Source organism: Rattus norvegicus, chromosome 14, assembly GCF_036323735.1.
Source record: "Rattus norvegicus strain BN/NHsdMcwi chromosome 14, GRCr8, whole genome shotgun sequence".
In the NCBI taxonomy this organism is placed as follows: Eukaryota; Metazoa; Chordata; class Mammalia; order Rodentia; family Muridae; genus Rattus; species Rattus norvegicus.
The window spans coordinates 16,061,264-16,203,723 of record NC_086032.1 but is presented as its reverse complement, the minus strand read 5'-3'; the positions used below and the strand labels follow the sequence as shown (position 1 = coordinate 16,203,723).

At 44.4% G+C, this 142,460-nt stretch overlaps 4 protein-coding genes, 1 long non-coding RNA gene and 1 other non-coding gene across 13 annotated transcripts in view; 3 read left to right on the top strand and 3 right to left on the bottom strand.

The window, feature by feature from the left end:
- Positions 1–52,803, top strand: part of Uso1 (USO1 vesicle transport factor) — a 65,469-nt gene extending 12,666 nt beyond the window's left edge. Inside the window, exons 2-25 of one of the 4 annotated variants that reach the window (XM_006250750.5) lie at positions 38–124; positions 434–498; positions 6,975–7,051; positions 15,744–15,844; positions 16,246–16,348; positions 16,490–16,545; positions 20,283–20,403; positions 24,009–24,187; positions 27,070–27,210; positions 29,490–29,578; positions 30,025–30,179; positions 31,076–31,287; positions 32,758–32,778; positions 37,652–37,762; positions 38,019–38,137; positions 38,258–38,439; positions 39,569–39,690; positions 42,764–42,902; positions 44,076–44,239; positions 45,714–45,800; positions 48,402–48,500; positions 49,824–49,931; positions 51,134–51,349; positions 51,852–52,803. In XM_006250750.5, coding sequence (XP_006250812.1) covers positions 38–124; positions 434–498; positions 6,975–7,051; positions 15,744–15,844; positions 16,246–16,348; positions 16,490–16,545; positions 20,283–20,403; positions 24,009–24,187; positions 27,070–27,210; positions 29,490–29,578; positions 30,025–30,179; positions 31,076–31,287; positions 32,758–32,778; positions 37,652–37,762; positions 38,019–38,137; positions 38,258–38,439; positions 39,569–39,690; positions 42,764–42,902; positions 44,076–44,239; positions 45,714–45,800; positions 48,402–48,500; positions 49,824–49,931; positions 51,134–51,349; positions 51,852–51,932 — 2,835 coding nt within the window. In that variant the 3' untranslated portion in view covers positions 51,933–52,803. The remainder of the gene's footprint in view (positions 1–37; positions 125–433; positions 499–6,974; positions 7,052–15,743; positions 15,845–16,245; positions 16,349–16,489; positions 16,546–20,282; positions 20,404–24,008; positions 24,188–27,069; positions 27,211–29,489; positions 29,579–30,024; positions 30,180–31,075; positions 31,288–32,757; positions 32,779–37,651; positions 37,763–38,018; positions 38,138–38,257; positions 38,440–39,568; positions 39,691–42,763; positions 42,903–44,075; positions 44,240–45,713; positions 45,801–48,401; positions 48,501–49,823; positions 49,932–51,133; positions 51,350–51,851) is intronic. The other 3 variants (XM_063273513.1, NM_019379.2, XM_063273514.1) reach the window with 3 other exon arrangements.
- Positions 43,378–43,518, top strand: Snora57 (small nucleolar RNA, H/ACA box 57). The gene has a single exon (XR_005493620.1). It is a non-coding gene; the product is annotated as a small nucleolar RNA SNORA57 (small nucleolar RNA).
- A 19,200-nt stretch (positions 52,804–72,003) lies between the features above and the next one.
- LOC134481831 (endotoxic shock protective protein U9-ORF-like) lies at positions 72,004–76,455 on the bottom strand. The gene is made up of 4 exons (XM_063273813.1): positions 76,232–76,455; positions 75,234–75,287; positions 73,434–73,469; positions 72,004–72,250 (listed from the first exon to the last, which is right to left on the bottom strand). The coding sequence occupies exons 1-4, from the start codon at positions 76,283–76,285 to the stop codon at positions 72,122–72,124; spliced, it is 273 nt and encodes a 90-aa protein (XP_063129883.1). The 5' UTR covers positions 76,286–76,455; the 3' UTR covers positions 72,004–72,121.
- Positions 76,456–87,820: 11,365 nt separating this feature from the next.
- Positions 87,821–122,018, bottom strand: Ppef2 (protein phosphatase with EF-hand domain 2). Of its 3 annotated transcripts, NM_001107210.2 has the most exons (17): positions 121,767–122,018; positions 114,490–114,611; positions 112,366–112,493; positions 112,196–112,253; positions 111,026–111,201; positions 109,548–109,662; positions 108,593–108,639; positions 106,965–107,131; positions 106,402–106,438; positions 106,170–106,319; positions 100,455–100,844; positions 97,897–98,082; positions 96,045–96,187; positions 93,366–93,472; positions 91,727–91,890; positions 90,116–90,203; positions 87,821–88,735 (listed from the first exon to the last, which is right to left on the bottom strand). In NM_001107210.2, exons 2-17 carry the CDS (start codon positions 114,542–114,544, stop codon positions 88,482–88,484), a joined length of 2,265 nt encoding a protein of 754 aa, NP_001100680.1. In that variant the 5' UTR covers positions 114,545–114,611; positions 121,767–122,018; the 3' UTR covers positions 87,821–88,481. The 3 variants fall into 3 exon arrangements, with proteins under 3 accessions (NP_001100680.1, XP_038947795.1, XP_038947796.1); XM_039091867.2 differs by lacking the exon at positions 121,767–122,018 and having other exon boundaries at positions 87,951–88,735; positions 114,490–114,669; XM_039091868.2 differs by lacking the exons at positions 108,593–108,639; positions 109,548–109,662; positions 111,026–111,201; ... (2 more) ...; positions 114,490–114,611; positions 121,767–122,018 and having other exon boundaries at positions 87,951–88,735; positions 106,402–106,534; positions 106,965–107,088.
- On the top strand, positions 104,748–109,268 carry LOC120096576 (uncharacterized). 3 transcript variants are annotated; one of them, XR_005493168.2, is made up of 3 exons: positions 104,796–104,908; positions 107,262–107,426; positions 109,063–109,268. It is a non-coding gene; the product is annotated as an uncharacterized LOC120096576 (long non-coding RNA). The 3 variants fall into 3 exon arrangements; XR_005493169.2 differs by lacking the exons at positions 107,262–107,426; positions 109,063–109,268 and adding exons at positions 105,179–105,240; positions 106,185–106,342 and having other exon boundaries at positions 104,829–104,908; XR_010057676.1 differs by lacking the exons at positions 107,262–107,426; positions 109,063–109,268 and adding an exon at positions 106,185–106,342 and having other exon boundaries at positions 104,748–104,908.
- Positions 122,019–123,020: 1,002 nt separating the features above from the next.
- Positions 123,021–142,125, bottom strand: Naaa (N-acylethanolamine acid amidase). Its single transcript, NM_001010967.2, is given in 11 exon segments — positions 123,021–123,725; positions 124,326–124,403; positions 126,051–126,079; positions 126,769–126,835; positions 127,526–127,588; positions 127,698–127,870; positions 129,202–129,278; positions 132,168–132,258; positions 137,013–137,139; positions 140,878–141,042; positions 141,888–142,125. Coding segments are annotated over 10 exon segments (1,089 nt in total). The 5' UTR covers positions 142,109–142,125; the 3' UTR covers positions 123,021–123,725; positions 124,326–124,327.
- Between the last annotated feature and the right edge of the window lie 335 nt (positions 142,126–142,460).

Sequence of the window (142,460 nt, the reverse complement as noted above, 5' to 3'; positions counted from 1 at the left end):
TTTTTTCTTGTAATGCTGTTTTACCTTTCATTGACAGATTCAGAAGCTCTGTGACCGCGTAGCTTCATCTACTTTACTGGACGACCGAAGAAATGCTGTCCGTGCCCTTAAGTCACTGTCTAAGGTTTGCAACACTAAAGCACTGCTTCTCTGAAAACATTTCTTACTTTATGTGTGTGGGTGATTTGTCTGTATGTCTGTCCGCACCACTTGCATGCATTGTGCTTGCAGAGCCCAGAAGAGGGCATGGAGTTACAGACAGTTGTGAGCTGCCTTGTGGGTGCAGGGATCCAAATCCTTAACCTCTTAACCCGTAACCACTGAGCCATCTCCAACCAAGTTACTGTTTTGTTTTGTTTTGTGGTTGTGTTTTGTTTTGTGGTTGTGTTTCAGCCCTTAGTTTCTGTGAAAACACTTTTTGTTTTCTGCGCAGAAATACCGCTTGGAAGTGGGAATCCAAGCCATGGAGCATCTTATCCACGTCTTACAGACAGATCGGTAAGTTTCATGTGTTGACTTCTCTTTCCAACTTTTTGTGGAATTTTAATTTGTTCTAGAGTCACCACGACCATCCAGAAGATAGTGACATTAAGTCTACACAACACTTTTTATTCTTAGTTGTTCCTTTCTGGATACAAACCAGTTCGCTGAGTGTTAGTTTAGACATAAAGTGGAGTAAAAGATCCAGATGTGGTAGTGCACACATGTACTCAAAGCACTTAAGAGGACTTAAGGTCAGCATTTAAGGTCCTCTGTGGTGTTTATTTGTCCATCTGTCTGTTTTTGAGGCAGGCTTTCTTTATGTAGCTTGGCTGTCCTAGAACTTGCTCTGTAGGCAAGGCTGGCCTTAAACTCACAGAGATGTGCCTTCCTCTACCCCCTGGCTAAGATCATCTTTGCCTTTCTAGCAAGTTCTAGGCCAGTCTGGGCTACATGTGACCCTGTCTTAGGAAAAAAATGTGATGATGTAACTTAATTGAAATTAAGATTTTGATTTGTACTGGATATATGTATGTATTGATACTTATTTACAAAATAAGTTACAGTACGTAGGTAAATAGACTTTTCCTCTTAGGATACCAAATGCACAAAGAGTCTGATGTTAAATCTGGTGTGGCTTTAGAGAGAGGGAACTCAGCCTGTTTTTAACTCAGTCTTTCTTTTTAGATTTTATCTGTATTTTCTGCTTTAATCACCTGTGCATAGATAATTGTTAGATTGCCTCTGATAAATATGTCAGACTTTAGCTGCTTGTCACACATTTCTTCTCCACTGAGATCCCATATAAACCTTAAATTCAGAATTGGGGTGGGAAGACAAGTATTTCTGTACAAGCGTAAGGGCCTGGTACCCAGAGAACAGCTCAACATGGCCTCTTGCTGCAAGAAAGAAACAGGCAGGGCTGGGGATTTAGCTCAGTGGTAGAGCGCTTACCTAGGAAGCGCAAGGCCCTGGGTTCGGTCCCCAGCTCCGAAAAAAAGAACCAAAAAAAAAAAAAAAAAAAAAAGAAACAGGCAGAGAGCAGGAGCTCAACTGATCTCTAGTCCTCCTGCTCTTGACTGAGTGGCTTGGGTCAGGAGGCCCAGAGGCTTGAGTCAGCTAAAAGCTTGACTAGTGCTGGAGGGTCTGACTGCAAGATGACTCAGTCATATGTGCTAGTAAGAGGCCTCTCAGCCTCTTGCTGTCTTTAAGCCTGTTTGAGCACCCTCATGATATATGGCAGTTCTAGGATCACTTGGAACCTGTGATTTGAAGGAGCAAGGACCAAGCAAGTACACTCTTTTTTTTTTTTTTTTTTTTTCTTTTTTCTCTTTTTTTTTCAGAGCTGGGGACCGAACCCAGGGCCTTTCGCTTCCTAGGCTCTACCACTGAGCTAAATCCTCAACCCTACAAGTACACTCTTAATTGCAGTCATCAGAAATGAATAAGCAAGTTGTGTCGATTTAAAGGGTGGCTCATTAGGTCCCCCCTCTGAGAGCTGTATCAGAGAGCTTTTATCTGAAAGCTACCTTTAAACTGTATTTTTTTTCTTTTGATCTCTCTGTAATTTGACTAGTATGTGTTTTCACCAGTTCATTGTAGTATAATATCCATCAGACTTCTTTTTTTTTAAGATTTATTTTATTTTATCTATATGAGTACATTATAGCTATCTTCAGACACATCAGAAGAAGGCATCAGATCCCATTACAGATGGTTGTGAGCCACCATGTGGTTGCTGGGGTTTGAACTCAGGACTTCTGGAAGAGCAGTCAGTGCTCTTAACCCCTGAGCCATCTCTCCAGCCCTCCATCATACTTCTTGTGTGTGTGTGTGTGTGTGTGTGTGTGTGTGTGTGTGTGTGTGTGTGTGTGTGTGTTTGTTATTTCTCTGTGTAGCCATGGCTGTCCTGGAACTATAGACTGTCCTGTCTATAGACCAGGCTGGCCGCAAACTCAGAGATCTACCTGCCTCTACCTCCTAAGTGCTAGACTTATAGGCATATGCTGCATGCCAAATTCAGATTTCTTTTTTTTTAAAGAATTACTTTTTTGATGTATATGAGTACACTGTGGCTGTCTACAGACAGCACCAGAAGAGGGCATCAGATCCCATTACAGATGGTTGTGAGCCACCATGTGGTTACTGGGAATTGAATTCAGAACCTCTGGAAGAGCAGCCAGTGCTCTTAACCGCTGAGCCATCTCTCCAGACCCCCACATTCAGATTTCTTATGGCAAAGACTATACGCTTTTTAAAGATGTAGGCACCACTTTCCACTTATTTCATAGCCACTTTGAGTATAGTCCAGCAACTCCTCAGTGAGTGGTTGTCCTTTCTTCTTCCCAGTAGGAGCGTGCATTGACTACTTTCTCAAAGCCAGCTACTGTGTGTAATTTACAGTAGGTAGAGTAATATCCCACCAGATACCTGCATTCCTTATCAGCCACACTTGGGAAAGTCACCTTACACAGCAGAAGGAACTTTGCCGATATAATTATGCTAAGGGACAAGAGGAAATCACACAGATTGTTTAGGTAGACCCAGTGTCACTACCTGGGACCTTAAAACCAGGACAGGGAAGTGAGAGAGGATGCCCTAAATTATAACGTGAAACGTACTCTGGAAGGCCTGAAGAATGACAGGCTAGTGTTGGGGTTTAAATCTCAACAGACAGAACACACCAAAGCAACATGATTCCACATGGAGAGGTTTAATGAGAAGAAGAGAATAGAAGAATAGAGGCTGGCCATGAGCACATGGAGGGAAAAGGGAGGGGAATGGGGAGAGAAGGGACCGGGACAAAGGGGAAGAGAAGAGCAAAGAGCAAGAGAGCGCAAGAGGAGAATGGGGAGTGGTGGTGTGCAAGCAGCCCCCTTTATAGTCAGGCATACTTGGCTGTTGCCAGGCAACTGTGGGGGTGGAGCTTAGACAGAATACCAACAGCTAGTATTGTAATTATACATGCCTGGCATTATTTTGTATTTTCCTTCCTTTCTCCCTCTCTTTTCTTTTCTTTTTTCCTTTTAAAGATTTTATTTATTTTATGTATTTGAGCACATCATTGCTGTCGAGGGCATCAGATCCCATTACAGATGGTTGTGAGCCACCATGTGTTGGGCTGAGAATTGAACTCAGGACCTCTGGAAGAGCAGTCAGTGCTCTTAACTGCTGAGCCATCTCTCCAGCCCTTCTCTTCTCTTCTCTCTCTTCTCTCTCTTCTCTTCTCTTCTCTCTCTTCTCTTCTCTTCTCTTCTCTTCTCTTCTCTCTCTTCTCTCTCTCCTCTTCTCTTCTCTCTCTCCTCTCCTCTTCTCTTCTCTCTCTTCTCTTCTCTCTCTTCTCTCTCTCCTCTTCTCTTCTCTCTCTCCTCTTCTCTCTCTTCTCTTCTTTTCTCTTCTCTCTCTTCTCTTCTCTCTCTTCTCTTCTCTCTCTCCTCTTCTCTTCTCTCTCTTCTCTTCTCTTCTCTCTCTTCTCTTCTCTCTCTTCTCTTCTCTCTCTTCTCTTCTCTCTCTTCTCTTCTCTCTTCTCTTCTCTCTCTTCTCTTCTCTTCTCTCTCTTCTCTTCTCTCTTTTCTCTTCTCTTCTCTCTCTTCTCTTCTCTCTCCTCTTCTCTTCTCTCTCTTCTCTTCTCTTCTCTTCTCTTCTCTTCTCTCTCTTCTCTTCTCTCTCCTCTTCTCTTCTCTCTCTTCTCTTCTCTTCTCTTCTCTTCTCTTCTCTCTCCTCTTCTCTTCTCTTCCCTCTCTTCTCTTCTCTCTTCTCTTCCCTCTCTTCTCTTCTCTTCTCTCTCTTCTCTTCTCTTCTCTTCTCTTCTCTTCTCTTCTCTCCTCTTCTCTTCTCTCTCTTCTCTCTCCTCTTCTCTTCTCTCTCTTCTCTTCTCTCTTCTCTTCCCTCTCTCCTCTTCTCTTCTCTTCTTCCTTCCTTTGTTTTTTTTTGTTTGTTTGTTTTTAGTTTGTTGGTTTTTTTGTTTTGTTTCATTTTGATTTTTGAGACATGGTTTCTCTCTGTAGCCCTAGAACTCACTGTGTAGACCAGGTTGACCTCAACCTGGGAGATCTGCCTGCCTGCCTCCCTACTGTGCCACCACCACCTGGCCTTTTTGAACTTTTCAAGTACAAATCTTAGACCTTTTAAGGAAATTCTGTTCCAAACATTTGTTTTCTTACTTCCTAACCATTTGATTTTGTAAGCTGAATTTGTAGTCTGTGCTTAATTTGCTCACCAACTCTAGGAGTTTCTTAATGAATTCAGTGTCCAAAATGCTCTTTTACCTCTTAGGGACATCAGCTGAATGTGGTATAACAAGATACAGTAAGACTAGACACAAACCCTCTTGTCAAGGATGGACACAGTGACCCAATAGGAAGAAAGGGGTCCCAACTGCAGGCAGAAATGACTGAGATCCCCCAACTCCCCACTGTCAGGAGTCCCACAAGAACACCCAGCTACACACCTTTAAGGACTATGCTCAGGACCTACCTCAGACCTATACAGGGTCCTTGTTTGTTGCTTCAATCTTTATGAGCCCTGCTTAGTTGATTTGACTCTGTGAACCATGTTCTCATGGTGTCCTTGACCCCTCTGTTTCCTACTGTATGGACTGAAATGATTCCATGCAGCTGTTGGACGTGAGTGCTAGCGATTCAGATTCCAGTCCTGTGCTTACGTAGGAAGTGTTCCTTCCCACTGAGCCATCTCCTCAGCACCAGTTTACCTATATATTTTTGTAACTAGCTTCTAGCTCAGTGTTGGGTGAAGGTACAAGGGGTACTGCTCTTGCCTTTCTTACCTGAGAGGGAGAGCATTTTCCCTTCGCTGGTGTTAGTTACGGGACCTTTCTGTCTTGTTGGAACCCTGAGGATTAACCGCAGGGCCTCACACATGCTGTCTGGATGATTTCTTGCGGGTGTCTTGATCGTGTTAAAGAAGGTCTCTGATAGTTTGGGTTTCTCAATCATCCCTTAAAGACCTGTTTCAAATTTTCCAGAAGCAAAGCTGTGAATAATTTGTGTAAAAGCCCACTTGGCTCAGTCTCCCCACGCTCTGACAGCCCTTGGGGTTGTCATCTGTTCCCGTTGTCCTTACTGTGTGCTGACTCTCTGAAACCATCGTGACATTCTTGTTTCTCTGGATGCTCTGTCATCCTCCATGAGAGGGAACAATCTAACAGATTTTGAAATCTGGCAGCAAGTACAAGATCTTGTGTTCTTGATTATATAAATTGTATGTATTTACTATTTACCACAGAATTTCTTGAGAAAATGAAGTATAGAAAAGGTAGACTATCTACAGATTTGTACATTTTATATACATATGAACGTACACGAACATAAAATTACTGACTCTCCTGTTTGCTAGCTTTAAAGTTTGGCTTATTTTTATAAATATATCATGTTTTAACATGCATGCACACATAAACATATATTTACATACATAAGTTTTACTACATCGAATTAATCTGCCTTATTTTTTTGTTTTCTTTTTTCTTTTTTTCGGAGCTGGGGACCGAGCCCAGGGCCTTGCGCTTCCTAGGCAAGCGCTCTACCACTGAGCTAAATCCCCAACCCCAATCTGCCTTATTTTTAAACTTTTTATTTTATTGTTTATGAATATGGGTGTTTTGCCTGCATGTATCTGTGCACCATGGGCACGCATGGTACCCATGGACGTCAGAAGAGCATCAGATCCCCTGGGACTGGAATTACAGACAATGGAGAACTACCATATGGGTACTGGGAATTGAAAAACAGCCAGTGACTTTAACTGCTAAGTCATCTCTTCAGCCCCTTGGTTTTTTCTGCTTGATACTTTATTAATTATGATGCTATTGTATTTTCTCTTAAGATACATTTTTATTGCTGTCTTATGTATGCTATATTTTAATTAGACAGTCAAGTGGAATCTCAATTTTTATAATTCTAAATAAATCTTTACATAGACTCATATTTTAAATTAATTTATTATCATTATTATTAGAATGATGATGATTAGGATGAGGAAGTGGGAGAGGGGGCTGGAGAGATGGCTCAGCAGTTAAGAGCACTGATTGCTCTTCCAGACGTCCTGAGTTCAATTCCCAGCAACCACATGGTGGCTCACAACCATCGGAAATGGGATCTGATGCCCTCTTCTGGTGTGTCTGAAGACGGCTACAGTGTACTTATATATAATAAATAAATCTTTAAAAAGAAAAAAAGAGGAAGAGGAGAAGAAGAAGAGGAGGAGGAGGAGGATAAAGATCTCACCCTGTAGCCAGGCCTGGTCTGGAACTCACTCTGTAGTCCAGGCTAGTCTGGAGCTTGCAGCCAGCTGCCCTCCTTCTGGCTACCAAGCACAGAGAGTACAGTGTGAGCTTCCTGGCTTTACTAATACTTTCATAGATTAAGTTTCTAGGGAAAAAAATGAATACTTTATTGGTCTTAAAAAAATCCGCCTAAAAATGTGCATAACATTAAAGTCCAGCCAGTAGTGTATAAGTGTAATAATTTTTTTTCCAGTTCGGATTCTGAAATAATAGCGTATGCTTTGGACACACTCTATAATATAATATCCAATGATGAAGAGGAAGAAGTAGGTAAGTTTCCAGTTATTTTACTGTATCTCTCTATATAAATTAACTAGGTTATACCAATTTTGCTTTGAAGTTGAGTTTATTTCATAAACTTTTCATTGTGTGGTGTTTTCCTAAGTTGTTCTCTGAATCAACACAGTAAAGATGTCACTTTCATACTGAATGGTGTCTCTAGGACAGTTGCTCAGTGTGTGGTCCGGACCATTATGACGAATGGGAGTGAGGTTTCTGTCCTTAAGTCAGGGGCTCACGGCGCAGCTTGGACTAGTCTAAGCTCAGTCTCCTCCCTCTATAGACACACACCAACGTGCCTCGCCTTACATTTTTAGTTTTTAGTGAACTTACAAGGTATTAGATATTCTGATATTTTCAAATGAAGTGTGTTTTAGTAGATTCTCCTTCACTCTCACTCACCAACCCCAGTTCCTCTGTCAGTCTCTGTTTGTCTCTCTCCCTTTTTTCTTTCTTTCTTTTTTTTTTTTTGTTTTTTGTTTTGTTTTGTTTTTTGTTTTTTTGTTTTTTTTGTTAGTAGCTCTACCTGTCCTAGAAGTCACTTTGTAGACAAGGCTGGCTTTGTAGAGATCAGCCAGTCTCTGCCTGCTGAGTGCTGTGGTTAAAGGAGTGCCCTGTCACACCCGGAAGAAGGCCTCCTTAAGTCTCTCCTTCTTTGGGCTGTAAGTAGGCAGTGTAGGTATTAGCCAGTGTGGAGTTAAATAATCCTCTCTGGTTGGCTGGTCTTTGTATGTGTTATTACCCTTATGCCAGCGCAGTAGTTAGTGGTGTTTCTCCTAATACTTAAGCCTTGGGGGCTGGGGGGTAAGACCTTGTTAATATATAAAGAGTAACAATTTGTAGGTTGTAGGGAGTTTTTTATTTTCTGTTCTCACTATGAAATAGTATAGATGTCTTTGATGTCTGCTCTCTTTGGTATGTCCTCCTTTCCCTTTCTAGTCAACGTGCTTGGGTACTTAGGTGAGGCAGCTTGCCCTTTGCTTGTCACTTGACCAAAGGCTTGATTGACTGTCTGTGCCTTAGTTGTCCATCCTGTAAAAAGATGCGCAGTAAGTAACATTGCAACGTACCCTTGAGGGTATCCCAGCTGCCACCCACAGTGAGACAATAGTGGGACTTCATTACTTCCCAGAAAAGAGCAACTTATTATTCTTGTGGTTTATAATTCTAATTTATATCAAAATACAACAGAACAGAAATAGTGAGTGAGTATTGACCTTGCACATACTGTATAACAGTTAGGCAGAAAGCATGTGCATGCTAACCCCACAGAGTACTGGTGGGGAGTGAGAGTGTTTGAAATGAAGTGTTGAATAGTCATGGTCCATAGAATCAAATATACTTTTCCTTAAGGTTTTATGTCTCTGTGATATCTCAGTTTATTAATTTCTAAGGGGTAAATATATTTAGTAAACATAATTTATTATCCTTGGAAAAAGAAGTTGAACATGTAGCCACTTAAATATATACATAAGACTAAGTATTCTTGAAGAGAAAGATATTTACTTCCCGTGGCTGGTTTTCAGATAAGAAAATTAAAACAATACACCTTTTTGTTGTGTTTGAGCTAGGGTTTCTCTATGTTGCCCTAGCTGTTCTGGAATTTGTTCTGTAGACCAGGTTGACTTCAAACTCAGGTCTACCTGCTTCTGCCTCCCAAGTGCTGGGAATAAAGGCATGCCAAACCATGCCAAGCCACATGTCTTATTTACTTGTACATTTGAGACAGGGTTCCTCAGAGTACTTCAAGCATTACGCACCACATAGCCCAGGCTGGCCTTGCAGCCCAGTCTTTATCCTTTGTCTTCCTGGGCACTAGGATTATAGGCAGCCTGCCTCTCTGCTCTGTATTTTTAATTCATCATTCAAAAGGTTTATTGATAACATAGGAAAGCAGCTTTTGAATCAGAATAAATGGTAGCAGAATAGTTTTTCTAGGGCCTTTTGCTTCTGAAACTTGAGTTAAGTGAATAAATTTTTTAAAAACTAGATAATAAGAAAATGTGTCCTTGAGTTGTATTATCAGTATCTTCTCCTTAAATGCTTCATCACGAGGCAGTGATCTAAAAACTAGAGTTCTTTACCTTAGGAATGTTTTATAACCCTTTGGTGATAAATCTGTTTGATAATCTTGAATACATAGCATATGTATCTAATATACAGCTGTGTGTGCTGGACGAGCCTCACCTGTCTGACGCAGTGACAGAATCTCGTTTTCTGAGCTATGCTGCTTGCTTGGCCGGCTCCTGTGCTCACACAGATATTCATTGCTCTGTCACCTACTTTCTATTTATTTATTTTTGTCTACCTTTTCAGATGATGTTGAAGGTAAAAGTTTGCATTTTCATATGCATGATGCTTTAGACATAAAACCTGGTAATATAAAAGGACACTGTCAAATGCTGTTTCTTCTGACTGCTAAAAAGTCTGACATTGGTTTTGTTGTGTCAGAATCAGAATTAAAAAGCAATATTTAATAATCTGTTATCCATACCATGAAGCTATTTTAGTGTTTCTTTTAATAAAATCTAATTTCTTCTCGTAGTTCCATTTATTCAAATTTGTTTTGTATATAATTCCTGGAAAACATTATTTATAAGTAATATTTGCATATATGTACATATATATGCATACATATCTACTTATAAGTGAGCTAGAAATTACTCAGTTCAGAGAATAAATGTATATTGATGTTGTCCCTTTAAAGTGCCGTGTGCACAGCTGTGCCTCAGTTACTGACCTTTACACTAATTTCTGGAATTCACTGATATTTATCCTCTGGTGATCTGTTTGGCTTCTAGTAACTTTTAACAGTATTTCTTTTCTTCATAATTAAAATAATCAATTTTCTTTACTTTTGTTTAACTAATATTTTTAAATGCTTTTTAGAATGAATGAACCATTATTATCTAAAGTAGATTTAAAATAACAGTTGCCGAAACTAACAGAGAACTAACTTACTACTTTTCTTGGCATTTGAGCCCCTTGCTTGGGATCAGAACAGCCTCGCACAGCCCTGACGTTTGTCGGCTGTTTCTTTGGGATGTTACAGAGCAGGAACTGTCGTTTCTGTTATTGTTCTCTCATATTTGTGTAGAGCCTTAAAGCGCGCAGAGTCCTCTCATGCCCATTATCTTACCTAACCTCATGCACCGTTGAGGTAGGTGTTGCGTCTCTTTCCTCAGATTAAACACCAAAGGCTGGGCAGTGTCACTCATGCTGTGACCCAGTTAGCAGAAGAACAGTGTCCTCTCTCGCTGCACTTCCTTGCTTTTCATGCCCCATAGATTTTTCCAATTGAGTAAATCGTGGCCAATTTTACTTTCTAGTTTTCTAAGTTTCTAAGTTTTTCTAAGTTTTCTAAGAAAACTTAAAGTTTCTAAGTTTTCATAGAACTTATGAATTATATCTTTACATAACTGGTTGATAGAAAATTCAGATAATCATTAAAATAGGCATGGCTGCTTAGCTGGTGAGTCACAGTTGTAAAGATTACTTGGTAACTCACTGTGTACTTTTCTTAGCTCCTCTTCTCTTTTTTTGGGGCGGGTGGGGTGGGTTGAGATAGGGTCCTGTAATGCTGGCCTGGAACTTGTAGATCAGCCTGGCCTAGAACTTGCAGTCATTCTCCTGTCTCTGCCTTTTGATTGCTGAGACTGCAATCATGTGCCTCCATGATCTGCTGTAGACTGCCCTTTTTATACAGCAGTTTTGTTCTCTAGATTATGAACTTGATACAGAATTCATCAAAAGGTCCTATAGTGTGTTTAAACAGTTTATACCTCTGGAAAACATATATCTATAAATATATTTTAAGAACAAATGTATTTGTATGTATTTAGTTAGAAGCTAGTTCTATAAATAGATCTGGAAAGTAGAAGGGTATATATGTGTATTTATTATATATGGGATAAGTGTATCATATATATATATATATATATATATATGTGCATTCATATATAAATTTACACACACACATGTACCCCACAAAGTCCTTAGGATTAGGCTTTGCTTTTACTCTTCTGTTTTAGGGTTATCTTCGCTATAACAGTAGATCACTTTTCCCCACTTACATTAGGGATCATTCAGTTTTACAGGTTAGAGAAAGTTGCACATAATATATAAACTAAGATTAAAGAGGTACACTCAGCATGATGTAAGTGGACCAGATCAACAAGATAGCCTGTCTCATGCTCTTGCCTACAAGTATAACTTACTTTGCTCTGCTTTGCTGTGCTCTGCTTTGCTTTGCTGAGGCAGCGTCTTTCTACATAGCCCTGGCTGTCCTGGAACTTAACTATGTCGACCTAGCTGGCCTAGAACTCCCAGATATGCCTGCCTCTGCCTCTGCCCCTCAGGCACCACCATGCCCAGCTAGATAATTATTTCCTTTGGGTGTAGTTTTGATTTAAAACTTTAAATATGATTGATTTAATAGTTTTAACAGTCTTTCCTTACTACACCACCAAAAGCTGTGTGTGCTGTTACTTAGCGAGTTGGAAGGCACTGCATAAAAGCACAGAAGGGCTGGGCTGGAGAGATGGCTCGGTGCTTAAGAACACTGGCTGCTCCTCCAGGGCTCCGCAGGCTCGCTCTCAGCCCCAAAGGTGGCTCACGGCGTTCTGTAACTCTAGTCCCAGGGGATCTCAGATCTTCTTTTGGCCTCTGCAGGCACTGCATACATGTGTCGCTCACAGATACATGCAGAGGAAATACCTATGCACATAAAATAAAAATAAATAAGCCATTAAAATTTGGAAGCACTGCCCTAGGCGACGACTTTTTAAGATTGATGATTGCCTTGGTTGGTTTTGTCAAGTTGATGCAATCCTAGACACAGTTAGGAAGAATGAACTTGATTGAGAAAATGGCTCCATAAATTGGCCTGAGGACAAGAATGTGAGTGATTGGTATGGGAGGGCCCAGCCGTTGTAGGCTTACGGTCCCTGGGTAGGCGAACCTGGGTGTATAAGAAAGTAGGTTGAGCGGGCCAGGAAACAGTGTTCCCTCACGGACTCTGCTTCAGCTCCAGCTTCCAGGTTCTTGCCTTGAGTTCCTGCTTTGGCTATGTTTATGTTATGACTACAGTTTTAAGCTGAAATAAATCCCTTCCTTCTCAGTTACATTGGTCATAGTGATTTATCTCTATGAAACCCTAGCTAGGACAGAAGTCTTAGATCAGATTATATCACATTAGCTCAATTCAAAATGTAGAGCCAATTAATAATAAGCTACAGTATTTTGTATGCTATAGGTAACAGAATAAATCAAGGATATAAACTGTTTCTTTTTTAAAAAGATTTATTTACTTTATTTATGAGTACACTGTAGCTGTCTTCACACACACCAGAAGAGGGCATCAGATCCCATCACAGATGGCTGTGAGCCACCATGTGGTTGCTGGGAATTGAACTCAGGACCTCTGGAAGAACAGTCAGTGCTCTTAACCGCTGAGCCATCTCTCCAGCCCCTAAACTGTTTCTTGATAGGTTATTCTCTTATTTTTGGTGCAAGTATTACATTAACCCTTCCCTTTTATTTGGCCTGCATCCCTGAGTGTGCACAGGAGTTCTAAGACCGGTCTTGTATGATAAAAAGTCTAAAGTAGGTAACTGGAGGCCCTACAGACCCCGCCGGGATAGTAAGTGGTGAGAAGCTGCCCAGCTTTTGTCAGACACACCAGTCTCCAGGCTCTCGCTTCTCCAGATGCTCTTACCTTGCCTCTCTGAACTGTATTTTGAAAAAGCTACCAAGGCTAAAACTATAAATAAGTTATTTGTAATTAACTACATAAAAATATTTCAACATTAAAAAAAATTAGGGTCTAGAGCAGGGGTTAGGAGCATTTGCTATTTTTGTGGACGACCCAGATTTGGTTCCTAGTACTCACATGGCTGTTTACAACCATCCATTACTCTAGTTTCAAGGTACACATACGCACACATGCAGGCAAAACATTCATACATGTAATTTAAAAGGTAAATAAGTATTTCTAAATTAACAAAAGACATTATACAGTGAATCCATCAAGTTAGAACCTTTTCCCTCCTTTCTTTGACTAGTTTACTCTGCTGTTTTCTATGTGTATAGGTGTTTTGCCTGCATGTGTGTCTATATATCACCTGTGCCTGGTGTTTGCAGAAGCCAGAAAAGGGCATAGGATGCCCTGGAACTAGAGTTCAGACACTTAGGAGCCAACATGTGCATGCTTGGAATTGAATCCATGAGCTAGTGTTCTTAACCATTGAGCCATCTCTGCAGCCCCAATATGCAATACGTTCAATCCTTTCTCTTAGTGGGTGAGCACGTTCAATCCTTTCTCTTAGTGGGTGAGCATCGAGTTGCTTCTAGTTCAGGACTACTAAAATTTGATTAGGTCCATTTCTATCAACTTTTTTTTTTTTTTTCCCTTTTCTTTTTTTCGGAGCTGGGGACCAAACCCAGGGCCTTGCGCTTGCTAGGCAAGTGCTCTACCACTGAGCTAAATCCCCAACTCAACTTTTTAATAATTTAGGGTTTATGTATGTTTTACTCTGCTACTGTAATAAACACCATGATCAAAAACAACTTGAGGGATAAAAGGGTTTATTTATTTGGCTTTCACTTCCAACTCACAGTCTGTTGTTGAAGGAAGTCAGGGTAGGAAGTTGAAGCAGAAATCATGAAGGATTATGCCTTATGGGTTCACTCACAGGCTCAGGCTTAGCCGTAAGTACAGCCCAGGATGCCTGCTCGAGATAGTGCCAAACACAGTGGGCCGAGCTCCCTGTAACTGAGGCTACACCTTTTCTCTTGACCTCTCTTCAGGAATCCCACCCTGCCATGCAGTGCCAGGTCTCAGCTGCTCTCTGTGACGCCCTCCACCCCACTTCCATCTTGTACCCCCTGATCCTTCAAAGCCAGTACCATGAAGGCTCTCTTACACCTTGCTGAGTTCTGGTGTCAGCTTGAGATACGGGCTGGGCCCCCTTGGACCACAGGCTCTGTGTACTAGCCCCGGGGAGATACTTTACTGTTGTCCCAGTGAAGCCCAGAGACTTCTCCTTGTGAAGCAGATCTCTTACCAATTGCAGCTGACTTTTCAGCTCTAGCCAGCTAGCATCCCATTGCCCCAGTGAGCCATGATGGTCCTGACTTCTGGTTAATCGTAGCTAATTCTTCAGGCCCAACTGACTGGCACACACAGGTTCCTTTTTCTTGTGGGGAGTATTTTTATTTATGTGAATGAATGTTTTGCCTGCACGGTTGTATGCCCACCATGCATTTGCCTGCTGTTCATGCAGGTGAGAGAGGACATTGGATCCCTCGAACATGGGATCTGGAGTTATAGACAGTTGTGAGCCACCATCTGGGTGCTGGGAACCAAACCCAGGTGCTATACAAAAGCAACAAGTGGCTTAACTATAAGCTGGCATCTCTTGCCCCACATAGATTTTATATATATATATATAGTATGAGTACACTGTAGCTGTCTTCAGACACACCAGAAGAGGGTATTGGATCCCATTACAGATGGTTGTGAGCCACCATGTGGTTGCTGGGAATTGAAATCAGGTCCTCTGGAAGAGCAGTCTGTGCTCTTAACCGCTGAGCTATCTCTCCAGCCCCCCCCCCCTTTTTTTTTCGGAGCTGGGGACCAAACCCAGGGCCTTGTGCTTGCTAGGCAAGCGCTCTACCGCTGAGCTAAATCCCCAACCCCCCCACATAGATTCTTAATCCAAAATATCACACACTGCCTTAATAGTCTTTGCCCCTCTCTGAAACCCCACAAGCCAGGCCTCCATTGTCTGTGCTTCTTTCAGGAGTCCACAAGGATGAATACCTTGTTGAGTGTTGGATGACTTTTCTAACCCAGAGTTCCAAAGTCCTGCACAGTCCTCTAACAAAGCAGTCCAAGGCATAGAGCCACACAGTTAGCTTTATTTCAGCACCCCACTCCTAGTACTAGTTTTGCTCTACTTTCGTTCAGTTACAGTTACAAACTCAAAGCCATCATCTTGCCTTAGCCACGTGAGTGCAGGGCCTACAGGCACCCTGCCACTTAGGCCTATAAAATTTAGATCATTTTAGTACATAACACTGTCAAGAAATTCAGTGTTTAATTCTGCTTTTACTGCCAAATACTTGTCTAGGTTCTATATAAAAACAATACTGGTTGGTCGGAAGGTGAATGACTATTTCATAATCAAACTGTACTGACAAGCACAGATCAGCAGACTGCCGTTTTGAGGTATACTGATTTGGAGATACAGTTAACGTAAAATTTGCTCATAGATGTTGTATAGTCTTACAAGTTTCAACAAAAGAGTCTAGTAGTGGTTGATGGGATGTGCCACTGTGGTTAAATGCTTTCCTGTCATAAAGCAAGCCCTGGGTCCAAACCCCAGCACTGGAAAAAAAATTGTGTAACCACTACCACAATCAAGACAGAACATTTGTACCATAAACACTTGCCTTATCCTGATAAAAGTTGAACCTGAGTCTTTGAGGAAATGTGATGTCTAACTGCCCCCTGAAAGTGAGGCTACAAATACAGTTTTCAATCTTAATTGCATTACTGATACCAGCCATGCTGTTGACTTGTTTATATTCCAGGAAAATGACCATTTCTGTTTAGCTCGTCAGTGAAAGGATACTTTAACATAGCATCATGTTGAAGTACTTTGTTCTTTGAATATTACAGAAGAAAATTCTACAAGACAGAGTGAGGATTTGGGAAGCCAATTTACAGAAATTTTCATTAAGCAGCCAGAAAATGTCACTCTCCTGTTATCTTTGTTGGAGGTAAATAGGGAATCCTGACATTTCGTCATACAATGAGATGCTTTCGTTGCCTGTGGGTGTTCTGAAGAAGTAATATGTGCACACTTGAAAGGCGGTAGTGAGTGAAGTCTGCTGTGTACCATGCTTTTGAATGCATGTGAGCGACTTGATAGAGGAAATATGTGATCTATTAAAATAACATGTATCTTATTTCTAGTTTTACAAAGTATAATTTTGTTATCATTAACATTTTAGTAAGTTTAACCAATTAACATTAACTTTTTATTTCTTAAAATTCATTTTTAAAGTTCCCTGAAATTCTGTTTTCCTGTTGTAGTTTCTTATTGCACTATTAGTTGAAAACATTGTTTTCCTTAAATAGCAATGAGAGTTGCTAAACAGTTGAAATTCTTCCATTGCAGGAGTTTGATTTCCACGTCCGATGGCCTGGTGTGAGACTTCTGACTTCTCTTTTAAAACAGCTAGGGCCTCCAGTGCAGCAAATCATCCTAGTCAGCCCCATGGGTAAGCAGTTCCTCCTGAGTAACTTCACATACAAAGTAGGGGCCACTGCCTGGAAGGGACTGAAGTAGCGACTTAGTAAATTGTAAACCGCTATTCGTGTTGTTGGTCTGCATGTAATTTTCTCATGGTTCTATGTTCTAGGTGTTTCAAAATTAATGGACTTGCTGGCAGATTCCAGGGAAATTATACGTAATGATGTAAGTTTAATTTGGAAAGAAAAACAGAACATGATGCTTATTCTCTTTTTGCAAATAGAATCTCTTTTTACCTTTATGAGTTAAGAAAAGTTAGTTTTAGAAAGCGTTGGCCAACTTTAAGACTCAAGTGTCAGGCGTATTATTTCTTTATCTGTGCTTATCAAGAATTTGGACTTAGACAAACCATTTTGTTATTCAGCTTGACCACTTCTGTATGTTTAGACTTTCTTCCGTTGTCTTCTGAAATGCTGACATAGCATCCTCCTCAGAAATTGTCTTTGCTCCTCCAGTTAACATTCCGAGACACCGCATGGTGTAAGTTTACCATGCGTCTCGTGGCTTCCTCATTCTTACTCCACTGAGAATGTGTCCAGAGGACTGATTTTCATTGGTGATCTCTTTAGGCAGAGTGTCACTCTTCCCTAGCCATTCTCCATCTGGTACTTACTGTGATCCTTGCTTATGGTTTTGAACTTTGTAACAGGTTAATGCAAAGCAGAAACAGAACTAAACCAAACCCTTGACTTGTAACCCATGTAATACATACATATTTTAACTTAACATGTAAAACTGTGTTGTAGTGGGGCTAGAGAGATGGCTCTGGAGCTTCTTGGATAGGACTCGGGTTCAGTTCCCAGCAGCACATGGGAGCTCACAACCATTTGTGACCCCAGTTCTAAGGCATTCAGCAAACACCAGCCATGCGCATACACAGAATCAAAGAAGCACTCGTACACATAAGATAAAAATAAGTCTAAAACTTTTAAATGTTGTAGTATCTATGGCAAAGTAATATTATTGACAGTAAAATGCTGTAACAGTGATTTTACGTGTGTGTGTGTGTGTGTGTGTGTGTGTGTGTGTGTGTGTGTGTGTGTGTGTGTGTGTATGTGTTTGTCTGTTTTAAGGTAAAAATCTCACTCTGCAGCCCAGGCTGGCCTAAAACCTGAACCCCCTCCTAAGTGCTAGCATTACAGACAGATGTCTTTGTGCCTGACTTATATATCTGCTTGCTTTCTCTTTCTGAAATGAGCATCCATCTACTAGGAATAACTTGGGATGTTTTTCCATAATTAAAATACGACTATGGGGGTAGAGATGTGGCTCAGTGATTGAGAGGATTTGTTACAGAGGCAGGGGTGGTTCCCAGTCCCCAGGTCAAGAGGCTCTTCATCCCTTGTAGCTCTGCTTCCCAGGGATCTGGTGTTCTCTCCTCTGGCCACCACAGGCACTTCAGACATGATACACAGACAGACAAGCAGGATGCACACACATGTACATAAATACAAATCTTAAGTGAATAAAACATGGCTGTGTACCTTAAAGTCAAGGCTTCTACTCAGCCATAAGTTTAGCTAAGAGGATGTTAAGCCTTCAAATGAAGAAATTCTCTTTCTCTAAGTCTTCGTTCGTGTCTTCAGAATTTGTTTTATTTTCAGATATAAAATTGTCCTTTTTACAAATGCCCACTTTGGTTCCTTAATTCCTTTCTTAGAGCATGTATATTCATTGTACAAAATAAAATGACTACATGTGTTTTATGTAAGCTATATTTTATGCCAGCACCCCCTGGTGCCCCACCCCCACCATGTTTTCAGTCTATTTACTTTAGCTCTTGGCCCTTCTAATTTTTTTTGCTTCAGGTTTTATTCGAGACAGATAAGATGATTGTCTATGTTGACTTTTATTAATTTTATGAGTAGAGCTTAAGTTTTATTTTTGTTGTAACCTCTAATATCTCAGTTTTATTTTCTTAGGGATATTTTCTTGGTTTCATTTGACCTATTCAGGAAAATAAACTACTAATAAATGTTGAGATTTAAAAATGGTAAACTCAGGGGTTGGGGATTTAGCTCAGTGGTAGAGCGCTTGCCTAGGAAGCGCAAGGCCCTGGGTTCGGTCCCCAGCTCTGCAAAAAAAAAAAAAAAGAACCAAAAGAAAAAAAAAATGGTAACTCTGTAGGTGCTGTTTTCCCACCTTTAAAATTATATGACATCTAGGTATGGTAGAACATGCCTGTAGCCCCAGTCCTCTGGAGACAGAAGCAGGATCTCCGTGAGTTCAAGGCCAGTCTAGTGTGTGTAGAGTGTTCCATGGAGAGTGTGGCAGAGGGATTCAAGATACTATTACTCTATTTTGCACATAAGTATACTGAAACATGGAATTTGTGTACTTACAGTCACACAGCTAGTGAGGAGGGCATTTAGCTTCTGTCCACTTCATGAGACTCGGTTTGTGTCTGCGGTATACCTTTTTTTCCCTTTCATGCAGTTAAAATTCAAGTTGGCAACATTATGTGGGCAAGAGAATTTGACATTTAAATTCTGTTTTACCTTTCTTTCATGTTAGTGTTAAAATTTGAAAGTCAGGAGAAGGGTGGACGAGCCCAGCGAGTCGATAGCATTCTTAAACTTGTGTGGGTGCTTAGCTGCCACCGTGTGCTCCTCCCTGTGTGCCAAACCTCTGAAGCAGTAGCTGTGCCTGTCCCCTTCAGATAGTTCTTGTGGTCACTTGCTGAGTGATGCTGAAGTAGGAAGTGAGTAAGCCATAGGGCTGGAGAGACAGCTGAGCAGGTCAGAGCACTGGCTGCCCTTCCAGAGGAACTGGGTTCAAGTCCCAGCAACCACGTGTTAGCTCTTAGCTGTCTGTAATTCCAGTTCCAGGGATCCTGTACCCTCTTTTGGCCTCCACAGGCACTAGGCATACAAGTGTATACAGGCATACATACACCATACACATGAAAAGAAACAAGTAATAAACAGTAATGTACATGTTTTTTAAATTGTGAATGACAAAGATTATAAACAGCTTAATAGGCTGAAAAAAAATCCTAAAAGTCAGGGCAAAGACTTAGTTACCTTTTTGTTTGTTTGTTCTGACATTCAGCAGTTAGGTCTCATCCACACTGACTAGATTTTGAAATGTGTAAACAGGGTCATAAGTTACCATGATACACTGTGGAATATTCCTTATTCCTTTGGCCAAGACAACTTGGTTGCGTCCTTATCCATGCAGTCCTCAGGTGCATCCGGAGGCTCCCTACCCATCTGAACCTCATCTCCCCCATGACACATTCCAGATTTCAATGCCTATGGCCTGCTTCTTGCTTGGGAATGTCAATGGCACCCTCCTGGATCATTCCTTGTGGGTGGCAGGACAGCCAGTCTTCTCGCTGCCCTTCCTCATGGAAGCCATTCTTGACAGTTTGGGTGGGACAAGACCATGGGCAGAAAAGCCGCACCACATGTACCTTCTGTAAACTTCCTGCACAGGTTGCGAATTTTCATTTCTTTTTTCTGTTGATTTAAAATCAAACTGTAGGAATTTAGGGGCCTGATTTGCAAGAATTCCTGAATTCTGTAGAAGTCCTATTAGAACATGGTGGTGTTTCATGATTTATATTATCATTTCGAGTAGAGTAAATATGAGAACTTTATAATCAGTCTCAGCTTGTGGAAACCACACAGTGACAGATAGGAATGAGGTAATTGCGTTTTTACTGTATGTAGTAAGGAAAGACCTGTTAGATGTAAACTCTTGCCAAGGCCCCATTCCTATGTGATCTATGACCTTCAGGGGAACAGTTTGCTGAACTGTCTCTGCCCTCTATGACCTTCTGTATATAGAAAGCGAAACAGTTGGACCCTGTTTATTGTAGGAGTCTGTGATTTTAAAGTAATTTTCAGGTGTCCAATAAATTTCGTACCCAACTGAACGCCACCTTTCTTTTCCCTCAGGGCGTCTTACTACTGCAGGCATTAACAAGGAGCAACGGAGCGATCCAGAAAATTGTTGCTTTTGAAAATGCTTTCGAGAGACTACTGGACATTATTACAGAGGAGGGGAACAGCGATGGAGGTAAGAGGGGAGACTGGGAAGACTGCTTTGTCCTCCCTCATCTTGAGGGAGGCACCATGCTTTTGTAGCAGAACATACACTTGATTACATAACTGCCCCTCTTGCCAACCATAGACTCCCAGGATCAAATGCTGCTGTACAACCTCGGGTTTTCACAGATTTCAGTCTTTCCAGGGAGGGGACCTAGAAGTATCAGTGAGACAGGAGTCTTTAGCAGATTATCTCCCCAAGGGAAGAAATGAGAGCTGTGGACATGTAAGCCAGGCAGAGAAGAAAGGCAGGAGTCTGTCTGCATTGCGAGTGCGCCGTGCCAGACACACGAGCACAGCCACGTCTCCAGTGTCAGGGTGTGTGGGGTGGTGATCCCCAGGCGTTGTAACTCAGACGCAGCATCTTCCAGATACGCCCTCTTCGCCAACACAGGTTCTTTTTATTGAAGTCCTAATTCCTAGAATTAACTTACAGATCATACAGTAAATATATCTACATGTGTGACATATAGAGTACACAGAGCTAAGGGGTAGAATTAGAGGTTTCAGAACCCAGGGAAACAGATAGAGCATAGAGTCTGTATGAATATGAAAATCAACCAAACTGAGCTTCTCCAAGAGCTGGAGAAGTTACACTGCTGGTGCCAGCTTTAGAGTCGAGCTAAATGTCCTGTATGATGATAGGACAAGCAAATGAGGGTTACAGTGGACCATGCCAACAGGGGGACAAGTAGATTGAAGCCTGGGACAGTTGGAAAGCCTTTGTCTGTTATCAGATGACAGGGTTGTTACTGTCCCAGTGCTCAGTGTTCACTGCTTTCTCCGGATCAAGCACAGGATCAGACTCAGTAGACTGAGTCTGCTGTGTGGCACAGGGAGTGGTGGTGGTAGGCTGAGCTGCATTTGTGTGGAGGTCAGAGGACAATGTGGAAGAGTCACTGCTCTTTAGGTGTGTTCCAGGCATCAGATTCAGGCTCCAGGCCTGCACAGCAGTGCTCTGGTAGCCACTGAGCAACCACATGGCTCTTAGTAGACTTTGTTCTCCTGATATGATCTTATTGTGCCCATGGGCCCCTAAACATTTTAGTTCACCCCAATACGTATATGGGGTGCCCTTCCTACTCCCAAGGACTAGTCTGTGCCTCATGGTAAAGCTACAAAGCTGGTGTTCATCTGTCTCTTAGGTGCAAAGTCTCCTTCCAGCCTCAAAACTGAGTCAAACACTGCTTCAAATCTCTCAGGGCAAGGCACAGTTGTTCTTTATAGCACGGAGGAACTTAAGGCAGGAGCAAACTTGATCTCAGACATTTCTAAGCAATCAGCATCTTATCAGTAGCTCAAGTTGGCATTAGTGTGTGATCGTCTCACCTTGGCCTCCAGCTGCTGGGATTGCAGGCGTGTGTTCTGAAGACGGTTAGAAGGGAAAGCGAGAGGGAAGAAGTTGGTTGACAGCTTGAAGGTGTCAGGAGGAGTAAAGCCGAAAAGTTGACCATTCTGGAGCCAAGGTTGCTTTCCTGTGAGTTTAAAGATTTTAATTGATCCTGGTGTGGTGCCGCAGACCTTTGATCCCAGCACTCTGCGGGCAGAATACGTAGTTCTCTGAGTTAGAGGACAGCTACATGATAGAGACCCTGCCTCAAAGCAAACAAACAAATAATTTTCATAAGTCCTTATGTTTGCATATTTGTATTTTGTCAGTTTATATACCTAGTAAATAACCACTGCAAATACATGGTTAAGTTTGCAAACAACAGCAGGCTCTCAGATAACAGTTCCAAACGCATGGCCTTAGAGGCAAAGCCGATGACTGGGACTTCATTAAAATTGGAAAGTTGTGTTCTACAGAAAACACTATTAAGAGAATGTGGTGAAGGCATGAACTGAGAGAAAAATATTTAAAACATATCTGAAAAAAGACTTAAAAACTTAAAAAAGAAAAGCAAATTAAAAATTAGGCAAAAGGTCTGAACACAGTCTTCATTAAAGCAGATACCACAGTTTGCAGTAATAGACAAATAAATGCTCAACATTACGTCATCAGGCAGTTGCAGCAGGAACAACCAGACACCACTGCATGGCAGTGCACTGGGGAAATCCAAAACACTGACTCCACTAGATGCTGGTGAGCGTACAAAGGGGCACAAGCAGTGTGGAAGACACTGCAGTTTCTTCAAAGCTACACAGTCTTACTGTGAGATCTCATAGGATTACTGTTTCATATTTATCCAAATTACATTAAAACTTACATCCACACGAAAAGCTACACTGGAATGTTCATACATGCTTTATTCACATTGCTAAAACCCGGAAGCAATCAGGATGTTCTTGAGTAGGTGAATGAACACATGCTAATAGGTAATTGAATGAAATATTACTCAGCAATGAAAGGAGTCATCAAGCTACAGAAGGGCGATGGGAGCCTTAAGTACCTGCTGCTGAATGATTCTTGTTATGCAGCTTTCTAAGAAGACTGTGGTCAGGACAAAGTATTTGCAGTTACTGGGGGTTTGGATAGGAAAAAGGGATAAGCAGGGCGGGTAGTTTTGGAGTGGTGAGACTATTCTGTTTGGTACTGTGCTGGTAAATACACAGGTTCTATATTTGTCAGAACTCAGTGATTTGCAGGGTGAGGAGTGAAGTGTGATCTTCCATAATGTGCGCCAGTGTTTACTTGTCCTTTGTGACAGACTCACCACACTAGATCGGGGGAGGGGAGCAGGCGGAAGCGCTATTGTCCTGTTTTCTGTAACTGTAAGTCTGCTCTAAGAAGCAGTTATTTAGATCGCTTTTCACATTTAACATGTGGGGACCGGAGGACAGTTTGCTGAAATTGTCTCTCTCCTTCCACCTTGGGGGTTGAACTCAGGTCATCAGGGTTCTCAGCAAGTCATCTACCCCACTGAACATAAATCCTGTAAGATTAAAGGTGTGTGTGTACTGGGGGACCTAGAGCTGGCAGTGCCTGGAGCACTCTGTACTCAGAGTGCGTGGGAACTCCTGGTTGTCTTAGACTTAGTAGAGGTCAGTGAGAAGGTTTTAGTGGCAATAATAGCAGAAGCTGGAGTGGTTGAAACTGCCCAGGACAGTGACATTTGTAATTAAAGAAGTAGGAAAAGAATGCAGCGGAGGACAGGGACATGGACCATAGTCTGAAGAGGGCCAAATGGAGAGACTGGGGACAGGGTTTTAGAGAAGAGGCAGAGCTGTGTCAGATGGGAGTGACAGGAAATGTTTAGTACTTGCTACTTTGTATATAGCTGAAGTAGTTTCTTGTGTCTGCCAAGACTGCAGAGTTACATTGGACATTTACAGACTCCTGTGTTTGGGCGTTACAGTCTAGTGGAGAGAATGAGCTTCTAGAAGGCCGTCTAGTCTAGCCATGGGGTATTGACCATCAGTACTGAAAACCTGTTATTTAAGCTTGCATGTGGATATGAAAGGTGGCTTACTATAGTGAGTTGGACTGAGAAAGAGCACAGCCAGGCACATGGGTATCAGGTCAGACCAGGCTGTGTCCTGCTGACTGACCGCGGTGGAGACGGACACTTGAGACACTGGTTGAGCTCTGTCAGATGTTGCCAGCCTCAATGCCTCCATTTTATGTTTTGTCCCCAGGTATAGTAGTGGAAGATTGTTTGATTTTGCTCCAAAATTTGTTAAAAAACAACAATTCCAATCAAAATTTTTTTAAAGAAGGCTCTTATATTCAACGTATGAAAGCTTGGTTTGAAGTTGGAGATGAAAATCCTGGTTGGTCAGCACAGAAAGTGACCAATCTTCATTTAATGCTCCAGGTATGTGCTGCTCAGACGTTGTCGAAAGCGTCTTGTCGGGCTCTTCCCACAGAAGACGATCGCTTCGACTTAGTGAAGCCAGGCCTTTCAGTGGGTGTTTAAGGCAATACAAAGCCTTTTAAAAGAATTTTAGTAACATATATTCGTTGCATATATACTGTGGTATACACGGGGATTGTCATTCCTTTTGTTATTATTTTAGTGTTCTGTGTGTGCTTGAGCATGCATGTCGTATCATGTGTATAGAGGTCAGAGGACAACTCTAGGGAGTCAGTCTTTTCCCACCATGTAGGGTACTTTTATTTAAGTTTCATCAAACTCAGGTTATCAGGCAATTTCCCACTAGCTGCCACAAGGAAAAGATATATTAAGTATTAACCGCACGTGCACCTATACTGCCCCGCCCTCTCCCTTCTTCACCTCCCCCTCAGTTCTGTAGATGGTTTCTCTTCTGTTCCTTTGTCACCCATACTTACATACTTCTCTGGATTTATGTAAAATCTAAAAACCACAAATGGCAAAAAAAAATAGTACATTGTTTTTCTGTGACTGGCCTGCTCATTTAGTAGGATTATTTCTAGTTGCATTCACTTTTCTGCAGACAACCTTTTTTTTTTTTTTTTTTTTTGGTTCTTTTTTTCAGAGCTGGGGACCAAACCCAGGGCCTTGCGCTTCCTAGGCAAGCGCTCTACCACTGAGCTAAATCCCCAACCCCAACCTTTTTTTAAAGATTTATTTTCATTTATATCTATATGTGTCTGAGTGAATGTGTGCCATTATGGTGGGCATCCATGAAGGTCAGAGTAGAGTGTTGGAGAACCTAGAGTCAGCACGTCCTCACGAACCACCGTAAGCGCTCGCTGGACCCTGTGTTGGTTCGGTGACTTAGCTGTTGTGAGTGCAGTAAGCACTGATGTGGAAGGATCGGTGCCGTAGTCGGCTTGGAGCCCTTTGGACCTGGAGGAGTGCAGCTGAGGTGTGACTCACAGCACAGGGAAAGAGTTCGAGGGGCTGGAGAGAGAGCTCGGTGGTTAAAAACACTGGCTGTTCTGGAGGAGCCCGACTCCGCCCCATTATTTATTTATATTTGAACGCTACATCTGCTTGTAGCTCCAGTTTCAAGGGATCAAACTCCCTCTTCCTGCCTCTTCACTATTCATTCATTTATACCCCAAACCCTCCATCTCTCTCTCCCCACAGAATAAAAATTTTAAAATAGGGCTTGGATTTACGTCAGAAGTGGAGAACTTGTGTAGGAAGCACAAGGCGCTGGGTTTGGTCCTCACCACCAATAAAACTTTTGAAAAATAAATAAAGCTCGCTCTCCCTTGAAGGGCATTTCATGTTAACATCATCCCTCTCTGACCTTCGGTCCTATTATTCCCAATTTGCTTAACAATGAGAGATTTTGAAGAAAGTGTCAGTTTAAATAGTATAGTCTGTCCAAAAAGTTAATGTAGTATATCATGTAAGCAGAGAAACGTAGTATTACATATAGTTCTGTGTATTACACATATACTACATATATGTATATTCTAAACTGTGTTATATACTACATAGATATGTAGGTTCATTGCAGAGTTCGTCTCCCTTACTGGAAACATCCCTTTCTTATGCTTAGTGAAGACCATGAAGTCCGCAGCGAATGAGATTCACTCATCTTCTGTCTTTCCACTCACAGATGGAGAGGTTGACTTCCTGACTCTGTAGCCACAGCTGATGTTGTTAGCGCTGCTGCAGAGTCTCTCTCTGCAGTTGTGGTTAGGTTTGCTTCTCTCTCAGGTCCTTCTTCAGCGCTGAAGGACGGTGTGCCACTGCTTCTGTTTGAGTAGACGCCTCAGCCATTGAAAACCGAAATTATTATCTTTAGGAGAGGGAGGTTAGGTTTCACTATGAGGCCCTGTCCTGACTCCATCCTGAGAGCTGGAAGGTGTGCCACACCACCTAACAAAGTCTCCCTTCAGAGCTGTTTTGCTCTGCCCTCTCCCAAGTCCTCTATCAGGGAAGCAGAATCTGTGGCATGTCCTGTCTCTAGTGATGTAATTGTTCTAGTTGATTACTTCTGTACTATAACATCATGGGTGACATTTGTCTTCACTCTCATTACCTAAATGCTGTCATCAATACAATATTACATAGTACATGATTTTTGTATATAAAACATGGCTAGTTTGTACACTATAAGCCATTTGTTAAGTTATTTTGAAGTTATTTTGAAGATTTAACTGGGCCTAATTAGTTGTTTGTTTCTGAAATTTTGTGTTCAGATTCAAAGTAATCATGGAGTAATGGGGATTTGGTTAATAATGAGACCAGCCTCCACCCAGTGCCTGAGTCTTCTGTCAGACCTCCGGCTCTTAGCTGTAGCCTCTCTTTATTTCCAGGGTTAGTGGAATTCATCATAAATCAGGCGAGCCTGTTTTTAGACCCATTCTATTAGATCATACTTTCTCTGAGAAGCCTGTCATCCCATATCTTAATTCAGTTTTGTATTAAATATCCCTTATTTTATAAATACTGTGTTTATTATTTGAATACTGAAGCAGATGCTACCGTGAGAGTTCAAATCACCTGAGAGGGACAGCATTAAGCAAATAGCAAAATGTATTATGTTCTAACACTGTTGCCATAGAAGTAAGAGGTGACAGCACTTAGTTGTGTGAGCACATAAGCGAGTGCTCCATACAGATGGTTTTGTTCACGTGGTCAGCTTTGTCTCAAGCCTTTGCAGATGATCTTGAGACAGGGCTTCATCCAAGTAGGCTAGTCTTGGATTTGTGGTCCTCCTGCCTCCACCTCCCAAGTGCTAGCTAGCATTGCAGGTATGCTCCATCACACCCTGCTGCAAATTTTTAAAAGACAAAGTGTATTCTCTTTCACAGCTTGTGCGGGTACTGGTGTCTCCCACCAACCCTCCCGGTGCTACCAGTAGCTGCCAGAAGGCCATGTTCCAGTGTGGGTTACTACAACAGCTTTGCACTATCCTGATGGCTACCGGAATTCCTGCTGATATCCTGACTGAGGTAAATGAAAGCCACTCTGCAGAAGTTGAAGTTGGGAATCCTAGGAATTGGACATTAACTGAAGGAAGAAGAGTGATAGCTAACCACTTTCAGGATAGCTTCCTCACTCGTTACACGATAATGACAGTGTCAGTTCTCAAGGGCATAGTCTTTCCTCAAGTTTCATAACATACAGTCTTAACCTTAGCCCATCATCTGGAAGTGTTATTCATTAATTTTACTAAACATATTTAACAGAAATGAATCATTTTTGAAATTATAATATCATAATATTATTTTCTTCTTTCCTTTCCTCCCTCCAAACATGGCTTCTTTGAAGTGACATCTTTCAAGTACCCAGTAGCTTTTCAGAAAGGCATACCCTATGGCCTAGTGTTCTTAGAAATGAACACAAAGATTTGAACCTCTCGATTCGCATGATTTTGTGGCATTTTTAGAATCAGGAGAGTAGCAAACCACCATTCTTGGGTTATTTCAGACCACGTACAGAAGGAATTTATAGTTTTAATCTTAAGAGCAAATTTAGTTTTCCTCAACAGAAAAACTCATAGAATAGTAAATTTTTACCTTGATTTATGGCATTTTTTGTTTCTTATGTATAAAAATAAAGAAGTTAGTTCACAGAAATATAGATACTTTGTTTGAATTATTTTTATTGGGCTGGCAAGAAGAATCAGTAAAGATGTTTACTACCAAACCTGTTGAGATAAATTGGATCCCAAGGAAGGAGAGAACCCTGTCCCACAAGTTGTCGTGTGCTCTCCATATAAGCACCATGGCACACGCATGCAGGTGTAAACAAACACGTAAATGATATAAAACTTTTAAGTAAGGTGTAACTTGTCAGCTAATTTATACATATTAAAAGTATACACAATAACAAAGGTTTTAGCATACACCAGTTGTCTTTGGTCACATTTGTCTCTACTTTAAGTCAGCCTCCCTACTCCCAAACACCTCTGATTCCTAACTCTTACTTCACTTCCTCCTGGCATGGCAGGATTATTATATGGAATGTATGTTTAAACTAATGGGATTTATATGTATAAATACAACATTTGTGAGGCAGGCTATCACTGTAGCCCAGGCTAGCCTTGAACTCCAGGTAATATTCCTGCCTCAGCTTTCTGAGTGCTGAGGTTACAGGCCCAAGCCACCGTCCCCTGCTGCGGCTTGTGCATTAATGTGTGTACTAGTACTGCTCTGCTCAGCCAAACCGTTCTGTATCCAGTGGGAGAGGGCATCATGTGTGTCCAACTCTTACATGAGGTATGGCTGCGTTCTTTCTCATTGTGCAGCTCTGTATAACTGTACATCCATGCTCAGCTCAGCGCAGCTCAGCGCAGCTCAGCTCAGCGCAGCGCAGCTCAGCTCAGCGCAGCTCAGCGCAGCTCAGCTCAGCTCAGCGCAGCTCAGCTCAGCTCAGCGCAGCTCAGCGCAGCGCGCCTCACTCTAGTCTTGGAAACCCTCCATCCTCTTGCTCCATCTGAGCTGTGGTCAGTTCCGGTCCTAGACTTCCTTCTGCCATTCTCTCGGGATCTCCCTGCCCTCTCCTTTGATTTGAATTCCTTTTTTCCTTTTGAATCTTCTCCTCCTTACTTCTCGATTCTTTAGCTCATTTTACTAAGTTCCCTAAAAGTAATCACCAAAATGGGGGGTTTGTTGTTGTTTTATACATGAAAATATTATTTTACTGTTTGACTAGGTATGGAACTCAGGATTGAAATCACTGTCACTCAGCCTTTGGACATCATTCTGTTACTACTTTGGAGAAATATGTGATCACTTTGAATTCTAGTTTTTTTCCTAGTGAAACCTGCTTTTTTCTTCAGAACATTTTTGGATCTTTTCTTTAATTCTAGTTTTCTGAAAACTACTCATGCTAATATGGTGTGTCCCCGCCCCCCCCCCCCCCCCCCCCGCCTCGGTAGTGACCCTTTTAGCAACAGCAGGTCTGTTCCCCTCAGATACAGGAGTGGGTGCTCTTCCTTGTTCATTTCTCTCCTTCGTCAAATCTCTGAAGCTAGGAATAGCTTTAGCCAGGTGGTGGCAGCACTTGGGAGAAGACACCGGCAGGTCTGTGAGTTCAAGGCCAGCCTGGTCTATAGAGTGAGTTCCAGCACAGCCAGGAGGACTACACAGAGAAACTCTGTCTCGATAGAACAAATGAAATAAACAAATAAAAACACAAAGCAAGCTATAACATTTTCTTCTTTAAAAAACAGATTCTCCCTCTTAACTTACTCTCCATGTGGTCCTTTGTTTCTCTTTCTTGACAGACCATAAATACTGTATCAGAAGTTATTCGAGGCTGCCAAGTAAATCAAGACTACTTTGCTTCTGTGAATGCGCCTTCAAATCCCCCACGGTAGGAATCAGGAAGTGCATGGAGGATGAAGGATGGTCTCGGGTGCAGTGGGTCTCATACACATGTCACTTTCTTTTTCTTTAAGTGTTTTGTTGTTGTTGTTTTGTTTTTTTAGTTTTTTACACTGTAGCTGTCTTCAGACACACCAGAAGAGGGCATTAGATCCATTACAGATGGTTGTGAGCCACCATGTGGTTGCTGGGAATTGAACTTAGGGCCTCTGGAAGAGCAGTCAGCGCTCTAACCACTGAGCCATCTCTCCAGCCCCATCTTATTTTTCTTAAAGGAAATGGTCTGACAGTAAAAGTGTATTGCTGTTTACGACCATGCTTCTGGAACTTAATACTTGGTCCAGCTACCAGCCTTTCTGCACGTCGGTCTTTGTGAAGGACTGGTAGTGGGGGTGGGGTGCACTTCTGCTCACTCTTTCCCTTGCACTCTGACAGACCGGCAATCGTTGTGCTGCTCATGTCCATGGTCAACGAGAGGCAGCCATTTGTACTGCGCTGCGCCGTGCTCTACTGTTTCCAGTGCTTCCTCTATAAAAACGAGAAAGGACAAGGAGAGATTGTGGCCACTCTGCTACCTTCCACTATTGACGGCAAGTAATTTAGTTCTAATATTTAGAAAGGAAAAATCTTTTCAAGCTTGTAGTTAACCCTTTGCTTGCATTTTACCCTAAGGCACTCTAACTTAGGGGAAACCTTCCTTGGGCTGGAGAGGAGCTAAGACAGACCACTCCTGAGTTCGCACTTTCTACTTGTCTTGCTTTATTAATGTGTGAGGGTTCTGCCGTTGGTCTGTACATGGGATGATGTCATTAGAAAGGTTGTGATGATTTACACGTACGCAGTTACACAGGCAGAGTTGTGGGTCTTGGTATATAGTAAACACCAGTGAACAGGGCTGCCGCTGACAGCGATTAGCAGATAAATCCCACCGCTTAGGCTCCATGTTTCAGCCTATTGTTCTGTGACAGAGTACAGCCATCATTTAGGGATTTCTCCTGTGTTGAGTTTACTTGAGATGTGTTTAAAAGGCTGTTTTCACAAAGTTAAAAGCAATTTAACACAAGTGATTAGAAATATCAGTGAGTTTATTTTAATCACATAAATATTGGAAGTTGGCAAAAGTTTATAAGTATTTAATTGTATTTTACTAAAATTACTTTTGTAAAAGCTCTTATAAAGCTTTCTTTTCTTAAATGGAAGGAACTCAGATGATGGCGGTAGTGAGTAAGGTAGTAGAAATGTCGTTTTCCACGAAGGTGGGGTCTGTAAAGTCGCAGTCAGCTTGACGCCTGCAGCGTTGTGGTGCTCATGTGTACAGCTCCCGTTCTTAGGAGGGGCTTCCTGTTGTCTAGGTCCCTCTCAGGTTCGAATGTCCTGAGAGTGCGTAAGTGTTTATACCATCTGTGTGTGGAACGTGGTCCTCTGAACCCTCATGAGGTTGGGATATTCCGTGTGCTCAGCGGCTAACATTCTTGTCTGCTCGCAGCAACAGGTAACTCGGTCTCAGCTGGCCAGCTGCTCTGCGGAGGTTTGTTTTCCACAGACTCCCTCTCAAACTGGTGTGCTGCCGTGGCCCTCGCCCATGCACTGCAAGGGAACGCCACCCAGAAGGAGCAGCTGCTCAGGGTTCAGCTGGCCACCAGCATCGGCAACCCCCCAGTGTCGCTCTTGCAGCAGTGCACCAACATTCTGTCCCAGGTAAGGGCCACCAGGGCTCCTGAGGGGCGAGCGCCAGGGACCCCAGGCAGGAGCCCCAGGAAGATACAGGTAGAGAGGTAGAGAGCACTTGCTGGCTTCTACTTCAGTGAAATCAGGAAGGTTTAAGGTAGAGAGGAAGCAGTACCTGTTTTTACAGGAATACTTCTGTCAAATGGTTAAGGACTTTATTATGATAAAAACACAAGTCCTCAGCACAGGTCTATTTCGAGTTTTACTCTGTCCTTAAATTACCCAGGGCTCTTCCTTGTCGTTTATCTTCCTAGTAACTGAATCTGGGTTAGTTAAACAGAGAAAGTTAGTAATGCAGTTTGTAGTTCTGTGCCTCCCTGTTTTCTCCTGAAGCAGTTGGTCATCCCAAAACAAGCAATCGTAGTCTATTAAGTATGCAAATTTTACTTCCCCTGTCTGAGTTCTCACGTGCCTAGCAAGGTAGACGAGACTAATTAAAACCTGTGTTCCTGCAGATACTTAATGAGAACAAGTGGAGCGTGGGCACAGGGCTTAGGCATCCTACCCGATTTGCCCATGTCCGCTTAGCCTTCTGAAGGCTTAAAGCTGACTCACAGTGTGCCTGTAAAGTCAGGGTCCTGACGGAAGCTCGGTTATGGAGAAGCCTACTGTTCTGTCTACTGCTCTAGTAGTGGAGGGTCCTCCCTACCACGCTCCCACCGTGCTGTGCTCCCACCGTGCTGTGCTCCCGCTGTGCTGTGCTGTGGTCCACACTATTTTTTTCACCACACACTGCACTTTCTTTGTTTTGAACTTTTTGTTGATGTTGTTTGCTGCTCGGCACTGGACTCTCGATGCTTACTAAACACCTTCCACCACTGAGTTAGACCCCCACTTCCCAGGCCTTTTGGGGACTTTTTAATTAAAGAAATACCGTTATTATTCATAGAAGTTATAAGTGAGATCTTTAAAAATAAAGATAGGGAAGAAAAATGAATGATGTTTAAATTGCTTTACTTCAGTTGCCAATTTATCACTTGTCCCTTAGTGATTTAAAAAAAAAAAAAAGTGGTAGAGCGCTTATCTAGGAAGCGCAAGGCCCTGGGTTCGGTCCCCAGCTCCGGAAAAAAAAACAAAAAAAAAAAAACCAAAAAAACCCTATATTAAATGTTCCAAATCTTTACTTACTTAATGCTTGGTGGTCTCCTGCCACTGTTGAAAACAACTATTTTCAAGCCAGTTGTGGGAACTCCATGCCCAGCATTGCCACCCTAGCTTTGTGAGTGTGCTGGATGCGCTGTGAGGGCCTCGGGAGCCGGTGTCTGGGCCCTGTAAGTAATCACAAGGCCTCTCTGTGTGCCTACTCTATAAAGAAGTAGAGCTTCACTACCTCTAAGTGTTGGCTTAGATTTTCAGAGACTAAGAGCATATTTTAGGGTCTTTTCTGGACTTGGATGATTTAAAGCAATGTTTATGAATAATGTTTGATATAATTTGCAGGGCGATAAGATCGACAGACGGGTATGTATACCTGATAAGCTGAGGCCTTTTCTTCTGACAGGCTTCTTCCTTGTCTTGGGTTTTGCAGTTGGTTTTTAACAGCTTGTTTGAAGTTCTGTTCTACTCACACGTGTTGGCGAGTTTGGCTGTCACAGGTGGCTCTCCAGTTTCTTCCCTTTGCTCTTGGCTGGTTACTGAGAACTATGGGAACAAGCACACTGTGTGCCTGGGCTCCTCCAGGGTGCTCACTCTCTCAGACTCGCAGTTTTGGTTCTTGTGTTGTTCGCCTAAGCTTGTTTCTTTATTTCCCTTACAAACAGCTTAAAGAAAGAAAACCACACTTAGAGATAAAGTGTGTCTTTTAACCAATATATGAAGGAGGAACTTCTTCTTTTACTTCTATTACTTACATTCTTTTAATAGTACAATAGTAAAATTTTTGTAATTGTAATGATCTTAAATGAAGTAGTATGGATTATTCTGGGTATAATCTATATGCTCCAACTACCATATTGGTTTTACTATCTTTATGTTCAGTTTGATTTAGTTTTTCTTTTGACAAAGTGTTTAACCAAAAAAAAAAAAAAAAAGTCTTACTATCCTTGTTTGGTCCTGTGGTTCAGTTGTGCAGGGCAGGTAGTAAGTTAGGCCTAGTTAGTGACTGCACTTCATGTGTGCATGTGACCTAGCATGCACTTGTAACTCACATACACATATGTGGCAACTTGTGCCAGCAGTTTCTGTTTGTTTGTTCCTTTGTTTTACTAGATGGTTCTGGGGATCAAACTCAGGGCTTTGTGTGTGCTAGGCAAGTGCTTTCCCACTGAGCTGTAACCTCCAGCCCCAAATTTTTGATATTAGAATATATATTTTTAAGTATAAATGCCATGCACTTAAAAGACAGACATTGTGTTTTCAATTGATTGACTTTTTAAAAAACCACATAGCAAATTATAGAATATTTTTGTACTTTCAAGAACATCAATGCTCTTATTCTTTTAGAAGCTGCTGCTAAAAGTGAGTCTGATCCTATGACACTAGAACTACTTATTTTTATTGCTTTTGTGACAGGGTCTAATGGAAGCCAAGCTAGCCTTGGAATCCCTTTGTGACTGAGGTTGGCCTTAAACACCTGACCCTCTTGCCTCTGCCTCCCAGGTGCTAGGATTATATGTAGACCTATTATGTCCAACTTCTACAACCTTATTTTCATACAAAAACCTTAAAAGTTTTAAGTGCCAGCTTTTGTTTACATAAACAGTATAAAAATGCTCAACTAGAATGAACGTAGTAGGGATGAGAAGGACTTTTGTTTAGAAAATAGAGTTGGGAGAGTATCATAGCTGCTAATGAGGACTATTTGCATTAACTTCAAGTATTTTATTTGTGCCTGAGCATGGTGGTACACACCTATAATCCCAGCACTTTGGAGGCAGACTCAGGAGGATCAGTGTATGTGTGAGGCCAGCCTTGTGTAAATGTGAGTTCAGACTAGCTAGCACATCAAGACCTTGTCTCAAGCAGACAGACAGAGAAACAAACAGGGCTGTGAGGTGGCTCTGCGAGTGAGGTGCCTGCCATAAGCACACAGGCCTCTGTTTTGATCCTTGGCGCCCACAAAAGCTTGGGATGGTGGTGCACCTGTACCCCAGCACTGAGGGAAGGGTTGGAGAAGGTGCAGCCCAGGCACTGCTGGGTCGCCAACCAGTCTCTGGGTGAGCTCTGGGTCCAGTCAGAGGCTCACTTGACTCGGGAAAAAAAAGGTGGAGAAAGAGAGGGAAGATATGTGGCATCCTGTATACACGCATATACCACATGTGTGCACGTGCACACACCCTGACTACTCCCTCTCTCATAAGAAACAAAGAATGCCATTGTGTTTGTGGATTTATGGCTTTTCTTTCACCCTTTCAACTCTGGATTCTAATGACTAAGCTTCAGAATGCCCAAGTAATATCTTCAGCCTACTCTTGTAAATCTCCATGGTTCACGGTGGGGCTCCGTAGGCTCCGCAGAAGGTGTGCACTTGTCTGGTACTTTCTAATCTCTGCACCCATTGAGGAGCTCAGCTGTGTGCTGTCCTTTGATGCAGCTCACAGCTGTGTATTTTCGCAGCTATGTTTTTTTGTTTGTTTGGTTTTTTTTTGTTTTTTTTTTTTTTTTGCATGTCATTTCTCTTTTGACAAGTGCTCTGAGCCATTTCTCCAGCCCTTGTTTTGGATTTTTAAAATCAGTTTTTTATGGTCTCTGCTTTATAAGTCATTCTTAGAAAGATCATCTTTAAGTATTCTAGGGTACTTAACCATAAGTTCCAGTTATGTGAGTGTTTTTCCTCTGCCATGTTTTAATGAACTGTATGTGATACAAGATCCACTCATCTTTTCAAGTTTTATTTTATCATCACCATCATCGCCATCATCATAGCCATCTGTGTGCACATGTGTGCATGTCTGGCTGCCTATCTTAGCACACATTCCATGGTGTGGGTATGGAGATCAGAGGACAACTTTGGAAATCAGTTCTCTCTTTTCTTCCATGAGTTTTGGAAGCTGAACTTACCAGGCATGGCAGCAAGCAATTTAATCTGCTGGACCATCTTGCCAGCTCTCACAGATTATTTTTTCTAGGTAGCTATCTAGTTGCCCCAGTATTTTAAAGTCTATCTGGTGGTTGCTTGAGATTCTCCTTTGTACAAGTCTATTTCTGGACTTTATCTCTTGATTTCTCTTCAGGATCTGCTGTCAACCTCATTACTGTTTTTCACAGTAAACACTAGTTTACTTTTCCACATGATGTTAAGAATCAGATTATTTAGTCCTACAAAAATAAAACTTTGGAAACAGGGTATAACTCAGTATTAGAGCCCATGCCTAGCAGGGGTCAGCCCTGACATCACTCTCTATCATGAAAAGGAGAGAAAGAAGAAAGAAATCTGTTCTTTTTTTTTTTTTTTGGTTCTTTTTTTCGGAGCTGGGGACCGAACCCAGGGCCTTGCGCTTCCTAGGTAAGCGCTCTACCACTGAGCTAAATCCCCAGCCCCAAGAAATCTGTTCTTAAGATGATTTGTTTGAGTCATTCTTGCATTTGCAGAGCTTTTCCATATGCAACAGAAATGAATCTGTTGCCAGCCGATCGCTACTGTGAGGAATTCTGATCCAGGAGGTCGACAGCCCAGGCACCTGACTAAGCGTGAGCTTTCAGCTTGTTAGTCTCTGTAACAGGAGGCTACAGATGAGAACAAGGAAAACATCAGGGAAAGCTAACTCACATGATGTCTACCTAGAAGGTCGTTTAGAGTAGTTTAATATTACGTATGCCTGAGGATAGATCATAAGTAGACCAAGGCCTCCAGGATCTCAAAATTAGAGTGATCTGGGTGGATTTGAAGAAGGGGAAGAGATAACCCAGAATAGTCTGGGTGGATTTGAAGAAGGGAAAGAGATAACCCAGTGGTTGCAAGCCTTGCCACCGAGCCTGAGGGCCTGGATCCAACCGCTGGGACCCACATGCTGGAAGGACAGAGCTGACTCACCAAAGTCTGACATGGGCACGCGCACCTGCGATGCGGCACTTGTTCCACATTCGTACTAATAAGTAAATTTATTTTAAATCTAAAAAGAACATTTGAAAAACGTAGCAACAGTTAAGTTTATTCCTTTGAGTAATTCTAATTTGGATTCTTTCTGAAAATTCCCCCCAAATGATGCATTATTATGCTGATTTTATTTTTCTTTCAGATTCTGTTTTTTAAAAAGTATTATAAGTGGGGAGTGGCAGTATTAGAAATAAGAGCATTATACATGGAAACCTAACTGTATTATATTAAAGTTTCAACATGGCTATGACTTGTTGATCCTATTTGCCTGGTCTAGGCAGCCGTGCAGTGTGCGCTGAGGGCTTATCTGGATGTCAGAGAGCCGAGCTCCACGAGGCATGCGTGAGAGGAAGCGTGAGAGGGCGTGGACCCTAGCTTTGCAGCAGGGCTCTCATCTTCCTGACTGAGAACACTGCTCTCGTGGGATCTCATTAAATGACCTAGGAGATCTTTCTGTGCCTGTTTGTCTTTGTTTTGTGATGGTTTTTGAAGAAAGAAGAGGGTTTTTTTTCCTTTTATCAAGAACTTGTTTTTAAAATTCCGTTCAAGTTTCTTCTGTAGTATAGCTGTCTTACACTTTCACTTCTCAGTAAAATCTCATTACTTTGCTAATTTAAAAAAGTGAAGTATAACTAATTTTTCTGGAACATATATTTTTGTTTTTATTCATTTTCTAATTTTTTATACAGTATATTTTGTAGCTTTCCCCAGCTTCTCCCAGATCCTTCCCACCATCCTCCCCACTCAACTTTATATGGGCTTATTTTTATTCTAATATCATGTCTTGAGATTGATCTTTTAAGGCTCCCACACTATAGTTTTGTTCTAACATCTGTCTTAGCATGCTTTACTTATTTGTACAGGCTCTTGTGTAACTCCCTGCATAGTCAAGGACCAGTTTCAATTTCCGATCCTGTAACCTCCACCTCCCAAGTGCTGTAATTACAGCGTGCACCACCACACCTGGCTTTGTTCAGTGCTGAGGATGGGACCCAGGGCTTCTTGCATTTTAGACAAGCACCGTATCAACTGAACTGTACTCCCAGCCTAGCCACCACTGGTTTTTTAAATAACCATTTGTGCATACGAATCGATTCTAATTTCTGCACTGTGCTCTTTTGGAAAGGGCAGCTTGTTGTAGACACAAAAATGTATTATTTTAGTCCAGTTTTTAAAATCTGGCTTTCTTATACATGCTTAAGTTCTTTTAACACAAAAGACAAGGAGGGATCTTATGCTAACTTTGAGTTTGAAAAAATAGTAAATATAAACTGGTTTCTGCCAACTTATCTATTACAGGGAAGCAAGATACAGACAAGAGTCGGGTTGTTGATGTTGCTTTGTACCTGGTTAAGCAACTGTCCGATTGCTGTAACACACTTTCTTCACAACTCAGCCAATGTTCCATTTGTATCCTTTGCAAAGCTTTGGTACATTGTGTGTAAGTAACTTACGTCTTTCAACTTGTGTTACAACTTCTGAAAATGTTACAGATATATAACTATGCATGCTTAAGCTGTGTATGTATAGGTTTTTATGTTATGCTGGCTTGGGATAGATAGAGAATTTCTTATAGAAAACCTTACATAAGATGTGTGTTAAATTCAGATTACAAAGTAAAATATTCTGGATGCTATAACACTCAACTCCTTAACAAAGATGTCAGCTTACAGGACAGATTGCAGAAAATCTCGGAGAAGAAGAGCAGTTGGTCCAAGGCTTATGTGCCCTTCTTTTGGGCATTTCAATTTATTTCAACGACAACTCACTAGAAAACTACACGAAGTAAGTAAGGGCAGGTGGCCATCTAGACACCAGAGACAGTGATACGCCTTTGCTAAAGTGTAAGTAAACCAAGCTTATGACTTTGCAGCCTTTTAAGCTTCCCATTTGTCTTTCACGTAGAGAGAAACTAAAGCAACTAATAGAGAAGAGGATTGGCAAAGAGAATTACATAGAGAAACTTGGATTTATTAGCAAGCATGAGTTATATTCCAGAGCATCTCAGAAACCCCAGCCAAACTTTCCGAGTCCAGAATACATGATATTTGATCATGAGTTTACAAAACTGGTGAAAGAACTTGAAGGTAAGATGTGAAGGTTTGCACTGATCCAAAGTCATTGTACGTGCGCATGCCAGTGTGTGTGTGTGTGTGTGTGTGTGTGTGTGTGTGTGTGTGTGTGTGTGTGTGTGTGTGTTTCGGGATGCCCATGAGTAAGCCAGAAAGTTCATCTGCAGCACTTTGGATCGCTAAGATTAGAAAGTATTGCATGACTGTCTTGAGTTAGGCTATTTGTAAATTAAGTCATGTTTACAAAGTGAGTGGTAAGGCATGCACTTCAGCACTTGAGGTCCTGTATTCAGTCTGCAGAACCTCAAGAAAACCAGTTACTGCAGTTTATATAGAGGAATTTTAATCTAGAAACATGGCTGCTCTGACAAGAGGTCACATCCAAAGACCACCTAGGTCTGTCTGTGATCCAGCTGGAATGCAGACACACCATGAATTGCAGTATGATCTGGCTGGAAAACAGTCACACACTTAGTACACATCCCTAATTCCAAACAATGATGTCTAATTGAGGGGTGGACAAAGTGACAGATCAGAGAAAGATTTGACAGAATGAGTCAGAGCTAGGATATGCCCAACTCTCACTAGAACACATAGAAAAGAGAAACTACTTAAGAGCAGAGCAGAGAGAGGTGGAGTGAAGTTCACTTGAGTTCTGTGCAGTTCAGCTGAGTGCAGTTGAGGTCTGTTTGGTAGGTGCAGTCAGTGTCGTTGAGTACATGGAAATCAAGCAGCAGGTTTTTCAAGCATAACAATCCAGTCAGAAGCCGAGAGATTCCAGTTTGAGTCAGTCACCTTGAAGAAGTGTTTTGAGCCAGAACAGCTGTGTTGAACTACCCAGCAATAGTTCAGAGAGAGTTCAGAAAGGGTGAGTTTATTCAGCAGGAAGTCTGAGAGGCCCAGGTTAGCAAGTGGAGGCTGGAAGCTGAAGCCTTCAAGGTCTGGGCTTGCAGAAGATTAGATTGTATGGAGGCTAGAAGCTTCCAGGCCTAGGCCTAGGGATAGTTAGTACAGAGAAAGAAACGCTCTGGGCTCACCTCAAGCCATGTGTTCACACAGCGTGGGTATGGATCTCACCTTATCCCTTCACCTGAGGAAACAAAAGCTACATTACACTTACAGTTGAGTACCTTTTGTCTTACAGGTGTTATTACCAAGGCTATTTATAAGTCCAGCGAAGAAGATAAGAAAGAGGAAGAGGTAAAGAAAACCTTAGAACAGCATGATAATATTGTGACTCACTATAAGAATATGATCCGTGAGCAAGTAAGTACCAACAAATTGTCCTCTCCTGACTGGCAGCAACCCTGCTTGAGGGAAGGCGCTTCTTGGCATTTCAAATGGATGAGGGATACATAAAGTAAACTGCATTGTTTTCAAATGCATTTGTTTATGAAATTGGGGACTTGCTTTACCCCAGGCACTGTTCAGGATGTTATAGATTCTCCTGTTGATGTCAGGGTGAGGCAGATATCTAAATTATTGTGGTATATATGTTATACCATTTTAAGCCTAGTGCTAGAGCTAATCAAAGGTGTAGCAGCATTCACTCAGGCTGAGCTCTGAGAGGGCCTAGGAATACACTCTCCATAAGAGAGCTAAGGAAGAGCGGCAGGAGATGGCATACAGCACAGTAAGTTTGCTGTGGCTGCCATGAGCCTAGAGCAGCTTCTGGCTATGTGAAGGAGGCATTTGATGGGAAAGCCTAGGGAGGTAGGCCAGGAAGATTATTGTGATGGGTCAGTTAGGGGAGGATGTTGGTGACAGGGATGATGATAGTGACTGCCTTACATATTTGCTGGGTTCTGTGAACTCAGTGTCTTTTGTTTTAAGATTTACTTATTTATTTATTTTATGTATATGTATACTCTATCTGCATGTATAACTGCATAACAGAAGAGGGCATCAGATCCCATTACAGATGGTTGTGAGCCACCATAGGTTGCTGGGAATTGAACTCAGGACTTCTGGAAGAGCAGCCAGTGCGCTGAGCCATCCGAACCATTCAACCATCTCTACAGCCCTCAGTATCTCTTACTTCACAGCATCCCTACAAGTAGTGACTGACTATATTCTAACTATATGGGGAATCTATGCCTTAATGAATCCTGTCAGCATCTCTCGGTAACTGTTAGAATCTAAGTGTATGTGTGTTGGTGACACTGTAAAGCTCATACTGTGTGGTATGGCAGGGATAGACTTGAGGAATGTGGACACTGAAGATAAAACATGGGGGACTTGGTGATGTTTCTCTGCAGGTATTAAGGTGCAAAGAGGAGGATAAGTATGATCCCAAGATTTCTGTCTCGGGTGGTCTAGTGCCGCTTTGCTCTCATACTGCTAGTCACTGTCCTTTACGTTATATTGTGCACCTTAGGTCCTGTCACATCCTTTAAAATGTCATTCAGTTTCTTATCATGGTATATACTGTGATAGAATTTTGTAAAGCATTATGTAGTATTATCTGAAAAATTAGATTACTGATATTATTAAAATCCTAGTGTCATAAAGGAAATGTAACAGATATGATGGCTCAGTGGTTAAGAGCACTGACTGCTCTTCCAGAGGTCCTGAGTTCAAATCCCAGCAAACACATGGTGGCTCACAACCATCTGTAATGAGATCTAATGCCCTCTTCTGGTGTGTCTGAAGACAGCTATGGTGTACTTATATATAATAAATATTAAATCTTTTTTTTTTTTTTTAAAGAAAATGTACAAGTGATAATAGAATTCTTGGAGTTTGTCCTCAGCTTTTCAATGTTCAGACAAATCAATAAACAAAAATCAGTATCTGTGTTCAAAATTTGAGTCATTAAACTGCCCCAGTTATAGATTTTTAATCAATGTATTGGTCCAAGTGCAGCCGTTCTTAGCTTTGAGTATAGTATTTTTGCAATGTAGTGTGTAGCTTCCATTTGGTTCTAATAAGTACAGTTGATTTAGAAAGAGGAAACTGTTCTGATCTAATTATTGACTTATTTAAAAAATGTTAATTTTATACATTCTCACTACTTAAATCCTATCTAAACATCTAAAACTATAAAAATGTTTATATCCTTTGAATGACGTTTGAAAGTCTTTTCCAAAATTCAAGAAAAACTGTTAAATGAACATTTATCATTTAGAAAAGTAGAAATTGGACTGGAGAGATGGCTCAGCGGTTAGTGCACTGACTGTTCTTCCAGGGGTCCTGAGTTCAATTCCCAGCAACCACATGGTGGCTCACAATCATCTGTAATGGGATCTGATGCCCTCTTCTGGTGTGTCTGAAGACACGGACAGTGTACTCGTATACATAAAATAAATAATATAAAAAACTTAAAAAAAAAAGTAGAAATTAACTTTCGTGTTCAAAACATTTAATGTAATTTATATTATATCTACTTGATCAGGTACCGAATGAGCATTAAGAATTATGACCTTATGGCTGAAAATTCAACTCATGAGTTGTGATCTCAGCACCCATGTGACAGACCAGGCACGCAGTACACCTGTAACCCCAGCTCTGAGCAGAGCAGATTTGATAGGGCTTGTGGGCTGTCAGCCTCGCCAAGAAGCATGAGCCATAGGTTCTGGGAAAGACTGTCTCAGAGGAATAGGCAGAATGTGACAGAGGAGGACACCCTCTTTGACTTCCATGTGCACACACACAGGCACACATGTGTGCTTGAACACACATATAAACACAAATCAATATAGTTTTTAAAGTTATGATTATGAAAGCTGTACAGTAGTATGGAGAATTAGTAAGCTACCTAGATGCTCTAAGATTGTATATGAACTTGCTCTAGCAAGTTTAGAGAACATGCTAGAGCCTACTTGTGGGCCAATTTCTGTTTGCTTGTTTGTTTGTTTGTTTGTTTGTCTTTATCACTTATAATTATGTGTTATGTGTCTGTGTGGTTATGTGCACATGAATGCAGATGTCCATAAAGGACAGAGGTGTCAGAGTCTTCTGACATGCTCAAAAGATAGAACAAATTCTCCTCTGACTTGCACTCCTGTGCCCATGCACATATACTCCCACACATAAAACAAGTAAATAGTATAGCTGCACATGGATATCTTCATGTACTAAGTTTAGTAAGTAGTTGGTATATATTTCTTAAATGGGTCCGTGGCCCCAGAGTGAGTGAGGTGGGCTATGGTGCTCGACAGCCCAGCCCTGCTTGAAGCCTCCACATGATGATCAGCTGCGGACATATCCAAGACCTATTGCTTCACTGTTGATTTGGGGCATGTTGAGTGCTTTAACATACTGATCTTTTTAAGCCTCTGTATTTTATTGTGTACCTGGTGTGCGCAGTGAGAACATCTGACTTGTGTTTGTTTCACAGGACCTACAACTGGAGGAACTAAAACAGCAAGTGTCCACACTGAAATGTCAGAACGAGCAGCTGCAAACAGCAGTCACCCAGCAGGCTTCTCAGATTCAGCAGCACAAGGATCAGTACAACCTCCTCAAAGTTCAGCTCGGTGAGTGTCTGAGTCACTCTGTCCTCAGGAGCTGGCCTGCTTGTTCTCAACCGTAATCACTATGACAAATGCATGCAGGATGGATTGTAACTCAAGTAGCTAATAACAGATCATTCCGATGTAAAGTCTGTCTCCATTTTCCTGCTTGATTGGCTGATCCAGTGATTGCCGACCCTGGTAACACACTATGTTTTGATTCATTACAAGTTCCCCACATGATATATGCCATAGGCTATTTGAGATTGACTGATACAGTATATCAATTGCTTCAATTTCAGAATTGAAGTAACAGCATTCATGTCATCTAAAAATGAAATAATTTTTAGAATAGATATGTAAAACTCTAGTCCCAGGTAGATAGGTAAAAATTCACATTCCCCCTTCTTGAAGAAGCGTTTTTCTCCAATGTCTTTAATTGTCTGTGGTTGTGCCTGGGCATTTGGGTACTGCTGGGTCTGGGCCTGACCTGGTAAACCCATCTTTTCTTGGTGGAGACCAGCTGTGCAGTCCTGTTCCCCACTGTGTATGAAGCACAAGGAGAGGACTCCAGCCCTCTTAGCACCATGCATGTCTTTGGTACCTGTGGCCTCCGGTCCACCAGCTCCATGGGAAAAGGATTCCCATTCTGGATGCTGGGGCTCCAATTTCCAATCCTGGACTCTCTCTCTCTCTCTCTCTCTCTGTGTGTGTGTGTGTGTGTGTGTGTGTGTGTGTGTGTGTGTGTGGTGCTGTATAGTAAGCCACACTACCAGTCCACGTGTTGCAGCAAGCGTCATCTTGCAAGCTTTGTGATGATAATGCCAGGTACTCAAGAGTAAGAAGTTTATTTCTGTGAGGGTGACTAATGTTTTCAGAAACAAATCTTTCTTTATGACAATAATTTTTTGGTTAGTTAACCCATGTGGATAGCTGTTCCTCTGGAGAGCTTTTTAAATGGATAAGTCAGAATTGGAATTAAAGCTACTGTAATTTGTAGTCGTAATCACCAAACCATACCGTTTAATCAGGACCCTTGAAGCGATCGGCACCCTCTACAATGGGGAGTGCCCTGCCAGTTTCCCAGTTAAGGAGACATTCTCTGTGGTCTTAGGTGGTCTTGTACTGTGGTCTTTTAGTTCCAGTGTTGAAAAGCTTGACTTGAGCCAGCCTTCCCCATGATGTTATGTTTAACAGGGAAAGACAATCACCATCAAGGTTCTCACAGTGACGGGGCTCAGGTAAATGGCATTCAGCCAGAGGAAATCAGTCGGCTGAGGGAAGAGATAGAAGAATTAAGAAGTCATCAGGTGCTCTTACAGAGCCAGCTAGCTGAAAAGGACACTGTGATTGAAAATTTGGTAAGTAAAGGTTAAAAAAGAACTGTAAACAAGTGATCAATCATACCTGTTTGTTCTTCTGGGTTTCCTTATTTGTTTTCTTTTTTTAAGATTTATTTACTTTATGTTTGTGAGTACACTGTAGCTGTCTTCAGACACACCAGAAGGCACCAGATCCCATTACAGATGGTTGTGAGCCACCATGTGGGTGCTGGGAATTGAACTCAGGACCTCTAGTAGAACGGTCATTGCTCTTAACCACTGAGCCACTACTCCAGCCCCTTATGTTTTGTTTTAAGACAGGGTCTTACAGTGTAGCTCTGGCTGGTCTGGAACTCATTATGTAGATGAGCCTGGCCTTGAACTCAAAGTTTCTAAGAGCTGAATTGAAAGTTATGTACCACCATAGCCAGCCCTATTCTTGTTTTTATGACAGGCTCAACAATCTCACGGTGATCTTGAATTCCTGATCCTCTTGCCTTTCCCTTCTGAGTGCTGGGATCACAGATATGTGCCCTCATGCCTGGCATGATGCTTCTAAACCCATCATGTAGACATTGCTAGTCTCGAGCTCACAGAGCTCCGCCTGCCTCTGCCTCCTGGATGCTGGGATTGAGAATAAGTCCTCTGCACCAGCTGGTTTTGTTTTTCCTCTTGAGATAGGGTTTCTCTATGTAGCCCTGGTTTTCCTGGAACTTACTATGTAGACTAGGCTGGATCTGCCACTTCTGCTGGAATTAAAGACTTGAGCCACCACACTCAGCTTGGTTTTTATTTTATTTTATTTTATTTTTTAAGATTTATTTATTTTATGTGAGTATGCTGTCTTCAGACACACCAGAAGAGGGCATCGGATCCCATTACAGATGGTTGTGAGCCACCATGTGGTTGCTGGGAATTGAACTCAGGACCTCTGGGAGAGCAGTCGGTGCTCTTAACCAAGGAACCATCTCTCCAGCCCTGGTTTTTATTTTTTATTTATTTTAAATAAATATGGGGTTATTTCTTTTAAAAATAGTGATGGTGTGGTTTTAGAGACATTTGTGGTTTCGTTTTTGTTTTTGTTTTGTTTTGTTTTGTTTGCAGTTAGTGTGTGTATATTGTGCAGACATGAGCACTCAAGCCACAGAGTGTAGGCGAAAGGACAGTTTTTAGGAGTTGATTTTCTCCTTTGACTGTGTGAGTCTCAGGAATCAATATCCCATGGGCAGGCCTGATGGCTGGCACCTTTACACGAGCAGTCTCTCACTTAGCATAGGGTACAAACTCATATATGTTTAAATTTCATGGCTACTCACTTGGCACAAGTGTAACTTCTGAGGCTGTGGAGAGCGGTAGACAGTCAGCGCTCTGCTGAAATAGACCCACGTATAAAAATTAAAGTCTTTATTTGAAATCCTGGGTGAGCTTCTAAGGTCCGGCTGTGAGTGTGAACCTCTGCTTTGACTCCCTTTCTTCCAGGTTTAATTTCAGTTTATTTCTGTGCTAATTGTAGAGATCTTCACAAGTGTCTGGCATGAGTGAACAGGCTTTAGCAACGTGTTCACCCAGAGATGCCGAGCAAGTTGCAGAGTTAAAACAGGTAATGTCCAGCTTGAGCCCAGTTCTGCTTTGTCTTGTTTCTGTTCCAATAGAGTAACAGCCCCCTGCCATTGTATTGCTGTAGAATGCCACTGTCAGGAACAATAAGATTTGGTATTTAAGACAAGCTTTGAAAAATCTAGAAGCTTTTACTTGGTAGCAATGTTTTGTCTTTCATTGGTTTGTTTTAGTGTTTTTACATTTATTCGTGTATTTATCTCATGCTATAAATGTGTGTGTGTGTGCGCACAGCTGTGTTGTAAAGACCACATCTGGAAGTCAGAGTGCAGCTGCAGGGGTTGGGCCTCTCCCTCTACTGTGTGCATCCTAAGAGTGAATTCAGGTAGTCTCCCACTGCGCCATCTCATAGCCCAGCTTCTTGTTTCCAAGCTTCCTTCTTTCTCTCACTTCTCCATCATCCTTCCTTCTTCTGTGTTATAAAGGTGTGTACGTTTATTAGAAAAGACATAGGCTGCGCTGCTGTTTGAGCTAGAGTCCCCTGCAGTGAGCAGCCTCCCTCACAGACACAGCTGTCTGAGGCATGCCCACACTGTGCCTGTGTCACCAGTGTCCTTGCATCTTAAATCTACAGACATTTCTTTATTCTTACATTACACGCTCCAGGGTTTTGTGTGTAGGTAGGAGGTTTTGGTTTTGTTCCTGTTTTGAGTTATGTAGCCCTGGCTGTTCTATAGCTTATTATGAAGCCCAAACTGGCCTCAGAACTTAAGAGATCCTCTTGCCTTTGCCTCCCAAGTGCTGGCATTAAAGGTATAAACCACTGTGCCTGGCAATATAAAAGTTTTTTTTAAATGACGGCATTACCTAGCAACATAGGAGTTTATGTATTATATTACATACTGCAAAATGCTGTGTGGGTCTACCCACTCTCATGGGTCATTGGCCAGACGGTCCACAAGGGCAGTGGGAGCAGAACCAACAAGGGACGTGTGTTTGGAAGCCTAGGAGTACCTCTGGTGAATGACACACCGGGAACAACTATCAGGAGCCGGATAAGCCTTGCTTTGGGTGATTCAAGGGTAATAAAGTTTTGGGGGATGGATAGTAGGAACATCCAGGATGGGCAGAGGTCATTGGCTGGGGGTTCAGAGTACCTGAAATGCCTCGTTAGCATGGGGAAGCATCTCAGGAATCTCAGGTGCTGGCTGAACAGGTTGTTATCAGAGAAAGGAAGATGATCCTGTAATCTAATTGAGGCTATGTGTATTCCTAAGATAGGAATAGCATATGTGGGGGCTTAGAATTCCCCAGACAAGGTCAGAGAAGGAAAAGCCCCGCTAATGAAAGGAGTCTTTCATATTGTGCCAAGCTCAGAGGCTAACCGGTCATGGTAGACTTTGACCTTAATTAGCAGAGTTTTCCCACACTGTGTAGGAGATGACTCAGTAGGTAAAAATGCTTGCTTACACAAGCATGAGAGCTTGAACTTGAATCCCCAGCACCCACGTAAGAGAAAGGCAGCCATGTTGTTACATGCCTGGCAGCTGGATCCTGGGGATGGCTCTCCAGCCAGTCTAGCTAAAACAGTGAGCTCCAGGATCAGTGAGGGGCTGTCTCAGAAGTAAAGTGGAGAGCAAGAGGAGGATGACCAGTGGCAATGACTGGCCTCCACACAGGCCCCAAGACAGTGTTACCACCCACCCACGCATATATACATCACACACACACACACACACACACACACACACACACACACACACTGAAAATAGACAAGAGCAAAGATGATCCACACTGTCACTCTCCGCATACTTGTGTTGATAATTGGCAGTAGGAAGTAATGAGAGAAAAGACATATATGTACACAACAGATGTTTGAATCATTGTGTCCCTTACCACCAGTCATATCCCCAGGCATTGCCTGAGGGGTAAGGAGCATCACTGGGGAGAGTTATGTTTTAATTGCTTTTCTGTCACTGTATTTGGTGGGAAATGGGGATAAGCATCAGAATGTGCAGCGATGTAAAACTAGTGGCCTCTTCCTTGTCCTCCCGGGAGCACTGCTGCAGCCATGCTCTATAGCCCTTGACCTTGAGCTGTCCTGCTTCAAGTTGCAAACACCAAGCTTGTAGGCTTGAGCCAGGAGTAGTGAAATGTGAGATTTGGCATGGATCTGATGGCTCTCTCATAAATAAGACTTTGGACCAGCCCTTAAGCTTAACCCCCATTACATGTAAACATAGCTAATGGCACCAGAAAGCCACAGCTTCCTTGTAACTCAGGTGTCAGCTTTGCTCTCTCTGTGGTCAGCCCTCAGGTCTCCCAAGTGGGTTTTCAGTCACCAGTGTGCTCTCCAGACTCATTTTCTCTATTTTCTTGTCCTCGTGCCTCCTTGCCTGGCTACTCCTTTCTTCCCCTGTTATCCTATCCCTTTAGGATGTTTTCTGTGGGAGGGGGAGGACATATAGGCTCTCAAGAGACAACAGGGGTGGATATGTGTGATTCATTCTCCATCTTGATAAATTCTACAACTTGGATGTGACTGAGTTTTAAAGATAGTGTCAAGAAAGGATTCTCCCTTGTAAATGGACATTTCCTTAATGAAACCGTGCTATTCCCACCCCAACTCTACTGTTGTTTTTAGGAATTGTCAGCATTAAAGTCCCAGTTATGTTCACAGTCTCTGGAGATCACTAGACTCCAGACAGAGAACAGTGAGCTGCAACAGAGAGCAGAGACCTTGGTGAGTCACCCTGTCTTCCTCTCCAACGCTGACTGTTCTCTTTACATCCACCGTTCCCTTTACAAAGCTGATGGCTTCCCCACTGTGTAAACTTGTCAACATCCATGCATCCAACCATCACACAGGAGAGCCCTCCTCAGATACCTCATCTCTGTCCCTGGTGTCCGCCGCATGGTCACTAACAAAAGGTGGTGCAGACCCCTCATGGTTTCCCCATAACATACTTTCTTGTATTTTGCAATCTAGGTAGGCTGAAATTTTCAAAATTTCATTTTTCCTTACTCATTTGTAAATTTCTCTCTCCTCTTATACTTTCCAGTAAACACAGAGAGGAGGGAGACTGCACTGTGGTACTTAGTGTAGGAATCTCAGCTACAGAAGGGATTCAGGTTGTGCATGTAACCATGCTGAGTGGGTGATAACTGTGAGGTAGAGCCCATGGTAACACAGATACACAGACCAGCCCACTGGCCGGTCAGTTGTCTGTGCTCTCTTGAGATAACAGAGCACAGTTCTGACGGTCTCCACTGCTCTATAACAGGGAGTCTCCCCTAATCCCCAACCTGCTTCCCATTTCTGTCTGTGACGTCATCATACATTCTCTCCACGTGTGCACACAAAACTAAAACATCCTTTATAACACTTCTCTTTTCTTTATGAATCCTTTTCTGAATTCCCTTTGATGTTCATATTCCTATCAGTAGTTTCTTTGAAGTAGCTTAAGCCTCATCTGATACTCACACAAAACTACACTCATTGTCTTGCTCCAAGGACACTGTCACAACCTGAGGAGGTGCTGTGTCAGTCCCTACTCTGGTGTTTTATGGAGAAAGGGTGGGGATTGAAAACTTTCAATTCGTAGAACACTTAAGCTACTTATTCACCAAGTGAAGGCATTGGGCTGGTTTAAAGCCTGAGGTGACAGTGTTGGCCTTACCACAGGAACTTAGAAGGCAGTGTTGAGTCCCTGCCATTGGTGTCTACTCTTTTGGCCTGCCTTGTGCCTTGCCTCCCTGTGTGCTGATGATGTTTAATGCCACTCTATGGTGGGACAGCTCTTCTGTCAGCACGTTTTGTCGTTTTCACATAAATACATGAGTTTATTTTTTTTTCTTTTTTTTTTTTTCCTTTCTTTTTTTCGGAGCTGAGGACCAAACCCAGGGCCTTGCGCTTCAAGGCAAGCGCTCTACCACTGAGCTAAATCCCCAACCCCCTATTTTCTTTTATTTGAAATAAAACTTTAGCATGGCAAGAAGGTACACATACTTATAAAGTTTGTGTCATTTGTAACTTCCAAGAGACTTTTCAAATTTCTGTTTTCAGGCAAAGTCAGTTCCTGTAGAAGGAGAGAGTGAGCTTGTGACAGCCGCAAAAACTACGGATGTAGAGGGAAGGCTGTCTGCCCTGCTGCAGGAGACCAAAGAGTTAAAGGTTGGTTTTGGTAAAAACTGCTGTTTATTAGACCTGATGTGACCTCAAGTCCAAAACATTTGACCTTGTGTCACTGAGTCTTCAGCTCCTCCTTATGAAGGAAGCTGGGAGCTAGGGTGGTTTGTTGGGTTTTTCCCAAGACAGGGTTTCTCTTACTGTCCTGGCTGTCTTGGAGCTCACCCTGTAGACCAGGCTGGCCTCAAAGTCACAGGAACCCACCTGCGTCTGCCTCCAGGGTGCTGCAATTAAAAGTGTGTGGCACCATGCCCAGCACATATTCTTACCAATATCAGTATTTAAGGGTAACAAATTTGGCTAATACAAAACCACATATAGCCAGGCAGGCAGAGGTGAGACCATGAGTCTCCAGCCAGCCAAGGACATATGATGATACTATCACAAAAGACAAAATAGAATGTAAACTTCCACAGGGCTGAAGAGTATTGTGACAACATGTCAGAATACGTACCATGAAGAATCGAGTGACATTCATAAGTAAATCATGAAGAAAAGTTTGGAAAAGGAAAATGATATGTAGTTAGGCTTTTTGGGTTGTGTTTAAATGATGTCTGTTGTAGTTTTGTTTGAAACTGTTCATTTACTTCTCGGAATGAGATGGAGTTTTCCCCTTGAGTTTCGAGTTGGGTTCTGACGCTTCCTTCTTGTGCACGGCGTTATCTTCAGGGTTGGGGCAGGGGGCTGAGTGCAGCTAAGCTTTGCACTTCTCTCTGTTCTTCACTGTGGCTTTCTTTCCTAGTAGGCTGACAGTGCTGGTGTTCCTGGGTGTGCATGCGCCTCACGTGCCTAGTTCCCGCCAAGCACCTCAGACTCAACAGTGTCACATGTTAGTTACCGTCACAGCTCTGTAAGCAAGAGCCTGACGGAGGACTCTGAGGAGCAGAGGGTTGTTTTGGATTACAGTCCGGGTGACATAGTCCCTAGTGCTGGGAAGACATGGTGTTTGTCAGAAGCAGCTCACAGCTGTGTGTGGTGGCCAAGGTGGGCAAATCAAGAAATGACTGCATAGCCAGACCAGAAACAGAATCGCCTTCAAGACTACTATGACTAGTGGCTACATCTGCCACCCAGGGAAATATTTCACACCTCAACCAGGACATGCAGTGATTTGTCATCAACAGAAACTGTTAGGAGCTCTAGGAAGTAAGTACTGATTTAGACTGCTGTTGTCACCTTTCTTGTAGAATGAGATTAAAGCATTGTCTGAGGAGAGGACCGCCATTCAAAAGCAGCTGGACTCCTCCAACAGCACCATCGCCATCCTACAAACGGAGAAAGACAAGCTATACTTGGAAGTTACGGATTCTAAGAAAGAACAAGATGATCTTTTGGTGCTGTTGGCAGATCAAGATCAGAAAATCCTGTCACTGAAGAGTAAACTCAAGGATCTTGGTCATCCAGTAAGACTGAGACGTTTCCATATATGATCTCTGTCTGTAAAGCATGTTCCTAAGTTTAATGTTGCATGAGGAAGTCGTACCTATGTTCATGTTGTGAACATGGTATTATTATCTGTAGTTTTCACTGTTTAGAGAGTTGATCTGAGATAAATTAAAATCTCTTTGCAATATTTGAAGACCTCAAGCATAGATAGAAAACAGCTGTTTCCATTGCTCTTAGTAATAAGCAGTCACAGTCAAGGCTGAGCTGGGTGGCCATGGTTTTACCCCAGTGCATCCAGTGGGTAGAAAGGTGTGACCATTTACCATTGAAGTTAGTTGATTAGCATAACCCAGTCATGCAAAAAGTGACAGGGAGCCCTGAGCATTATGAAGTCAAGGAAATCTGATTCTACTATAGGGACAGCTGGCTGGTAATATTTATTAGCATGCGTTTTACCTGTGTATGATTATCATGTGTATTATTCTGTGTGTATATGAACAAATCTGTATTTCCCCTTAGGTTGAAGAAGAAGATGAATCTGGAGACCAAGAAGATGATGATGATGAACTTGACGATGGTGACAGGGACCAGGATATCTAGCTTTAAACCCTAGGAACAATAGAGATTATGTCATTGTGTTGAAGAAGTCTTAAGACAGTGCTTTGGCTTGCCTCCACAAAAAATAAAGACAGAACCAGGTGGAAAGCATTCACTAATAAAATTATTGATGTATGTTTTTAATATTGCCACCCATGTGGGAAACTCTGACTTCATGTGGAAGTTTTATTTATGTTCTTCTGAACTCTCCCAAAATTTGCAGAGGGCACCAGGTTCCAAAAACACAGCATTTGAAGGCACGTGGTGGCAGTGCAGTTCCTTACTGGTTCACTGGTCGGTCGCTTGCTTTCAGACAGAGTCTGGGCCTTCAGTACTAACATTTGATTAATGTGTATTGAACGGGAATCACTATTTCTAAATCAGCGTTTGCATTCTCGGCTGATTAATCCTTGTAAAGAAAGGACTGTACTTAAAGACAGGGCAGCCTTGAATCAGGGGTCCTGTGTGTCATCACCCCCTTCCCCACTGTGCCTCCCTGGTGAGCAGGATGGGACAGTTCAGAGTGCTTGCCGTCCAGCAGGGCCACCTCTGCCTACTGAGCGGAAAGACTGTCCCGGAGTGTGAAAGCACTCTGAGGAGCTGGAACAGTGTATTAACGTGGCTGGTTTTCTCTCTGTTAAAGCTAAAGAAGGAAACAGATTATAGTCAGCAGTTCATACAGCTGGGATTAGAATTGTTTGATTATCACAAAACATGTTCTTAGTTTTACAAAAACCCAAACTATGATTTATGTAATTTATTGGCATTTTTGCTGAATAGGTGTAAGTCAGATAATAGATTTTTAAAAAGCAAATGAAGCAATGTGTCAAAGTCTAATGTTTTCATAATAAAAATAGATATTATGTTCACTTAATCTCTGTCATCGGTCCCTTTGTTTAGGTTTTAACAAAGTATTAAGTTCATTATAAGAACTAAGACCACTGGAAATAAGCACTAAGGAGTTTCCAATAGTCAGTGTTCTGTTGCCTTGAGGAGAACTCGTGGCCAAGGCTACTTAAGAAACAAAGGGTTGGGGTTGGGGATTTGGCTCAGTGGTAGAGCGCTTGCCTAGGAAGCGCAAGGTCCTGGGTTCGGTCCCCAGCCCCGGGAAAAAAAAAAAAAAAAAGAAACAAAGGGTTAAATTGAGAACTTGGTTAGTTTCAGGGGTTGAGGACATTCCATGGTGGGAGCAGGGATGCACACATGGCACTGTAGGAGTGCATGGGGGCTACCTCCTGATCAGCAGAGACACACACACACACACACACACACACACACACACACACACACACACACACACACACACACACACACACACGAATGCACATGCTCTGACACAGGCTTTTGAAACCTCAAAGACACTCCTTAGGTCCGACTACATCTCCTCTTAATCTTTCTGACCCTATCAAAGCCACTCCCTGGCTTTATTCAAATACTGGCCTGTGGAGGCCATTCTTATTCAAACTACCACACTTTGGAGCAATCTTCCCAGTGAAGCCCACGGCCAGGATTCCGAGGGAGTGAAGGAACTGATTGGAGCAGATGCCAGAGTGGAAGCGGTTTTGAAAGTGAGGTTTAGGGCTTTTACCCCACCAACCTCCCAGAGGCAAAATTGACCCTCCCTCCCTCTCTCTTGGGAGCTTAGTTGTCTATAGCTCCCCAGCTAAGGAAGGGCAGGGGTCATTGCTCACCCGTTCCGTGCTGGGACTTTGTCTGGCGTGTGGTTTGACCCATCTTGTGTATCTTACAGTTGCCGAGTTCCTCTGTTCAGTACACGGCGGTACCAAAAACACTGCTTCCTCAACATTTCTGGCCTTCGTGGCTGTTTCACTCCCTCCTATGTGGAAAGGGGGAGGGGAGTGGTACAGGTGCCCCACTTAGGGCCGAGCATCCCAAAGTCTCTTACTCTGCACCTTGACCACTTACAGGCCTCTGTATCGGTTTCCATCGTTATAAATAGAAGCTTTTCTGCTGAGGGTTGAGAGGTACACTGGTCTCGGGTACAATATTAAATCATTGGGAGGCAGTTTAATACTGTCCATTTAGCAAGGCAGGAGGAGCAGGTCCTCTCCTGAGGCCTGGGACCCACATAGCCACAGGTTGTTGGCCTGTTAACAGTGCTGGCTATGGGCTTCATGTTGTTCCTCAAGGCTCATCGAAAAGTGTTTGGTTACTCCTGTGATACTTGCTTACTTCTGTACCAGTGGGCACGATTTTAGAGCTTGTAGAGGTCACAGCTGGGTAAAGTTGATGCTCATATTTCTTCTCCAGTAACGTGTATAACGCATTCCAGCACTTTTAAGGCTAGGCAGTGACGGTGAATCTTCAGGCGAGTACCACTTGATTTCTCTGTGTTCTCTTTCTCAGTATGTGGTGTCTTCAGCAGTAGGGTTTTACTGCCAAGTTCCGAAGGGTAGTTTTAATATTCTTACATTCAGATTTGAATTGTTAGCAATTTTTTTAACAGTAGATTTTGCAGGGTGTGGTATCTCATAGCCCTAACCCCAGAACTTAGGTTGAAGCAAGGAGAATTGCAGCAAGTTCTAGGCCAGCTATGCTACATAGTGAGTTCTGGGACTAGATAAGAATATCTCAAAAAGAGAGCTGAGCAGGGGCAGTGGGAGTTAAGAGCACTGCTGCTCTTGCAGAGGACCCAGGTTCAGTCCATAACACACATAAGGCTCACAGCTCTCTAACTCTAGTCCCAGGATACGCACATCCTTCCCTGGCCTTCATGGGCACCAGGCATGCACATGCAGAAGTAATGCAGGCAAAACACCTACACACAAAGTAAATAGAAAGGGCTCAAGGACGTGACTTAAATCGGGATAGCAAAGGCTGAGGCCAATTTCTATCATTTGTCCTGAGTACAGAGATGGCGCGTGTAGTTCACTAATGGGCGCTAACTTTTGAAAGAAAAGTAGTCCTCTGTCTTGAAAAAAAGATGAGGGATGGAGAGGTGGCTCACCAACCAGTTAACACTGGCAGCTTTTCCAGAGGACTCATGGCTCAGTTCCCAGAAACCACATGACAGCTTACAGCTGTTCATAAATCCCGTTCCAGTGCCCCTGCCTACGACTCTCCCACTGCTGCCATTATATCCTGAGTCCAGCTTGACACCTTGATCAACCTCTATACTTGACCACAGATAGTACAGAGTAGCCATTTTTTGTGTCCTCGTCTGAATAACCCAGAGGCTTGTTCTTTCTGAAGAGAATGAGTTGTACTGATGTGGTGGAAGCCTCTCAAGTGGGACCCTACCACGCCCTTCACCATTACTGACCCTCTGGAGTGACGTTGACACTCTGCAATGTTGACAGTCTGGATTGCTGAGAACGGTCTTTATTCTCAAAGATGGTGCTGTCCAGAGTACCAGTTTACAGGTTAACAGGTTGTTACTTATCTGGAACTGTGCTAGGGTAGGAATCAAATATGTAAGTTTCATCGTTTTGTTGCAACCAGGTTAGGACCTTGTGGTTTGACCAGGAACAGCTCCCACAGCTTCATAGTTTTGAATGCTTTGTCATTAGGGACTGGCACTACTTGAGAGGGATTAGGAGGTGTGGCCTTTAGAGTAGGTGTGGTCTTGTTGGAGGAAGTGTGTCACTGGAGGTGGGCTTTAGTGTTCACAAGTCAGGTCCAGTGACACACTCTACTGCTGCCTTTAGATTATGAACTACCCCTTCCAGCAGCAGGTCTGCGTATGCTCTGCCGTGTTCCCCACGATAAAGGTAATGGACTGAACTTCTGGAACAGTAAGCCAGCCCCAGTTAAATGCTTTCCTTATTAAGAGTTGCTGTGGTCATGGTGATGCCTCACAGCAGTGGAGCCCTGACTAAGGCCTCGCACTGCTCTGCAGAACTCGCCTTCACTGGCAAAGCAAAACCTGTTGATTCAGCTCCAAGCACCGAGGATATAGAGGGAAAGACAAAAACCTTCTTAACTTACGTTCTAGAGTAAGTACCAATAAATACACGGTCCAGTGCTCTGTAGCTTTTGGAAAGAAGTCTGCATGTTGTTCAGAGTTGGACAAGAAGCCAGAAGAGTGATTAGATCCACTAATGCCCATAGATCCCATCTCTCCTCTGTTGAGAATTGTCTGGGGCAGAGGTCATGAACTCGAGACCATGTAAGAAGCTATTGGGTCAGACTATATTGCAGGGGTAATGGTGTCTAAAGCGGTAGGAGTGGAGGTGTGTTCTGCAGGTAGAGCTAAGGGGACTCAAACTGCAAATATCTAGGGAATAGAGGAGGAAGAAAAGGACAAATCAAAAGCAGTTCCTGGAAGGGCAACATGGTTTGCTGAGTTCAAGATGAGAGGAGCAGGTTTTCAAGGGTTATGTTTTCTGTGGACTTGCTGAACCTGAGATCCAAGTGGACATGTTCATCTAGCGTATGTCCACCAGGGAAATAGATGTGCTAACTGGGGTTCCTGGAACCAGAAAAATAGTATCTGACAGGCTGTAGCAATGCAAGGAAGCTGGATGTTAAACATGGGAGGGATCTTATCCTTCGGGCCCCAAGCACAGCTATACAGATATGGATTGGCTTAACTTGCAAACAAGCAAGGTAATGAATGAGTCTGCAATGTTCTAGTATCTCCTGAGCACCCAACATCTGCTGAGTGCTGTACTCTGTTGACAAGCAACCATGGTTGTCAGCCAAGAAGTGTGAAGCATGACCCCGTGTTGCTAGCTGAGTCATGCTATATTTTCCTCGATAGCCTGATGATGTAAACAAGCCTGTCAGATGCATTCATAGTCTGATTTTTATCACAAACACTCTTTTTCTCCAACTATTAAAGGGGCTAGAGAGACAGCAATTCAAAGAACTCGTTCTCACGGAGTTCAGATCCTAGTGCTGACTCACACCCATCTGCAATGTCAGTTCTGAGAAATTTGACACCACCTTATCTCTGAGGGCACCAGGCATTCATGTGATACACACATACATGCAGGCAAAATACTCATAAAACAAACCTAGAAAGGTTTCTTCAAAGCAGGAATCATTTACCCTGCTGATCTCAGCAGGCTAGTACTGTAATTCAAAGTGTTAATGCTTAGGAAATAGAGACTAACGTTGACCTTTTTTTCTTGTTTCAGAGAAATGACAGTCCATCATGTAATCAAGATATCTACTGATTAAATTAGCTATCATACATAAATATATCTAGTATGTGATGAGGATGATGGGATTTTGAACCTCCGTGTGTCACATATCAAATGTTTCTAAGCTGACACTTTTCTTGTTAGCAAACATCCTCAAAGCATCTAGTACTTTCAGAAACAAAACAGAACCTTTTTAAAGGCCAAGTAATAACAATACACATCAGGTTGCAAAGATATTTTAATGTTATAATGTCTCCAGGTTTTTCCAGATTAAAACAAATAAGCACTTGTAAAAATATAGATACTAGATTTAAAACAGTAACTTTGCAAAAGTTAAACATTCTTCATCCCATTTGGTCATGTCATAGAAAACATTTAATCTCAATTTGGGGGTTTCTACCATGCCTTTGGTCATTCAGTTCCCAGATAAAAGACATACGACCTTTACAATATGCTTTTATATGTATAATATGCCTTTATAGCACTAGAGCGAGGCAGACATCTACCCTCTAAGCTATTAGAATTTACTTCCCCATCGGTAACCCTGAGTTATAACTTGCTGTGTTCTGTCTGAGCAGCTCTTAACTCCAATTGGCCAGCGCTCATGGCCATGTTTTCAGGATTCCTGCCCCATGTCATCCTGTCCTCTCTCCATCTCTCCCTTTCTAGTGGTCTTTTCAGACCCCAAGCCTGGGAACCAAACACCCACACCTATCTCTCTTCTGCCCAGCTACAGGCTATAGGCATCTTTATTCACCAGCCAGAGACAACTTAGGGGGAATGGTTACACAGCATCACTTGGGTCTACGTGCAGATTCTCTCATCCCTGGGAGCCACCAGGCCTTGGGGGCCAGTATTTAGCATTCCAATACATAGCAAAAGACCAAACTTCAACAATTCCCTTTTTTGTCTAAAAAAAAAAAAGTTCTTTTTCTTATAGTATAGATATGTGTTAACATTCAAAAAGTCTAATCTGTTTGTTTTGGCAGTTTAGAAGAAAGTATTTTATCTATTCTATCTTGGTGAGCTTAGAATTATGTGTCTAAATCAATTTCTATCTTAATTGCTATCCTAATTTGTAATATTAACTTTAAAATATCTTTTTAAACCCAAAATATCTTACTAAATGCTAAACAACTTAAGTTTGTGAGACCATAACTATCTAGTCTTCAACCCCACTAAAGACCTGAGAAGGAATAAATATTACCTGAGTGTGTAGGAAGCTCAGAGACGCAGATTCCAAAAATTACAGGAATGACAGAGACAGCTGACTGCCTGGACAGTTCCCAATATTCTTTCTAATGTTGGAGCACCTAATCTTCCTCTGGCCCAGAATATCTGACAGACCTCATGTGAAGCAGGAATTATGAGGGGCTTGCTTACCCTGTATTGGCAGAGCCTAACAATCAACTATCCTGTATCCATTTGTCCTTTGGGACAGCATTTTGTCTGCAGATGAATTTAGGGCATTCTCTCTGCCCAGTGGCTAGCTTGCCACAATTGAAGCAACTCCGTGTGGAAGTTTTTGATACTCGTCATCTTCCGAGACAAATGGGGTGCTGCCAGGGTTGACTTGTCTCAATGTCAAAAAAGAACTTAAATTAATAAAATTATGTTTAAATGTCATATTCTGTGAGTATCTGAGATTTCTGAAGATCATCTGTCTGTTCATAGCATATCTGAACAAGCAAACATTGCCTGTTTTTAGCTACCTATTATCTGTAAAACCCAGGATGTATATTTCTACGATATCTAAGATCTAACTAATATATAAAGTCTAACATGACTATGAGTTTGACTATTAACTTGCATTATTTAATTATCCTAAACATTTTGTAATAGCAGCTATTAAAAGAATGAGGACTGGGGCTGGGGATTTAGCTCAGTGGTAGAGCGCTTGCCTAGGAAGCACAAGGCCCTGGGTTCGGTCCCCAGCTCCGAAAAAATAGAACCACAAAAAAAAAAAAAAAAGAATGAGGACTAAATCTTGTATATTTAAGTGAGTTACATAGGCACAATGCCATCTAAGTGTTGATACATACATATATTATGTTGTAACAAAATTAATCTTACATTTGTATCAATATACAAAGATTTATACTAAGGAAAACCTTAAACCTATATCAGTATATAAAAATCTGTATCAATGTAACAAAATATAACCTCAATTCTACATCAAAATCTAAAGATCTCTACCAATGTAAGATTATGACTATGAAGTATCTTTTTGGTTTAAGAGTAGATTCAGTAATCTAATTCTTTGTCCAATTTCTTTTATTTCTGTATACCGCCTTTTCTCAACCCCCTTCCCTTTATCTAAGAAAGAGAGGATAGAGGAGAGGAGAGGAAGGATACAAATCCCCAAGTCTAAGCTTCCTGTTTCATTTCCTCCCTGTCCAAGACCGTAATTATTTGTAATCGTCCCCTAAAATGACAACATATCTATAATTTATAAAATTACCAAAACCATCTATCCAAATTTAAGGGATTAGGATAATGTCTTCTTGTAATTGCTTCCTGTTAAATTGGAGCAAAGAAATCCTGTTTGTGACCCAAAAGGAAATTGAAAAAATGGTTAAGTCGAAAGAAAGCCAGTTGGCACCATTTGTTGTCCAGTCTCTCTGTGTTGAGAAAGTTCAGGGTTTAACTGAAGTCCTGTCCTGACTGGAACAGTCTGAAAGGCTGGATGAACTGAGGTCCATTAGCAGTCCATTTGGAAGTTATTCTAGAAGCAAGTCTCTGGAAACAGCCTCAGTCAATGCAGGCTCCACCCAGGAGCTAGAGTAGTAGGTCTTAGCTTCTCAGCCCCAAGGGTAAATCCTGCCAGGGCTGCTCTCCTGGCTTTTTATTCTGTTATAGACAAAATAGAGTTCATATGACCTGGCATGCAGGCAATTGCTTACATCAGATGAATGTGGTGCTTGGACCAGACCTAGAATAATAAGAGGAATGGGGATGCAGTGCCCTCTGCTGTGGCACAACCCCTTCATTAACACACAGTGCTCTCAGGGGTTGGGGATTTAGCTCAGTGGTAAGCAAGCGCAAGGCCCTGGGTTCCGTCCTCAGCTCCGAAAACAAAACAAACAAACCAAAACAAAACACATACACAATGCTCTCGATTCCACTGAAGCCCCAAACCAGACATTCTATAGAATGCTAAGTAATCAATACTCCCTTATAGGCAACACATAGTTCTATTAAGACATCTGTATGGAAAGTGCCGGATACACAGATCAGTTAAGGATTTCCCCTGCTCTTTGAGCAGGCGAAAGACAACTTTCTTTAGAAGTTAGTTTGATCATATAATCAAACTGTAATGTAAATCTCCATCCGTGCCATAGGAAAGGACGGTATGTAATACGTCATGAGAATTCTGTAGCCAACAAGATGTATTGGCTATGTAAACTAAAGCTCTGGCTACTGACAAATGTGTGTCCCTGTTAGTTCCAAAGTTGTTTCAATAAAGGGTTTAACAACAAACATTACCAGTGCGTTTGGTCCTTTTGATTTTCTCCTGTCTGCAGCCAAGGTCTTCAGGGGGTCTCCCTCTACCAAATCTGATCCTTATTACTTTGGGAGGAGTCCAAAGCCTCTTCATCTTCTCTGTTAACACAAACCTGGAACCTTTCTCCCAAAATAATGTCCTTGGTCCAGCAGTCCGCAATCATTGAAAGTATAGGTTGATTCGATCTAGTAGCCTCATTTTTATTAGATCTGCTCTATTTTGACCTCTCTCATTGAAATTTTGTAAGACCATCACAACCACAGAGGTTATAACCATTCATTTTAATAATTAAAATAACTTAAAACATGATGATGATGATGATGATGATGATGATGATGATGATGATGATGATGATGATGATGGTTTCTCTGTGTGACCTGGGTTGATTTGGATTTGCTCTGTAGATTAGGATGGCCTCAAACTCACAAGTAACCTATCTGTCCCTGCTTTGTCTCCCAAGTATTGAGCTCAAAGACCTAGATTGATTTATTTATTATCTATGTACCCTTGAAAACATTTATATCAATCTTCATTTCTTTCTGCCTTCTTTGGAGATTAATGTCTTCGATAATTTAAAAACAATTAAAATTATTTATTAAGACAGGTTTTCGGGGTTGGGGATTTAGCTCAGTGGTAGAGCGCTTGCCTAGGAAGCGCAAGGCCCTGGGTTCGGTCCCCAGCTCCGAAAAAAAGAACCAAAAAAAAAAAAAAAAAAAAAAGGACAGGTTTTCTCTGTATAGCCCAGGCTGACCTGGATTTGTTCTGTAGTTGAGACTGGCCTAAAACTCACAAAGATCCTGTCTTCGCTGCCTTTTGTCTCCCAAGTATTGAGATCAAAGGCATGAAGTAGAAGAGTCGGGTTAGAGGGGAAACAAGGTGTAGACCTCTATATTCTGCTTCCTGCTGAATAGGGACCTCTGACCTTCATCATCAAGATATCCAGCTGTCCAGCAAACCAGTAATAACAAACACAGCAGCAACTCGGGGAGCAGCAGCTGGGCTCTCCCATTTATACCCTCTCAAGAGTTGCCAGAATTAAACTAACTGCAACTGGCACAAGTCATGACCCTGCCTGAGCACAAGACACATTATAGTTCACTGCAACAGATGGTCTGAAGCAGCCCCATATCCCACACCTGGGATTAAAACAAAAACATTCACAGAACATCACTGGGTTTTTTTCTTTTTGAATATTTATGTATTTATTTAATGTATGTTTCAGGTACACCAGAAGAGGGCATCAGATCCCATTACAGATGGTTATGAGCACCGTGCGGTTGCTGGGAATTGAACTCAGGACCTCTGGAGGAGCAGTCAGTGCTCTTAACCGCTGAGCCATCTCTCCAGCCCATAACTGGGTTTTTAAAGAAACCAAAATTCTCACTGCAGCACTGGGAACTCCTCTGAGGTGTTACTCTATAAAGAAGAATAGAGGGGCTGGGGATTTAGCTCAGTGGTAGAGCGCTTGCCTAGGAAGTGCAAGGCCCTGGGTTCGGTCCCCAGCTCCGAAAAAAAGAACCAAAAAAAAAAGAATAGAGTGCGAGATGGAGCAGGCTCTGACGTCCTATTCAGAAATATTAAAGGAGACGTACTGATGGAAAGAAAGGATGGACAGAGAAGAGAATTTACAGTGCTGGGGTAAGTTCCTTGAATAAACGAGAGGACCTACGATCTAAAGCGCAATTGGCAAAAGTGGCCTTGGATTGGAGCCTAGGCGATATATCCATGGTAACAGGAATATGGAGCATGTGAATAACAAAGAAAAATTTTCCCATGTGATGGTAGGAGTATGCTCAGAAAATGTATTTCTATTTTCACGTAAGTACAAAGCAATTGGATGAACTTGGAGGGAGAGAACTCTGGGGAAAGGGGAGAGGTTGTAAAAATAGACATTTCAGGGTATCGGAGAGTGGATGGACCAGGAAAACTGTTTCAAGTCTGAACTCCAGACACAATCATGTTTAATAAGAATTTGTCTTCTGACTGGAGGGATGGCTCAGTGGCTGGGAGCCCTGGCTGCTCTTCCAGAGGAGCCAGGTTCAATTCTGGGCATCCATCTGGAAGCTCACGGCTATCTGTGAGTCCAGTTCCAAGAGGCACAGCTCACACACTCTGGTTCAGACACCTCGGGTTCCCTTCATTTATGCATCATTTTTTTTTCACAGCTGGAAAGGTTTCACATTCACTTCCTCATTTTCTCACATACAGTGTCTTTTAAGAACTTCTTACATTGAACAATAATGTGCTCTTCTCCTCCTCAACCCAAGGTTTCCTGCTAACCCACGAACTGTATCAAGAAAGAGGGGGTTGGGGATTTAGCTCAGTGGTAGAGCGCTTGCCTAGCAAATGCAAGGCCCTGGGTTCGGTCCCCAGCTCCGAAAAAAAGAAAAAAAAAAAAAAGAAAGAAAGAGGAGACACAGCCTCAGGAAGCAGTTAATATCTAACCCAGCACATTAATACATAACCATGTCCGTGGTTGGCAGCAGCTGCGGTTACAGTACAGAGAGGCGATGGACTACATACCCAGGGAATTCTGAGTCACTCATCGACACCTGGCATCTCCAGAGATCTAATTCTTCTAAAGCCCAGGGCTCTCTGCAGTTTACTAACCTGAGTCAGTTCCTCGTCCATGCTTGGCTCACCTCTGAATGTTCTGGAACCAACGACCCAGCAGGACACTTCTAACCTTTTGATAGTCCTCTAACTGTTGTTTGGAACAGATTGGTGGGCAAATTGTTGTCAGAACTAAGTTTTCATTGAGAAAGAATGAAGTCACAGAAGTAGCCAAACCAGGGCCTTGTGTTGGCTTAAGCACATCACCATTAATAACAAACTTGTGATTTATTCCACTCCCACAATTCTCAGAAACAAAGAAGACTGAATTTGAACCTAGCTTTCTTTTTCTCATTCTGGGGAAAGGTCGGTCACAGACAAAGTGAAAGTAAAAACTGCATTAGCAAAGCCAAGAACCCGAAGGCAAGGCAGAGTGAAGCAAACTTTCCCTCAGGAAAGGCTGGGAAATTCTGCACAAATATCCCCACAGGTCCTTGCCATGTGGGGATCGAACTCCTCAGGCCTTGCCATAGGAAGGGCAGTCTGCATTCCAGTCGTGCACCTTTCAAGTAACTGCTTGGCCACTGCCAATTTGTCTTCTATGTATGTATGTATGTATGTATGTATGTATGTATGTATGTATGTATGTGTATATTTGTGTGCATGTATGTATGTGTATGTTTGTGTGCATTATGTGTGCATGTTTGTATATGTTTGTATGCATGTGTGCATGTTTGCATATGAATATATGTTTGTGTGTATGCATGTTTGTGTGTATGTATGCATGTTTTTGTGTGTGTTTGCATGCATGCATGTACACATGTTTGTGTGTATTTTGTGTGCATGTATGTTTGTGTGTATGTATGTATGTTTGTATGTGTATGTGTATATGTTTGTGTGTGTATTATGTATGTGTGTATGTATGTAAGTATGCATGTGTGTATATATGTATGTTTGTGTATATGTATGTATGCATGTTTGTGTGTAGGTATGTATGTTTGTGTATATGTATGTATATTTGTGTATATGTATGCATGTATATTTGTGTGTATGTATGCATGTTTGTATGTTTGTATGTATGTGTGTATGTTTGTATTTTGTGTGTATGAATGTATTTTGGGTCCTGGGAATTGAACCAAGGCTTCCCGCACACTCTACCACTAAGCTACGAGCCCATAGTGCCCCACCCATCTATCTCCTATTAACATTTTGGAACTCTTTCCTCCAAGTCAGCTGACAACTTCCTGTAGGTAAGAGTTGACCCTGGGCCTGGGTGCCTAACATTTAAGGCTATTCTGGAAAGTGACCTTGAGTACAGCTTTTCATAGCATTGTCTCCTTGGCAACCACCAAGTTCAGCTAGATGAAGAATGCTATGTGCTGGGAAATAACTGTGTGCCAGGAAGTGTCAATCATGGATCTTTGTGTGGACAGGAATCTCTGTGGAGATGAGAAACCTATAGAATGAACCCAGGAATCTTAATCCTCCTGAACAGCCATGGGCACGGCCATGGGCACAGCCATGGGCAAGCCATGGGCACAGTCATGGGCACAGCTATGGGCGCAGCTATGGGCACAGCCATGAGCACAGTCATGGGCACAGCTATGGGCATAGCCATGGACACAGCCATGGGCACAGCTATGGGCACAGCCATGAGCACAGTCATGGGCACAGCTATGGGCACAGCCATGGGCACAGCCATGGGCACAGTCATGGGCACAGCTATAGGCACAGCCATGGGCACAGCTATGGGCACAGCTATGGGCACAGCCATGAGCACAGTCATGGGCACAGCTATGGGAACAGCTATGGGCACAGCCATGGGCACAGCCATGGGCACAGTCATGGGCACAGCTATAGGCACAGCCATGGGCACAGCTATGGGCGCAGCTATGGGCGCAGCTATGGGCACAGCCATGGGCACAGCTATAGGCACAGCCATGGGCACAGCCATGGGCACAGCCATGAGCACAGCCATGGGCACAGCTATGGGCACAGCCATGAGCACAGCTATGGGCACAGCCATGGGCACAGCTATGGGCGCAGCTATGGGCACAGCTATGGGCACAGCCATGAGCACAGTCATGGGCACAGCTATGGGCGCAGCTATGGGCACAGCCATGGGCTTAGGAAGCACAGGCTGAGTGGCAGAAGCCAAGACACTGTTCATATGTAGCCACCAAGCCTCTGCGTGAAACTCGGGTACTAGGTACTAAGTATTGCTCTCTCTCGTCCCTCCATAACAACGGTTCTCAATCTGTGAGAGAGGGGTGACAGCTTTGGGAGTGGAACAACCCTTTCATGAGGGTCTCATATCAATCAGATATCCTGCAAATCAGCTATTTACATTACAATTGATAACAGTAGCAAAGCTTACAGTACAAAATTACAACAAAAATAATTTTATGGTGGTCACAACATGAGGAACCGTATTAAAGGGTCATAGCATTAGGAAGGTTGAAAGCTGCCCTATAAAGTTAAGTGACTAGAATGAAGTCTATTGTGCCGTACAAGTTTGATTGATAGTCAGAACTACTGACCATTGTTGATAAAAGAAATGTTTGAAGGGTTGGTACTCAAAGCCTAAACTCAATTTGTCTTCTACCTCATGGCCAAAACTAGCCTAATCACTGTTAAACGTAATAAAACCAGTGGGTGCTTGGCCGAATTGCAGTTGCCTTGTGGCTGGCAGTGGTGGAGTAGGACCCCCTCCTGAAATGCTTCGTTTTATGGGGGTAGGGGTTTGTAAACAAAAAGTTTAAGTGTGAGAAGGACTGGTCTGCCAGGACAAGGACTAGGAGCCACACATGCCCATTTCATGTATGGAAGGCGTGTGCGCGGGGTCTGACAGAATCTACTGTCAGGTCTCTACTCCCAGCTCTTTGCCTAGATGCAGGGGATCAGCATCAGAAAGTCCTACTTAGTTGACCTTCCTGTCAGAGAATTACATCACAGACCAGACAGGTACCTCAAGCACCAAGGGTTTATTCAGCTTAGACTTCCACATTGCTGTTCATCACCAAAGGAAGTCAGGGCAGGAGCTCAAGCAGGGCAGGGACCTGATGCAGAGATCATGGAGGGGTGCTGCTTACTGGCTTGCCTCCCCTAGCTTGCTCAGCCTGCTTTCTTACAGAACGCCAAGGCCATCAGCCCAGGGGAGGCACCATCCACAATGAGCTGGGCCTTCCAATTGATCACTAATTGAGAAAATGTCTTACAGCTTGATCTCACGGGAGCATTTCCTCAACTGAGGCTCCTTCCTCTCTGATGACTCCAGCTTGTGTCATAGAACCAGCCAGTACAGTTAGTTCTGTACCTCAAGAGGGAAGACCTAGGGCACAATCAATGTGAACAAAGCAACAAACCAAACCCAAACAGTACGAATAATGCAGTCTAGTATCTGGGATCCACTCCTGATCATCCGGGTTCCTCCAAAAAGCTTGGAAATCATCCACAGCGCGTGCGCACACACACGCACATGCACACGCACACACACACAGACACAGACACACATGCATGCTCTCACACACACATATGCACTCATGCATGCACGCTCACGTGCACATGCACATACAGACACACATGCACACACAGAGACATACATGCATGCTCACATACACATACACTCATGCATGCACGCTCACATGCACATGCACGTGCACATGCACATGCACACACAGACACACGCACACACAGAGACACACATGCATGCTCACACACACATGCACTCATGCATGCACACTCACATGCACATGCACATGCACACACAGACACACATGCACACACAGAGACACACATGCATGCTCATACACACATGCACTCATGCATGCACGCTCACATGCACACGTACAGCTCGTCTCCTAGACTCAGGCTGGTTCCATTCCACCACTCCTGCAATCCCTGCCAGTTCCCCAGAACTGGCATCTCCAAAATTCTTGGGTCTCCATGGCAACTGGACCACACCTTCACCAATAACCCCTCCTGGGTTCTCTTCAGGAACTCAGAGGTGAAGGAGTTCTGGGCGGAGAGTCTTGACCAGAGTCACCCTGAGGACATGGATGAAAGACATTCAGGGCAAGACGAAGATGGCAGATGATGAGGCTCATGGCTGGGAAGTAGGCAGTATCGCCATGTTAGAATCCACCAGAATTTGCCCAACTGCAGCGCTAGAAGCATTATGACAAATATATAGGTCTCCATGTCAGGAACGAGGGCGGCATAGAAAAGCCCCAATTAACACTTTTACACTTTGTTTTTAATCACTGTGCCTAACAGTATGCTGGACTAGTTAACGGTGTTAGATTTTTAAATGTTTATGCGTGTGTGACTATTTTGCCTGCGTGTATATATGTGTGCCCTATGTGTACCTGGTGCCCACAGGTGTCAGAAGAGGTCATCAGATCCCCTGGTACTGGAGTTACAAACGGGCATGAACTACCGTATCGGAGCTGGGGATTGAATCTAGGTCCTCTGCAAGAGCAACACCGCTCTTAACCACGGAGCCACCTGTTCAGTGTCTATTTTTGTTGAAAGTTTGTAAGCTGCTTGTTTAAACACAGCCTATTGGGGTTGGGGATTTAGCTCAGTGGTAGAGCGCTTGCCTAGCAAGCGCAAGGCCCTGGGTTCGGTCCCCAGCTCCGAAAAAAAAAGAACCAAAAAAAAAATAAATAAATAAAAAAAATAAAAGTACCCCAAACTCACTGAATTCTTGTTGTTACTATCTACACTAGTGAGGACATTTCTGTTCACCGTTTCTGCCTATGTGGAAGAAACACTGTCTAAGGCTGCGTACCTTAACATGTTTCCACACTCCATGTCTGGTAATATCACGGCAAAACTGCAAATGAACACAGAGCCGTTGTTAGACACAGCTGGCCCACCCACCGCCACGCTTGGCAAATCCAGCCGCACTCCTGCTGTGCAAATGTCGACGGGCCTGTCTTCCACCTTCAAGACGTGTGCAACAGGAGCTGTTTCAGTCACTCTCCTACAGTCAAGTCAAAACACATAACCAAGGCGACTTAGAAAGGAAAGCATTTAGTCGGGGGCTGGCTCGCGGTTTCTGAGAGCGTGGCAGCAGGCAGGCGTAGTGCCGGGGCAGTAACTGAGAACTCCCATCTTGAGACAACGGCCACAAGGTAAAGACAGAGCTGACTGACTGGCAGGAGCTTTGGGAACCTCAAAGTCCACTCCCGGTGACAAACCTCCTCCATCAAGGCCACACCTCCTAATCCTTCCCAAATAATTCCACCAACTGGGGACCAGTGGTTTAAATATATGAGCCTGCGGGGACCATGCTCATTCAAACCACAAGTGCCTAGTCAGGTCAGTTCACAGGCCCTGTCCTTTATGAGTTGGGTGTGCAAAAGGGATTCGATTTGCTTCTTTAGGCCTGTCAGGTTCCTTTTACGAGAGAGCATTAACTGTGGAAGGCGCCCCTCTGAGTCATTCCATTGGCTGCACAAAAGATAGCACTAAATCTTAGAGTGAATTTCAGCCATTTGTACTGTAATTAACTGAGTAGTTCTCGGAAGACTTTGAGCTTTGAGTAACCTGCTGACCGGTCTTTCTGTTCTTCACCGTTTTTCTCTTGCGCTGTTAGCACATCCCTTCATTATCACCTCTCCCACTTCACTTTTGGAAGCTGTTCTGTCAGTGCAGCCATTTCTCCTTGAAGAAGAATCCAAGTGGTCACCTGTGAACAGAACAGGTACATTTTAAACTTTTCCCTTGCCGAAGAACAAAAACAAAGAAACAACAGGCACTTTTCTTGATCTTTTTCCTTAAGAACTTTCTGCGTGCCTTTAAAGATTCCCTCAGTTACAACCAGGGCTATGCCTTTCCCTCTGGAGGGCCAGCTCCAGCATTCCAAAGGCATATGTTGTTTCAATATCCTGCAGAGTCCTGAGAGAACTAAAAGTAGATGAATGAACAACGCTGAGACGGAAGGTTGGCCTGCTGAGCGGAGAGCCATTGAGTCGTAGACCCCAGATTTAAAAAAACAAAAACAAACAAATGAAGGAACAACGACAACAACAAAAAAAACAAGGAAAAACCATCTCTTGTACTCGGTTTGGTGCCTTTAATCCCAGGACCCAGGAGGACAAAGGCAGGTACATCTATGTGAGCTCAAGGCCAACCAGAGCCACATAGTGAGATCCTGTCTCAAAGCAAAACAGATCTCCCGAGTCAGCGGTGAAAGAGCTTATCTATATCCTAGCACCTGGGAGATAAGAGAAATGTATGTGCACTGGAAGCTAGCCTGGGCTACACAGTACAAATCACTCTCAAAATAAACTAAATAAACCCCACGTGCCGGGATGCTGAGCTAACCTGGACTACACAGTACAAATCACTCTCAAACCAAATAAAACCCATGTGCCAGTATGCTGAGCTAACCTGGGCTACACAGTACAAATCATTCTCAAACCAAATAAAACCCATGTGCCAGTATGCTGAGCTAACCTGGGCTACACAGTACAAATCATTCTCAAACCAAATAAAACCCATGTGCCAGTATGCTGAGCTAACCTGGACTACACAGTACAAATCACTCTCAAAACAAACCAAGTAAAACCCATGTGTCGGGATGCTGAGCTGAGTCCAATTACATACCAGATAGCAGAGGCAATGTTCTTTTCTGGAGTCCAAGGGAACCGTTGGATATAGAACACAGGTGATCCTGCCTTTGTCACCTTCCTGATCACATCTGTGGTATTACGTGCCATTCTGGACCTGTCTCTGGGAAACGTTGAGAGGACTCCAGTATTAGGAGAAGCAAACACGCCACGGAGAGACCGGCCGCAGGAATGGGAGTTTTAGCTGGTGGGAGGGGTCTTCATCTGAGGGATCATTGAAGAGGCAACACGATCAGGGTCACTCAGTGTGACCAGAGAGGCGGACTTGTACCACCCTTAGTTTCCTATCAAAACAATCTCAGGCCTGTAATCCCAGGACTCAGAAGGCAGGGCAGGAGGAGCATCTATGGGCAGTTGAGGACAGGTTGGACTTCAGCGGAAGCTACAAATGAGACCCTGTTTCAAAATGATTCATTAAAAACGTGCATAATGGGCTGGAGAGATGGCTCAGTGGTTAAGAGCACTGACTGCTCTTCCAGAGGTCCTGAGTTCAATTCCCAGCAACCACATGGTGGCTCACAACCATCTGTAATGGGATCCGGTGCCCACTTCTGGTATCTCTGAAGAGAGTCTATGCTTAATAGAAATAACCTTTTCAGTGTGAAAGCTACCCTCATATGTATGGAATGGGGAGCTACCCTGGAGTTACTCTGACAGATGTGCTGACATGGTCCCGTGTGACCGAGGAATGAAGGGTTCTGCTTACATACCGCGTCCTTCTGCAGGTCTACAGCAGAGAATGGATTGCTGTATATTTCGAACAAGCTCTCTGGCATGGTGGGCTCAGTGGTAGGCACGCTCTGTCCAAGTTGAACCTACCATTCCAAGAAACAGTTGTCTCCTACGCTGACCCCATTCTTTTGGTGCGAGCCCATTTCTGCTAGTTGTAAAGACAGAGCTTCAAAACGCTTCCCAAAGAAGCCGCTGAACCTTTTGTGAATGGCTTGTTGTGATTCTGCCTCCCAGAGGGACTGAGGGGTGAGTAGACCATCACCATCCTTCACGATCGATGAGCCAGGGCTGCTGCTACTGCTCCCTTCCTGGAAGACAGACTCCGTGTTTGCAGAGATGGAGGAGTCCAGTCACCGGCGGTCACCTTTGCTTTATAGCTTTATGGACAGATGCGGAGAGACTCTCAACCTTCCCTCCCAACCGAGGCAAATGTAAATGTGCATCCCATGGCTTTAGACGTTTAAACCACAATTAAGAGAGTCAGGATGCCCTCTCTGTTTGCTATACACACTCCCCCCGGCCCCAGTCTGCTCAAGGCCTTGAATGCAGGATTGGGGCAGATCCTCCCTTCACCCACCGTTATCCTACAGCAGGGGATGCAGGTTGCCCTCCTCAGATTGCTATTCCTGTGTGATGCAATCCCTGATTCCTAGCTAGACTTCTGATTATGAAAGAAAGAAAGGAGGAAAGGAGGAAAGGAAGGAAGGAAGGAAGGAAGGAAGGAAGGAAAGAAGGAAAGAAGGAAAGAAGGAAAGAAGGAAAGAAGGAAAGAAGGAAAGAAGGAGAGAGAGAGAGGAGAGAGAGAGAGAGAGAGAGAGAGAGAGAGAGAGAGAGAGAGAGAGAGAGCAGAAATAAAGGAACTGTGTCCTAATTGCTTTCGTTTGCCCAATTCTTCTTCCAAGCCCTGGTAATGGTGGGACACATAATTAATATATATTATATATTATTGCTATAGTTTGCTTTTTGTGCTTAGTAAAACTCCAGTCAAAACCAACTTGGGGGGAGAATCCGTATTTAGCTTGCAGATTAGAGTCCATCATTGAGGGACACCAAAGCAGAAGCTCAATGCAGGAAGTTTGGCAGAGGCTAGGGCAAGTGCCTTCCTGCTCCCTCCCCTGGCTTGCTCAGCTAGCTTTTTCACACAGGTCGGGTACATCTGCTATATGACGGTAGCTTCACCCACAGTTCCTGGGCCTGCCTACATCATCCGAATCAAGAAAACACCCCCACGGACATTTCCATAGGACAGTCGGATGGAGGTAGTTCCTCAGACGAGATTCCTTTGTCCTGGAGCTAGAGACATGGCTTAGTGGTTAAGGGCACTGGCTGCCCTTCCAGAGGTCCTGAGTTCAAATCCCCACATAGCAACTCCCAGCTGTAACTCCAAGATCTAACACTTTCATATATATGCAGGCAAGACAGCGATGCATGTAAGATACAAGTAAGCAAGCTTTTTAAAAAAGAGAGATTCCCTCTTCCTGAGTATCTGTAGGTTTAGGTCAATGACAAAACCTGTCCAGCACAATGTGATGTAAGCCTTTTATTGAAGCGTCATATAGGAAGGAGGCACTGTGGTGCAGGAGCTGGAAGTGTGATCAGACTGTAGCATACACACTCTGTGGGGGAAGAGGCTTCTCTGGGCTGTGAGCAACTGTACTATGGCGTATCTCCCCGCCTATCAGGAGTAAGAGGAGATAGAGGGCCCCCAGTTAGAGAAAGGTCAGCTTCTGTTGTGGTCCTAAATGATGGAACCATGGTAGTTCTTCTGTTCACTGGTGGCTTCCTCTGATAAAAACAAAAACCAAGACAGAAATGCACTTATTAGAAAATGACATATATGGGGTTGGGGATTTAGCTCAGTGGTAGAGCGCTTGCCTAGCAAGCGCAAGGCCCTGGGTTCGGTCCCCAGCTCCGAAAAAAAGAAAAAAAATGACATATAGGACTGGAGCGATGGCACATATAGGACTGGAGTCGGTTAAGAGCACCGACTGCTCTTCTAGAGGTCCTGAGTTCAAATCCCCACCCAACCACATGGTGGCTCGCAACCATCTGTAATGGGATCTGATGCCCTCTTCTGGTGTATCTGAAGACAACTACAGTGTACTTATATATAATAAATAAATTGTTTTTAAAATGACATATAACAATCACATAGCTAATATACACGTATACACTAAAGTCACATGGCTATTTTGTGTAATAATGTTTTTAAGTGGTATAGGTATGGTGGGAAGAATTCTAAATAAGACCGTATTCTTTTACGTTTTTCACTCTCTTTTTTACCAACTTCTACTTCTTCACATGTGTGTGGTAATAAAGTCTAAATGTTTTATTTCTTTTGGTGCATGCTTGCTGCTGTCAGAGGAGTCCTCTTCCCTCCTCTCTCCTTTCAGACCCGGCTCAGCAGGTCATTCTCCTGTCCATCTACCTCAGAGCCCAGGCTGCACATCTGTGGGGACACCCTGCTTGTTATGGAGGAGAAAAGAGGGCGTCTGATCCTCTGGAACTGGAGTTATGCGTGGCCATGATGGTTCCTGTGGGTGCTGGGAACCGAACCTGGATCCTCACTCAGGCAGAGCAGCAAGGGTTTAGCCGCTGAGTTGCTCCAGGTAGGCAAAAAAGAACTTTGAGAGCACAGTTTCTAAGTTTTTTTCTTTCAATTATAATTGTGTGATTTTTAGACAAGTGTTCTCTTTCTTTAAAAAAAAAAAAGAATCCTCCGATATTTTGATAGATAACAAAATTTGAAAACTGCGTTTAGCATTTTCTAGACATGGTATTGGCAAACCTTTTCCTGGGGTGAGTAGTTGAGTTCCTAAATGATGGTTTAGGGCTTTATGAGAAAGAAGCTATGGGTCGGCAGGGTGTCCAAAGCCATCAGACCCTCCGACTCCCCGCCTTCCCCTTTATCTTCCCAAGCCTTTACCTCTCCAAGCCTCAAATGGGGGAAAACAGAATAAAAACTTACGCAGAGTCTTAAGAATTCGTAGAACCTCTGGCATTGCTGCAAGGAAAGGAGTGAAGCAGTTACAGCTTAGCTGATTGTTGGGAACTCTAAGTTTAAGTTTTTTCTTTTGCTTTGTTTTTCAAGACAAGATTTCCCTGTGTAGTTCTATCCTGAAACTCACTCTGTAGACCAGGGTGGCCTTCAACTCGCAGAGATCTACCTGCCTCTGCCTCTGTCCGGAGTGCTGGGATTGAAGGCATGCACCACCACTGCCTGGCTGTGTGTATTTTTCAACGTTCTGAAGAAAGCTCTTTTAAGAAAACATTTACACAAATTGCTTCAGGGTCATCGTATAGAAGTGGAGGGGTTGGGGGTTAGCTGGTTAAGGACACACACTTATCTCTGCTCTCAGGGTCATCATGTAGAAGTGGAGGGGGTTGTGGAGGGGGTTATGGACGGGGTTGTGGAGGGGGTTGTGGAGGGGGTTGTGGAGGGGGTTGTGGAGGGAGTTGTGGAGGGGGTTGTGGAGGGGGTTTTGGAGGGGGTTATGAGGGGGTTGTGGAGGGTTGTGGAAGGTTGTGGATGGGGTTGTGGAGGGTTGTGGAGGAGGTTATGGAGGGTTGTGGAGGGGGTTGTGGAGGGTTGTGGAGAGGGTTGTGGAGGGGGTTGTGGAGGGGGTTGTGGAGGAGGTTGTGGAGGGGGTTGTGGAGGGGGTTGTGGAGGAGGTTGTGGAGAGGGTTGTGGAGGGGGTTGTGGAGGGGGTTGTGGAAAGTTGTGGAGGGGGTTATGGAGGGGGTTGTGGAAAGTTGTGGATGGGGTTGTGGATGGGTTTGTGGAGGGGGTTAGGGGTTAGCTGGTTAAGGACATGCATCTCTGCTCTTCTACTTAAAGTATGGAAGAAGAAGCCATTAGGTAGCTGTCTGAGCAGAGTAAGCCTGACCTTGCCAAAGGATTCTAAGGATCTTCAGAAAGACTCACAGCAGCAGGAGAGTGCCAAGAGGCCACAACCTATCGATTAAAATCTGAGCCAAGAGGGGTTGGGGATTTAGCTCAGTGGTAGAGCGCTTGCCTAGGAAGCGCAAGGCCCTGGGTTCGGTCCCCAGCTCCGAAAAAAAAAGAACCAAAAAAAAAAAAAAAAAAAACTGAGCCAAGGACAGCAGCTAAAAATAAATGCAAAGTTGGCTGCCAGATTTCTTGACAAAAAAGGGAAAGAAGAAAGAACTTGCGGCTGGAGAGATGACTCAGGGGTTAAGAGCACTAACTACTCTTCCAGAGGTCCTGAGTTCAAATCCCAGCAACCACATGGTGGCTCACAACCATCTGTAATGGGATCCGATGCCCTCTTCTGGTGTGTGTGTGAAGACAGCTACAGTGTACTTACATACATTAAACAAACAAACAAACAAACAAACCTTAAAAAAGAAAGAACTTTACTGATTGACAAAGTTCTCTAAAGGGAACATATTACATGCAATTTCGAGAGGGATTTGAATATCATGATAGATGTATCTAAGAAAGCTAGAGTGTGAGGCATGAGTGTCCGAGGAAAACACTGGTAGAAATTTAAGATGTGAAACAAAACAATTTACTACTTTCTGACTAATTACTCAATTGACTTCTTTTTATTTATTGAGTGTATGTGTATGACTGTGTGTGCATGTATGCGTGTGTGTGTGTGTGTGTGTGTGTGTGTGTGTAAAACAGTGTCTGAATGATCTTTTTTCTCTAAATCATACCTTTCTAAAGAGGAAGGGAAGAAGTGATGGGGGAGGGGGAGGGATGGGGGAGGGAGGAGGGGAGAGAAGGGGGAGGGGACTTTACCATCCAGTTGAAGAAAGGACAGTAGAAGACAATCCTGCCAGGGAATCTTGATACCTGTGGAAATGGGAAGCATGAGACTGGGTACAGCCACAGTATCCATAATCATAGTGAAGACCTGGGAAACTCAGTGTGACTCCCTTGAAGGTAGGGTCTGATATGTTCTGTGTTAGGTGAACGATCCCGGCACTGAGTAAGATAGGCCTCTCATGTAGATATTTAAGAGACACCTGTTCACAAAGGGAACAACTGGAACTTACGTGTGTTAGCCTCAGTCACAAGTCTTCCTAAGGCCACAGTGTCTTATCAAGAAGAACAAGAACTAATCCTCTCCAGACGGCCAGCCCTTTGACCTTGCAGTCCTTGGACCTTGCAGCCAGCGTGTTGGCTGTACCCAGAGCTGCCCTGAGATGCACACGGGCTGCGAGCCTCAGGTTGGACACATCTGTGAGTCTGAGTGACAGTCATTCTTTTCTTTATCTGCAGTGACAATCGGGGGACTCTACGATGATTGGCCTGCCTCAGGCTCTCTCCAATCCATGTCTATCACCGAGAGTGCCTCTTCTTCTGTCCCTGGTCCTCAGCCCAGCCACCAGGGGATGAGTCACCCAGGAGCTCGAGACCCTCCGAACACTTGGTACAAACCCCAGACAAGACAAGCCAGACTTGGGGGAGTGGCTCCCAGATATCAGAACTTTTTGAGGTTTCCCAAAGGTGTTCAAAGGGCACTACCTTTGAGATTGTGAACTACTGCTGAGCTCTGAGGCCCAGAGAGCTTGCTGTTTCCATGGTTACAGACCTCTCTTGGTTTCCTAACAAGGCCTTTCCAAATAGGTTGAAAGATCTGCTTCCTTATAGGTCCAGAGAAACCCCGAAAGTGGAGGTGTTGCTTTGCTCTCGGGGTGGCCTGTTGTCCTTATTTCAGGGTTGGGTATAACTAAAAGTTCAGAATGTATCCAGTAAAGCCCGTTTGCAGACACGGACATTCGGAGGTCACTTACTGGTACACAGTGAGCCGTGAGCACAAGGAAAGCCATCAGAAGCACCACTTTCATTTTTCTTTATCTACAAGTAAAGCAAGTCATTGTGGTCATTAGTTGAGATTACGTCACGCTGTGTACGTAGCTCAGGCGAGCTGAAACTCAGGATCCTCTCTCCGGCTTCCGCCTCCTGACTGCAGGTGCGCGTGTCCAACTCAAGAGTATCACTTACCTTCGCAGTGTGGGAGGCCTGGAAAAATGGTTCTGCGGTTAAGAGCATTGACTACGCTTGCCAATGACCCAGGTTAGAATCCCAACACCCACATATCAACCAGCTCACAACGCACTGTAACCTAGCTCTGGGGAATCTGGCTTCATCCAGCACCAGACATTTGTGTAGTACAAAGAACACATGCAGGCAAAACACCCATATACATTCAAAATGTTTATAAAAAATCAAAATAAAGGACAAACACGATGTGACTCTTCCTGTGCGAACAATGGCAGGTCACCGGAGTGGGCAGAAGGCGGTGCTGGTGGGAACCTCGGCGTGGAAAGACAGGAGATTTGCGTTCTCTGTAGGATTGTACACAGTTAGACGATAGATCCTGACTCTAATGCCTTAAGAACATTGTGTTTCTGTGCTGGTGCGACGGCCCCAGCCTGTAGGCCTGAGTTCAACCCATGAAACCTGCTCTGTGGAAGGAGACATCCGACTCCTGCAAGTTGTCCTTTGGGCTCCACACATGCAGTGTGGCACAATCACATCCCTGTACACATACAAACACACATCACACATATGCACCTTACACATATACCTTAGACACACACAACACATACACTTCATATATACACACACACCACACATACCTTACACACACATACCACACACACACACCACACACACAAACACACACACTCACAGATACCACACATACAAACAAATGCACCACACACATATCCCCTTATAGATACACACCATACACATAAACACACACAAACACACCACACATACAAACCCACACAATATACACAAATACACACACCAACACACACACCACACATACCACACACACACACCATACACACATATACAAACACATACAGAGACACACATACACCACACACATATATACACACACCAACACACACACCACACATACCTTACACACACATACCACACACACACACCATATACACACATATACAAACACACACAGAGACACACATACACCACACACACACATGTATACATGCACACACACAAACATATGTACAGCATACACACTCTACACAGACCATACATACCACACACACCACAGATACACACCCATGCACAGACACACATACACACATACATGCACATACTAAGTAAATGCAAAAAGGAAAGGTAACACATGTTTCTAATTCAGGATCTGCATGGTTCGAGTGCACTATAAACTTCAATGTTTGTTAGGAATATTTCTCCAGTGAATTTATAGAGCACCATCACTCATTTCTGTCATTCTTGGAACCACAGATCTGTAATCTTTGTAATGTCACCTTACCTTTACAATGCCTTAGATATGATGGTGTTGTTAGAGTGATGCCCTCCTGGGGTGGGTACTCACCCCTCTATATAATGATGTCGACTCTCTCATATATTTATTGATATTGTGTATCAATAAATACACAAAAATGGGGCCAAATTATCTGTTCTCTACTGTATTATGACAAATATTATTCTAATGTCATGACAAAATTTTTTTTAATGTGGCAAATTTAAAATGCCAGTGCCTTCTCTTGTTATAACTTAATATACCATGTTTGTTTGATATCCCTTTGGAGGCTTGCCCTTTTCTGAAGGGAAAAGAGGGGGAGTAGATTTGAGGGAGAGGGGAGGTGAGGGGTTCATGCTGGGAGGAGAGGAGGGAGGGATGCAATATATGAGAAAAGAATAAATTTTGAAAATTGCCAAAGTAGGGGTTAATGACATGTGTGGCTCAGGGGTTAAGAGCTTTTGCTGTTCTTAGAGGACCCGGGTTTAATTCCCAGCACACACATGGTGCCTCACAACAGTCTATAAATCCAGTTCTAGGGGCGGCTGGCACCCTCTTCTCGTCTCCCTAGACATCAGGTCTGCTTGTGGTACACAGACACGCATGTCAGCAGAACACGCCCACATAAGTAATAAAAATAAATACATCTATTTGAAAAGAAACCCACGTTGCCTGTCGAATTCTGTGACTGTTCTACAATTTCTTTTTAGTAATTAACTACTTTAAAGTTCTAACATAACCTAGAATCATTATCAGAGTAGCATATTAAAAATACATAGCAAAATAAATAGAAGTTTAAAAAATATAAATACATGAGAACGTATAGGACAATATTATTAAAACACAAAACACTAGGACTGACAAAGTAGGCTAAAATGTTTCTGGGTGAATTCTTAAATCTGAAGCCATATGTTTTATAAGACAAAGTTATTTATGATTGAAAATAAAAGCTTACCAGTATGGCCAGAAAGAAAGGAGCATCTGATTGAGTTCTTTTGAAGCCTTGGTCAGGCAATCTGGATATGAACAGATATATATATATATATATGTGTGTGTGAGTGTGTGTGTGTGTGTGCGCACGCGCGCGAGTGATCAGCACAGTAAAAACTCTGATGACCCTTATTTACATAGGATAAGATGGGTTCCCCATCTCATTCTTTAAGGGGCTAAGACGCTGCTTCCCGTTTGGTTAACAACAAGTTTGTGGTTATTCGTGACACATGAATAATTGTTTCAGTGTATTGGGGTTTTGTAAATGAATGGTGAGAATTGCGACAGGTAGAAAATTACTGGAATGCAGCATGAGTAGTTTAGATAGGGGTTGGGTTATACCTCGAGAATTAAAAAAATTATAAAATGTGTTCAGACTGCATCTGCATGGAATTTACCCTGGATCTCGCTGGGTGGGAGACAGAGGCTTGGCATAGATGTATAAAATAGGAATTGCGCAAAAGCTCCCCTGTCCGGTCCAACCTCTGCATGGTCATGTTGCCCCAAGTATTGGAGGGGTTCCATTCCTACAAAGATCTCCAGAGCTTATCCCAAGTCTAGGCACTAGCTAAATCCAGACCATAAGACTAAAGGCAGTTCATCCAATTTCAGCAAAATCTCATTTGATTCCCTGTAGAATTGAAATGATAGTCACTTCCTTTGTCTTGATTCTAGAGTCGGGATAGAACCTAAAAATGCAAGAGTCGACTTTATTCAGACCATCAGACAATTTATACTCTGAGGGTTAGGCAAGGCCATACGGGTGAAGTTCGCATGACTTCAGACTGTTTACAAACTGAAGGACCAGCCGTACTTGGAAACATTTTTTTTAAATAACAAAAGTAAGATAATTGGTACACAAAAGCACATTTCAAGAACATCTTTAAAAGAAATAGATGTCACAAGACTCCTGTCTTGGTGTCTTGGAGTTTTCTCATAAGCTTTCAGACTTCTCAGGCAGCTCCATTCTTGGTCCGCATTCTGACTCCCTTCAGAGAAGCCTTCCCTCCACTCTCCACCCTGCAGATTCCCCTCCACGGTCCCTGCAGACCAGTCCAGTGTCTCCCACACTTTTCTCAAAGTTTAGTTGAGATGCAGCCAAGTCAGTAGCTTGTCAAGTCTGACTCTTTCTCACCGTATTTTCTTCGGAGGAAGTTAAAGCACCCCCAACTATGTATGGCTAGATAATGGGGTTCCGGCAGCCAACCCAGGAGAGTATTTCCCCTGTCCCCTCTAAGAGGCAGGTGCAGTGTGATCGGTGAAACTCAGCTTGGGTGGCTGAATTTTTCAGTTTTTTTTTTTTTTTTTTTTTTTTGGTTCTTTTTTTCGGAGCTGGGGACCGAACCCAGGGCCTTGCGCTTCCTAGGTAAGCACTCTACCACTGAGCTAAATCCCCAGCCCCGAATTTTTCAGTTTTAAGGAAATTGGATGGCACAGTCTACTCAAGTTACTGTGGGTTTTTCTCTGTGTTTGTGAATGAAAATGAGAGTACGATCCTAGTATGAATCCTACGTTTTATTGTAGAGACGAGGGAGAGAAAAGCCAGAGGCTTCTGGAAGGGTCCAGACTGAACCTGGCCCTGAGAAGAGGAGGAGGAAGAGAAAGGGGTTGGAGGTGGCAAATGACTGAGTTATATATAGGAAGGGAAGGGACGCTCAACCCCTGGGTGGAAAGGTTTGGAGGTAGAGGTGAGAAGTGATGGCTGGGCGGCTGGGCGTCCGGGCGGCTGGGCGGCTGGGCGTCCGGGCGTCCGGGACTAGAGAGATGGCTCAGTGGTTAGAGCACTGACTGCTCTTCCAGAGGTCCTGAGTTCAATTCCCAGCAACCACGTGGTGACTCACAACCCTCTGTAATGGGATCCGATGCCCTCCTCTGGTGTGTCTGAAGACACCGTGTTTGATATGCTAACAGACAGCGCAGGCCTTTGTTGGCGCTGGAGATGGGTTCCTTTGAGAATTCGCATTTGTTTGTTTGCTTGTTGTTCGTTTGAGGACGGGCCTCACCACACTACTCCGGTTAGCCTGGAACTTGCGGCGCAGGCCCCTCTGACACTCTGAAGTACTGGAATTGCACGCTTGCAGCGTCGTGCCAGGCTCTCTATGGGTTCCGTTTTGTTTTGCTTTGTTTTAACGGATTTAGAATGTCCGTCCTCAGAACCGCTGGGCGCTTGCTTCTTGCAGGGAAGCTCAGTTTCTTGAGGCTTATTATCTATGGCGAAATCTGGAAGGTTATTAATGTTATTACCTTTGAGATAAAGGGAAGAAACACATTGGGCTTTTGAACAAAATCCACTACATGGATTTTACCGATTTTTTTTTTTTTTTTGGTTCTTTTTTTCGGAGCTGGGGACCGAACCCAGGGCCTTGCGCTTCCTAGGTAAGCGCTCTACCACTGAGCTAAATCCCCAGCCCCGGATTTTACCGATTTTTAAAAAAATTTGTGCGTGTGTGTGTGTGTGTGTGTGTGTGTGTGTGTGTGTTATGTACATGTGACAGTACCCTTACATACTGGAAGAGGGTGTCAGGTCCCCTGGAGCTGGACAATCGTGGCTGGATAAGTAAATGTGGCCTATGCACACAGAACATTATTCCCTCGTGGAAAGAAAGGTTCCTGAAACATTTCCTTTGGTTTTGTTTCGGGAGTTGTTGACTTGACTGTGCAGCTCACACACAGTGGGGCTGGCACCTCCCAGCTGCTTTCACTTGCTGTTAGGTAACTATGACAACCAGACAAAGGAGGCTAGCATCCCAGCACAGCACCTGAACCTCCATAGGTCCTGTCATTAAAGACCACCAACGTAAGCCAGGCACGCACCTTTAAACCCAGCAGTCTGGAGAAAGAAGCAAATGGAGCTTCACGTCCTTCAGTATTGGCTACATACAGAATTTCAGGATAGCCAAGGCTGTATAGTTAGACCCTGTCTCAAAATAGAATAGAATAGAATAGAATAGAATAGAATAGAATAGAATAGAATAGAATAGAATAGAATAGAATAGAATAGAATAGAATAGAATAGAATAGAATAGAATAGGAGACAAACACAGAGGAATTGATTGAAATAGGAAACAGCTGCACCCCAAGGAAAACACTATCTAATGAGTGAAGCAAAACTAAGGGAAGCACCAAATTGGTTTGGGAAGCATGGGCAGGGAGATTAATTTAAGATAAGAGCAATTAAACCATGTGAATGAAAAAGACCCTCGACTAGCATTCTATTTGCCTTGAAGGCAGGTGAGATCTCCGTTTGATCTCCACAGCGGTGTATCGCTGTGGGCTGTTGCTATGGAGATCCCAGAGACCGGCCAGCTATATAGAACACTTTACACTCTGGAGCTCGATCTGAAAATGATGTGGAGGTTCATTTATTGGCAAGCAAGGCGATACTCAAAACATGACCTTTGAGTCTACGCCAGCGGTTTCACCAAGGAGCCTAGAAATGCAACCGAGCGTGTTAAAATCTTTTTATGCTCATAACACAGATGTAATGTAAAGTCTCACACTTTCAAGTTTACACTTCAACAGTACTAAATGTATTCAGGGTTGTTTTGTTTTGTTTGTGCAAAATCATCCCTTCTTGAGAACATTTTTCATTTCCCAAACTGAAGTCCTGACTCCCTAAACAGACCCGAAAACAAGTCCTGCGGGTGAATCACAGGCAAATTCCAGGCTAGGGGAGTTCTGAACACAATCACACAGCTGCGGCTCACTTCACACCTTGACTCCTCCAAGTTGCCAGGACCTGAGGAAGTGGTTCCTACCGCAGGAGGATCCAGGATCCAGTCAAGGGAATGGTCAGGCATTTTACTCAAGGTTGCACAGACGCAAAGGGACTATTTGAGCTGCCGTCTGAATAAAAACTTCTCCCCCAGGTGCCCGTTGCATTTGGGGGTGTGCGTTGAAGGGTAACTCTTGGATAAAATGAGAAACCTCTCTCTCTCCATAGCTTCCCAAGGCTTGTGTATCTGGTAGAGACTTGGCGAATCTGGACTTTCACAGTGTCTGTCTCCATAGAAACTCTATTCTCTTGCACAACGCTTTTGGATATAGCTCAGCTCAATGTATTTCTCATTTAAAACACTCCGTAGCTGACAGAGACCAAACAGAAGGCGGAAGCTGTAAAGCTCTGGGCGGGGTGGAGGGGTGTGGCCAGACTTTCCGCAGGCTCCAAGGCTCCCAAGTTCAAGAGCTCAGCATGACTCAAATGTACAGATTCCAAAAGCCCTGGCCTGGTGTGTGACTCAGGAGCTCCACCTGGGGTCGACATCGATTACGAAGAGCTTTACAAAACCCAAAGCCTTGTGTAATCAGAAGGAGTACATCCCACAGAAGGTTCAGAAACATCCTGGAAAATTCCGCCAGAGACACTGAAAGGAACTGACTCGTGAGTCAGCAACTGGCAGGTCAGCTGTGACCAGATAGGTACAAAGAGGAATAACTGACCAGAGGCTGCCCTTCCGGAACACCCGGAGAGCACATCTAGACACCGGAAACTGCTCTATATGAGAATGAGTTAAGCATGCTAGAATGAGTTAAGTACGCGCGCATGCGTGTGCGTGCTTGCGTGTGTGTGTGTGTGTGTGTGTGTGTGTGTGTGTGTGTGTGTGTGTTACTTGGAAAGTAAAGGATCAGCTTAATCTAAACATATACGATCACATTTAAAAATAAAAAGAATGGATTTAAGCAAGCAGAATCTTTTTTTTTTCAACTTTTTTTTAAAGATTTATTTATTTATATGAGCTCACTGTCACTTTTTTCAGACACACCAGAAGAGGGAATCATATTCTGTTACAGATAGTTGTGAGCCACCAGGCGGTTACTGGGAATTGAACTCAAGACCCCTGGAAGAGCAGTCAGTGCTCTTAACCACTGAGCCATCTCTCCAGCCCAGCAAGCTGGATCTTAATGCCTCGGAATTATATCTACCAAAAAGCAGTTACATAATCAACTACATTATCTAATGGGTAGAACCCAGCACTTGTGACATCACTTATAATTCTTGTGCCCAGGACCCATTTGGAGAGATTCTGAGCTGCCCAGCCTCGATAACACTTAAGTCCTGGTATTTTTAAACGTCCTCTGTGATTGAGAACCCCTGAATCAGACAAAGTAGGTCAACGAAGTTGGGTTATTTGTTCTGTCCCCTCTAACTTATCTTCATGGGCTGCTTCTGATTGTCTAAAGCTCTGGTTGTCCTTCAGAAAGACAGATGCTTATGCTTGTTAAGGTCATTCATGGACCCTAGCTAGCTCTGCTTAAGGATCCTTCCCTTGGTGATTGCTGTCTGTCAGCAGGTGAGGGCAGGTGAAAGACAAGGCTAGAGCCTGTGATTGGACGGTAGAAAAGGAGGGCGGGCTGAGAGTTTTGGAGAGGCAGGAGAGAGTATGGAGAGGAGAGAAGGAAGGAAGATGGAGAAAGAGAAGGACCTCCCAGATCGATGTGACTTTAAATAGCCACAGGTAGCGTGAATATCATATAAGGGATGGATTATTAAAGGACAGATTGTCCAATCTGAGTGGCCAGCTCATATCACTATCAGTTGGTTCTGAGTTGCTTCATGGGGCTAACCATGGAGGCAGTGAGACCGCTGGGGCTGGAGAGTAGCTGGCACTAGTGTGGGACCGTGCTTCCTTTTTTTATTATTTAACGAAACATTCCCTGAACCTCGTTTGCATATTAATTACTTTAACAACTCTCATGTCTTCCGTGGAAAATAGACTCTTTATAGGTGAGGAAACATATGCTTAATGAGATTAGATGCTTTTGTAAAGGGTCCACGATTCGCCGAAGAATGATACCCCAGACGCAAACAGTATGTGAACGAACACAAAGAGTGTTTTATTCTGCAGAAGTCCAGCGTGCTGGGGGCTCCCATCATCAGAATAGAGAGACAACCAAGTGAGCTTGCTGGCCTGAGATTCCTCAGAAAATTGGACATTGAACTACCTGAGGATCCAGCTATACCACTCCTGGGCATATACCCAAAAGATGCCCCAACATATAACAAGGACACATGCTCCCCTATGTTCATAGCAGCCTTATTTATAATAGCCAGAAGCTGGAAAGAACCCAGATGCCCTTCAACAGAGGAATGGATACAGAAAATGTGGTACATCTACACAATGGAGTACTACTCAGCTATTAAAAACAATGACTTCATGAAATTCTTAGGCAAATGGATGGAACTAGAAAATATCATCCTGAGTGAGGTAACCCAGTCACAAAAGAACACACATGATATGCACTCACTGATAAGCAGATATTAGCCCAAAAGCTCGGAATACCCAAGATACAATTCACAGACCACATGAAGCTCAAGAAGAAGGAAGACCAAAGTGTGGATGCTTCAGACCTTCTTAGAAGGGGGAACAAAAATACTCACAGGAGGAAATATGGAGACAAAGCGTGGAGCAGAAACTGCCCCACCTGAGGGGTCCATCCCATATACAGACACCAAACTCAGACAATATTGCAGGTGCCAAGAAGTACATGCTGACAGGAGCCTGATATAGCTGTCTCCTGAGAGGCTCTGCCAGAGCATGACAAACACAGAGGTGGATGGTTGCAGCCAACCATTGAACTGAGAATGGGGTCCTCAATGGAGGATTCAGAGAAAGAACTGAAGTAGCTGAAGGGGTTTGCAACCCCATAAGAAGAACAACAACATCAACCAACCAGATCCCCAGAGCTCCCAGGGACTAAACTACCATCCTAAGAGAACACAGGGATGGACCTATGACTCCAGCAGCATATGTAGCAGAGGATGGCCTTGTTGGGCATCAATGGGAGGAGAAGCCCTTAATCCTGGGTAGGCTCGATGCCCCAGTGTAAGGGAATGTCAGTGTTGGGAAGTGGGAAGGAGTTGGTGGGTGGGTGTTGGGAGCACCCTCATAGAAGTGGGTGAGGATGGGATAGCGGGTTTCTGGAGGGGAAACTGGGAAAGGGGATAACATTTAAAATGTAAATAAAAAATATCCAATAAAAGAAAAAAATCCTCTGGAAAAAGAAGTGCTTATTATAGGAAAATTCAAATGCAAAGATCCTTCACATAACTCCTGTGATGATCCAGTCCGGGCGAGCCTGGCTTTGTCCCCATCCCCATCTATCAGCCTCTATTTGGGAACAAATCCCAGCACGTATTTCAGTGTATGTACAGATAGTGACCTAAAAATGACCCCAAGTCTCAGCATGTCTGGAAAATAAATGATGCCTTCCCAACACCCCATATTCTATCAGCCACACCGTTCTGGTTATTGAGGAAGGGAACAGCCATGCTTTGAGGATCCAATTAAGTTCTGGTTGCAGTTGTTGTGTCTTGCAACATTTTGAGACAGGGTCAGTTGCCGACCAGCTGGCCCTCAGCTCACAGAGGTCTGCCTGCTCCTGTCTCTCCAGTGCTGGAACTGAAGGCGCAGTACACTACGATGGCCACTGCATAAACGTTTGTAAGTCTGTGCTTTTCTCCTTGCTCTCTTGATATTCCTCTCCTGGAAGTTTATTTGCTGAAGAAGCCTGTCTCAGTATCCTCACAGTCTGCATGTCTTTAGAAATTACATTTTCCCCAGAACTTCACCTTAATCTTTACTAGTGTGCCATTTATATAAAAAGGGAAAGTTATACTCAGTCCCAATGCCAAGCCAAACGCCCAAAACAGACATCGATTGATTGATTTGTTGTGTATACCAGAAGAGGGCATCAGATCCCATTAAAGATGGTTGTGAGCCACCATGTGCTTGCTGGGAATTGAACTCAGGACCTCTAGGATTGACCTCTAGTCAATGCTCTTAACCACTGAGCCATCTCTCCAGCCCCCAGACCATTCTTTCTCATGGCTGCATAGCTCTCTATGGAGTCGGGAGACAGTAGTGTTGATCCCCATGGGCCTCAGACAGAACTGAAGAGCATTCTGGGTGGGTGCAGGGGGATCATGAACTCATCGACCCCACTTCTGCCTGTTTCACTTAAGTCACACACTAAGAAAGTTCTCCTTCATTCTCAAAGAAATAACAAGAGGGAGAGGAGACAGTTTGGCACTAGTCAGTGAAACACGCAGTGAATTACAAGTGGAACACTGGTCACTCTAGCAAAAATCTGAGATGACACACAACTCAAGTTGTGAATTTGTGGTAAAGTTCACTTGAGAGGTTAAGACCAGAGAATTGGGAATTCAAGGCCATCTTCAGTCACAAACTGAGTCCGAAGGCAGCCCTAGCTCAGTTACGAGGTGTATGTGTGTGTGTGTGTGTGATATGTGTATGTGTGTGCAGTGTGTGTGTGTGGTATGTGTGTGGTTTATGTTTGTGTGATATATGTAGTGTGAATGTAATGTGTGGTGTGCCTGTATGTGTATGTGTGGTGTATATATGGTGTGTGTGTGTGTGTAGTATGCATGTGAAATGTGTAGTGTGTATGCAATATGGTATGCATGTCTGTGTGGTGCATGTATGGGGTGTGTGTATATGGTATGTGTGTGGTATGTGTGTATGTGTATGGTATGTGCTGTGTGCTGAGTATGCATGTGATATGCTTGTGTGTGTGTGGTATGTGTATGGTGTGTGTGATATGTGTAGTATGAGTGTGAGTGTGTGTGAGTGTGTGTGTGTATGTGCAAGTATGGGGTGTGTGTATGCTATGTGTGTGTAGTGCATGTATGGGGTGTGTGTGTATGGTATGTGTGTTTGTGTGTGGTATATGTGTGTGTGTGTATGGTATGAGTGTGGTTGATGTGTGATGTCTTCACCTCACCGTACTTTTTGAGACATGGACTCTCACTAAGCCCATAGAGCCATGACTGGCCAGGCTGGCCAGTCCTTCACCTTCTAGCACCGCATCCAACTTCCCATGTGAGTGTAGGGACACACTCAGGTGCTTGTGCTAGCATGGCGTGCACGCACTTAGCTGACTGAGCCGTCTCTCCAGCCCTGCCAATTCCTTAGGATAAATCGTGCCTATAGCTTATGGGTTTCCCTGAAAACCCTAAATAATACAATATCCTTCAGCAAAGCAACCCCATTTCTGAGATTTGTATCCTAAGAAAACATATTATTCAAAAATAATTTTACAAATTAGGAATCATGTTATGAATGAAAAACTAAGCAACACGTCTGTTTATTAACTAGGAACCAAATGGATTATAGTACATTAATTTGAAAGAAAACTATATGGCCATTAAATGATAGTTGTGAAAATTATACAGCAGCATGTGAAAGTATGTACAATTAAATGTAAATTTATTTTAAAAAGAAAACTCTAAATACATAAGAAGGAGGAGTACATAATGAAAAAGGTATATTTGGGGTCATAGGATTATATATAATTAAAAAAACTTTTTTTTTCTTTTTTTGGAGCTGGGGACTGAACCCAGGGCCTTGCGCTTGCTAGGCAAGCGCTCTACCACTGAGCTAAATTCCCAACCCTTAAAAAAACTTTCTTTTACTGGTGACATTTTAAAACAATAAATAAAATATAAGAAATAAAAACCTGAGGGTGTTAAAATATCAGTGACAACTAGAGTAGATTTGAGAGTTTAAACATTCCTAAACCTGACTTCTGAAATGAGGTTGGGACCACTACACACACACACACACACACACACACACACACACACACACACACACACACACACCGGCGTACACACAGGTGATTCTTGATGCTGGCAAATTCTTAGCATGAAGTCCCCAAGTCCATGTGGAGTCATGAGCTTGGCATCGCCTGTTGGCACTTTGAGTGAATAGACCAGGCTATCCTCAACATGGGCCTGGACTGCTACGACCACTCTCCCCCGTGTCTGTGGACTGTGGGCAAGCAGAGGCCTGGCCCTCCGAGCAGGACTGCTCCACGAGGCGGAAGGCCTCCAGGAACTCATTGATATCGATGTGGCCGTCCTTGTTGAAGTCGATGCTTCTGGCAAGGTCACAGATGCCATCATCTGTGATGTCGATGTTCATATGAGAGCTGAAGAGCTTCCAAGTCTGTCTGAACTCGTCCAGGGAGATGAACCCTTAACAGAGGGGAGAAATCAGTGGCTCATCTAAGTTTTCAGGGCTAACATAGTCTGACTTGCTTATCTAGTAATCGGACACAGACCCCAAGGCTCCTGGTGACATAGAAACTCCTGAGGGGACATCAGAGAAGCATGAACCACCAGTGCTCTTTACGTGGGAGCAACTGTGCTTCCTGGGAGAGAGGAACATTTGACAGTGCCGGGGACATACTTCACAGCTGTAATGAACACAAGAATGGGATTCTGGTAGCATCTAGAAGATGAAAGGCAGGGATACTGCTTAACCCCACACAATATACAAAGCGAACTCCCCAAAATACAAGATGCAGTCCAAAATGTCAGTAGGGAGCGTCTTCTTATGTCAAGTCATCCAGACAGATGCATGTTTACACTGCTTACATGTGTTTAAACTGGACACACATGTCCTGGCTTCTCGGGATAGAGGTGCGAGGTTCGATTGAGGCCAGGAGGTTAGATGCCAGCCTGGAGAGGTGAAGTGAGACCTGGCTTCAAAAGCAACCACATCATAATATGGCGAGAGCCCTTGTGTCATGCACGGACAGTCGGTTGAAGTTCATTTTCAGTTTGGTTTTCTGCAGTTCTGGTAGCTGGACCTGGGCCAGGGTCCATAGCTTTATCCTCAGCTCACCTCAGCCAAGGTTTTTTTTTATCACTCTAGTTATAAGTCGTGTCTCTGTTCACACATATGCACACCCTTATGCATGCTCATGTCCACGTGTGCCCCAGGAAGCATGTGGAGGTCAGAGGGCAACTTCCAGGGGTCAGTCCTCCCCTCCCCTTCACTGTGGGCTCTTGGCATTGCCAGGCTGTGTGGTATCTGTTTCTTTTACCCACTGAGCTGTCTCATGGGCCTTGAATTGATTTTCCCTTTTTTTTTTTAGACAAAGGTCCAAGATCACCCGATGAAGCCAGGAATGGTGGGTGGTACACGCACTAAACCCAATTACTAAGGAGGGTGAGGTGAGAAGATTGCTTGTGACCGGGAGTTTACAGACAGGCTAGAAAACTCAGGAAGACTCCAGACACATTTATTAATCCCACCGAGCCATTTGATGTTAAAAGAGGAAAGCCCGGCAGTGATGGTGCCCACCTTAAATACCAGCACACGGAGGCAGAGGCAGGCAGATCTCTGTGAGTTCCAGGCCAGCCTGGTCTACAGAGGGAGTCCCAGGACAGCTAGGGCTACACAGAGAAACCGTGTCTCAAAACAAAACAGAGAGTAGTTTTTCTGACACTGCTGGGGACAACTCAACAGCTGCATGCAACTCAAGAGGTGAGAACTGTGAAGAAAACTAAAGGGTCTGAGGAGAAATAATCCCTGTGCGTGGAACGTGTCAGGGCAATGAGTGAGTTTACCTGAATGGTCGCTGTCTATGATCCTAAAAATGGTCTCCAAGTTGGATCGGTTTCGATAGAGCTTTTCCAGCAGACTCGACTGAATATTCTGTAAGAAAAAAAAAAAAAAAAAAAAAGCTGCTTCTCCTCCCTCCCCCCCCCCCCCCCCCCCCCCCCGCGTGCCTCTTTCTCACTTTAACCCCTTTCCCCACAGCGACTTCCCGGGGCCCTGGCCCTTAGGGTCAGCGAACTCGCCCACCCGAAAGAAAAAAAAAACCCTTCATTTCCCCCCTAATGTATAATTAATACACTGTAAGAAGAACTCAGCCAAGCAGGCCCGGCCGCAATGCTGTGCTCCGCAACCCTGACTCTTCCTCAAGCCAACCTAAAATATGCCTGCCTAGAGCTGCCGGATCAGGCGAAGGAGCGAGCTAATGAGAAAAAGCCGGCGGCGCCACATTGGGCTACTTGAGAGCTAATGAGATGCTGGGAGGGGTGTATAAAGCCCAGTTCCTGTAAAAACATCTACTCTGCTTTTGCCCCTTGCCAGACTCCCGGAGTCTGTGTCATTGACTAGGTGCCTTCTTACCCCCCGCCCCCGCCCCCAAGGATCTCAGTCGGGGTCGCAAGCAACAATGTATAATGAACTCTGATAGTTATACATCGAACGAGACTGAAGCTATTTTATTATTCTTCCACCTCACTAGAGTGAAGTAGGAATGTCATTTGTGGGGGAAAAAAAACAAAACAAAAACAAAACAACAACAAAACCAACCAAACCAACCAAAAAACAAACAAATGCCATTCAAAAATAGAATTTGGTGGATGGTTGCACATGTTTGCAAATATAGCTATTCCTTCATATCCTTAGGTATAGCATCTGTGGTCTAGCCATGGGTAAAATTGTGCCAGTATTGAACATATACAGACTTCCCTATTATTCCGTAGTATTTGCATTGCCTTAGGTATTATAAGTAACCCTGAGAGGGAAGTCTCCAGGGGGTGTGCATAACCACGCTGTTCTCCATAAGGAATCTGAGCGTCCCCAGACTTGTGTGTGTTCTCCTTACACTAGATACCGAGGGATAAACGGGTCTTAAGCCTCACTGAGTCGAGTCCTTTCAAGTGGCTGAATTACATAATGTGGGAATGATGTTGCAACAATGTTACAGTAAAGCTGTTTTCCGAGAGTACTGGCCTCGTCAGCAACTATTTGTCACTCATGTTTTAAAACAGACCCAACATCCTGCTGTTGGGGAAACAAAGCGGGATTTAAAGCTAGCAAACTGGGTTTGGTTTGGTTCTGTTTGCTGCTGGAGGTTGATCCATGGGCTTTCTCACAAAGTACACCCTTAGCCCAAGCCTGAGTCACTGAAAAATTCTATAACCCTAGGCTAAAGCATTCTCAGGTCTAAAAGCGGGACAACACCTACCTCCAGGTTGTCCGTGGGGATTAGCAGAGGCAACTACATAAACCCCTCAGCACCCAGTCAGATGCATAGGAATGCAACAAAGAATGTTTCCATTTTCCCACCCTCGCTTTGGGGCTCTAAATAGCTGTTTCAGAATGTTGGCACCACTTACTAGGATTCAGAGGCTGCTGTGGGCTCTCAACCATCACCACACCCTTACCTCTCGGCTCAGCTGCTCTTTGGCCAAGCTGTCCAACCAGGACTTGTACTCCAACACGTTATCTGCTGAACTATTGACCAGTTGTGGCCGCAGCATCCTCCATGGCAGCCCCAGGTGCAGCACAGCCTCTACGGCGACTGCCCAGTCACTCAGGGTGATTACACCTGCGGGAAAGACCTGGCCTGGTGACTGGCCACCTAGAAGTCTGGTTTCTTGTTCATCAGGCTGTGCACACAGGGCATACATTTTAATGCTTGCATCCTTGAACTATTGGTGGGTAACAGGGCTAATGGCCGTTACCATTACTTTTGTTGGTCATGGCAGAGTTGGCTGGAAGCTAGGCTCGTCAAATGACATGCAAGATGGCCAATTAAATTGGAACTTCAGATAGACAACAAAGCATAAATGTACGTATGTCACATGTGATATAAAACTTTATGTCTGCCTATAATTAAAACTTATGTAATTTTCACTCATTAAATTTGGGTACATAAAGAATTTTGTAAATATAAAACATTGTATGTGTGTGTGTTTTATGTATGTATATATAAGTGTGTGTTTGTATATGCATATGTGTATTTTGAGTATGTATGCATATACATGTATGAGTGTGTGTATATATATAGTTATATGTGGGTATGTGTATATATGAGTGTATGTATGTATGAGTGTATATAAGTACGTGCATGCACAAGTGTGTATGTATGAATGTGTATATATGTGTACATGTACGTTATGTTTGTATGTACCTATAAGTGTGTATATGTATATGCATGTATGTGTCCATGTATATTTATGTATGCATGCATGTTTATATCTGAATATATGAGTTTATATATATATGTATGCATTTGTGTGTGTGTGTGTGTGTGTGTGTGTGTGTGTATGTATAGGCATGTGTATATGTGTGTGTGGTTGTTTTAAAAGATAGGTGCTGGGGCTGGAGAGATGGCTCAGTGGTTAAGAGCACCGACTGCTCTTCCAGAGGTCCTGAGTTCAAATCCCAGCAAACACATGGTGGCTCACAACCATCTGTAATGGGATCCGATGCCCTCTTCTGGTGTGTCTGAAGACAGCTACAGTGTACTCATATACAAAATAAATAAATAAATCTTTTTTTAAAAAAAAAGATAGGTGCTGGTGTAACTTAGTACAGAGCACCTGCCTAACATGCACAAGGTTCTGGGTTCAATTCCCAGCACTGAAGAAAGAATCAATGTTCTATTTTCCTTGGAATATATTATCCACTGATATCCTTAATAACACACACACACATATGTAAATATATATGGCTGCAGCTAATCAAAATTTGGATGGCAGTTCCATTAAGTTGAATAAAAACACCATGTTTAGCGTTGACTGTAGAACATAGAGCTGATAAGCTCAGAAACAAACAGTGACAGTGGGCCAGCACCGGACACTGAGTTTCTCCACTTAGTCCTGCCTGGTTGTGGGTCTGACCCTTCCCATGATTCCATTGCCCTCACCGTCTGCATCTAACCAAGTACATGCTCTTAGCGTTTAAAAAATTACAAAAACAACGACATGCTGAAGACTCGAAGTCATGGAATGAGCTGCCTAACCCGTGCTCCTGCTCAAGCCCCGCAGAGGCTTCTGGGTCTGTTTACTTTGTCCTCACCGCTCTCATCCGGGTCGCGCTTCCTAAACTCAACAAGCAGGTCCGAGGAATGAGCAAATAATTTTTGTCGCAGGGCTCTGAGGGCCGACTCCTCCACTCTGCTGATCCTGGAAGGGGAGGAAGAGGGGTTTGTGAAAAGTTGAATCTAAGGTAAGTCCTGGGCTCTAGCAGGGTCCTCCTCATTCTCAGTACCTCAAGTGCACAAGAGCTCAACTTTGGAGAGAAGTGTTCTACCTCATTTCCCCTCTCTGTCCCAGGGCAGCCAGTGGCTCAAGTCTAGAGAAAGCTCACCTCTGAAGTCACGTGCTCTGCTCTACGCAAGCTGGGCCTGTGCCTCAATTGTTCCATCAAAAACCAGTTTAAAAGGCCATCAACCTCACAGAGTAAATGTGGAGATTAAATAAATAAATTCATAGTGAGTACTTAGCAGAAAGCCTGGCATCTACTGTGAACCGTTTGTTATCATACAAAATCACGTTTTCCTCACACTTTATGATTATGATAAGCAGAAAATGAGATTTATATAAAACACAGAAATGACTAAATCCGTTTTTTTTTTTGTTTTGTTTTTTTCAACTTTTATACTTTAATAGGCCTTAGCTAGCTCAGTATCTGGACCACTAATAAACCTCCATGTGACTAATACACTCCCCTCCAATATTCCTGAGTTGACACCTATAAATCTATATTTGTCTTTGCTGCCCTGGACCCTGCTGGACAGCCCTCCTGGGGCTGCTTTTCCCTTTGCACCTACATTTCAGCCATCTCTCCCTCCTGTACCTTCCTTGCATGGTCTGTCTCCTACGCCCTTGTCATGGCGGAGTCTCGTTTGTTTTCTTTAAGTTATTTTTTGATGGGGAGGAGGGTCCTGGGATCAAGCTTTGCCTGTGCTAAGCAAGTGTTGTAGTTAGAAACTACAATCCCAGCCCAATTTTCTTATTTTTATTGAGTGGGTCAATCACATGATTCTGGGCATAACACTTGGCCCAAAATAGAGTCAATAAATTGAAGGGACAAGAGACAAAAAAGAGATAAAAAATAGCAAATGTATTCAATTTGTAATACCTTATCAAAGGCCAGCCATTCTATAAATAATGAACAGCTAACCCGTCTTTTCAACTGACAAAGGTATTTTTTTAAAGCATTTTGTCATGTTTGATAAAAAATATTTATTGCAGGCCTATAATCCCAGCACTCTGGAGACAGAGGCAGAAGATCATAAAACCAAGGTTAGTCTTGGCTACATACCAAGTTCAAGGCTAGCCTGGATTACATAAGACACCCTAGCAAGGAAAAAACAAAATATGGGTTTTTTTAAAGATGAAAAATGTTCATTATCATTAAGTTATTTAACTAGAAACCCAGATGTAGGCTCCATAAGCCCTTTAAAAATTGTGGGGGCTGGGGATTTAGCTCAGTGGTAGAGCGCTTACCTAGGAAGCGCAAGGCCCTGGGTTCGGTCCCCAGCTCCGAAAAAAAGAACCAAAAAAAAAAATTGTGTGAGCCAACAGAGGTACAGGACCCTAAAAAGAATCAGTTAGGGGAGTCATTTCAATTATGTCCTTGCAAAGAGTAGTCATTGATAGTTATGAAGGGACCTCAGGTAGTCATGCCTGGACAATCTTGGATTGGATAAATTTCTCTGGAACTCTGCATGCACACACACACACACACACACACACACACACACACACACAGAGAGAGAGAGAGAGAGAGAGAGAGAGAGAGAGAGAGACTGAGACTTAGCAAGAGTGTGTTGATAAAAAAGAACTTCCAAGGGCTGATTCGCTCTGATCTCACAGATTCCAGGGGTAGAACTCAGGGTGGTCTGGTTTGTGTGTTGAGAACTTGGGAGTTTTAGAGGTTGGAGCCAAGAACAAGGTCATGACCCCCAACCTCCACCCCCTGCCACCACTGCAGAAGCGATCAAGGCGGTTTCATAGGGCTCTTGACTGAATTCTGTGAGCCATGAAAACAGATGGCACCTGAAGCTCCTCCTTCATCTGCTTCCCTTCTAAAGACGTGATCTTTCCTCTTATCCCTGATGATATACCCTCTGTAGTTAGGACCTCACGAAAGGACAGATGCACGGGGCTGCTTACATGTCTAGCCTCCAAAACTCTGTGCTAAGTAAGCTCATTTTCTTTAAAAATGCCTTTCACCAGACATTTTATTATAATAACTGCAAACAGGATCAGACAGGTATGGTAGTGCCTGCCTATATTCTCAACTCTTGTGAGGCAGGGGCAGAAGGAACAGGAGCGTGAAGGTTACCCTTAGCTCTATATGTGAGGTTGAGGCCAGCCTGGACTGTGCGAGACAGGAGATCCTATCGAGATAGAGAGATGGAGACCAGTGTTGAGTTTAATCTCATACCTTTAATCTTAGCATCCAGGAGGCAGAGGCAGGTGGATCTCTGCAAGGCCAGCTTGGTCTACACAGCAAGTTCCAGGCCAGTTAAGGCTACACAGTGAGACCCTGTCTCAAAAGAAATGGAGCAACCAAATAAACAACAAAAGGACCAATACCAAAGGCTCTCACATAACTTCTATTCTAGAATTTAATATCAATATAGCTCAGTTCCGAACGGTCCTGTAGAACTTGAATAAGTACAACGACATCTAATGTCTCTAGGCCCTGACATTCGTTTTCTGATAGCTACTCATTAAAAAGTCTTGCCTTTGCCTCATGGTCAGCCTGTGGGTCGCCTTGTTAGCTTGGTACTGCACGATATGTGGAGTCAGGGCTGGTCCCAGTTTGACGTAGGCTCCCCTGTTGCTGCCAACTTCATAGTAGTTAGAGGCAGAAAAAATGGTTAACACCTGAATCAAAGCAGAAGAGACACGGCATGGAATGTATGCACACTGACGAATCTCCATCCTCAACCCTGTGGGCCAAGCCCACATCGGGCTGCTTTTCACACTCATCGATGGGCCTCCCTCCCCCTCTTCCCCTCCCTTCCTCTCTTCTCCCTCCCCTCCCCCTCTGCCCCTCCCCCTCCCCTCCCTCCTCTCTTTCCCCTCCCTCCCTTGCCCCTGTCCCTCCCTTCCCCCTCCCCTCTCCCCTTTCCCTCCCCCTCTCCCCCTCTCTTCCCCATCCCCTCCCTCTTATCTTTCCCCTCCCTCTCTTCTGCCTCCCCCTCTTCTCTCCTCCCATCTCCCTCCCTTTCTCCCTCCCTCCCTCCCACTGGGTTTCATCTTCAGTTGTTGTCCACCATATTTCCTGACGAAGGTCTCTACAAGTTCTTCTAGATCAGCTGGCCAGTGAACACCAGGGGTCAGCCTATCTCTACTTCCCAAGCCCTGAGATTACAGATGGCCGCCTCCAACCCAGCTTTTTATGTGGGTTCTGGGAAGCTGCACTCAGGTCCCATGTTTTATGTGGCAAGTGCTTTCCCACAGAGCCGTCCTCTCAGACTTTCCAATCTTTTCCTTTTGACTGTTAGGACCCTTTGTTTTATTTTTTTGAGACAGGGTTGCTGCGTAGCCCTGGCTATCCTGGAACTCAGTATGTAGACCAGGGTGGCTTTGAACTCACAGAGACTTGCCTGTCTCTGCATCCCGTGTGTTGGTTTTAAAGGTGTCACTACATGAAGCTTTTTATGACCTTTTAAACCAAAATTTGAAAATCCTAAAATTTTGGGCTTCCTAAAATCCGGAGAACAAGGGACAGATAAGACCCTGTTGATTGATGGATATAGGAAGCTAGCGTTTCCCCAGCCAAGTCTTTCCTTTCTTTCTTTCTTTTTTTTTTTTTTTTTTTGGTTCTTTTTTTCGGAGCTGGGGACCGAACCCAGGGCCTTGCGCTTCCTAGGTAAGCGCTCTACCACTGAGCTAAATCCCCAACCCCAAGTCTTTCCTTTCTAAGTCACATGGTTTGTGATTGTTTGCCTCAAGCATCCCTACAAGGCACTGGAGTTTGCACTGTCCATGCAGATACTCAGGATCTGCATATATCTGGGCATCTCCAAATGTAGGAATGTTTGACTTACTCCATGACAAAGGGTGGGACTCTGTGTTCCCAGAATCCCCTTTCTGTGGGAGAACAATGGGTTTGCAGCCGATTAATAGAAGAAACATTTGATTGAGTTTGTGTTTCCCTATTGCAAGGCTGAGAACATTTTCTGTCCTGTGTTCACTGTAAATCTTAAGGAAGATTTCTGCAGCATCTCCCAGTGTATCAAGAGTAGAAAGTCTCACAGAGCATCTCTGAAGTACAAAAGGCATAGAAAACCCTACTCTGGGGGCTGGAGAGACAGCTCAGCAGTTAAGTGTTTACTTTTCTTGCAGAGGACCTGGACTCTGTTACTAGCATCCACTTAGGATTCAAAACCACCTGTGGCTCCAGTTCTGAGGAACCTGACACTCACTTCTGGACTCTGTGGGCACTGTACATGCCTGCACGCACATACGCATGCATGCACAGGCACTTACGAAGTACCTAGTTGCCTCGGGCAAATGCCAGGCACCTCCCAGGAGCTCTTTGGACAGCTCCTGTGACAGATACCAACAGATGCAGAGGCTCACCCCACCTTGCGGTTGTGGCAGAATTCATAGCCTTCAGGTTTGCACTCATGTGATCGGATCAGGAATTGTAGCTTGTATTTCTCCATCAACTGTTCTGTCACATCAGGCCCAAAGTAACAGCCTCCTCCTCGGACAGTGTTGGCCTTGCAGCCCTCCTGAGCCATGGGATCGCTCCACAGAATATCTACAACCTAGGAAGAAGACGAGATACACGTGCACTCCGTCATTCCCAGGAGAAACAGGAGGGTGGAGGAAGGGGGTGGGGAGGAGGAAGCGGAAGAAGGAGGACGAGAAAGGACAGATAAGACAAAGTGAAAAAAATTCTGTGTAATCAATATTTGACCCACGTTTATATTTTGAAGTTTTGTTTTATTGATTTTTATTATTATTTTTAAATGTCACCTCTCCAGCCCCCCATGTTTATATTTTGGATGTTGAAGGCTGAATTTAAAAAGATTTACACATCCTTTTATTGTTTAGAATTTTGTTTGGGTGGTTTCTTTGTTTGTTTTGAGACAGGGTCTTTCCAAGCAAGCCAGGCTATCCTTGAACTCACAGTGACCCTCCTACCTCAGCCTCCCAAGTGCTGCAGATTTCTTGTTTTGAGGCAGGGTCTTGTGTAGCCCAGGCTGAGAATGGCTCTGAACAATTGATCCCCCTGCCTCTGCTTCCCAAGGAAGGGGATCACAGGCGTGCAGCTTACAAGTGTTCTATTTCACTAATGAGTGTATGCGCCTATTGGCTGGCACGCACACACCTGGTCTCTTGGTAAATTTTAAGTGAAAGGTCAACATGGGTCAGAGGTCATGTTGCTCAGGCAACAGTCGTGCCCAGGGCTGATACCCTCAGTCAGAGCCTGCCCTGTATGGGCCCCGGTTCCAAAATGAAGACAGAGATCCTGAAAATGGCCAGTGTTTCTGCTTCACATCCCCATGGCTTTGTAAGTTTAAATCACAATGAAAAGACTCAGGATGCCCTCTCTGCTAGACACAACCCACAGAGTGTGCTCAAGGCCTTGAATGCAGGGGAGGGGCAGATCCCCCCTATGCCCACCGTTATCCTACTCAGGGCATGCAAGTTGCCCTCCTCAGATTGCTATTCCCATTTTTTCTTCTGTGTGATGCAATCCCTGATTCCTACATAGACTTCTTGAGAGAGAGAGAGAGAGAGAGAGAGAGAAGAAAATACAGACAGAAATAAAGGAACTATGTCTTAATTGCTTTTATTTTCCCAATTCTTCAAAGACCTGGTAATGTAATGTTTGCTTTTTTGTGCTGTTTAAAACACTGAACACGACCACCTTGAGAGGAAGAAGTTCCGGCTCTACCCTCTTGTCCAAACTCAGGTGAGCATCACGGACTGACACAGTGAAGGTGCTGGTACTACAGATTTGGGCTGATGATATAGAATACCTTCTGAATGTACTTTTGGTCTATAAGTATCTGCACATTAGTGGGTCACATGTTGCAAAAAGAAAAGACCTTCATTGTAAGCTTCAAGTGTAAGTTGGTCTTCAAGCCCAGATCAATAACTCTGGAAGAATGTGACGTGTGTTTCTTACCCTCCCTTATCCAGCCAGTGGCTTCTTCTCCCCACTTTAGCTCTTAAAACAGCCTGAATTCTTTTCTGTGTGGGATGAACCTTACGAAACTGCCATTTTCATAGATGACAAAGGACAACACCATCAACTTTTTGTATTCTGTAACTGCCCCCAAACCACCAACATCGTCTCCAATGGTTACCAGATGTACCTGTATTTTTATGTCAACCTGACCCAAGCTAGAGTTCTCTGAGAGGAGGGAACCACAGTTGAGGAAATGTATCAATAGGACTGGTTACTAGGCAAATCCGTCTTGATTAACAATCCCTAAGGGTGGACACATCCCACAGGGATTGACACTTCCCCTGGACAGGTAGTCCTGGGGAACACTAGGAAACAGACTGATTATTCCATTGAAAGCAGGTCAGTAAGCAGCCCCATCCCCACCCACCCATGGCCTCCCCATCAGCTCCTGCCTCCAGGTTGCTGCCCAGCTTGACTTCCTGCCCTGACTTCCTTCTGTGACAGACTATGATGTGGAAGTGTAGGCAAAATAAACCCTTTCCCTTTCCTCTCACGTTAATTTTGGTCCTGGTGTTTCACAGCAGCAGGAGAAACCCTAACTGAACAGCAGCTGGGTATGGTAAATGACCGTTCTAGAGATCTGGGGAAGCCCATATTTTTCTGAACAGAGGACAGAAGCTCCTGACTGGTTCTCTCGGTCTTGTGCTGGAGCAGCCAGCTTGCTGCATGGAAAAAGTATTCACTGTGTGGTGTCTAACCTCATCCTCAGCTGACGCCATGTCCTGGAACAGGCATTCTTGGGCAGCGGTCTCCAGCAGCCTCTCCCAGTCATTACAAGACATTAGCATGAGTTGTTAGACAAAAATTAAAGTCTTTCTAGGGCTAATTCCTGATAGAAAGCGGGGCCTCAGGAAACCACTTGCATTATACAGGACTTTTGATCTGTTTGCTCCCCTATGCCAGGCAAAAATCTCAGAAGCAGCACCCGGCCACACTCACCTGCTTCCACTCCTCAGGAGTGGGCTTCAGCATCCCTCCTGCATCAGCATCACAGTCGGCCAAGGGCAAAGACTCCCTCTTCTCTCGGATCCCCAGGAAGCCGGCTTGCTGCCGGCACAGTTCCAGCTCCAGGTCCATGGAGCGCCGCACCTGCCCCTGCCGGGACAGCTCTTTGCTGACAGCCGAGCCACAGGGGATGCTGCAGGACCTGCAGGCTTTGTAGGCCTTAAACCCAGAGCCCAGGTGAAAAGGCGAAGAGGGAAGAGAGCGGCTCTGAGGAAGAAACCACGGAGTCGGTTTCTGTGCAGAGCTTGTCTGGTTATCTTTTCTCTTCTGCTCCTCCAGATTCTCACTTTCCTTTCTTGTTTTGCATCGCATGGTAGAAACAATCTAAATGTGTCAAATAAACAAACAACAAACAAACAAATAAATAGACAGACAGACACGCGCGCGGCACAGAGTTGCAAGAATGAAGTGGTTAGTCTTTTTAGACTACAGCTCTGCATCCACGTCAGTCCTAAACCTTGGAGTTCACAGACAATGCTGCTCTGTGCAGTTTTCTAGAGCTAACACAAGCGCGAAGCTTGATGGCACTTTGCATAGCAATTCCACATCGCCACCCCATTCAAACCAGCACCTGGTGGGCTTATATCTTTTTTGTAGTATTTCGTGTTTAAATTACATTTAACATATTTTTGCAAGACGCATAATAACATTTTGTATCTCCAATGGAAAAATTGTGTGCTAAGTGGGTCACTCCTGAGTCGCGCATCCACGCTGTATATACACTGTCCTGCATCGTTATGCAACCTACGTTTTCTGATGGACAGTCGCAGCATTATCCTGCCTTTTTTAAAGATCCCTCTTTTGCCTAAAATTACCCACAAGTGGAACAGTAACGATGCAAAGTCGGGACCTAGGCATGAAACATGGTCAGGGAGACCATGGTTCTGACAGAAAAAAACGAAACAGAAAACCCCATTCTATGCGGGTTTTGGCGCCATCTGCTGGAAGTCCTGGATCGCATGGATTGCTAGGCGGGTGTGTAGAATAGGAAAAAGCAGACAGGTAATGGGAAATGCTTGATACCCGTGACTTGTTGCAGAAGGACAGGAGAGAGGAAGCGGGGGCCCTTTTCGGCTAGAACCCCACCGGCTCATCGTGGTGAAAAATAAACACCAAACATTCTGTTCTCGGGAAAGACAGGAATCTAGCACCGAACTGCGTGGCAATGAACACAAAGATAACAGCCATGCTTGGGACTGAGGGCTACAAGGAAAGCTGAGGAGGCCATCTTTGCAAGACCAGGCATGCGCACAAAATGCCCCCCTCCCCGTCCCGCAAACAGAGCCAGGAACCGTGAGGTACAAAGAAGAGCCACTCAGGGGTGGACTGGCTTAGGACAAGAACAAAGAAAGGTCTTAGAGAGGGCCAGCGAGGTGATTGTGTCTTGGAAAGAGTCCACACTGCGTAGGGACATAAGGCTGTACCAAAGTGGGACAGGCACTACTAGATCATTTCCTAGCAGTTGGGAGAGAGAAGCTGAGATCACCTGGTTCCTAGCCAGTCCTTCCTTACTAAAGACTCGCGCCACTGACACCCCTGTCACCTCTCAGTTAGCTTTAAGGATTCCATCACCCACTTCTAGCTCTGATTCTCTAATTTTGATTCTTTTTTTTTAATTTATTTAATACGTAATAATAATTCTTTGGTTTCCGGGCAAACATCCCCCTCCCCCCTCCCCTTCCTTATGGGTGTTCCCCTCCCAACCATCCCCCCAACAGTCTAGTTCACTGGGGGTTCAGTCTTAGCAGGACCCAGGGCTTCCCCTTCCACTGGTGCTCTTACTAGGATATTCATTGCTACCTATGGGGTCAGAGTCCAGGGTCAGTCCATGTATAGTCTTTAGGTAGTGGCTTAGTCCCTGGAAGCTCTGGTTGCTTGGCATTGTTGTACATATGGGGTCTCGAGCCCCTTCAAGCTCTTCCAGTTCTTTCTCTGATTCCTTCAACGGGGGTCCTATTCTCAGTTCAGTGGTGTGCTGCTGGCATTCGCCTCTGTATTTGCTGTATTCTGGCTGTGTCTCTCAGGAGAGATCTACATCCGGCTCCTGTCAGTCTGCACTTCTTTGCTTCATCAATCTTGTCTAATTGGGTGGCTGTATATGTATGGGCCACATGTGGGGCAGGCTCTGAATGGGAGTTCCTTCAGTCTCTGTCTAATTTTGATTCTTAAAGAGGCTTCGGTTGCTGGTGAACTGAGCCTTTCTGACGAGGTGCTATGATGCACAACTTGTCAGCCTACTTTCTCACCAGCTCTATGAGAGAGCATCATCATTTACAGACAGCCAATGAGTCTGAGGCACAGAGATACCAAGACTCTTCCCTTCCCGCAGTGGTCTCAGTTAGTCTGACTGGAGCTCCGCCTCTTTGCGCTCTTCCCTAAGGTTTATATAAACTGCTGGGCCAGTGCCACAATGCTTTGCCAACTAAATGTTAAGAAGTTAGCGCGTCCTAATCCACGAAAGGAAACCGTGCTTTGTGCTCTCTCCAAAGTCCCTCCCACTTCTCTGCTTTCACAACTACATACAGGTCTCCCGATGAGGTAATTGGCTCTCCTATAGCGTGCTGTCTTTACCTCCAGATGGAAATGCAGCTGAACAGAAGGTTTGAGCTCAAAGTTTGTGAAACATCAAGCTTTAAAAAAAAAATCAGGTGCCAGGCAACATGCAGATTTAACAAGGGAAACAGACTAGCTTTAGGTTTTAGGACCCTACACTCTCACGACTATAAGTAGGGGTGGGGGCAGGATGATGCAGAAAGATGAAGATGGGTGAGGGGGCCAACTAGGATAAAGTATAGGGGCTAGAGAGATGGATCCGTGGTTAAGAGCATTTGCTGCTCTTGTAATGGACCCGGGTTCAATTCCCAGCACCCAAACGGCAGCTCATAATCATCTGAAACACGAGTTCCAGTCCGATGCCCTCATCCGACCTCTGCAGGCACCACGTGGTGCACATACACACATGCAGGCAAAACAATCAAACAGATTTTAAAAATAAAGAAAAAAATATTACTTTAAAAATTAAGTGTGAGCTGGGTGGTAATGGTATACCCTTTACCTAGCACTGGGGAGGAAGAGGCAGGTATATTTCTGAGTTTGAGGTTAGCCTGGACTGCAGAGTGAGTTCCAGCCAAGGCTATGCAGAGAAACCCTGTTTTGGGGAAAAAAAATTGTGGAGGCTGACTAGGCAGCAGCTACGAATTAACAGCACTTGCTGCTCTCATATAAGCCCAGAGTTCTGTTCCCAGCACTCACAACCGGCAGCTCACAACCACCTGTAATTCCAGTTCCCAGGGATCCAATGTCTGCCATCTAGTGGCTACGCAGGCACCCACACCCCATAAAGGTCGTTAAACACCAACCACCCCTAAGTACATGTGCAAATACCACAAGGAAACCTGTGACTTTAAGGCTGAAGCTGGGCATGGTGGTACGCACTTGTAATCCCAGCACAATGGTGAGGATCACAAGTTCAAGGCCAGCCTTGACGACACAGTGAGTTCTAGACCACCCCTGAATTAAAAAACAAAACATAACAAACAAATAAAAAACCAATGTGAAAGGCTGAGGTGTCCAGAAGCAGAGAGTGGGGCAGTGAGTACACGGAGCTCTCTCTCCAGCATCTGCCAAAAACCTCACCCTGTTCCTCTGAGAGCGTAGAGTTTGAGCACAGGGATACAGGGATGTGTAACTTGTCCCTGGCCACTGAAATCACAGGAAGCCACACCCAACCCTGATAGGTGGAACCTGAGTACGGAAACCTTGGACTCTGGGGTAGGGTAAGCACTGAGTGAGCCGGTGCAGCCCTGTGCCCTGAGCTTGGTTCTGTGTGTCAGGGGAAGAGTGTGTACAGAAATTTGGGAAGCCAGCATTATAAGCTAACTCGGGGTTGCCACCCTAATCTATCCCTGTCTTCCTGTCTCTCTGACTCTCTGTCCCTGTCTGTCTGTCTGTCTGTCTGTCTGTCTGTCTCTCTCTCTCTCTCTCTCTCTCTCTCTCTCACTCTGTGGTGTGTGTGTGTGTGTGTGTGTGTGTGTGTGTGTGTGTGTGTGTGTGTATGTCTCTAGTCCTTAGTAATGAGCATTCTCCTAGGGATACAGACTGTGTTTGCAAACTTTCAGGTAATTGTAACCATTTGAACAAATTCTTGCCAACTAGATTGGAAAAGATGTCCATAAAAGAAAAGAATGTAGCTTTCTTCTATCCTTTTTGATTGGCTGGAATGTGGTCCTGAGGCCTGGAACTCAAGCAGCCACCTTGGATCATGAGCCTGGTGGCAGAGAATTCCAAGTTCCTACGACTCTGTGATGTTGCTATAGAAACTCATTCACACCAGGAAGACATGAGCGTTAAACGTAGCCCTTTGCACCTCTGTGTCATCTCAGCCAAATGTGAGTGTGATTGCATAAGGCATGGGTAACACATTTGACATATTCACATTTAATCTTCCCAGTGCGGATAATAGAGTTTATTCATATCCCCACTGTACAAGTTAAGTCTAAAGCCATATTAGATTGTCTGAGGTCACAAACTCTAAGCCACAGAAACAGGATTTTTATCCCTTTCTCTCTCACTACTCAGGCCAGGCTTTCCCAACCCAGGTAACACTTCCAATTGGAATACGTTTGTGGCAAACACTGTCTTCCAATTCTTTCTCATAGGATGGCCAAACACATACGCCTCGTTTCCAGCCTCCCTTCAAATGTAATCACAGTCTGAAGAGGTGGGCGAAAGTGGAGACTCATGGAGTCCTGCATTGTTTGGAAGGGACAAGAACACCATTCCTTTCCTCTTCCTCCCTAGTGTGCAGAACCTGGGTACAGTAGCACCCTTTCTTGGCAGTACAGATTGAGGCTTGGAGGTGATAGCCTAGGCGATCCCCTCAATAATGTCACAGCACTGAGTTGCCATGTCACCTGGTAACTGAAAACTGCAAGCCTCAAAGCTGGTCCTGATTCTAAAACTGCCGTTGGGTGCATTCATAGTCATTGGGGGTCACTCAGCACTGGGGCAGCTTGGCTTGTAGTAACATGTTCCGTGTCGTTGAAGCTTCAGGAAAGAGCCATAGAGAACGTTTTAGCAGAGGTAGCCACATGGGACAGTTGGAGGGGAGATGCATGGGGCTACCGTGAAAAGTCAAGAGTCTAATATAAAAGGAAGCCTTGGTTTGCCAGGTCTCTATTTCCAACAACAATAGAAAGTTATTTTTCATGGGCTATACTCCATTCCATGTCTCACTCTCCAACACCTCTGCCAGCAGCACACAGACACGGTCTCTGGATCATTTTCACATCTCCTTAGTATTGACTTTGCACATAGCAAGAAAGCAGAACACACAAGGGTTGAATTTAGATAAAGACAATTCACATATGAATTATTTGGGAAGTAGGGGCTCTTTGGGAAATGGTGCTAAGGCGCAGTGATGACAATTATCTAGATAAAGGATAGCAAAAATGCAGCACTAGTAGCCAACCGCCTCTTGTGTGTCCGTGGCAGACATTGCTAATGGATTACAGCACACTTGCTCCCTTAGGCCAACTGGGAACCCTCAGTCCTTTCCCCCAATTCTCACCAGTCAGTGTGCACCGTGACTTCTATTTCACAGTGAAACTAGACAGAAGGTGAGATTCGTATTAGCTCATGAATCAGTACCTTGTGCCTATCTAGTTTAGCCAGAAGTTCCAGGTCCGTCTTGTCTGAGACCCCGCCATGAAGAACAAGGACTTTCTCATCAACCAGAGTGGCCAGTGGAAGCCAGCAGAAGACATCTTGAAGCGTCCTTAGGATTTTCTTCCCATGTATCTAAATAAACGATACCGACAAGATACTCAGCTTCACTGAACTGTCTGATGGGAGGGAGCGCCGGATTTTGGAAGGGGCTCACCTTGTATTTATGCATCACTTCCTTGGTGAAGCCGTATCTGGACACAGAGGCAAAGCACACAGGAAGATGCGTTTAGTGACAGAGGTCACGGAGCGGTCACATTTCATAAAAATGCTTATTCTAGCTTTGTGCCCTTAGAATATGCAGAAAAGAGATAGAAAGAATCAAGAAGTTTACAATTTCATTTCTGGGTAAAGAAATGAGGGGGCATTCAAATTCTCTCCTTTCTGTTTACCTAGAATTGCTACTTTCTCTGTGCAAATCCTTATTGTTTACAAGATAAAAAATATTAATAAGTAAAAATGTAATAATGTTCTTATTACAATAGTAAAATAACCAGGAATTTTAAAAAAATCTTTAAAAGTATTATATACTGTGTGCTCCTTCAGAAATTAGAAAACTTATATTTTTACTTATACTTGAACCCAGCCAGGCCCTTGTGTGTGCTAGACACGTACTCTGCCACTGAGCAACCCTAGCTCTAGGAAAACTGTGTTTGAAAGACAACTAAAGCAAGGGACACTAGAGGAAGCACCCAGCATCCGGCGTGTCTGGGCTTGTACCGTAAGTTCACTAGATGGTCCTCATGGTTTCCTCTGTTAAGATGAAACTCTTTGGGGTACACCAACATGAAGGCAAACAGAACCATCAGGACCTCTACAGAGTCCTTGCCTCGATCCACGAAGTCACCGTTGAACACGTATGCTCTCTCTGGTGACGGTAGACCGTTCTTCAGACCGACGAGAGTCCACAAAGAGACAGTGGGGGAGGGGAGAGAACATTAGGTTAAAAGCAGGAGACACCTGACTGCTAGGTCGGAGCCATAGCCAATCCTGTGACCTGTGGCTTCCTCTACATAGGAAATATCAGCAAAAAGGGAAAATGCATTCCATTGTCCTGTATGTCCTTCCCAAAGACGCTCAAGTTGGGAGATGCTCATCAAATCGGCAGTTGATGTATACAGCCATGTGGTGTGAACCAAAGGGTGCTGGGCTTGTGGCATGGAAGCCACTTTTAAGTTCCAGGTTCGTAACGACAATAACAATAATAGTCATAACGACTGCCACATGGGGATTTGATAAGGTAAGACCAGGCTGGGCCTGATAGCACACATCTGTAAACCCAGCCCTTGGAAGATGGAAACAGGAAGGATTAGGAGTTCAAAGCCAGTCTGGCTACACAGTGAGTTAGAAGGAGGCCATTCTTCTCTACATGCGACCTTATTGTGTTTTTAAAAAAAAAAAACTTTTTTTTTTTTTGAGCTGGGAACCGAACCCAGGGCCTTGTGCTTGCTAGGCAAGCGCTCTACCACTGAGCTAAATCCCCAACCCCCCCCCAAAAAAAACTTTTTTAAAAGGAGAATATTTATATATGTATATACATATGTGTGTGTATATATATATATATGAATTTGGAAATACAGTATACACACAAAGTTATATTGTACTACTAAAATATTGTATACATACTTTGTTATGTGTTCTGCTTAAAGCTAATACGGATATAAAAAACGAAGTTTGGATGCCTCCATGATAATCTTCTTTATTTGGAAAACATAGAAAATCAATCACTAAATAATGGTTCCTACTGCTTATCACGCTAACCTTCGGATTTGCCTAAACTTTACAAAAATAAACCAGGATAGAAAGCAGAGCTGATTCTAGGTCACGTGCTGTCGTGGAGACACAGGTATAGAAACCCAAGCAACTGGGGCTGCGGAGATGGCTCAGTGGTTAAAAGCACTGGCTGCTCTCTCGCAGCCCACACAGTTTCGCAGCCGACACAGTTTCGCAGCCGACACAGGTTTGATCCCAACACCCACACGGAGGCTTATAACCATCTGTTAACTCTAGTTCTAGGGGATCCCTCGCCCTCTTCAGGCTTCCATGCACTGCATGCACGTGGCATACAAAAATTCATGCAGGAAAACAAAACAAAAATATAAGATAAAAATAAATCTTTTTTGTGAGTTCTACCAACGGTTAGAAATTGTGTAATGGGGGCTGGGGATTTAGCTCAGTGGTAGAGCGCTTACCTAGGAAGCGCAAGGCCCTGGGTTCGGTCCCCAGCTCCGAAAAAAAGAACCAAAAAAAAAAAAAAAAAAAGAAATTGTGTAATGGAGGGTATATCTTATATCTGAACTTTTAAATTGAGCCTCAGAGCAAGAAAGTAACAAATTGGATGTTCATACCTTGTAAAATATAAATATTAAGTCATCCAACTGGCCATGTAGATCTCCTAACAGAGAAAAGAATATTAGTTCATACTGACCCATACTTTAACAAGAAGAATTCTGTGCCTGGAAGAATGGAATGAGGTTAGAAAGCAGCAGTTACTAGTTTACAGAGAATCACTTTTTTTTCTTTTTTCTTTTTTTCAGAGCTGGGGACCGAACCCAGGGCCTTGCGCTTCAGAGAATCACTTTTATCTCACCTCCCATAGATGAAAACACTGTTTTGTGTTTATGATGATCCCAAACAGTCAGTTAGCTACATTGTTACTGCAGCAAACAAAGGCCAGGCAGTATAATACAGGACAATGATGGGACCAGAGCTGGGGAGTTCACCTCTCTTAAGTGAGAAGTTATCACTCACTTGTCCACTAGTGTTGGGAGACTGTTCAAAAGAAGTTACAAAATCTAACAAGAATTCTCCTTTTCAGGAGTGGAAACGATGACTTCTAAGTTTCAGATGCTTGCCGGGTGAACAAGGCACATCGGTTGGACCAGTTCATACCCCTTCCTGGCATCTCCCAAGGCTGGGGAGTGGGCTTCTCTCCACTGAGCAAACGGAGAAGGTTGGCCACTATGGTTCTCTATGTGACAGGCATGTGTGTGGATGGAAATAAAAACTCTGTAAGCCTTGAAATTTGCTTAGGTCCCAAGAAATGAAATGTCAAAGAGTTGGGGTTCCTTTGTGTTGTTGTTGACTGTTGTGGTAATTCTGTTCTCAATGTGGAATATGAACTTGCTTCTCTGAGTCATGTCTCCTTTAAATAAATGTGACAAATACGGAAACAGTTTGCTGAAAGGGAGACAATGTGACCAGCATGTCTTCCTCAGGCTCAGCTCCTTCTCCCGACCCCGCCTGAGGCAGGGTTTTCCGATTTGTGTCTACCCAGGGAAGGTGGCTCCCACCAGCACTCACCACACACTGTGACCTCCTCGCTGTAGCAGGTAGAGACTCGGTTGATGTTGGGCAGCTGGGCCAGGTGTCTTCTGGTCTCATACAAAAGATTCAAGACGTAGCGAGCATGGAGCTGCTACTGGGAGGAAGGGTTGGGGCGCAATAAAATAACACGGGTGGCCCCACTTCTGCTGACAAACATCCAGTCATTCCAGACCCCCAAAGGGAACCCAGTATACTGTAGACCCTCTCCATGCCTTCATGCAACTCTATTCTCACTTTGACTTTTCTTCCCTCCTCTTTGAGCTGCACCTCCTCTTTCCTGTCTAGTCTATAAATTTTTTCTTTGCCCTTAGGAAGCAGTGCATGATGGCAATAGTAGCAATATATGAATTTCTGCACATACATTGATGGTGTGGACTAATCCTGCTGTTACTGAGAAACAGCATCCCAACCCCCACACTGCTTTCACCTTGTCAGAGAGTGGAAGGACCATGATCTATGTACCTCACAGAACTGAACAACTTCTCATCAGCCCTGCACTGGCCATTGGGGCGTTTCAAGCCAAGACAGTGTTTTGCTTGGACCATTGTCTACTGACAGGTTTCCCTGATTCTCTTGCACCCTCGCCCCCAACTCAGCAAGCACTATAATTTTATTATTCGTCCAGACAGGTTCTCATTATGAACCCCTGACTGTCCTGGGACTCACTATCTAGACTTAGCTAACCTTGAACTCGGAGAGAGCTGCCTGCCTCAGCTTCTCAAACACTGAGATTAAAGGTGTGCACCAGTAGGGTCTGAGCACAGTGACGATTTTAAAGAGGAAGCCAGGGGTTGGGGATTTAGCTCAGTGGTAGAGCGCTTGCCTAGGAAGCCCAAGGCCCTGGGTTCGGTCCCCAGCTCCGAAAAAAAGAAAAGAGAAAAGAAAAAAAGAAAAAAAAAGAGCAAGCCAGAGTCTCATCCCCGTGTTTCTGCCCCAGCACCTCTTACTTATCCCCTGCATTCTTCCTTGCTAATCACAGCGGCCTTTCTGAGGTTCCTGGACAGTCCACGGAGTTCGTGCCTCAGTGCCTTTGCACTCGCTTTTCTATCTCGAACACTCTGTTCCCAGATAACTCAGATGTATCTCTCAGCACCCTGACCTTTGCTCAGACCTCTCCTTCCAAGACTCGGTAAGACTGCCTCCTCTCCTGCCCTCTCTTCTGTAGCTCTCCCACTTTCTGCGCTACTGCACACTGACCCTTTTAGTTTATTACTTCCTACACCACTAACATGTCAGCTGCAAGAGGGCAGCTGAATCCTCCGTGCCCAGATCGGTGGGAGCCTCCCAGCCTTCTTCATGAGCTGCCTGCAGGTTGAACGAACAAAACTACAAAGGATACGCTCCTAGAAGCTGGCTGCTGCACCATGGGAGACTGGCTACATTTCCGGGCTGTTTGGTCTGCCTTTCCTAATAAATACAAGTTGGTAGGGACCCACGTTCCCACTTAAGCTTACTTGTCTCAGCCTGAAAGCTTCCACCAAGGCAGTGGCATGGTCAGGAAGAAGGGGGAAGGAGAGGCGTGGCCCCGTGTAGCTGTCGGGCACCTCTATGGATTCAAAATCGCCGCCCTCCTCTGTCTCCACATCCTGGGCGAATCTCTCCTCAGTGAACATTCGGTTCAGGAAATCTCCTAGTTCAGACACACAGGACAAAGGCAGGCCAGCTTAAGAACAGACTTGAGGGACCTTAATGCTGTGGGACTCTGCCAGTCGGACACCGGCTCCAACCCAGGATTTGATAGAGAAACTGAAGTCCAATGAGTAGGGGGTACAGGAGGAAGGTTATGTTTGTGTCTGTACAATCATGAGTTGGTCTATATTTACTTTAAAGACAAAACACCAGAAACAGGAGATGGAGAGATAATGTCTCTGCTTTTAGGAGTGCTTGCTGCTTTTCCAGAAGATTGAGTTTGATTCCGAGCGCCCACATCTGGCATCTCACAATGCCCTCTAACTCCAGTTCCAGGGGATCTGATGCCCTCTCCTGGTCTCCTCAGACACGGGCATCCACATGTGCATACACACTTTTACACGTGATTTAAAATAAATATTTAAAAAAAAAATCAAAAGATCGGTCAGAGGAAGTTCCGAAGTGCAGAGGCCTGTTAAGGCAGAGGAAGAGCAGGGAAAAACCAACGAGGAAAGGATTCTAGGCCATTCATCTTGTTCAGTGGGCACAGCAGAGGCTCGGACCATCTCCAGCACTGCAGCCTCCTCCAGCCGCCAGGCTCTAAAGGCCCTCCTGGACCGCAGAGGATCATGGGTAGCAGAACCAGAAAGGCTACGGAGTCAACCACCGTCCTTTCCATTTCTCAGGCCTCCGGAGTTGCTGGCTAGCAATCTATTATCCTATTTCCCTCATATCTCTCCACCCCTTTCATTTCTCTCCACTTCCTTCTACCTTCAGTGTTTCTTAGTAAACCAATTCCTTGCGTGTGAACTCTTTGTCTCCAGGGCCGTTTACAGGAGAGCCCTGGCTAAAAGTTTACTCAGCCATTCATGTGCCAGCCTTGCGACTCAATCTTAAACTCTCCGCAGATTCCCAGTTACACTCCCGCGGTAAACCTGCCACGCCGACACTGTAGTATTAAGCTAGGACAGCATAGCATCGCAACTCATACTCACTCTCGTGGTGACTGCTGGGAGTGAAGTGGTCCACAAGGTAGCTGAAGAATTCATGGAGCTGTGGAAGGAAAGAGAATCCAGGAGTGGGCCCACCCGCTGCACCTTCAAACACCAGGCAATCTGCCAGGGCCAGCAGGCAGTTCCCCCTCCCTGTGGTCATCACCACATACCTTGACCTGATCTTGCTGTCCAGCATACTCTATAGACTGGAAGATGTTCCAGGTACATCGCCGCCTCATCTCCAGGCGGGCCATGTAGCGTCGGTACCATCTCTGGATCAGGGCTGCTGCCTTGAAGGCTGAGAACAGATGAAGATATAAGCCTGTGAGATGGGGCTGGAAACACGAGGGGCGTGTGTGTGTGTGTGTGTGTGTGTGTGTGTGTGTGTGTGTGTGTGTGTGTGTGTGACGTTTCCACAATGTGACAACAAAATGAATACCAAGAGATTGGGTACCTCTGAACTGTCCTGCCAAACTATGTGGCTTCAACAAATCCGCTTCTACCTCAGATTCTTCATCTGGACAAGGAATTAGACTCAGTGGAGAACAGGCACTCTCCTTATGTCACACAACAAGTGATGAGTGTTTCCTGCACCCCAGTCTTGTATATGTTAATGTCCTGGCTAGTTTTATGTCAACTCGACACAAGCTAGAGTCATCAGAGAGAAAGGAGCCTCAATTGAGAAAATGCCTCTATAAAGATCTAGCTGTAGACAAGCCTGTAGGGGTTTTTCTTAATTAGTAATTAATAGTGAGGGCCCAGCCCACTGTGGGTGGGGTCATCCCTGGGCTGGTTCTGGCTTCTATAAGAGCAGGCTGAGCCAGCCATGAGGGGCAAGCCAGTAAGCTGTGTTTCTTCATGGCTTCTGCATCAATTCCTGCCTCCGGGTTCCTGCCCTGCTTGAGTTCCTGTCCTGACTTCCTTTGATGATGACTGTGATATGGAAGTGTAAGCTGAACAACCCCTGCCTCCCAGTATTCTTCGGCCATGGTGTTTCATCACACGCAAGAGGAATGAACCCTAATGTAGACAACATTCTCATTTTAAGAATTACGTTGAGGACTGTGTTAATACCAGTACTTGGAAGGCAAAGGTAAGCATATATCTCTGAGTTCAAGGACAGCCTAATCTACATAGTGAGTTCCAGGACAGCCAGGGCCATATGGTGAGACCCTGTCAATAATGATGATAATAATAACAATAACAATAATAGTAATACTAATAAATTTGTCCTGTAAGAAATTTGGTCACATCTATGCAAGAAAGAAGGGTGTTCCAAAGAAATAAAAATATTGTTATAGAATTCCTTATTTTGAATTCTTTCATCCTTTCATGCCTTTGGAATAAAGTTTAGAATCCTACAGGAGGCTGGATGTAGTGGTACATGCCCATAGTGCCAGCACCTGAGAGGCAGAGGTAAGAGAGGTGTGTCAGGTTTGAGACCAGCTCGGTCCATAGCAAGCTGCTGGTAGCCAGAGATCCCCAGCGAGTCTCTGCTTTAAAAGGACCCCATTGGAGGGGCCTGGGGAGACTGCTCAGTGGTTAAGAGTACTGGCTGCTCAAACACAGCTTGCTGAGTTCAAGTCTCAGCAACCACAGGGTGGCTCACAGTCATCCACACTGGGATCCGATGCCCTCTTCTGTACCCATGCAGATACAGTAAATAAGTAAGTCTTAAAAAAAGGGGGGGGGACCCCAAACTAAACAAAATCCTGTAAGGCTTGGCTTCGGCCAGTCTCCACGGTTCCACTCCTTCAATTCTCCACCTCGTTCTCTTCAGACCTATGAGTCCCAAACCCTCTGAGGGTCAAAAGACCCTTTCACGGGCATAGCCTAGGGCCATCAGAAAACACAGATATTTACATTACAGTCCATACAGTAGCAAAACTAAAGCTAGGAAGTAGCAACGAAATAATGTTATGGTTGTGGGTCGCCACACTATGAGGCATTAAAGAAGGTCTATACCACTCGGCTCCATGACCAGGGGTTAGTTCTTCCTCCCTGCTGACCCCGGCACACGATGGACCCTCTACACAGCATTTTTCACTTTTCTCTTTGTCCAACATCATTTTATCCGCTTGTGTGCAGACTGGATAAACCCGGAGACAAGAGCGACTGCTGGGACCATCTTAACTCCATCAGCTCAGCCGGTGTGCTGAGCGCTCTGGTAGTCACCGCCAAGGAGCAGCCCAGTTCTAAGCGGCCGCTTGAGAGCAAATGAAATGGAAACCCTTCCATCCTAAGGGTTTCCGCCCTACACAGCAAGGGCTTTGGGTACCAGAAAAGCCACATACCTTTCTCCGCATTCTGAAACGCAAAGTGGTGCTGGGTGGACGAGCTGCTTCCCATGGTTGAGAGGCAGAGAGCTCCTGCGGGACAGACAGTGGATCCGGATCCGAGGGAAGGGAGGGGTTTGCTGACAAAAGGAAGGGGTGTTGTCAGCGGGAAGTTCAGGTGGAGCCCCATGAGCTCATCCCCCTCCTCTCTCTTTATCCCCGGAGAATTCCCGTGGCCTGTTGTGCCTTCTTCCTCCGGAATTGATGCTCCACTGTTTGTTCCTCTGAGTGGACTAGAAGCAGCCTTTTGTGGCTTCAAAGCTGCTTTTCATAATCTCCGCCATCCTTAAGCTGCTATCAAACCACTGCAGACTTCTCATAAAAGCAGATGGCATGGTCTCTTCTTAGATACTATTTGTTTTATGGCACTGGGATTAAAATTGAGGCCTGGGATATATTAGACAAGTGCTCTACTGCTGAACCACATCCACGGGTCCTTTTTACTTTGTTTTGAGAGAGAATCGCATGAATTCAGGCTAACCTCAAACTCACTGTGTAACTGAGGATAACCTTGAACCTTTGACTGCCCTATCTCTGCTATCTGAGTGCTGGCAGATAGGCATGCACCACTGATGCCTGTTTATGGGGTGCTGGCATCAAACTCGGGGCCTTGTGCATGCTAGTCTGGCGCTCTGCCAACTGAGCTGCATCCTCAACCTCTTTTCATGATCATTTTCAAAATGCTAACTACCCCAGGCTGGCCTCAAACTTGTGACCCTCTTGTGTCAGTCTCCGAAATAGCCGGGATTACAGGTCTGTGCCGCCCACGTCTGACTTTGAATGCTCCCAGAAATACAGTTTTCATCCTCATTATTGACCCAAATATTTCATGCTGATGCCTCCAGTAATTTCACCTTTTCAGTTAGTACCTTGCCAGAACAACAAAGCCACTGTCTTTGCAGATCCCACCTGAATTACAGTTCTGTGCCTTGGGGTCTCAGATGCTGTCCCATGTTGTGTTTGTTCCCACCTTTCTGGGCTCTCTTGGGCTTGTTTCTCCCTGTCTTTCAAATGTCAGTATGTGCATGTGTGTGTTCATGTGTGTGTACATGTGTGTGCATGTGTGTACATGTGTGATGCATGTATGTATGCATGCATTCTTCATGTTTGCATGCATGTGCGTGTGCATGTGTGTGTGTGAGAGAGACAGACAGACAGAGAGCAAGTACACATGCACTCACACGTATGAGTGTTTGTGTGTGTATGCATTCTTCATGTTTGCATGCATGTGCGTGTGCATGTGTGTGTGTGAGAGAGACAGACAGACAGAGAGCAAGTACACATGCACTCACACGTATGAGTGTTTGTGTGTGTATGCATTCTTCATGTTTGCATGCATGAACATGTGTTTGTGTGTGTGTGTGTGTGTGTGTGTGTGTGTGTGTGTGTGTCTAGGGATTGGACCCAGGTGCCACACATGCAAGCGCATGATGCACCCCATATGGAGTAGTCATCCTTGGGCAAAACCCCAGCCTGCACTTTCGCTTGATATTTTACCTCTCTACCATCACACTGGGCTCCTTCAGAGCTAGACTGTGTAACAACTCATCCCTAGGGTTTAATACCAATGCTTGGCCCAAGGCAGGGACTCAATACATACTAACTGAATAAACTTGAGCCATATGCATTTTTATACAAGCTACAGGACTCCAGATCTGTCTCCAGGAAACACTGTGGGGTTGGCTAGATTTCCCTGTGTTTATTTTTTGAGCACAACAGTATGCAGCATAAGGGCACTTTCCCAAAGCACACACTGCACACTGAGCAGTCTCTGCAGTCCCCTCCCCTCTCAGTTGGTCCCCTTTGTTCCCCTGGGGAGTTTAACTTTTACTTTCAAGGCATCATACCATGTCACTGAAGCGTGAACCAACAAGACAGATACTGATCACTGATGCTCCAGGATTATAATCGATTAAATTCTCTCTTGTGCTCCAGCAAGTTATTGCCTATGAATGAGTAAACTCCAAAGGATGCTGGAAGAGGATGATCTTAAATAACTTACTCTATTATAAAAGCCAATAAAGATCAATAAACAGTCCTGCTCCAGAATGAGGAGTAATTGCTCTCACGGGTCAATAAACAGGAGTGAAAACAATGGTGTCTTCTGTCAGGTGGTACATCTTATTGTAACTAATCGTGTCACCATGGATGTGTGTCCATATAGCACATGGAAGGGGTCCCAGCTATCATTACAGCTACAGAGGGGCCTGCATCCCTACTTGGAGCTCCATGGTCTCTCCTGTGTTGTGCATAGGCTACGGTAACTCCATTACAGGGATGTCATCGGGTGAGTGAAGTTTACCATGGTCATGAAAAGCACAGACTGGGTTTTCTTAAATGACAACCTCAAAATTTTAGAGCAGGGCATGGTAGTGTATGCCTGCAATCCCAGCCCTCAGGAAGACCACAAGTTTGAGGCTAGCCTGTCCTATATAGTGGAGGCCTGACTCAGAAAAAAAAAATGTAATAAAACATCTCTCCCCACAAAATGAAAAGTGCTTTAGGTGGTTTCCATATAGAATCAACCAAATATATTATGGCATAATAAAAACAGTGCCATCCTATGCAACATGACAAAGAACAAGGCAAGCTCGTGTGCAATGCTCTGAAAAGGTCCCCAAGGTACACAAAATGCCTGTGTTCCCAGTGTGCTGTCATCCGCATAAGACAGCCCAAGCATGTGAAGACCGTACTGTACACCAGCTCTTGAACTGATAAAATGAGTCTGAGATAGCTCTGCTCTCTCCAGCTGCTAACTCCCCCTCCCTCTTCCCCCTGCCCCACCCGCATCTCCCTTCTTTGTTTCTGGATGGGGTCTTGATTTGTATCCCAGGCTAACCCACAATACATTCCTCCTTCCTCCACCGCTGAGTGCTGGGATTACCAGCATGTGCTACCTCACAGTTTGAGACTTGGGTTTTACCTATATCAAGGCCACCTTAAATGAGCCTGGTTGGATCTAACTGCAAAAGCTAAGCAGAATTGAGCCTGGTTGCTAATTGAGTGGGAAGATTTTTTTTTCTTTTTTTTTCGGAGCTGGGGACCGAACCCAGGGCCTTGCGCTTGCTAGGCAGACGCTCTACCACTGAGCTAAAACCCCAACCCCGAGTGGGAAGATTTTAATTTTTAACTTAGAGGTTTTTTTTCTTAAAAATAACCCTTTATTACTGAGATCAATACATGGTATATCTCTAAAATTTTACCTGGGAAGAAAAATAAGAAAGGAACTATAATTAAATTAGGTATTACATATGGTTACTCAAGAGAAAGTGAAGTCATCTAGACTAGCAGAGTGTTCTAGAAGTCACTGAAAAATACAGGCAGAAAGGAAAAATAAAACAATTTTCAAGAAAAAACAACTTAAGAGTAAAAACTGCAGGCTGGGGAGATGGCTGTGAGGGTAAAGTGCTTGCTACCAAGGTGTGAGGGGCCTAAGCGTGGATCTCCAGAACTCGAGGGGAAAGCCAGGGGTGGGAGTAGATCACCAGCACCCGTGTAAAGGCCAGGCGTGTTCGGTGCTTCCTGATAGTGGAGACAGGCAGATGGTGGGGTTCCTGGGTGCATCTAGTGAGGCAGGAAGTGCTGGGTTCAAGAGAATCTGCCTCAAAAACATAAAGTTGAGAATGAGTGGAAAGATTAGAAAACAAATGATACCAACCCAGAGCTTCCACCACAAGTGCATGAGCACACATATATATATACACACACACACAAACACACTACCACACACACACACACACACACCACAACACACATATACACAAACACAGCACACACACATAGCACACAGCACATACACACACATACATACACACACACATACACACACACACACAAACACAGCACACACACACACACCACCACACACACATATACACAAACACAGCACACACACACACAGCACACAGCACATACACACACATACATACACACACATACACACACACACAAACACACTACCACACACACACACACCACAACACACACATATACACAAACACAGCACACACACATAGCACACAGCACATACACACACATACATACACACACATACACACACACAAACACAGCACACACACACACACACACCACCACACACACATATACACAAACACAGCACACACACACACAGCACACAGCACATACACACACATACATACACACACATACATACACACACATACACACACACACAAACACACTACCACACACACACACCACAACACACACATATACACAAACACAGCACACACACATAGCACACAGCACATACACACACATACATACACACACATACACACACACAAACACAGCACACACACACACACACCACCACACACATATACACAAACACAGCACACACACACACAGCACACAGCACATACACACACACATACATACACACACATACACACACACAGCACACATAGCACACACACAGCACACACACACATACACACACATACCTACATACAAACACAGCACACACAGCACATACACACATACACACAAACACACACACATACATACACCACACCACACACACATACACACAAACACAGCATACACACACCACACACACCTCACACACATATACCACAAACAATATCACACATACACCACACATACACCTCACACACAACACACAACACACACACATACCACACGCATACCACACGCATACCACACGCATACCACATGCACACACATACACCACAAACAATATTACACACTCACCACACATCACACACACACACACATACACACACACACACACACACGCATACCACACACACATACACCACATACATACCACACTTTTGTGGTTTGCCCTGGAGTTATCTGTATTTTGATGCTAGTTCCACTGCCCCAAGGATGGCTGCCTAGTCACTTACTCAGGACTCAGGTGACTTCACCAGAGCCTTCTCCGCATTTAATTTGTAAAATATAGGTGAGGGCAGGTACAGGATAGAAGGAGGCCTGTCATTGGACAAGAAGGAAGGATGGGCAGGAGAAAAATTTGAAGGAAGAGGAGACTGGAACGGAAGGAGGAAGAGACAGGAGGGACAGAGAGAGAAGCTGTGGCAGGACAATATGGCAGGTGACGTTAAGATTCTATGCTGTACCTTTACAGGTTGTTATGAATGTTCTTTTTTTTTTTTTTTTTTTTTTTTTTTTTTTTTTTTTTGGAGCTGGGGACCAAACCCAGGGCCTTGCGCTTCCTAGGCAAGCGCTCTACCGCTGAGCTAAATCCCCAACCCCTGTTCTGAATGTTCTTAAGGGATGGATGTGTACAGGGCTTTGTATGTTTATGTGGGCAATTATATCTTATCAATTGGGCCAAAGGTTATTGTGATGTGAGTTCTTTTATGTATCGATTTAAGTGTAAGAAAGTGTGCGGTGGTTAGAGACACTGGGCCGACGTGGAGTTGGGATGTGTGTTTCTGGGATGGAAACCTGCCTTGGGAACTAGATAGGTAGAGAGATTGCTGCCAGGCTCAGAGAGAGGCCTTTGGCAGTGTGATATGGGATGGAGCAGAGCAGGTGAGAGGCTTTGCTGACTGAGAATTAAGATATCTAGCAGATATTGTGGGGCACTGTAGTATAGACCTAGTGGGGATAAAAGATACTCTTTTATTTTTTATATTTTTACAACGCCACCACACCACATGCATACCACACACACACGCACACACACACACACACACACACACACACACACACCACATACACACCACACTCCTGGGAAATAAGGTTGAGAGAGCCTCACACAACTGAACTGGGTCCTCTCATGGTGACCGAGAGCTGCCACGCCCAAGGTTTGCTGTGACCTGTCTTTGTAAGTCACGGTGATTTCCACATTATGCCACTCTGTGAGGGAGGTTCCTTGACTCTCTAGAACTTGACAAGTCAAGTCAGTCAGGCCTTACAACATTCTTTTTAATCTGTTTCTCTGCTCGCTGACTGAGCCTAGTGAGTGGAGGGAAAGTTGGTTATCAGGACTTGAAATCCAGAAAACATGAGCATAGCCACTCCAACAGAGGCGTTCTCTGATGGACCTTCATCTTCAAACCAAACAGAAGCAGGAAAGACAGAGAATGACAGTGACATGCAAAAGTAAGCGCAGGGCAGGTGACAAGAAAATGGCCTGTGTCCTGGGGCCTGGCTTGCCTGTCCTGCTGATGGGATCAGGAAACTGCTAGCATCTTTGGTGAAGTTGCAGCCTTCACAGACCTCCTACACAAGGTGTTGGAGGCAACAGAGAAGCTATACTTACTTAGGCCGAAATGATACATGAATTCCTACAGAGATCAAGAGTGAATAAACTGCTTATGTAAAACCAAAGCAACCTATAACCTTGAACACTCCCTGATCAGTGTCTCTTACAAACCCACCTTTCTTTACTAAGAAAATTTCTCCAACTTAGTCTTGTTACAATATTCTTTGGGCAGTGTTGGGAGAGTAGTTGAAAAATGTGTGGTGCGTATGTGTGTACAGGCACGTGTGTGTTGGGGGCTGGAGAGACTGCAGTGGTTAAGAGCACTTGTTGCTATTTTAGTGGATCAGGGCACTGGATTCCCAGCACCCCCACAGTGGTTTGCAACCACTTATAAACCCCAGTTTCAGGGGACCCAACACCCTTTACTGACCTTCATGGACACGAGGCATGCACAAACATTTATATATGTAAAATAAAAGAAATAAACCTAAAATATTTTTAATAAGTGTGTGTGTGTGTGTGTGTGTGTGTGTGTGTGTGTGTGTGTGTGTGTGTGTGTCTCTGTCTGTCTGTCTCCTGGGGGGGATATTCTTAGCAGCCCTTAGAGAGGTCTAATGAAAACTACTAAAATCCTATATAAACCCCCTGTAAAGACACTTAAGTTTGACTCTCATCCACAAGGCCACAGCCATGCGTGGGAGTATCTCCCTGTTTCCCCAAAGCACCTCTCTGTATTAACTCCTGTGCCTAATATTTATGTTAGAAACGGACTTAATATCCAACTGTGCTTATACTGACTTTCATTCATGGAGGCCACACATCTTGGTTTTGCCTGGATGGAGGCCCCTAGGGCCCAGAGAACTCTTGAGGATGCTCTGGGAGATGGGGGGAAGCAGTGTTTCTATCTTTCTATCTCAGTTGTCTATAATGAGCCTTTTCCCTCCCACATTAAATTCATTGGTTAACTTCATGGTCTCATCTGTTTCTGTCCCATAGGCTGGAGATCTGGACTTACCTTCTAGGCGCTTTGCTGACTCTGAAGCCCGAGGAGGCAGGCACCTAACCCATCCATCTTCAAGGTTGGTGGGTGGAACTGCCTTATGGATCTGTGGGTCTAACAAATCTGATGCCACCTTTGTCTGATGTCTTCTCAGAGGGTGGGAGGACACGGACTACCCTGGCTATGCATTTCAAATGCCATGTGACATTCACAGTATCCACCTTCAAGCTCAGGACAGCAGCCTGGGTCGAATGAGTCCTGGGGACTGGAGACAAGTCTGCAGAGGATGGCACGTCTCCTGGGGATGGAGGACTCCCCCCCAACACACACCCACACCCAGTTCTAAATCTTCTTACCATTCCGGATTAGGACGTACATTCTCCAAGCTTGAGCTCCTTAACCCAGAAACACAGAGTGCTGACCCCAGAGAGACCAGTTACCAGCTGTTCGAGATGCTCCACAAAGGGTGCTTCCCGCAGCCCACACAGAGGCTTCTTCTGTTTGCAAAACTCGATTGAAATATCCTGCCTTTCCCACGGACAGAATCCCCACGGGATGTAGCTGAGGTAATTGTTAATCTACATCTCCAGATTCATTCTTCAGTGAACCTAAGGAGCTTGAGTGTATTAAATAGGTAATTAATTCTCCCATGAATATTTGCAAAGACATCTATACCCAGTTCCCTTTCCTACATCCAGTAGGAAATATAAAATAATAAACTATACTTAAAAACAGAAGCTCGCAGTTTCAGGCTGAGCAGGTAGACCACAACGCTCAATGTCTTGCAAACTTTTTACTTTTCCTGACAACATCTTGTGGTGAGAACTTTGTATTTTTTGTTTTTTGTTTTAAAAAAAAAACAAAAACCACAGAAATGTCGTTTTAATCCCAGATGTGGGGATATAGGGCTGCTTTGAAGCAGCTGACTATGATTTGCCTCCTGCTCTAGCAGAGACAGGTATTTTCTGCGACTGTGTGATGTTTGGAATTCTGGGGACTTTTTAGAGGGTACATAAATGCTAGAGCCTGGATAGAAAGGTTGTTGGTTGATCGCTGTTGATGGTGGTTTGTTAAGTAGAAACAAGAAAAAGAAATTAAATATCCTGACAGCAAAGATCAAACTTGCCGGAAGGAACTTGACACCCCTAATCCGCAGGAAGTAGTCTAAGGATAACGTCACCCTTTCCCCTCTATCCTTTTTCCTCCCCTATTCAGTCTTTAGGGGGGCTGAAGGGTGGAAGAAAAAGAGAACCCACAAAGCAGCCAATGTGCAGCTAGCATTTTTTGACATTTTATTAACAAACGATAAAGAATGACAGGAAATTATTTGTTGTCACATAATTTTCAAAAGCACTAAGAAATTAGCTTTATTTTTAATAAGGCCCACGTTAAAACAATACATTAGAAGTTTATAAAAAGTGAATTTCCACTATATAGAAACATGAAATCAAAGGTCAGAGGAACATATCTTCAAGCAAATTCTACTCAGATTAGAGGTTTCCACTCCTGAGAGAAAACTTTTGTTCGTTTATCTATTTACTATTTACTTAGTGGTGCAAATTCTGCTACTGAGCCTCACCCCAGCCTTAGGGGAAATTTTCTCCTGGGGGGTTGTCCACAAGGCCTCCCTCCACACGACAGCTATCTTGTCTGTTCCCTTCTTCAGTGGAAAAGCAGGGGCGTGGACACAGAATCACAGGAAACCTGTGACTAGTCAGGTGCAGCCTGACCTCCGAGATCAGTTATCTGAGTTGTTCAAGCCAGGGTGGGTTGTTAATGAAGCTCAAGGGGACCAGGACATCAGGAGGATGCAAGACAGCAGAATACACTCCTCTTCCTCCAGATGTGTGCCAAGAGATCTACCCCTTCCACAAGGCAGAAAGGCTTTCTGAAGAGGGAGCCTGCGTTGCTCAGGAAACCGTACAATACTTCCAGTCTTAGTCTTCCAAATGCAGCTCTTTGACAATAAATCATCTGGTAGGGAAGAAAAAAATACATGCTTTTAATTCCAACAGTAATGTCTTTACATTCCCATGACAAAAGGTTGACCTAACCATCAGGTCAGGTTTCTCAATTCAGACACCTGAGCAGGAGAGCCCTGACCACCAGTGCTGTCTAGAGGCAGAGTTCAGGATCACAGGAAGGAGACTCCTGTCTCCTCAAGTCCTTCCCTTCCCCCATGGGCTCACTGGTGCCTTCAGGTAAGTTCTGTAGGGGTCTTTTGCCTTCAGGATCTGCCTTTTGATGCTCAACGACACTGGGCCTCACGATTGCTCTGGAGACACACCGGTCTTCCTAAATATCTGCCCTTCTATACGTGAGGAGGTGACAGCTGGCCTTGAGAGCAGGGTTTGTTAAGGAGCGCTGGGCAGAGACACTGAGAACATTCTGTGTCATATAAACTCTCTAAAACAAAATACCTACCGTTTGTGTATCACACGCTAAATGCCTGTCAGAATTCGTAACATACATAGAGAGGTCACCCTTGTCTGTGAGAAGCATTTGCCACCCGACCCAAGCAGTACCAAACTGTCGAGTTCTTCGAAGCCTGGGCACACTCCTTCACCCGCTCACCTTCAGCTTGGGTTTCTGATCATGGTCATGTACTTGTCGGGCTCAGCAGCGCTCATCACTGTGGTATAAATTGTGTAGCTGAAATAAGAAGACCAATTCTTATGTATGAGTCACCTTCGCTAACACGATGCTCTCCCGCATCTCCTGGGATGCAGGATAAGGATGCAAAGAGGCAGAATGTTTAAAACATAAACAACCATGAGCTCTAAACTGTCTTTCTTCCTATTTTGAAACGCCACTGAAAGCCAAGTTGGACAACTTCTAAATTCTGATTACTCAAAGCTCATGCTGAGGTAGTGAGTGGCGGTCAGCCCATTTGGGGAACTACCTCTAGCAGAACCACTGCCTATTTGCTTGAAGGGGACTTCACCCCAACTTCTTGCCACAGCTGTCCTTCAGAGCGAACTCAACTTCCTGTGGCTTCCCCTTAGAAGACTATGTAAGACCTCCAGGCCAGAGAAACCCTAGCTCACACACTGCCACGGTCAAGACCACGGGCTAAAAGAGGGAGGAATTATACTTAATAATATCAACAATAATATAAAAACAATACATTTTTTTAATTGTTTTGTCCTGGAACTCACTCTGTAGACAAGGCTGGCCTGGAACTCACAGAGATCCCCCTGCCGGTGCCTCCTAAGACCTGGGCCACCAACACTTGACTAAGAATATTTTTAAAAACCAAAAGAATAGATGCATAAAAAGAGAAACAAAGGTATTTTTAAAAACCAAAAGAATAGATGCAGAGAAACATCTCAGTGAGTGGTCAGCAGGAGGAGGGAGGAAGGAGGAAGAGGAGGAGGAGGAGGGGGAGGAGGAGGGGGAGGAGGAAGAGGGGGAGGAGGAAGAGGGGGAGGAGGAGGAGGAGCTTGAGAGTGGGGAGCAGAAATTTAAAGGTGGCAGAGGCTTTGTCCTAACAGGGACTCATGAGTACTGTCCCTGAGCAGACCATGCAGACCAAGGGGCAAACATGTCACCACCGCCCACCTCCTTCCGCTATCCAGGTCGCCCTGTCCTCTTGGCTTTGGTTTGGTTTTCTTGAATTCCTTACCTAATTGTGATGTTTACCTACCTCTCCTGCTTAAACTAGAACATCTGTCCCCTTTGCTTGGCTCACTATCGCCTCCCTCACGGATATCTCGCAGCCGACCCCACCCTCCGCCCCCATCCCTCCACCCACGGGAGGATGTGTGAGAGGTTGTAACAAGGTAACCCAAAAACAGGCTAAAACCCGGCAGCGCCCCCTCATTCTACTTTGGATCACAGCTCTCCCCTGCTCCCCTCTGCACACAGGTACGCTCATCCGTCAGGGAGTGCCTATCTAGAGACTGGTGCTTATCTAAACTAAGATACTTCGACCAGCTTCTAGGCTTAACCCTGCAGAACCAGTATGGGGACAGTGAGCGGCCAGACCATGCCCTCACCAGGAGGAGCTACTCCGGAAATCTGACTCCATTCTTGCTCTATGTAAATCTAGCCGCCTGCAGTCTCTGGAAGATGAGCTCTGACTCACAGAACCTTTACTTGCCCTGCCCAGCATGCTGATTGAAACTTGTCTCTCTGTTTTCCCCTAGTACTCTCGGCTCTTTAACTGGCATGTAGGAGTGGCTGGGCTGGCTTTTGGAGGCTGATAGTTCCAGGGCTTTTGGTCTGAAACTCAGTTACCTGGCCTCAGTAACATTTTTCCTGGTGAAAGTGAAGGGATATGCTGAACATGCAACTTACTTGTTATAAACAGGAAACACGGATAAAACCTGCATAGGAAAAAAGTCAGATTATGTATAAGAATATAACCACGGGCTTAGCAGGTAAAGGAGCTTGCTGCCAAGCCTGAAGATCTGAGTTCAATCCCTGGAACCCGCATGGTAGAAAGAGAAAACCAATTCCCATAAATTGTTCTTTCACACACACACACACACACACACACACACACACACACACACACACACACACACTTTATATAAAAAAGAATATAACCACTTAACACTTCAATGTATCTTAGGATAACTCAGCCCCTGTCCTTTTTTTTTTAAAAAAAGATTTATTTATTTATTATGTATAAGCACACTGTCGCTGTCTTCAGACACACCAGAAGAGGGCATCAGATCCCATTACAGATGGTTGTGAGCCACCATGTGATTGCTGGGATTTGAACTCAGGACTTCTGGTAGAGCAGCCAGTGCACTCAAACGCTGAGCCATCTCTCCAGCCCTTGCCCTTTCTTTTTTTAAAACAACGAACATATTAAAGCTATGTTTATTTCTCTTACTATGAAGACAAACTTAGGTGAAGGCAGATACCCTAATCTATCTAGAACCAAATTCAGAAAACGTCATGTGGCTTTTTAAAAACGCTTTCAACAGTATAGAACTTTTGCTGCAACATTTTTCCTGATTTCAGAAGAGGTTTACACCCCAGGTAAGGTAAGCATTGAAAGAGTTACCTGGAAGAGGGTCTCCAGACTGAGGTGAGCTTGCCCTGTGGCATTTAGGGCTTTGATGGCTGGTGTCCTACAAGAACAATGGGCAACAGTCACCAGGTGCGTATGGAAACCCCGAGTCTCATCAGATGTCATTTCGAGAGGCACAGCGCAAGGCCCAGACTCTCCTCAAAACAGATTCCAGCTCCTAAGCGCCCTTCCTGTTGGGTCCCACTGAAGTGGGGTTCGTTCTGCTAGACCCCCTCAACCTGATGCTCAAGAAAACTGAGGCAGTTGCTGCAGAAATCAACTACTGTCAAACGTGTGGGACAATAGAGATTAGTGAGGTACACTCATGTCCTGCAGCCAGATGATTCGTGGTGTCTCTACGTCAGAAAGAGCGATGTAAGCCCTCGTGTCAGAAGGCTAATTGACTATGGCTTATGGGAAATGATTTCTTTCCAAATAAAGCCTTCCGACTGTAGTCCATCAGTCAGCCCCTCTCTTGCACCTATAGGTAGATGAGCAAAGGCCCCAGGGGCCCCACAGAATCAGTGGTGGGGTTCATGATAGGACCAGTGCTCCTTGACTCCAAGCCAGAGCTAACCTTATCCCTCCAGCCAACACCAACCACCATGAAATTTCCCTCCCCGCCCCCCAGCTCCTCCACACCATCCAGACCTTGGGGAGAGGCCAGGTGTAATTTCTGGAAGGAGATGGCACCTAGAGGTCTCTCCTTTCCCTGGTGTAGGAAGGGAGAACAAAAGAACAAAGAGTCTACCTTCGGTCATCCCTCTTGGGCACAGGCTCCCAGTGGTCATAATTGGTCTCGACTCGGAACCACCTGCGGCAGAGCACATTAACTTGTCTTATCCAGGGACGACTGTTAAATATAAAAATAACCCCTACTTCAGCAAATAAAAATTTGATAAAGAGACTGTGATTCTACGCACGCTCCATTCAGAGGGTCAAGAGGCCAAATGTCCGCGGGGCCACCTCTGTCCCTGGTGATGACTACTCCCTCCTGGGGCGATGTACCCCCAACGATGTAATACACATCAGCAATGAGGGGAGTCTTGGCCAGCGTGTAAACGGCCGCTTCGAAGTCTTCGGACTCAGTCAGGGTCTAAAGAAAAAGATAAAGCGGTACCAGCAACCTCATCCAAGGGAAAGGACCGTGTTGCAGAACACACATTCCAGAGTGTAACCTCCTTATGCTAAGTCAGGCTGTAACCTGTAACTCTTCTGGCTTTATCCCGTTGTCATGGGGACTCCTAAGGGGAGAACAAAACAACTGTGACAAACTCCTCAGCTTTGGCTAAGGAACATCTCTAGCAGACCACACCTCCTATTCATTGTTCTCCCTAGCCACTGTGTGAGCTCTGCTCTGTACTAGACTGGAGGATGTTACAATAAAGACATCAACAGGCAACGGTGAAGTAATGACAGAAGAAGCCACAGCAGGGAGCTCATCTTAAGCACAAGAGCTCAAGGACCAAGAGACAAACAGGAGTCACACGGGGTGGGGTGGTTGTGGGACTGAGTTCCAGGCCAATGGAGTCAACTGGCAATGGCTTGGAATTGTGGCATGGCGCCATTAGAATGAGGAGACAGACTAAGTCTATGAAGTCTGAGGCAAGCAGTGAAGGGGGTCATTTTCCAACTCCCCCCTTCCGTTTGGGCTCCTTTGCTAAACGGAGCGGCCAAGAACCCTCTGCATTGGGACCCTCCCACCCCTCCACCATCACGACCACTCCTGGTCACTTTCTGAGAGGAAGACATTTTGCAGACGCCATCCTATTAAGACACAGAGAAGTATGAGGATAGGAAAGGGGGCAAATGACAGGACAATTCAGGAGCTAGGGTCACCAAAGGCTCTCTCAACAAGGCACGTAAGTCCCCGAGACCCTGACAAGGCATTGTGAGTTCCCCAGCCTACTACACATTGCTGGAAAGATGAGATATCTTTTTTTTTTCTTTTTTTTTTCGGAGCTGGGGACTGAACCCAGGACCTTGTGCTTGCTAGGCAAGCGCTCTACCACTGAGCTAAATCCCCAACCCAAGATGAGATATCTTTATTACTCTTTTCGCACTTATCCCGTGTGTCTTCTCTGTGTCTCCATTTACCCCTTCCTTTTCTCTTTACTCTTGCTTTAAAGCAGCCCCATGCCTCTGCACGGATCAGAGCTGAGCTGGGTACGAATCACACCGGATTCTTGTCTCTATCCCAATAGGACAGAGCTGGTTAAAACCTGTCCTCGTTACTGCTAAGCAGTCTCCTGCTTTATCCTCGATGTTTACTACGGAAACACAGATGCGTCTGGGAACACTCAAACACTTCTTCTTAGGGGACAGCGATCGATCGATCGATCGTGTGAGGGAGGCGAAGCCGCAGTGTGGTCACTCTGTGTAGACGGGCTCAGGAGCAGGGCAGAGTCCACACTATAGGTTACTCACTTTGCGGATAAGCCAGCTGATGGGCGAGTGTCCCAAGGAAAGCGCAGCAATCATGTTCTCCCACCACCAGCCTTTGTCTGCGTGCATAAAGAAGCGTCAATCAGCCCAAGGTCCAAAACCATGCGCAGGAAAAATAATCTTATTAATCAAGTTTTTAAATGACGTTTATTTACATCCTTCGTTTTACTGTGGACTTAGGTGAGGGTGAGCGCATGCCACAGCATGCACGTGGGTGTAGAGGACGGCTTGCAAGAATCGGTTTCCTTCTTCCACCGTGTGGGCCCCGGGCATGAAACTCAGAGCCTCAGACTTGGCGTTTACCAGCTGAGTCACGCAGCTGCCACCATTCACAAAATTTGTTTTCTTCCTAATATTATAATTTAATCTAATGTGTGAAAGAAATTTTAGCTAATGAAGAGTGATTTTACTAGTTAGTGTCCAGCTTTCAAAGGCCTGAATTTCCTCCTTTTATATATATATATATATATGTATATGTATATATATGTATGTATATATATATGTATATATATGTATGTATGTATATATGTATGTATATATATAGTGTATGTGTGTGTGTGTGTGTGTGTGTGTGTGTGTGTGGTGGGTTATGTGCATGTGCCCATGTGCACAGTCTATGTGTGGAGATAATGAAAGGACAGCTTGAGGGAAGTTCTCCCTCCTTCCATCTGGGTCCCAAGGACCAAGGATCCAGTTCACTAGGCTCAACAAGAAGTGCCTTTGCTGGCTGAGCCATCTTGGTGGCCCCAAGCCTGAGGGACACTCGATCATAAAAACATCATATACACAAGTGAACGTTTATATTCATACAATGACTATAGATCGCTTCTAATAAACAAAGGTGTGCAGATAGTCACCGATTTTTCTTTTTCCTCTTTTCTTTCTTTTTATTTTTTGAGGTAGGATCTTCCTAGATAGTCCAAGGCAGACTCTAACTGGATACTCTTCTGCCTCAGCCTACAGGTGTTGAGTACAGAGGTGTGCCACCAGGCTTCGCTTCCCTCAGGTTTTGAAAACAGAATCTTTTGTGTCTGATACAACAGTGATTGTGTTAGATAAAATCATGAAATAATTATATCTCGGGCAAGATTAAATTTTATTCCTTTCAAGGGAACCTGCTCAACAGAGATTATGAAGGTTAATGAACTTGTCCTTCTGCGGTAGCTTATAGCTTTGGTTGTGAGTCTAGACTTTAACAGTTGAGCCATCTCTCCAGTCATTTCTGACCCAGCTTTAGCAAGTTTAAATATGACAGCAGTTCATCAAATTTGTACATTACAGACCAACTCAGTTACTTAAAATTGCCCATATTCTCACAATCACTTTAACAAACATCTTAATTCACAAGGCAATGGAATCAAAGCCTGTCAAAGCCCGTCATTTAAGTACACATATACATCTGCAGCCATCACACTTAAAAACACCTCTTAGCCTTGTCATGTTGTGGCTGGAAGTCAGATTCATTCCTGACTGATGTGAATAAATACACATGGATAAAACACTGAATGCTGTAGATGAGAGAGAGAGGAAGAAAGGGGGGAAGGGAGGGAGGGAGAGAGAGAAAAGAGAGGAAGGGAGGGAAGGAGGAAGGGAGAAAGAGAGAGAGAAGAGAGGGAGGAAAGGAGGTAAGGAGGGAGAGAGGGAGGGAGGAAGGCAGGGAAGGAGAGAGAGAGAGAGAGAGAGAGAGAGAGAGAGAGAGAGAGACCTATCAATGAGTCAATGACAGCATGATGCTAGTCAGGGGTCATCGGATGAGGAATGTAATAGACATACTCTTTGCTCTCCTCACTAAGCCCCTAGGTTACCTCTCACTAAGCTGCAAGATGTCGCCTCTCTCTGGCTTTCCACATATTATAGAATGGAACAATGTTGCCTTGAGGTTTGGGCAATGACTCAGAGTTGTTAGCAAACAGAACGATTCAACTGACTGAGCCTGAGAAATGTCTCTTCCATCCATTAGCCACCATTTCATTTTGTAGCCTCAGTTTCCAGCTCTGTATCCTGTCCATACAGGTCTCCAGGACTGGCTCTGCCTGCTTCCGTGAGGAAATGTTTGAGTGCCTGCGTGTTAAATCGAGGAGGTTCATAAATGTTGCTTGTGGACAGGAAAATGGGATGAATTCAATAGCATCCACTGTGTTCTTCCGACTTTACCTTAACCCAGCACAGTTCAGTCTCTACTGAGAAGCCAAAGTAAGGGTCAAACATAAACCAGGTCTAGGCATGGTGGTGCTTTTGCAATCCCAGCATTTAGGAGGCTGACACGAGAGGATCCCAGTAGTGTGTATGTGTGTGTGTGTGTGTGTGTGTGTGTGTGTGTGTGTGTGTGAGAGAGAGAGAGAGACAGAGACACAGAGACAGAGACACAGAGAGACAGAGGCAGAGACAGAGAGAGAGATAGAGACAGAGAGACAGAGACAGACACACATACAGAGAGAGAAAGAGAGAGAGAGAGAGAGAGAGAGAGAGAGAGAGAGAGAGAGAGAGAGAGAGCTGTTCACTCTGTCCTAGAATTCTCCTACAGCTTCTTCTATTATGGTTAAAAGTGCAGACACTCACTATGGCCACCATCTCCTCAGCATCTCTGATGTCCTCCCTGCCTCGACTGCACAGACTGTCTCATTTCTGTGACGTACCCACAGTGACACCGGTGGTCTTTTCCGTGACTTTCAGACCACCTAGATGATCTCCTCTGGCCTCTGTAGACCCAGACTGGGATCCCAAGGGTGGGGGAAGGCCTGTCCCCCCAGACCTCTGTGCTTTTGGTTCTAACCAGTACCCGAGCTCACCCTCAGCTCTCACAGGCTACTTTCTGTCTCCCCTCACTAAGTGAAAGTCTCTGGCACTGGAAGGTTCCTTTCCAGATTCTGCTGGTTAAGCCAGTGAGGTATGTACCCGGAAAACCTCAAGGATTTGGTTTAAAATGCTCAAGAGTTTGTTTTAATTACCTCGTTCATCACCAGAAATTGTAAACTTGTGGGGACTTTGACCTGTCCACAGTCCTACATAGCCAACAAAAGTGGTCGCCGTGAATACAATCTGAAAGTGGGAAAGAAAAGATATTACTTTACCACCCAACAGAATATATGCTGAAATCACTTAATTTCCTTGCAGTCTCCAGCATTTTTTGTTAGTTAGTTAGTTAGTTAGTTAGTTTGTTTGTTTGTTAGTTAGTTAGTTGTTAGGTGTTAGTTGTTGAGACAAGGCTTTACTATGTGGGCCAGGGTAGCCTGGAACTTGCTATGTTGGCCAAGCTGGCCTTGAACTCACAGAGATCTGCTTACCTCTGCCTCTCCTGAGTGCTGGGATTAAAAGTGTTTGCCACCATACCTAGTCTCCTGGATTTTCTTTTTAAAAAAGAGGTTTGAACATAATAGAATGAAACTCTGGAACAGCATTCTAGAACAAAAGTTCTTAGCCAAGTTGGGGGAAGTATCAAAGGACAGATTTAGCAAATAAAATAGATGGGTATCTGTCTGTCTGTCTATCAATCAATCATCTATCTACCTATCTATCTCTCTATTTATCTATCTATCTATCTAGAGTTTTTTTTTTTTTTTTTTTTTTTTTTTTTTGGTTCTTTTTTTCGGAGCTGGGGACCGAACCCGGGGCCTTGCGCTTCCTAGGTAAGCGCTCTACCACTGAGCTAAATCCCCAGCCCCCTATCTAGAGTTTTTAAGATAGGGTTTTCCTGTGTAGGCCTGGCTGTCCTGGAACTCACCAGGCTGGTCTCAAACTCAGAGATGGGCCTGCTTCTGCCTCCCAAGTGCTGGGACTAAATGTGTGTACCCTCATGCCTGGCTCTCCAAACTGCTTCTTAGTAAACGTGCTTGGCAGGACAAGAAGTAATGGTAGTGCCTGTGACTTTCTCAGAGGACCTCCCTGGTCCTTGTACACGAGTGACGGTGGTTACAGACAGACGACTTAGGACACCATCCACAATGTCGCTATGCAGGAGTCATGGTAGTTACCAGACTCTGCTCAGTCAGACTCCTGAAAAACTTAACATAACTGATTGCTTCTAGCCCTTTGCATTCTGTGTGTCTTACTTTCAGTTAGACTTCCATACTAAACGTAGCAAATGGGGCCTGACTGAAAACTTGTTTGGAGCTCATGACGAGAGACACTCTACAGGTACGCTCTGTGGAGTTAAGGACGTGCAAGCTCTGTGGGGGGACCAAGTGGAGCAGCTTACCAGGAAGAGCCACTTGCAGTGTAAATGCTTTAAAAGCCACCCTACATCCAGCTTTTGCTTAACCCTATGTTCATCACGGTAACAAGTCACAGCTGCAGTGGCTGAAAGATACCTCGGGCAACAGTCTTTGTTCATTAAAGGGAGAATCCAGAAGGTGCACAGTCTGTATTGTTAATAAAAGCTAACTAATATCTCTTGTTTGTTTGTTTGTTTGTTTTCAAGACAGGGTTTCTCTGTGTAACAGCCCTGGCTGTCCTGGAATTCACTTGGTAGATGAGGCTGGCCTCAAACTCACAGAGATCCACCTGCCTCTACCTCCCAAGTGCTGGGGTTCAAGGCATACATCATCACCACAGTCCAGCTTGGCTGATTAAGCTTTTTATATTCCGAGAAGTTAAATAAACCTAGAGTCGTGTTATTTTTATTTTTAAGACAGTATCAAAGTTAGATGTGGTGATGTATGACTTTAATCCCAACACCCTGCACCTAGCAGGCAGAGGAAGACAGGTATCTGTGAGTTTGAGGCCAGTCTTGTCTACACAGTGAGTTTCAGGAGAGTCAGGGCTACAGAGAGGGACCCTATCTCACTAACAAAACCAAACCAAACTTAATATTAAACTAATAACCTTGCTTACAGGGCTATTCAGACTCAATCCACTTGGCTCTGAAATTAGCTTAGGGTGATTGAACTGTGTGGAAGAAGGCGTTGGTTTCCTAAACAACTTTTCCCCTAGACTTCCGGAGTGCCCCCTTGAAGGCCCCACATCTTCCTGAGTGCCTCGTTGAAGACCCCTCCCCCATTCACAGGAGTGCAATGGGAGCACATTGACCCAGCCATCGAAACTGAGGAGATGGCTCTGTGGTTAAAAACATACACCTCGGGCTGGAGAGATGTCTCAGTGGTTAAGAGCACCCAACTGCTCTTCTAGAGGTTATGAGTTCAATTCCCAGCAACCACATGGTGGCTCACATACATCTGTAAAGAGATCTGATCCCCTCTTCTGGTGTATCTGAAGACAGCTACAGTGTGTACTTATATATAATAAATAAATAAATCTTAAAAAAAAATACACCACTCTTGCAAAGGACCAGAGTTTAGGTCCCATAAAAACCTACAGTAGAGTTACAAAGAAACAACTTAAAACAAACGAACAGGGCTGGAGAGATGGCTCAGAGGTTAAGAGCACTGACTGCTCTCCCAGAGGTCCTGAGTTCAAATCCCAGCAACCGCATGGTGGCTCACAACCATCTGTAATGGGATCTGATGCCCTCTTCTGGTGTGTCTGAAGACAATGACAGTGTACTCACAGACATGAAATAAATAAATCTTTAAAAACAAAACAAAACAAAAAAAAAACCACCATCACCACCAAAAACAACCCACAAAGCTCTTTTAGGGGCTCAGTAGTTCAGAGCGTTTGCTGCTCTTCCAGAGGACATGGGTTCAGTTCCAGCCGCACATGTTGGCTCACGGTTGATTTCAACTCCAGTGCTATGGGGTCTATCTCCCTCCTCTGGCCTCTGAGGGCACTTGTACACACGTGGGGCACCCAGTCGCCCAGACACACAGATAAAATAATAAAATCAAATAAACCTAAAACCTCTTTACAATGCAACCATAGGGGAAAACAAAAGGAATCCAAAAAGTCCCGCAATCCTCTGTCACATCGTTCACACCATCCGCCCTCAGTCCTGAGGGGACACACCCTCACTCCCAAGGAGACAGGAACGGAGTTAGTGAACCAAAGCCACACTTTGCTTGCAGTCATTGTTCAGAGAAGCTGTAAGGTATCTTTCTTTGCAGTTCTGCACTTAATCTCTATATAAATAAATGTACTTCCCAGCCAGCTCTTCAAGGCGGTTAACATAAACCCTTGTCCCCTGATGCTTACAATCTATGGCTGAGCGACGGCCCCTGGGAATAGCAGGGGCTGAGGTCAGCTCTCGCCTTACATGGCTCCACTCCTACATGGTGTAGGGCACATGAGTCTGTTAGGCCTGGTGTGTTTCTGCTAAGCCATCTCTCCAGCCCTGTACAGCCTGCTCTGAATTTAGCAAAAGACATTTTCTTTCTTTCTTTTTTTTCTTTTGTTTTTTTTTTTTTTTTTTTTTGGTACAAAAACAACACCCAGGTGTAAGCTGCATGGATTTGGGAACGGTCACCTAAGCACCATAAACAAAGCCATGGCACAGACTATCCCCGTGGGATCTCCAGCGCAAGCAGGAGCTAATGAAGCAACAGCCATGGGATAAATACTTCAGGTTAACTACATTTAGTTCTTGGACACTAAGAATATTTCCTCATTATAGAGCATAGAAAGACACAAAGCAGTCAACTGATATAGCCATTCCATCACTCCGTCGTGATATTTTAGCAGATCTCCTCTAAGAATCAATTAGGGGGTCTGCAGAGAAGGCAGCAGTTACAGGCACTCACTGCTCTTGCAGAGGTCCTGGGTCTGGTTTGGAGAACCTACTGAAGGCAGCTCACTGTAACCCCCATTCCGAGGGACCTGTGCCCGCTTCTGGCTTCTCCAGATTCCTGTATGCACGTGGTCTCACACATTTACACTTAAAATAAAAAATAAATAAGCAAATATGTAATTTTTTTTAAAAAAAGAACCAATTATGGGTTTGTACTACCACTGTTACCGCATGCAAATGTTCTTTTGAAGTGAACGACAAGAAAAAAAAACATTGTCGATTAATGTCAAAGTAAGGGAACAAACCCGAGAAAGGAGAAACGTTCATTAAATATTTCTGTATTGCTTGAATCTTTTATGAGCGAAAGGTTTTCTCTATCAGGTGACCAAAGGAGTATTCAGCAAATATGCTTTATTATTGCTGAATCAACGCAAAATGCGAAGAACAAAGAGAGTATATAACCCTTGTCCTTAAGGCCCAAACCAGGCTCCTTTCTGTTGCTCGGCACCATACACTCTGCGCATCCCATCACCACTGATCAAAGCTGCTCTCTAGGCGTTTCCAGTCACGTGACTATAGTCCCCAGGAGTGCCTGATGCCGTGGAGGTCAAAGGGTGCAACAAATCCCCTGGAATTGGAATTATGAGTGGTTTTCAGGCACCATGTAGGTGCTGGAACTGAACCCAGGTCCTATGCAAGAGCGGCCAGTGTCCTTAGCCACGGCCACCCCAGGATTTAGCCACCGTTTATCCAGACCTACGAGCTTTACACAGAGGACTTCATTTAATCATAACAGCCATTTCCATGAAGCAAACGTTAACGTCTCTGAGCTGGAGCCTGCGGAACTGGACTGAGACACTTTCTAAGTCCAGCTTTGCATGGTTTTGAGGATCCAAACTCTGGTCCTCACACTTGCGCGGCAAGTACTTCATCCCCTGAGCCATCTCCCCCAGCCTGCTGTTTGGCTCTTTCCGGGAGAAGAACCTAAGTTAGCAGGCCTGGCAAAGGATTCTTATTCCAGATGAAATGCCCTGCCGATTTCTGTATCTCATTCGCTGGGTTGTTCCTGCCACTGACCTCTCTCTGCAAGTTGTGCGCATGGCTATTCCTACCCCTGATCTCTGCATGTTGTGCGCATGCCTGTTCCGGATCTCTGTCGCGCGCATTGCTGTACCTGCCCGTTCTTTACAAACTGCACGTCTGCTGTCAGCTTTCGTAAGGCATTTCCAAAAGGATAGTCCAGGTTCCGGCCATGGTAAATACGGCCTTGGGAGTCTTGGGCCACAATACTGGTGCAGAATCTGAGCAAAGGAAAAGCCCAACATGAATGAAAGCAACCAAAAACAAAGACAGTGAGATTTCTGTCTTTAAAACAAACCCTCAAAGCATCAGGTTTTCTTGCTTACCGCTGGCATAAATGCTATAATATACTCTTGTACGAGAATATGGAACTACAGTTCCTGCTGGAAAATACAATTGGACAGAATGCAACTGATATGGATATACCAAACGAGAGTTTCATCTTCCCCCATGTCCCGTGTGAATGCGGGGCACAGCTAGATAGACCGCTGAACTCTGTTCATCTCTCTGCTTGCTGGTACGTTACCTATTAACACGTTATCATGTAACCCAATTAGCTAGCCCAGGCTACCCTGTCCGGTAATGCATCGTTAGAGCAAACATGTGCACGTGTGCACACACACACAAACACACACATGAAAAGGAACTCAAGGCTGGGCATAGTGACAGAAGTCTTTAAACCCAGAACTTGGAAAGCAGAGGCAGGTAGATTTCTTTGAACTTGAGGGGCCTGGTCTACAAAGACAGTTTTCAGCCCAGACAGGGCAATCCTGTCATAAAATCAATCAATCAATTTTTTTAAAGATTTATTTATTTTATGTGAGTACACTGTAGCAGTCTTCAGACACAACAGAAGAGGGCATCGGATCCCATTATAGATGGTTGTGAGCCACCATGTGGTTGCTGGGATTTGAACTCAGGACCTCTGGAAGAGCAGTCAGTGCTCTTAACCCCTGAACCATCTCTCCAGCCCATCAATCAATCTTTTAAACAAACTTTTTTTCTATTACTGATTTTCTGTAATGATTCAAGATTACTTTTAAAAAGTTTTAATTTTTTAAATTTAATTTTTAAATAATGTTACTTTTATAATTAGGAAAAAACAAGTATTACCTCACTGGTTTGTCTAAAGAAGAAAACTTGGGGGGCTGGAGAGATGGCTCAGCAGGTTAAGACCACTGACTGCTCTTCCAGAGGTCCTGAGTTCAAATCCCAGCAATCACATGGTGGCTCACAACCATCTGTAATGGGGTCTGATGCCCTCTTCTGCTGTGTCTGAAGACAGCTACAGTGTACTCATATATAATAAATAAATAAATCGAAGAAGAAGGAGGAGGAGGAGGAGGAGAGGAGGGGAAGGAGGAGGAGAGGAGGGGAAGGGGGAGGGGGAAGGGGGAAGGAGGAGGAGGAAGGGGAAAGGGGAGAACACTTGGCGAGGTTTCAACTCTTAAGGTTTCTGATCTTGACCTGGAAGGCTCTCTTAGGGTTGGGAAGCCAGGTAAGTTTGTGAGTGGTTAACATTTGTAGAAGTGCTCTTAAAACTGATATTTTCTAAATGGTGGCAAGGTGAGCACCTTTGCCAAATCTTCTCTGGGCGCGCCCCGGCACTCATCATCTAGACCAGACTTGCCTCAGACTCAGAGGGTTTCCTGCCTCTTTGTCCCAAGTGCCAGGATCAAAAAGGCACGCACCACCATTCCAGGTGTGCAAATCTTTCAATGTGACCTCTCCTGCAGGAGCACAGGGGACAAGGACACGCCTCTGCTTTGGGAGGGGTACTTTGGGCATGGAGAGACTTGTGGTGAGCAGCCTTGGAACTCACCAGCAAGCGACCCCTCAGAGGCTTGGTTTCCACATCATCACACAGAAAATCCCACCTTCCCCACAGGGCTGTGCTTCGACTCAGTACTGCAGAGTTAGTGCTCTCCCACAACCAGCCTTCAGGCCTGAGAGCAGAGCCCTTCCTACTTGAACCAGAAGGCGCTTTAAAAAGAAAATGAGGCAATTTAAGGAACACCTGAATCTGAGACACAACATTAGACTCATTTCACTGGAATGCTCGCTTTAATCTGCTCCCGTCTCGGACTCAGTGAGAGATGCTCTATGGTTTTTCTCATTTACTAAGCCACAAAAGAGGACACAGTTGGAGGTGGGGGAACAGGATGGTAGGGGGTTACCTGAGTCCCCTTTGAGCATGTGAGTTTAGCAGTGGCTCCTTTCCCAGGGTAAAGCAATTAAAATACTTCTTAGGAACTGTGCTCCTCTGAGGTGGGGAAGTTGCCACAGTTTGTTATTCCAAGAACTTCCCCTCCATCTCTTTAAAAAAATATTTTTAATTAATTAATTAATTTTTTGAGAGATAGATAGATAGATAGATAGATAGATAGATAGGAGGTTTTTGTGTAACAACTCTGGCTGTCCTGGAACTCGCTTTGTAGACAAGACCTGCCTTGAAGTCATAGAGTTCAAGCGCCTGCCTCTGCCTCCTAAATGTTGGAATTAAAGGCCTGAGCAACACCTGAGCAGCACCTCTGGGCTGCCCCTCCTTCTTCTTAAGGTAGCCAGAAGCTATAAGCACCTACTGGACGCAGGGTATAGCACTCCCATAGACCAAGCACTGTGGAAGCTGAGGCAGCAGGATCAACAGGAGGAGGCCAGTCTCAGTTACACAGGCCGACCCTGACTCAGAAAACAAACAAAGCAATCATCTGGAAGGCAGAAACAAACCTAGGTGGCCCTCTCTTCACCCAGGCCCTGTGGCTGAATCCACAAACGTTTAAGGACCCTCCTGCACTCTGCCTAGGATCAAACTTTCACATCGACACTGGTGTAGGGCGCCTGGCATAGTCCTCTGTGACCTTGGCCCTGGCGAAAGCAGGCTCTCGAAGAGCAGTGTGAGAAAGAGCTCGGTGAGGATCACACCAAAGGCTAAGGAGAGCCTCACATTAACAAAAGGTGAGCCCACTGCAGGGCCATAGTGTGTATGAAGAATATAGTTCCAAAACCATTTTGGACAGTGCATTTTGAGCAGGGTTTTTGGAGGGTGTAGGTAGATTTGCACCTATTTGTAACAAGTGGATGCCAACATGCCAGAGGACACCGATCTCAGGCAAACAGGGCTTCTTTATCGAACACAAGCCCCACCCCCACCCCCACGCCCATCCCCGCAAGACTGATGGATCAGGAGCTAAGCTGCGACCACCAGCCAGAATCCTACAGAGCTTCTAAGCCTGAAATCCGTCTTGTCTTAACTTTTCTACCAAGACGTCCATGTCAAGTAGAACGTCAATTCCCAGGGAGGTCTTGGGAACTTAAACTTTATTCCATCCCTACTCAAAATGGAAGTCTTATTCTACATAGCTTCTTATATTGGTGCAGGTGTCTTTTTTTATGGGAGGGTCCACTTCCGGGGCAATATGTAAAGGCAAGAAACTGTGAGAGCTCACACGTAAGTGCAGTAAGTAAGTGCTGGGCGGTTGGTTCCGGTCCAAGCTTATTGTGGCTGTCTGTACAAAGCAGTTCTAACTGACCTCCATTGTGATTGGTTTCCAAGAACACCAAGGCACAGAGCCTACCAGAATCTGCAACCAGCTCGGGCAGGAGAGTTTCCTAGTAACGGCTCCTGAGAAAGTTTCCTTATACATTAGTAACTGCAGAATGGCTGACTAGACACGCAACAGTTCCTAGGCCTTAAGGGTTTGGAAAGTGAGACGCCATCTAGATCGGTGACAAGATAAAAGGAAGCTTGGGTAGAGCAGCCACTTCACTCTGAAAGTCCACGAGGCTCATGCTGCTCTGATTTCCCTGGGGAGTCAGAGACCTAAGGTGACTTCCAAAGTGCAGACAGTATCTTGTCTAATCTCAAGGCAAACATAGCTCCTCCACTCACTGTGGGTGGCGCAAGTCCCCGATAGGTGACGATTAATTGACTTTAATCCATCCTAGCTAGGGATACTTACGCGGAAGCCTCATAGGCCAAGTTGACCAAGACACCCTCTGCCAGGCTGAGGTTGAGGTAGTCACATATGCCGCGGATCTCGGAGGTGAAGGGCTGAGGCAGGAAGCTCTCCACCTTCTGCACGATTTCTCCGATCATCTCTAGTATCCACTGGGGAACCCTGTCTCTAGAAACGAAAGAGCGCGAAGCTCGTTTCTCCTCTCAGAGCATGGCCCGTGACGTGTGTGAAGGAGGGGAGAGGAATGTTGAGAATATAGATTATTTTCAGAGCTGAAGCACTGCGCTGTGCCGCTCCATTCCTAGCGTCCTAACTGGAGGGAATAAACCTGGCACGGGAGTGCAGGGCTTTAATCCCAGCTACTCAGGAGGCTGAGACAGGAGGATTGTAAGGAAGAGCAACATATGTTTCACAGCGAGATTTTCTTTCTTTGTTTTTTTCTCCCATCATAACATTTCTATTCATTATTTAGGAATTTCATACAATGCATCCCGATCACACGCTTCCTATTTCCTCTCGGGTTCACCCTCCCTCTTGCCCCCACCCCCCCTCAAAAACAAAACAAAACAAACCACCAAATCCAATTTATGTCCATATACTCATTGGGGTATAGTCGAAGTCCCAGCGAGACTTTCGAAATGAAAATTATAAGGGCTGAGATACACCCAATGGAGAGCAATCACCACCACCTCCAGTGCCAACCACCATGAAAGAGGAGGAAAGCCAACAAGCTTGGTCCGGGATGAGGAGGCTCGTGGGCTGCATGCCCTACGCTGCACCTTAGCATACTGGGTGACACCTTGTGCGTTATCATAACTTGTGGTGACGCGCGCGCCACCGGAGACCCCCCCCCCGAACTGGAGAGCCGAACCCCCCTTGCTGTGTCAGCCATCCGTTGGGCGCTGCACAGAACAGTGGGGAGGACGGCGGTGCTGCGGTGAGAGGGCAGGGGTGCAGCACCGGGGAAAGAGCGGAGCTTGACTGCAAGTTCACCGGACTTGTCCCGCGCTCACCCAATAACCTGCGCCACCGCGGCGCGCACGAAGTCTGGGTCGTAGTGCTGCAGCATCGGCAGCCAGCGCAGCTCCGGGGCCGCGTCCAGACTGACGTTGAAGAGAGGCGGAGTGCCAGGGGCGGTCGCCCACAGCCAGGGATCCGACAGCGACAGCAGCAGCAACAGAGCCAGCGCCAGGTGTGCCCCATGGCACGCGGCCCGGATGGCTGGGGTCCCCATGGCTCGGGCTGCTGAGGTCACTACCTGACCAATGAGCTTTTGTAGTGTTGGAGAAGCGGAGTGGAAGTATTGGGGCGGTGCTAGCACCGAAGGCGGGGCCTGCGTTAGGTCGCTCCACCCGGTCAGAAACCCAAGCACTGACACGGCCTCCTGCCCCAGAGGGATGGGACCGGCCTCTCACTCACAGCTAGAAGCAATGTAACACCTCTGTGGGCTAAGAGTGTGAGCTTTGATGTGTATGTAGTATGTAGTATGTAGTATGTAAAAGGCTAGGAGTGGATGTAGTTAATAACTGTGCTACGTGTAGGACCAGGCCTCACCAGCACCTGCCAGACTATCCCAGACTCCAGAG

Bases quoted from the DNA above. Each gene is read 5' to 3' on its own strand.
- Ppef2 (XM_039091867.2), bottom strand. From the start codon at position 114,661: ATGGGGCTCCACCTGAACTTCCCGCTGACAACACCCCTTCCTTTTGTC. The intron at 106,439-106,964 runs GTACAAGCCCAG...CTCTGTGTCCAG, and splicing joins GACCATCTAGTGAACTTACG to ATACGGCTTCACCAAGGAAG. The intron at 98,083-100,454 runs GTGAGTGTGGCC...TCTTCTTCCTAG, and splicing joins CTCCTGAGGAGTGGAAGCAG to GTTGTAGATATTCTGTGGAG.
- LOC134481831 (XM_063273813.1), bottom strand. From the start codon at position 76,285: ATGAAAGTGGTGCTTCTGATGGCTTTCCTTGTGCTCACGGCTCACTGT. The intron at 73,470-75,233 runs GTAAAGTCCCCT...CTTTCCTTGCAG, and splicing joins GTCCTTTCTTCAACTGGATG to CAATGCCAGAGGTTCTACGA. The intron at 72,251-73,433 runs GTAAGTTTTTAT...TGTTTTTATCAG, and splicing joins ACGAATTCTTAAGACTCTGC to AGGAAGCCACCAGTGAACAG.